This window comes from Callospermophilus lateralis, chromosome 16 (assembly GCF_048772815.1).
Source record: "Callospermophilus lateralis isolate mCalLat2 chromosome 16, mCalLat2.hap1, whole genome shotgun sequence".
Classification (NCBI taxonomy): domain Eukaryota; kingdom Metazoa; phylum Chordata; class Mammalia; order Rodentia; family Sciuridae; genus Callospermophilus; species Callospermophilus lateralis.
Genome location: NC_135320.1, coordinates 31,027,185 through 31,171,363, shown reverse-complemented (window position 1 = coordinate 31,171,363; position 144,179 = coordinate 31,027,185). Strand labels below are relative to the sequence as shown.

Here is a 144,179-nt window from a genome sequence, read left to right as displayed (position 1 = left end):
TGGTTTGAGGAATGACACTGACCTGAGGTGCTTCTGCCCCTGCAGGGAAGAAGTGGTAGCAGTGAAAGTTGAATAAAAATATGTGCCATCCTCCATGGTTTCAAAGGCATCCAGACCACAGATGTCCCCTACCCTCCACGATGATGGCCTCTTCAGCCCTGCAGAGTGGAGAGGAGCCTTGGGCCAGTCCAGCCGTGGTCAGAGGTGAAGTGTCAGCATCTGCCAAGTGTGTTCCTGGTCAGCTTGGGCAGAGGCATATTACAAGGCTTTGCTGCTTCTGCTGGCCTCTGTCTCCCTGCTGACAGACCACAGAGAGGCCCAAGTGGCCTGGGGGCGAAGGTCTCAGGTGCTCCTCCATGCAGGCCGTTGGTTCCTCCTGCTCCGATCTTCTCCACCTTCCCCAAGTCTTCCACAGCAATGTATATTTTTGTAACATAATAAAAATAAATTAATTGAAGATAGAATGATTTTTTCAAAGACCTTGGGTGTGAGTTAGCAGCCAGGGTCACCTGGTCACTGTACTGATACTTCATTGACCCTAGAGTTGGGCCCTCCAGGAGCCTGCCCCCATCACGGATGGACTCCCAGCTAGAACTGCAGGATCCACACTTTTGAAGGGGAAGGATAAAGAAGAGGAGATGCCAGAGCTCTTAGCTCTATCATTAGTGAAAAGGTCTGCGCTTTGGGTCTGTACCCAGGTACATGTACCCCAAGGGTTGATGAGAAGATGGGGGCTCAGATAGCAAAGTTCTCACACCTGAGGTTGGGAAGATGAGGAGTGAGATGGGAGGTAGGTCTGGGGACCTGCTGTGAGCCCCACATCATCACAGATGTCCCCAGTTCCCTTCATGGGGGACACCCACAGAGCCCTGGAGAGAAGTGCAGCCCCATGAGGTGAAAAGGAGGTCCTGGGAACTTGGACAGGACAGTGACTGCATCCAGGAGACTTAGAGTATGAGCGTATGAGCTGGGCAGATCGGCAGGTGCTGACCAGGGCCACTCTTCCACTGCAAGCCCACCCGCTGCTGCACCCAGCAGACCCCAGGCACATGCTTCATGACTCCAGGTAAAAACTTAGCCTATGAACCACTCTTTCTAAGCCAATGTTCTTGCTCAAATTTGATCATTTTTAATAATCTTTTAAACTGACTCTTCTCTGATGAAAGACCAGATCAGACCAAAGGACAGGAAAAATTCATTCCGGTGACATGGGCCCAGACCACTTGGTGGGAAATTAGTAATGTCTTCAGAAAAAGTCATTCAGAAATGGGGGAATTGTCAGAATGAAGCTGGTCACGTGCCAAGGACCCTACCCAAACTAGGTACTGCAGAGGCTTTGGAGCTGGGTTCCCAGGTCGTCCACTAGGTGGAGCCGGTGGGCATCTTTGCATGTTGGTTCCTTACCCTGGAAAGCTCTGGCTGCCCTTGAGGGGATTTCTGCATCAACCTGGTAATAAAGGGTCAGATCACATGGAGCCCCACATCCTTCAAGACTGCAGGATGGACAAGACAGGGGGACTATGACAGGGCCTGATTAAAAGCAGAAAATTTCAAAAAAGCTCCAAATAACTTTTTTCTCAGTCCTTGCCATTTCCTGCCAATGTCCCATGCCTAGGCCAAAGCCCTAGCCCAGGAAGGAATGCAGAGCTGGAGGGAATTTACCATGCTCCCTAGCAGGGACCACCAGGTCTACACATCTGTGTCTCCTGGCTTCGCTCCTGTCGATCACAGTGCTTATGTGGGATAGTAAAGACAGATCAGTTTCTTCCTTGCTTTGGCCAAATTGCGGTTAAATTCATATTTCCTTTTTAATTGTCTTTATTTCTGACACTGGCGGATGCCCCAATTCAGTCACCAGGGACTCCAGATCCTGGGGCCCCAGGAATACAAAGTTCATACCCATGCCTGCTCCCCTGCTGGGACTCCCAAGGGTCCCCTGCCTGCTGATCCTGGGCCCCTCACTGAGGTGCTATCCATGTCCCCTGCACAATTAGTGGTCATGAGCATCCTGGGCCTATGGTGTCCCAGCTTCCAGGGTCTCCTCAGTCCCCTCCTAGTCTCCCCACCATTCTTCCTTTTTCCGCCTATGCCAGACCCCACAGCAAGTCCTAAGGGATTGGAGCTCCCACCTGCCCAGACCACCTCAAGCTTCTCCTGGGCTTCAGGATAGATCACTGGGGCACAGGGCTGGAGGGAGAGTCCAGAGTGGAGGGCCTCCAAGCCCTACCGTGGAGGCCCACCCCATGGTTAATCTCCCTTCCCCATTTCTGCATTCTGGGAAGCAGCAGCTGGAGTCCAGCTTACTGGAGAAATGTGAAGGACAAGGGGCAGATTACTCGGGTGGGAAGACCCTGGCATCTGGGCCAGCAGATGGAAAGGCATGTGGGTGAGGGTGGTGTGGGAACCCATAGCTCTAGGGTCGGGGGTCGCTGAGTTATGCTATCCTGTGAGCCCTCAGGTCTGGCCTGGGCTGAGGGGCAGCATGAGCACTGGGCCCTGATTCCTAGGTATTTGTATGACCAGAAGCAGTTGTGGTGGAGGAGACTCAGCAGGGCCGATGGAGGCAAGCCTTAGGAGAATGCAAGCCCCTCCTCCAGGGCCCAAGATCCCCAGTGGCCACCCCACACACCAGAGGAACCTAATCTGTAGTGACAGGACACAGGGACCCACGTGCAAAGAACTTTCCAAGCAATGACTATATAATGAGACACGAAAAAGTTTCAATAATGTTCAAAGGTTGGTGTGGATGTGCAGTGTAATGAGTATATATGTGGTGTGTGAGAGATGTGTGTATGTTGTTGCCAAAATCTGTTCCCCTTGCCACTCTGTTGCTTTGCTAGCAAAGGAGAAACACAGGGGACTCCTGTCCCAAAGGCTGTGATTCCGCCCATCCGCAGGAACAGAGGACTTTTAGAAGTGACTCAAAAGGCTACATTCCCCCGCGTTCTCTGTAGGAGTTGTAATTCACTTGTTAATTTGGGAGACAGTCAGTTTTGAGATCTTCTAATATCATCCCCAAAGAAAGGATTACTTCGTTCCTATGGTGGATGTGCACTCAGGGATAGATAAATATGCCTAGGATGGGGAAGAAAGGTAATCCTGTTTCCCCTGATATTAGAGAGGGGGAGAGATTAAAACGGAACAGGGGGAGAGGAAGAGAAAAAAACATGTTCATTTTAAAAATAAGTGGCAGTGGCAAAGCAGCAAGGGCTACATTCAAAGCATAAAGTGGACCACTGTGACATTTCCCCACTGGCAATTTCATTTTTATGGAAAATGGGCAATGACTTCTCCAAACTTCTTCCTGCTGAAAGGGGGTGAAGTTGGGGAAAATAACCCAGAGTCCTTGTTCTCTATCAGGTGGGGTGTGGGCAGTTAAGGACATCCAGCATCAGAGCAGTCCAAAGGTCTACAGTGGCAGATGGCAGGTGACAAGGCATACATAGGGCAGGGATCATGCTAAGACAACAATAAGCAAGACAGCAAAGAATTACTTTTTTTTTTTTTTTGTAAATAACTAGCATAAAACAATTAGTATTTCAGCCAATCTCTGAAAACCATGAGGACAGTAACTAATAATCTTATCAGTGAAAAAGAGAATAAGTACATTGATGTAGAAGGTTAGGAAGATTTGTAGGTCTGTGATATCAGACTCAAATTAACTGAAGACAAATTTGCGACTCTTGTGATCATTATTATTATGCATGCAAGAACTCTTCCTTCATAGCCTCCAACTTTATTTACTTTCCATAGGGCTGACACAACTGTATATCTTAAGTTACATTTTAAAAAGTTTATGTTGGGCTGGGGATGTGGCTCAAGCGGTAGCGCGCTCGCCTGGCATGCTTGCGGCCCGGATTCGATCCTCAGCACCACATACCAACAAAGATGTTGTGTCCGCCGAAAACTAAAAAATAAATATTTAAAAAATAAATAAATAAAAAATAAAAATAAAAAAGTTTATGTAAAACTGTGGTTTTTTAAGCTATAAATCTCCTGTGAGGTGTTTAAGACCAAGTTGGTCAAAACTGACCTTGTTCCTATCTACTCTCAAGAGTAAGCTAAGATTCCTCAGAGATCATTCTTGGGGACATGTGTAAAGCTACCTGGCTCCTTTAGCTTTCCTCTACCAGTGGTGCCACTTGCCAGGATGGGTCCGTGTCTGGGTAACCATATGTGGCTTCTCTTGGAAGCATCAGGACATTTCTATCTCCTCTTTGCAAAATGTACACTGGTTAGCTTCCCGTGGTCCTCTTGATCTTCATGATCAGCAGATTAGGTGACTCACCAGAGTTGCAAGTCCCAGAGAGGGGTTCCATCATTCTCTGCATTCTGGCTGACCTTAGAGGGCAAGGGTCAAAATGTGGTTGCTTTTTCTTTGGCCCCTTTACTTCCTTGACTTTGGTCTCCATGTTTTTGGTTTTAAGCACCCAGCAATCCAGTTTCATCAATCTTAAAGAGGGAATATGACTTTAACATCTATAATTTTATAGATGCCTCTTTCATTTAATTGGGGTTAGTATTAGTACTGGAAGTCAGCATTATATACTATCTGTCCTGTAGGTGATGGCTTATTATTTCAAATTAACCCAGGGTTTTTTTGTTTGTTTGTTTGTTTTTAAGAAGCAGTGCCTCTACAAACACAGGCAACAGTTATAAAGTTCACAAGGAAAATAAAAAATGAAATTAACAGAGAAAAAAACATATTGTTTATATAATAGCTATGAACCAAGAAAAATGACTTCAATAATCTTGAAACTTTACCTAATTATACATTATACCCCTGTTTGAGATCACAGTAACCTTCACAACAAAAATCAGTCTTTTACACACAACTTTAGATGAGCTGAAGTCTAGCCTATTTTGGAGCCGTTTTAACAGAGTTAAGGTGGGAGGCAGAGCCTTAATCTCAGGTTAGGTAGGCTCTTCATAAATAACACAATACATTATATCTGAAACCAAAGAAAGGCTGAGAGATTTTAATTTTTTTGTGTGTGTGGAAAAAGTATCAGAATGTTTCCATGTTTTACCATGTCACTTTTAACAGATAAGGATCTTATTATTAATCTTTCAAAAATGTACTTAAATTTCAATTCCAGTGTGAAGAGTAACAAAAAAATTGTTTATATAACTTACTGACAACAGGTTACTTTATCCAGCTATAAAACATCAAATGATGTGTATAAATACTAACTAAATTTGTTATTTCTATACAAATCTTAACAAATTTGCTATAGATAATTTTAATTTGGATAACCAACTTGGCAAATTCTACCCCAAGCTTTACATTTAACTAAGTTTAACTTTTAAATTACATTTTAGAATCTAGAGTATGTGGTAAAAATCACAGGGGTACATAGGTTAACAAAAAATCAAAAGATAGCCTTAAATCTCTTATCCATTTAGGAAACTGTGTTAATGATCAGATATTGGCTTAGTTGAAGCAAACAGAGATAAGACAGGTCTTCGAATGACAGTGTGGCTCTTCTATGTCAGATATAATGTATAAAAGAGAGCACTTATTGGTTATCTTGTCTGTAAACTTACAGAAGTTTCATTTTATAAACTTTTACATAACACTTAGACAACGCTTAGGAACAGTTCTCAGATGCATACATATTCATAGTCACATATATTTTGGGTGTCAATTATATTATTATAACTTAAATATTCAGTCAGCCACTGATCCACATCCCCAGCCCCATTTTGTATTTTATTTAGAGTGTTATGCTTGAATTCAGGACCCCCAAAAGACCATCAGAGACCAAGATCGATGTAAGCAGCAAAGAGGTGTTCATTGCGAGCTAGCTCGGTCCTCCAGTGCACACAGCAACTGGTGACGCTGAGAGGCCCCAAGCCCAGGGTTTGCAGCAGTTTTATACACTCTTTGGGGAAGGCAGAGACTTCACATACATCACAGCATCTCTTAGCAAATCATCACACACCGCGGGAAAATCATAAAACAACTCTAAAACATGATTAGCACATTCACCGGAGGGAACAAATTGGGTAGGGGTGATTGGTTAGTACAAGGAGTGATTTGTTTGAACTAATTGGTTTAGGCCACGAGGGGTGTACATGCTGAACTACATGGTTTCCCAACATGTTATCAACCACCATAAACTACTGGGAGGGTCATCTGGCATCCCAGGTATTTCCCCTGTCTCATGCTGATTGGTGGCTGTTAGGGGGTTGCTATGGGTCTCCACCTAGCCTGACTGAGTCAGGGAACCTGGAGCAGCAGATCTCTCCAATTATTTGTAGGGTGGGTATGTGCCTAGGAGTGCTCTGTGGGTCTTCCCAAGGACAAGGGTCACGCCTCCTTCCTTGGACAGGCTTTGCTCTGAGGTAGAGGCTGGTTTTTCAAGAGAACCAAAACCAGGGCTAACAAATGAGAACTTTTAAAACAGACCTGCACATGCAAATTTCTTCCACTTACTTTGTCTTTGACAGACCAGTTCCAATGGCAAGATTGTACAATGATCTAGAAAGCTATTCAAAACCCAGATCACTAAAGTAAAACATTATCTTAGACTTCTATATAAGTGGCCCTTGCTTCAACTCACATTACCTCTGACAGACCAACTCCAATTGCAAGATTGTACAAAAAAGAAACACAGAGACAACCAGAGAGGAGCCCCATAACCATGGCTGACAGATGGAAACCTTTAAATTGACCAGCCAAGGTCTTTCCTAAGAGACTATCTATAGAATCAATGCAGTCAATCAGGACAGACAACCAGAGAGAATTCCCAAGCCCAAGGCCAACAAACAGATGAGAAGATGAGAACCAAGAAGAGATCAGAAGGGAGTACAAATCCCCAGGTTCTCTTGTTCTGCTTAATCATGATTCCTACACCAGTTCCCACAAAGAGGAACCAGGCGTATTGAATCAAAGGTCTTGGCGTGCACACCAGGGGACTTATCTAATGGCCAGGGATGTTGTGGCTTTCGTGAGTTCTTTTCTTCCTCAAAGTGAACCATGATGAAGCAATCTATACAGTTCAGGGAGAGAAGGTGGGAGTTCCCCAAAGCAAAAGGAGCTTCAGCAACTGCTGGGATGGTCTCTTAGTGCCTCCCTTTACTCACAGAAATAGCTCCTCTGGTTCGACCTGAGGCAAACTCACCTGTCTCCTAACTCTCCTGCAGTTGGTTCTCAACAAACTCACCAACCACCTTCTATCCTCAGCATGGAAGTGGGGGTCGCTTGGAGTGCCAGGTCTACCCAAAAAAGCTGGAGTGGGGTCCCACTCTTGGGTCCCATCTGAATCACCAGATTTGTTGCAGGAAAACTAGGTCAGTGTCTCCAAAGCCACTCCAATAACCAAGACACAATTTTGAGAAGAAGAAAATAGTTTTATTGCTTTGCTAGCAAAGGAGAAACACAGGGGACTCCTGCCCCAAAGGCTGTGATTTTGTCCATCAGCAGAAACAGGGTGCATTTAAAGAGGTGATTCAAAGGCTATGTTCCACACATTCTTTGTTGGAGTTGTAATTCACTTGTTAATTTGGGAGACAGTCAATTCTGAGATCTTCTAGTACCAGCCCCAAAGTCTGGATTACTTCATTCCTCTGGTGGGTGTGTACTCAGGGACAGATAAATCTGCCTAGAATGAGGAAGAAAGGTTATCCTGTTTTCCCTGATATTAGAGAAGGGTAGAGATTAGGGAGCAACAGGAAGAGAGGAAGAGAAAGAAACTTATCCATTTAAAAAAATAAGTTTGCAGTGGCGGAGCAGCAAGGGCTATATTCAAAGCATAAAATGGACCACTGTGACATAGTGAGTGTCCTGTGAATTGCATATGACCTAATTTTGACTTGTGCTTTCTCTTTGTGATTGAACTCAGGGGCTGTCAGCCACTGAGCCACATCCTCAGCCCTATTTTGTATTTTATTTAGAGACAGGGTCTCACTGAGTTGCTTAGCACCTTGCTTTTTGCTGAGGCTGACATTGAACTTGTGATTCTCCTGTCTCAGTCTCCTGGGCCACTGGTTTGTTAGTTTTTGTTTTGTTTTATTTTATAATAAAGTTTTTTTTTTAATTTGTTTTAGATGTTGATGAACGTTTATTTTATTCATTTGTTTATATGTAGTGCTGAGAATTGAACCTGGTGCCTCACACATGCTAAGCAAGCCCTCTACCACTGAGTCACACCCCCAGCCCTTGGAAATTATAATATAGAATTATCTCTTAAATATTTATAAATCTTACACAAAAAAACTCTCATTTTTTTTCTTTTTTAGGAATAAATCTTTATCTTTTCAACTTAGTCTTTTTGGTTTTCAGGTTTTGAATCAATTTTGGTTTATTTGTATAAAGAAAAAAGTGAATGTAGGAAATAAAGAGAGATTAAAGGCAGCCCAACAGTAAAGGGAAAGGAAGGAATGAGAGATAGAGACCAGGCAGAGATACATACAAGAGTTTATTTGTCAGAGTTGACAAAGGCCATCTCTTTAGAGTGGACAGAGGCAAAGTAGGTTTGGGTTCTGGGACTTTTATGGGGCAGGCTCAGGAATCAGAGCCAGACAAGTCCTAATGAAGTGGTTAGGGTTTGGGTTGGTATGAGGAAGTGGTGAGTCTTTCTCAGAAACGCCCTTGGGCAGGAAATCGAAACTTTTTCCTTAAAATTTTGGCTGTCACTTAAGATGGATGTCCAGATGCTAAGCAAGGACCTTATAAACAGTAACACAGGTTTATTCCAGACACACCTGAGGAGGGGGTCCAATGGAGACTGAGACTATCTTCCCCTTACTGCCTGGGGATAGATGTAGGAGAAATGAGGAAGAGAGTTATTAGACCATTGCTAAGGGGCCGTCGGAGAAGTGTCCTTATGGGATCACCTTCATGAGGAACTAGATGTTTTCAGGATTTCAGTCTCAGGTAACAATTTCCTTTCATATAATGATGGAGGGTTTGGGGGTTTCTTTGCATGATGATGGTGTACTTCCTGGGATTTAGGTCAGGCTGAGTCAGTGATATTGAGGTGGTGGAGGCGATCCCCCACTCACTGTCTTGACAGGGTCACAGTGAGAAAAAGTGTTGGCAAAGCCGCTCTCCCACTGTCTTGACAGGGTCACAGTGAGGATGAATGCTGGCAAAGCCACGCTGGTTGGTGGGTAACCAAAACCATGAGACCCTTTTTTATGTAATTGTGACTTTGCATTTTCATGCTTATGTTTCTCACAGGAGGCATGAGTATGTTAAATGCCAAACAAATTAAATTTCAGATGGCTAGAACAGAACAGGTAGTTCATGCCTTGGAGGCCGTTCTACCCACCCCTCAGCATATCAAGGACAAAGTAAAAGGCTATTCTTCTATCTTAGTACATTGTGGACAAACCTAATAATGGACAACAATCATCCTCTGAAAAACAAATTCTTTGAGAACTAGTGCACCTTGACTGAGAAACAAACTCTTTGAGAACTAGTGTACCTTGACTGAGAAACAAAGAAACTCTTCGAGAAAGCAGCTCAACCAGTTTTATGAGAATAAATTTAGGAATCAATTAAAATAGGTTTATAAGACACAGTTTTAAAATAATGTTAGAAATATTATTTTATTTAGATTCTTAAGTTTAGAAATTCTTAAGTCTTTAGTTGTATAGGTTTCTGATATGTTTTAAGGATGATTCATAAACTTTAGGATATTTTAAATATAAGATTTAAAGGGACTTTTTTAGATGGGAATTTTGAATTAGAAATAAAGTACAAGTGTACTTTAGGTTAATGATTGGCTAGGAGACTTAGAGTCTGGTTACGTAGTTTGGCATTAGTTAATAAGGAAATAACATATCTTGGGAAAAATAGTAAATCTTGGGAAAGTCTGAAGGATGTAAATTGGTGACATGTTTTATTGATGATTTTGTACTTTGATGATTGTATGGCTGGGGGTCATATCCTGGAAGAATGTAGATCGGTGTGCTCTCAATCATGGTTAAGGAAATGTCATGTCCTGGCAAAGTTTTAAATTATATAATCAATGACGTATTGTGAATCTGTAATGATGAGAAAAATTGTAATAAAAAGGGGACCCAGAGAAAGCTGCTTTAGCTCTCTCTCTGGAGATTGCTCAAACGGAACGACTCCTGTCTCATCATTTCGCCGATGCCACTCCTCCTTCAGGACTCCCTGGACCCCGCTGGGGCTGGACCCCGGCATTGAGGCAACTCTGGTTCTAAGATGGAGGACATGTTTCAAAATGGCGTTGCCTCGGTCAAGTTCTACCTAACAATTTGTATGTAAGAAAATGCTAAGTGAAACTATTCCTGTTGTCTCAGATTTCCTGCAGAGAACTTTAAGACCCAAAAATACAGGTACCAGACCTTCTATGCAAGACATTCCAAGAGACTGTGAGACCTCAGCTCATCTGAGAGGTCAGCGGTGAGGCTGTTCCTGGTGATGACAGTCAGCAGTAGAAGGGCAACAAATTTTCTCCCCTCATTTCAGACCAAATGAAGAGTTTTCAAGTAATTCTAGGAGTTTGTTCTATGCCCTCTTGGCATTTGGGTGGTACAGCTAAGAGGCCTACTGGAGGTAACAAAAGAGAGAAAGGGTAACAAAAGAGAGAAAGACTTCATACAACACAGCCATTGCCTCTGAGTTAAGTCATCCTAGGAGAAAACCTTTGGTGTTGAGTCAGCTTGAAAGATTTGACTATTGTGGTCACCATTATATAACGTATATGTATACGAAATCAATCTGTTAGATATGTTGGGTATATTTGAAAGGAAAGCAAGGAACCAAGAGACGGGAGAGTGAGAAATGAAAGGCAGAGACCAGGCAGAGATACACACGAGATTTTATTTGTCAGAGCTGACAAATAAAGGCACATCTCTCAACAGACAGAGAGAGGCAAGACAGGCTTGGATTTGGGGGCTTTTATGGGCCAAACTCATGGATCAGGGCTAGGTGGGTCCTAATGCAGGGGGTTCAAGGGTGGGGTTGGTATCAGGGAGTGGTAAGCCTTTCCCAGAAGGGTCCTGGGTGGGAAAATGGAGATTGTCACTTAAGATGGCTGCCCAGATGCTTAGCCAGGACCTCACAAAATTTAATCTTTATTTGACAATTAAATATTTTTAAATAAAAAGAAGAGATCAGATTAGGGCTAAGATGAAAAAATGTATATAGAGAGATTGTAACTGTGGTCTACTTTATGCTTTGAATATAACCCTGGCTGCTCTGCCACTGCAACTTATTTTTAAAATGAACATGTTTCTTTCTCTTCCTCTCTCCCTGTTCCTCCCTAACCTCTCCCCTTCTCTAATATCAGGGGAAACAGAATGACCTTTCTTCCCCATCCTAGGCATATTTATCTATCCCTGAGTGCACACCCACCATAGGAATGAAGTAATCCAGACTTTGGGGATGGAACCAGAAGATCTCAGAATTGACTATCTCCCAAATTAACAAGTGATTTACAACTCCAACAGAGAACATGTGGAACATAGCCTTTGCATCACCTCTTTAAATGCCCCCTGTTCCTGCTGATGGGCAGAATCACAGTCTTTGGGATAGGAGTCGTCCCCTGTGTTTCTCTTTTGCTAGCAAAGCAATAACAAAGCAAACCTTCTTTTTTCCTTTTCCTCAAAACTGTGTCCTTGTAATTGGATTGGCATCAGGGACAAGCACCGAGCTTTTGGGAGCAAGATCTGCCTGCAACAGTGGCTATTCAGAAAAAGAAAAATGAGCTACTTTACACATCACCCTGAATGAGCAGAAATTATTCAGTAAACAGATTCGATACATTTTGCTGGGTAATCATTTTATTCACATTTCCCAGTGTGTCCATAGAGGTTTACAGAGTTTTTAAGATTAAAAATCTCTCTACCTATAGTTAAATCCTTTTCTTGCTTCTTCCGGGTGTTTATTTGTTACTTCTCTTTCTTCTTGGTCAGAGTATCTATTTTAGAGAGTTTTCCATTAATCAAGACTTTGGATTTATTTGATAGAATCATTTATCCGATTTTCTCTAGGTTTCTTTTGCATATGTTCCTTAATTCTATGCCTTATTTGTACCTAATCTTTCTGGAAGTTTTTTTGGGGGTGGGGTGTAGTGGGGTTTGAACTCAGGAACACTCAACCACTGAGCCACATTCCTAGCTCTATTTTGTATTTCATTTAGAGACAGAGTCTCACTGACTTGCTCAGTGCTTCGCTTTTTTCTGAAGCTGGTTTTGAACTCATGATTCTCCTGTCTCAGCCTCCTGAGCTGCTGGGATCACAGATGTGCACCACCGCGCCTGGCACACTTGAATACAATTTTAATCCTAATTTAAATTCATTTTTGACCAAATATTGAAGAGACACTGTTTCCTTTCATAGTACCCAGATTTGTTATTTTCATAACAAATCATAAGGCAGTAAGAGTCAGAACACTAAAACATGCCTCAAGTGAAATTTTGAAAGTAGTCCTGTATTTCTACTTTAAGATCACGTAAGTAATTGGGTATTCCCTGCTCTGATCTTTCAACCATTTTCTACTTAAGCTTTGCTACATACTCGCAGAGCTCTGGACCGTAAAGAAACTCCCTTTTTTATGTCTTGGGAGGGAATCAGTAAAAAGAGAGGTTGTCACAGACAAGTCCTGTGGACAGAGCCTGCTCACTGCATCCAGAGATGACAGCCATATGCTTATCATATGACTTCATTTTTTTCATGAGGAGTACTGAAAGGTTTCATTGATTTTCTAAAAGATATGGTCCAAGTCAATTAGTGTGCATAAATTCTCACAATTAGAGCAAGCTATAATAATTTATCACATCTCATATTTTCATTTCCTCCCTTCTGATAATTTATATAAATTTCATGTTGGGAATGGGATGGCCTCAAATTTTGAGGATCTATGCTCTCCTAAATGAGAGATTAGATAGTTTTCCTTTTTCCCAAACAAAGAAAGTTTTCTGACATGCTAAATAAGAAACCTTAGCTTGCAAGACACAATTTCTATACTTATTCTAATTTTGCATGTTTTTCTAGACCACATTCTACCCTCCAGCATTTCTGTTGGTTAGAGCATGATAAAACCTTGCATATGGGCTTTATTCAAAACAAAATGACAGCAGGTAACTGTTGCCTGCCTCTGCTGAAACAAAAAAAATACAATAATGAGTGGGGCTCAGTGGTGCACGCCTGTAATCCCAGTGTCTTGGGAGGTTGAGGCAGGAGGATCAGGAATTCAAAGCCAGCCTTAGCAACTGTGAGGTGCTAAGCAACTCAGTGAGACACTGTCTCTACATAAAATACAAAAAAGGATGTGGCTCATTGGTCAAGTGCCCCTGAATTCAATTCCCCGCCCCCCTGCCCCCACTACCAAAAAATAAATAAATAAATTCAAGAATGATATAAAAGACAAAGCTGTCATACACAGGAGTGGATTCACCAAGCTGCCTAGACAGCACCATTGACAGGTTCGGAATTAGTTATTATTTTATGCACCATGTCTATTCTATTGTTCTGTTTGTTTAGTGAATACCTCTATTCCCTCTTTATATTTCATAGACTTTTTATATAGTGTTAGATAATATTATTTTATTTTTGCTTTACACTGATAAAGATATATAAGTTTTAATTCTGTGGACTCAAGTATGTTATATCTGGCTCTTAGAAGACTTGAATCAAACATCATATTCTCCTTTTGAGGTTCTCTATTATCTTTTAGCCTATGTGGGCTTCTTAGCAGTATTGATAATGACAATAATTGATTTCATTAAAGCAATATTCATTGTTCTTTGAACCAGTGTAAGAACTGCACAGTATTTTCCCCACCAGTAGTGGTATGCTTTCACTGTCCCTAGTCTTAGACAAAAACAGATAGGAGCTATCATGACACAATTCTAGAGTTTCCAAAGTAAGCTGATAAAATCCCCTAAATAATTATTAGGATAGAAAGATAGAAAATGAATCACCAGGAAAAGGTAAACATTGACTACCTGGTTGGAAGAAAAACAGAATTGATTCTTGTGCAGGTATGGAAACTTCCTAAGACTCCCCTGTAACATTCCAAGAATTGAAGCATATTTTGATCTCTTCTTAACTGCACTGCTTTTATCATTTTGCCTCCTGGGTGACATATATATATGTAGTACAACGTGATTCAGGACTGGTACTTTTCAATTTTCTGAAGTTGTTTCATTTTCCACTGGTCGTCTGTACTGAGCCGACAATGTTTGCTGATTGGCTAGAGGGTTTTTTTGGGTTTCCCTCAGTACCATAAGAACTCCACCACTTGGAATGCTATCAGAAAATGCTTAGTGAAACATATGCCCTGCCGGTAAAAATATTTATATTTGAATATTGTTGGATGGTTTCTGAGATACTTGCTCCCTCTGTCCACCCAGCGGTCATCACGACATTATTTTAAAGTCTCATGTGCAGGCACACATGATATGATACAGCTCAGTGGTAGAGCACCCTGGGTTCAATCCCCAGTAGAGGGGGAAAAAATCAAGCCCACTGATCGTATTAGAAATCATTAGAAACTCAGGATATTTGGTATATATTCTGTTTTTAAATGTAGGAAAAATATCACTCTAAGACAGTTAATTTAGAACTTTGTTTCTATTTTATCTTTAAGCAGATGCTATTTTAAAGAGTAATTATAAACTTCCAAGTAGCAGGTACTTGTTTTGCTTTGATTTTTAATTATTTTATTGTGAATTTCCACAATTACAATATTGTGATCAAAGAATGAGGCCTCATGTGAATTCTGCTTTTTTGTCAAATAAATTTTTCAGTGTGACCTAATACACCATCACATTTGGTGAATGTTCCATGTAGATTTCAAAAAGAAGTCTACATTTCTTTTTTTTAAATATTTATTCTTAAGTTTTATGTGGACACAATATCTTCATTTTACATATATGTGGTGCTGAGGATCGAACCCAGTGCCTCGTGCATGCTAGGTGATCACTCGACCACTGAGCCACAACACCAGCCCCATGAAATCTACATTTCTACCTGTATAGAATTCTACATTCTTTTGTTATATCAGTTATTACTTCTGTTTAGTAATCAGTTATTACTATGTTTAAGTTTTTGATATCTTTAATAGTGTTGGTTTGATATTTTGATTTCTGAGTTATAATAAACTTTTCTATTATTGTTGAGGATTTGTCAATTTCTCCTAGTCTTGTGGCCAGTTTTTGCTCTCTTTATATTTGAAATTGTGTGGATAGATGCATATAGGTTTTTAGGGAATTATCCTCTTCAATAATAATGCTTCTTTCCATAGAGATGAATTAGCTTTATTTTTGTACTGTTACACTTACATGTTTTTATTAGTGTTTGCCCTAAATATCTTTTATATTCTCTTTTTTTAACTTTTAAAGTCTGTCATTTTTAAGTGGCAAAAAATTGGAATCTGCCCATCTAATTTTTATTTACCAATAATCATTCATTCTTATTCCTGCTTTTTTTGAATGGAGAATTCTCCATCATATTTCATTTTCATTCTTTCTTTCTTATGATATAGGAGTTATACATCTTAGTTTAATTTTTTTAGAGATTACACTCATATTTTTAACATTCATTTAACTATATTCTTCCAGCAGCAACAAGAAATGTTCAGTGTCCCTTTGTCTTCTCTAATATGAGAAAAAAAAATGAGCAGGATTTTATTTTTCTTGTCCTTCATTCCCAGAAACTATGGAGAGAAAATTTGCAATCTAAGTTCTAGGTTATTATTTTAAAGCTTCGTGTCTTTTCATACCATATACCAACAATTAGACTTAACTATATTATTTTTCTCATTATTACTCACAACTATGTGTTGTATCCCACATACATACCCCTTTCTTTGATTCATTGTTTAATTTGATAGTATGTATCCTCAAGTAATTATTTCATAAAAGAATGTAAAAAAAAAAAAAAAAGAATATGTGGCTAAACCTTTAAGTCGCTTGTCTTTTAGTGCTCTTCAATTTTTTTCAGAAATCAGTCACCTGATGGAAAGTCTGGCTTATCTGGCTCCAGTTTCCACACTGGGTGTTTTATCTGTGCAGTGGTTTCTATTGCCCTTAGTTTACATGGGAGGGAGGAAGAGGGAAGGGTGAGTAAGGGTACCTACTCTGCATCTAGTTCCTCATGAATGACTATTGGAATACTCTGATGACTATCTTTTATTCACTTATTTGAGCTTAGAGTTGCTGTAAAATATATCTCATCAAGTTAGAGCTTCTCTGCATGTTTAGGGTGAAATTTTCCCTCAGCATTATTTTTTTGGGAGGGAGAGAAGCCATTTTAGCACCTCTTCCCATCACCTGAGTGCTTATGAGGGTCTCAGGGGAGTCTGTTTAACAGGTCCCTACCTAAGTGTGCTCGCAGAAGCAATGGGGCTACCAGTGGAGTAGGGTGTAGTTTGGGTAGATTATATCCAAAGCAGAGAAGCTCAGCAGTCTACCGTTTTCATAGTGGACAATATGTGGTAGGATAGTGTGGTAGACAAAATAGTGGTTTTCCAAAGATCTCCATACAATAATCCCTCAAATTTTAGAATATGTTAATTTACATGGCAAAAGAGACTCTGGTATGTGTGAATAAGTAAAGGATGATGTGTGAGCATCTACAAAGCAAACTTCTCAGACTAGGCCCTGTTGGAAAAGGGAATTTCCAGGGGAACTAGAACCAACCTCCCGCTTATCCATAGGATATATTATTCTAAGACTGATATTTGAAACCATGGATAGTATGGACACCTATGTATATACTATTTTTTCCATATATATGTTTATATATAACTTATACATACACTTATAAGAAAGTTTAATTTATAAATTAGGCAAAGTGAGAAATTAACCGCAGCTGGGCATGGTAGTGCATGTTTGTAATCCCAGTGATTTAGGAGGCTGAAGCAGGAGGATCATAAGTTCAAGACCAGCTTCGGCAATTTAGCAAGGCCCTAGGCAACTGAGGGAGACCTTTCTCAAAATAAAAACATAAAAAGGGCTGGGGATGTGACTCAGTGGTAAAGCACTGCTGGGTTTAATCTCTAGTACCAGAAAGAAAGAAAGAAAGAAAGAAAGAAAGAAAGAAAGAAAGAAAGAAAGAAAGAAAGAAAGAGAGAGAGAGAGAGAGAGAGAGAGAGAGAGAGAAAGAAATTAACAGCAATAACTAATAATTAAGTAGAACAACCATAAAAATATACTCTAATAAAAGTTATGGGAATATAGTTTTTCTCTCTTCTACCTGTCTCTTGTTGTGCTGTACTCACCCTTCTTTTTTTATATATATTTTATTTAGAGACAGTATCTTTGTTTATTTTTTTAAAAGAGAGAGAATTTTTTAATATTTATTTTTTAGTTATCAGCAGACACAACATCTTTGTATGTGGCGCTGAGGATCGAACCTGGGCCGCTCGAATGCCAGGCGAGCGCGCTACTGCTTGAGCCACATCCCCAGCCCCTCACCCTTCTTCTTGAGATGACATACGATGATACAATGCTTGCGTGATGACATGCAATGAAATGAATGATGTAGGCATTGTGATGTAGCATTAGGTTGCTATGAAAGGGTTACTTGAACGCAAACACTACAATATCTAGACAGTCAATCTGATAACTGAAATGGCTACTAAGTGACTAGAGGGTAGATAGCATATAGAGCATGGATACTCTGGACAAAGGGATGGTTCATGTCTTCAGCGGGATAGAATGGGATGGCACAAATGGTGTGAGATTTTACCTCATGCTCAGAACAGAAATTTAAAATGTGACTAGTTTATTTCTGGAATTATCCATTAATATTTTTGGACTGCAATTGACTACAGCTAAGACAGGAAGCAAAACCACAGAAAATAGAAGACTACTGTATCTGATAGGTTTGAACATACGGAAAAGTAAGGTGTAAGATGTTTTACAGATCTCCTGGGGACACTGAGAAAAACTACATGAGACTATGAAGATCCAACACTAACTTGTGAAAAAGACATATGACAGTTCTTGTATCCCCCACTACATAGAATGGTCCTCAATTGGCTTTTAGGATTTAAATAATAAATATCTTGTTAAGTCTAGATAGACCAAGTAACAGCTTTATATTTTTAATAGGATATTTACTATGTTAAGTAAATGGAATACTATCCCACATCTGTGCCAGTGGCCTAGCTTGAAGGGTTGATCTACCTCCCAAACCACAGTCAGGACCCCATCTCTGTGCTTTCTTCATAGGCATAAAACACAGGACCAACCCTATGATTGTCCACATTGCTACTCTTAAGTATCTTTATGCAAAACTGAGGTTTTAAATAATGATGGAACATTCTTCCCCTCAGTTCATTATGTCCAGCCAGATCCGCCCCCTGAAAGATTCACCTGCTCATTTTCTATGCCTCTTATGCAGACATTGGGTTTATTGGGATGTACTTTGTACATTCCAATGTCAAGGTTGGGGCTTCATAGAATCAATTGTTGGAGAAGACTTTAATCCCCAGAGAAGAAACTAGAACTCCTTAAATATGTGCAGGATGACATAGTGAAATTCCATCTCCTCCTGGCTTTAGTTTCATGCCTATAATTGCATGGGTAATCCTTTTAGCTAGTAATCTTGTGTTACCTCATTGTGTGATCTTGTAGAAGACATTTTTGATGGCAATGAGGGACCTCACTATGTTAGTCAGCTTTTCACTGCTGTGACTAAAAATACTTGGTAAGAACAACTTAAGAGGAGGAATCATTTACTTTAGTTCATGGTTCCAGAATTTTAGTCTGCCGTCAGCAGACTGCATTGCAGCATGATGTAGCACATCATGGTAGAAGGGCATGGCAGGGGAGTGCTGTTTCATTTATGGCAGCCAGGAAGGGGACAGGGCGTAGGGCAGATGAACTCTTCCAGGGCACTGCCCCAGTGGACACACCTCCTCCAGTCACGCCCACCTATATAGGAGTTACCACCAAGTCACAGTCCATTTAAACTAGGATGGTCTCATTATATCACATCTCCCACAATCCAATATTTCACCTCGGAACATTCCTGCATCAACACAGTATCTTTTGGTGGATACCTCATAGCCAAACCATAACATCCACTTTGAGTTTAAAATTTACCTGTGCTATGAATGTGAATAATAAAAATGAGGTGATAGTCAGTTGAAGAGATACGTTGGAGCATGGCTAAAAGTCAAGGAAAGAAAACAGTTTCAACTTACTTTTCAGCCTGACACATGGAAAGAAACCTTAAATTATGAGCTGTTAAAATGTGAAGAAATAATGTGGCTCTTAGAAATGAGAAAATACGGTAATTCCAGAATCAATTCGTTTTTAGTTCCTCAGGCATTGTGCCAGGATCAAAGACCACTTAAAGTCTAGCCAGCCCCAGCTCTCAGGAAATTCCCATCAGATGAAGGAATGATTAATACTCGAGAAACAAAGGGAAAGAAATGTCAAGTAAGACCTCTTCTGATCACATGTAAAATTATACAGTAGGGATTATAACAAGAGCTGAGGCATAAGGGTGAGATCCAAAAGTCGAATTAACCCGATTGATTGATTATCCATATCCAGGAAACAAAATGAATGAAAGAAACTCTAATGATTTTCCATATGAATACAATTCAGAAATCATGCATTCTCCTGGCTGTGTAAGTATAACTAGTGTGGTTGATGCTGAACATCTGGAACACTTTTGGCTACATGTAACTTGGAACTAAGAATTTAGCATCCCTTTTAAGGGTGTGTGTATTCACAACTGAGGGAGGAATCCCATAGCAAATTCCACAGTTAATGGCAAAAATAAGTTTTTACACATCGAACGCTGCTCAGCGTGGTAGTGAAAAACCAGCCAATATGTAATGGCACCCAGGACAATTCAAATGTCAAGGTGGTACATCAGCTGCAGAGTGTGGATGCACTCAGAAACATTAATGATTTTTACCCCCTTAACTGAATTCAGAGGTCCTTAAATATTCCAGATATTTTAAAGTCTAAACTGCATGTGAATGGCCACAAAACATTGTAAAGTTGGTGACCCTATAAAGATTATCTTGAACACTGATGTAGAAAGAGCTTCATCCTTTTTACCAACATAAGGCTATTTCAAACCTACCACAGCATATTTTTGCACATCACTGATTACCTCTTTATATATTCATTATAGGAATCTGGTATCAATTGGGTTAATGGAGTTTTGAATTTCTCTTCATGAAAGTATTATTCATGACAGCTGGTTTGAGAAAGTAAAAAATAGGACCTTGAAGCAAAACAAGTAACCAAAGCAAGTGAAACACCTTTGGGGAGGAAAAAAAAAGAAGTTACAAGTCACTAACTGTTTTAAAATGTGAAAAGACTTAAATACGTCTATTTGCAAAGGGGACGGATTCCTAAATACAGTTAAATTTATTTTAAGTCTTTAGGAAAACATAATTCAACATATATCTTTGAAAGGGGTTACAAATGTCCTAAAAGTTCTTTTTTTTGGGGGGGTGGGGGTACCAGGGATTGAACTCAGGGACACTGGACCACTGAGCCACATCCCCAGCCCTATTTGTATTTTATTTAGAGACAGGGTCTCACTGAGTTGCTTAGATGCCTCGCTTTTGCTGAGGCTGGCTTTGAACTCATGATTCTCCTGCCTTAGCCTCTTGAGATGCTGGGATTACAGGCAAATGCCACTGTACTTGGCCTAAAAGTTCTTATAAGTTGTGTTTAACTTATTGATATGTCCACTGACAATATTTTTACCACCTGTAAAAGGTCTGGAGATCCAGCTGTTGTATAAAATGATTTAACTTACATTTATAAATTATGTTTAATCTATTATCATATCAACCAAAAATATTTTTATGGCAGATAAAAACTATAGGTCATAGCTGGGTGCAGTGGTGCACACCTGTAATCCCAGTAGCTGGGGAGGCTGAGACAGAAGAATCATGAGTTCAAAGCCAGCCTCAGAAAAAGCAAGGTGCTAAGCAATTCAGTGGGACTCTGTCTCTAAATAAAATACAAGATAGGGCTGGGGATGTGGCTCAATGGTCAAGTGCCCCTGAGTTCAATCCCTGGCACTACCCTCCCACCCCCACACACAAAAAAAGTATAAATCAGGACTGTCGTGGAGTATGGAGTCTGAAAATCTAGAAGATTTTCACTATGGCATAATAATCTGAGGGAAGAATTTTTTAAATGGCCTCAAAACAACACTACTTAGAAAAGTGTTCATTTTACAAAGAGATTGTTATAATTTACACAGGAATGTTCTCTACTAAATCCAAATTTAAAAATCATATTAACTGAGCTGGGTGTGGTGGTGCATACCTGTGATCCCAGTGTTTGAGAGGCTGAGGCAGGAGGATTGCAAATTCAAAGCCAGTGAAGTCCTGTATAACTTAGTGACACCCTGCCTCAAAATAGAAAATGAAAAGGGCTAGGAATGTGGTTTGGGGATTGAGTGTCCCTGGGTTCAATCCCCAAGTCCAAAATGAATTAAAAAATCATATTAACTTAAGGAATAATTATTCATCTTTCACAATGTCTGGGTTTTATATATGATAATTTGTTTCAATGTTCTTTTAAAATAGGGAGCATTTAGAAGGTGACTGAATAGACAGTATGACTTAACATCTTTTCAGGAACATATTCTTTTTCAAGTGGAATTCTCTAGGATATACATAAATAAATTTGTTCCAAGAGCATCAGCTGAGGAGTGTTTAAAGTGGTGGTTTCACTGTTAAACAAAACATTGTTTGTAGTCTTGCTGATATTACGTAAACTCTAAGGGGGAAATGTGTTCTGGAACAAAGGCTTACACAAGGAGTTTGGGGCTGGCTGGTTGGTCATGTGGCTGAGATTTTTCAAATGAAGAGGAAGTTGTGTAATTCACCAAGTGACCTTACATGATTGACTCTCTTGAGGTTTATGAAGAAATAAAAGCTTTAGAAAGAGCAATAATTTTGATTTTCATAGTATTATACTAATATTTCAGGGGTCTTTTTTTACCCTTTTAATATTCTTAGTTGTAGATGTTTGTTTATTTAGTTTTATGTGATGCTGGGGATTGAATTCAGGGCCTCACACATGCTAGGCAAGTGCTCTCTACTCAGCTACAACCCCAGCCCATATTTCAGGGATCTTAAGAAGACCATATTCCCAGTTCTGAAAATTAAATAAAAATTTATGATAATTATTTTCATCTTTACTCCTACCCATGAACACCATTATGAAGCAGGAAGAGACTAGTGCCATCCTTTTGAATTTAGAGTTCTTATATTTTAAGCATGGTATGGAAATTAAAGAGATTTTATATGCAATAATATCATTCAATAGTCCTACTCTACCATGGTAATTGTTAGAGTATATTCATGTGTGTATATTTATTTTTGTATCACACTCCTGAAAATTCTGACGAAAGAAACATGTTCTGGATAATAGCTTAAATTAGTATCTGTAGTTAACTTACAATCATGGTTTGGGCCCACACTGATAACATGCTGATTTCTTTATGCTTACACAAATATTATTTGAAGATAAGTCATATAGAGTGATATGATTGCCTTTCTTGATTTATTTGCACAGCTAATTTTTTGCTGTTTTGAATTCTAAGTTCTCTCAGAATTAATTTATCTTCCTACTTTGTACTAGAAAAAAAGAATCCCCCAATTTGTTCAAACATATTGCTTGTCTTGAAGACATTCTGCCTAGAGCCCTCTATCATTCAATTCCAACCCGGATTTTTTATTTTGATGCCTCCAGTATAATTGTCACCCATGCTCTCCCGTCAACAAGACCCTATGCCTCTCCCTGGAGCCTGTGTGTCGTAGGAACTTTCTCACCCTCTTTTCCTTTTTCTTGTTGTAGTTTCATTTTTGTAGAGCAAACGCTTAACTTCCTGACAAAGGGAGTATGAGACTGAAACTTTTTAATTCCTCACTTGGATTAGGTACTTTCATTCTATTGTTCTTGAATCATATGGATTGGCTCAGTATAGACTTGTAGATTAGAAATCACATTCCCCTATAATTTTCAATGTATCATACCCTTGTCCTCTATTTAACTCTATTATAACTTTTCTGTTAAGAAGTTCAATGTCATTCTGATTTCCACTCATGTGACCTCTCTTTTTATCTGTGAACTTTCAGAATTTTTTCCCTCTAATGATCTAAAATGCTGCAATAATGTATTATAGTACAGTCTTTCTTTAATTATTCTGGACAATCAATGCATTTTATCAAGTTGGAGATACCTGTTCTCCAGCTCTGATACTGTTCTTGCGATCGTTTGATAATTTCCTCATCTTTATTTCTAACTCAAATGTTAGTATTTGGATGATGTACTTCCTGGATCCACTCATGATCTTATTTTTTCTCTACTACTTACCATGTTTTAAATTTTAGTTCTCATTTGTGAATGATTTCATTGACTTTATCTTTCAAATGGTCTATAATTTTTTTACATTTTATAATTTTATAAGTATAACAGTACTTCTTAATTTTATAGCATTTTGAACATACTTTCAAAATATCTTTCTGATCCTCTTTTAAAAACTCAATATCTTGTTAGAAAAGATTAATGGTGGATTTTTAATAATTTCTTATCTTTATCCCACTTTTTTTGGTTTCTTTTAAATTCTGTCTTTAATACTTCTGTCTTTGAGCCTACCACTACTATTAAGTTACATGCAACTTCAAATGTAATAAATCCCAAAACAGTCTTCTAATCTTCTGTATCTTAGTGTACCTTACCTCAGTACATGTACCAACCTATTCCTTGTTTTTTTTTTCTTTTTTTTTTTTTTTTTTTTAGTATTTTTGGTCAGTCCTCAGCAGGTCAGTCCTCAGCAGGTCAGTCCTCAGGCATTCCAGGCAAACATTCTACCACTGAGCCACATAGCCCTCTACCTCCTTGTTCATGTCAGAAACCTGATGCTCATTTTAGATAACTTCCTATAATTAGTCCATATCTGAACAGCCACAAAGTCTTCCTGATTTGTTATTCTAATATTTTAAAATCTTTTAATTCTCTTCATCTTCACTATAATAGACACATCATGACTATGCAGTAGTTTCCCAGTATATGTATCATCACATTCCAGACTATATTAGTCCGTTTTCTTTTTCTATTACAAAGTATCTGAGGATAGATACTTTATAACATAAAGAGCTTAATTTAGCTCACAGTTTTGGAGGCTGAAAGTCCAACAGCAGAAGTCCCTACCTGCTAAACCTCTGGTGAGACTTCTTTTGCATAGGCTATAAGAATGGCATAAAAATGGAAAGGGAACTACTATGGAAGTGGGGAGATCACAGGTGAGACAGAAAGCCAGACAGGGAACACGAGAGGCTTGCTCTTCTCTGTCACCTTGCTCTTCCAAGAACTCATGAACTTTACAAGACCAACATTAATATCTTCTGTCCGCAGTGCCACTAATGACCTTAACACCTTCTCCTAGCTGCCACCTTTTAAAGATTCTACTGACATCACCAGTTACCTTCACATCTGCTTCCCAGATGTGAAGATTAAATGCTGGAGAAGTGGCTAGGCAAGCGTAGAAACAAGTTTTATTTAAAAAAAAAAAAAAAAAAAAAAAAGGTAACAGACTTCTCCTGGGAGGGAGAGGGGCCATAGCTGGCATCCTGGTATCCCAAGAAGTGGGAGTGTCCAGGACCTTTTATATATTTTAGGTTTTCCTTGTTCTGCCCTTTCCCCACCTTATCTCTCCCCATCCTGCACAGGTGACTAGGCCAAAGACGGGACACCAAAGGAGGCATTAATTAACAACTTTCACAACTCCTTGCAGAGAGGAACAATTCCTGGGGCAGCTTAAGTTAGCAGCAGGTTGGAGCAGGAGCCTGGGAAAGGGCTTGGGAAGGACGACAGGAAAAGGACAGCATTTGATTTTCTTTCCAGCTAGCCCCCACCTTCCCAACACGACCCATTTTTTAAAAATTATTTATATTGACTGCTTTTTGGCCCCCAGCTTTACTACCACCTCTTAATACAACACACTAGGTCCTCCAGCTTTACTACCACCTCTTAATACCAACAAATCTAAACCATGATGCAGACTTCTCTTCTCTAGGCAGTAATAATTCTAAATGCAAATCTCATCATGTTACTCTTTTTCAGTGGCTTTGGTACAATCCTCCCTGAGGGAGATGTAGAATGGCCTAGGCAGCCAGGGCAAGATGGCAAGTATGAGGAGGTGGGGGGGCAGGTCCAGAACAAAGGAGCATGGAGAGGGTCTTCTAAAGAGTTCAACTCCTGGTTGGAGTTGGACATAAATGGGAGACCCAATCAGACAGACACTCAGTACTTGTGCTCCTAAGTGGGGAATCCAAGAGAACAAGCAAAAGACACAGGACAGAGGGGCACCAACCAACAATAGTGAGGAAAGTGTGAACAGGGAAGGAGATAAGGAGGAAATTCCAGAGGCCATAAAAAGAAAAAGCCCAAACTCCCCCACCAGATTCCCAGCTCTGCAGACCTTTCTCTTCTGAGAAATCTGTCTCTATCGCTTTTGCAATAAACCTGCTACTTGCTTGTTATCTCTGTGTCCTGTTCTTCAATTCTTTGCCAAATGGAGACAATGAACCAGCACCTGTAGATGGTAAGTTTTGTGGGAAACAAAGAGGTGGAGAAGTAGCAAGCAGTGCTTAGAGAGGACGAGAACTCCAAGCTTTATTTACCATTGGTAGGCTCAGAGGAAAACCAAACTCGAAATTCTGAGCCCTGATCCACATTTTCTCACAACATTTACAGATTATTTGGCGTCATCTTAGACCCATCCTATCATTGGGGCTTTTTTCCTCTTAAAAAAAAAAAAAAAAAATTCCAATCTGTGTGGCTGAAGACCTTGTGCAGGCAGCATATCTAACATAAAGCATGCTTACAGAAACAGAGTAGAGGGAGTGATCAGACGCCTAGGGCAGTTATTTATAATCCAAAAGGTAGAGAACCATGGTTAATTAGGCTTCCTGGAGAAAGGCTGTGTGGGGGGGGGGGGGATGGACTGTTGTAGGGACAAACGAGGCAAGGCACCGAAGATAGCAGGAAACAGTTTTATTTGGCTGCAGCCAGGTCCAGAGGGTACAGCCTTTGCTGTAATCAATTAATCCCCTGAGCCCCAAGTTCAGAGTTTCAGAGTTTTATACCCAGCATGTAAAGGGAGGGGCTCAGAAGTTCACATAAAAGCAGCTTTTTCTTTCACTGTTCTGGGCAAGTTAACTCTTCAAGGACAACACCTGAGAAAGGGAGAGCTTCTTCTCCCCTTTCTTTCCTCCCCCTGCCAGCTGTTACCATGGAGCCCAATTGTAACTTATCTTAAAAATGTAGACATCTCTGTGAAGCCCCAGCTCAAGGCCAGAGGCCTTGTTTGCACATTTTTTCAAAGTACTATACTGGATACGTTTGTGAAAACTAGTAAGGGGGTGTCCAGCAACTGGAGTAATGGTATTTTCTTGGCCAGTGGCCAAGTAAACAGGGTGACATGAAAATAGGAAGTTTATCTACATTGGTCTCTTTTGCAGAGACTTTTTTGCTGACAGCCCCAAAATCAGCCATGGTGAAGAGGGCTTTTCTGTGGAGAAAGGGGGCGCCCACTTCAGGACGACTGACACTTTTCCCAGACATTGGTTTTTCACCATAACATTTTTATAATTTTATTTCACAACCAGTCTGGTTTTGCCATCACGATAACACTCCTACTTCCCCAGCTTCAATTTAAGCCACACCTTCTCCTCCCAGGTCTTCCAGCCATAATGGCCTTTCAGCTCTGGGAATGCACCAAGGGTCAATTCAACACCCATGCTTAAGCCTTTGCTGTTTTCTTTGCCTGAAGCACTTTTCCACCAACAGTTGGCTAATTCTACTCTTCAGCTTAAAAGCTACATCTTCCAGGAAGCATTCTTTGATCTGCTAGAATAATTTTGATTCCATTATAATGTCTTTTCATAGTTCCCTAATGTAGCTTTTAAGCTGAAGAGTAGAATTAGCCAAGGGATGGATGGAGGAAAAATGCCCCAGGCAAAAAGAACAGCAAATGTAAAAGCACTGGAGTTGAATTGACCCTTGTGCATTCCAGGAGCTGAAAGGCCATTGTGGCTAGAAGACCTGGGAGGAGAAAGAGTGGCTTAAATTGAATCTGGGAAAGTAGGGGGCAGGGGACGGTATTGAAGCTACTGAAAAAGAGTAACATGATTAGATTTGCATTTAGAATTATTACCCTGGTTACTGCCTAGAGGATGGATTGGATATGAAGACAAGTCTATGTCATGGTTTGGATGCATTGATCCCTAAGTGTGTTGATATTAAGGGGTGGTAGAGGGGCTGGGGATGTGGCTCAAGGGGTAGCGCGCTCGCCTGGCATGCGTGCGGCCCAGGTTTGATCCTCCGCACCACATACAAAGATGTTGTGCCTGCCGAAAAACTAAAAAATGAATATTAAAAAATTCTCTCTCTCTCTCTCTCTCTCTCCACTCTCTCTTTAAAAAAAAAAAAAAAAAAAGAGGTGGTAGAACCTTTAAAAGGAGGTGGCTGGGTGAAGGTGGTTGGGTCATTGATGGCATTTCCATCAGAAGATACCCATATTGGTTTTATAAAATTCATGAGTTCTCCAAAGAGCAAGGTGATATAAAAGAGCAAGCCTCTCATTCCCTGTCTGGCTTTATGTCTCATCTGTGATCTCCCCACTTCAACTGTGGTTCCTTTTCTATTTTTACACCATTCTTATAGCCCAGGTAAAGGAAGTCTCCCCATAGGCTTAGCAGGTGCAGCCTTCTGCTTTGGACTTTAACCTTTAATTCAAATATCCACTACTTTGTATAATTACTTCAACTTCTTTTAGTTCCCACTCCCACCCCCCACCCCCCACCCCCGCTTTTTATTTCTTTTTTCTTATAGTACTGGGAACTGAACCCAGGGGTGCTTTGCCACTGAGCTACATCCCCAACCTTTTCATTTTTTATTTTGAGACAGGGTCTCAATAAGTTGCCTACCGTCTTGCTAAATTGCTGAGGCTATCCTGGAACTTGGGATCTGCTTGCCTCAGCCTCTGGAGCCACAGGGATTACAGGCATTTTCCCTATCAGGCACACTTAATTACTTCTTCTTCTTTTTTTTTTTTTTTTTTTTTTTAGTTGTCAATGGATCTTTATTTTATTTATTTGTGGTGCTGAGAATCAAACCCAGTGCCTCACACATGCTAGGCAAGCACTCTGCCACTGAGCCACAACCCCAGTCCTAATTACTTCTTTTAAATGTTTATTATCTTTATTTTTAAAAATAGCTTTAGGTTGAACTTGAAGGAGGGTTTGGAGAACCTTCACATTTATAGTCAAGTAGAAACCTCGGTGTGGGCAGCATAAGGATGCCACTTACAGCTGGAAGTGAGGACAATTTTATTAGGGACCTAGATTTAGATTTACAGAAAAGTTGACCACATAGTATGATGAATTTCCATTTATATAATATTTACTAAAGCTCATAGTTTACATCATAATCCAGTCTGTGTTTTGTACAGTGTGTTCTGTTCCGTGAACAACTCTCTGACACCAACTGAGTCCTAGAATTCAATTCAATCCTGACACTGACTACCAAGAGTTCACATCAGTTCCCACAAGATAGAGGAAGGTCTCCCACAAACTGCCCTCTCTTCCAGCTACAAGGGGGCGGTCCTTGTGCTGCCCACACTGCAATCCAATTTGGCTACAAATTTGAAGGTTCCCACAACCCCCATTTTCAAGTTCAACAGTTAGCTTGAATGACTCACTGATTCTACTGAAAGCATATACATATGATTACAGTTTTATTGTAAGGAAACAAATAGATGAAAAGGTACCTAGGCAATGGTTTGAAAAGTTCTAGCACTCTCTAAGATATACTGTTACATCCACCAACCAGAAAGTTCCCTCGAGCTTTGGCATCCAGATTTTTTTTGTTTTTATTTCTACCTTTTTAGGCTAACACATTCTTTCATTTATAAAAGACTGATTACCTTGCAACTTGAAGCAGAGATGCTTACGTTTATACCTGTTTGGAGTTCTGAATTTCTTTTCATGTATTTTTTTTTGCCATCCACTTCTTCTTTGATGAGCTATTTGTTCAGGGTTTTGTACAATTTTTAATTGTCTTGTTTTCTTATTGAGTTTAACTGTGATATGTGTATTTTGAATATAAATCCTTTATCGGATTTTTTTTGCAAATATTTTCTTTTGGTCTGTAGCTTATCTTCTCTTAACAATGTCTTTCACAGAGCAAGTTTTTCGTTTTAATGATGTCCAACTTGATATTTTCTTCCATGGATTACACTTTTTTTTTTTTTAATATTTATTTTTTAGTTCTCGGTGGACACAACATCTTTGTTTGTACGTGGTGCTGAGGATCGAACCTGGGCCGCACGCATGCCAGGCGAGCGCGCTACCGCTTGAGCCACATCCCCAGCCCCTAATGGATTACACTTTTGCTGTGTCTAAAACCTCTTGACCAAACCCAAGGTCAACTAAATTTTCTCCTTTGTTATCTTCTAGATAGTTTTACATTTTAAATCTAGGTGTATGATCCATTTCAAGGTGATTTTTATAAAGGGTTTTGGTCTATGTCTAGATTCTTTTTTTTTTTTTTTTTTAATAGACAGAAGTCTAGTTGTTTCAGCACCATTGTTGAGGAAACTTTTCCTTTTCTTCCCCTTTGTGCCTTCCTGGGGTGCTGGGGGTCAAATACAGAGTCCCATGCCTGCTAAGCATGTTCTTTCCCTTTGAGCTACATCCCCAGCAAGACTTTTCTTTTTCCTTTGAATGCTTTTGCTCCTTTGTCCAAGACTTATTGAATGCATTTGTTGGGTCTATTTCTGGGCTTTGTATTGTGCTCCATTGATGTATTTGTATTTTCTTTTGCCAAAATCATTTTCTCTTGATTATTACAGCTTTATAGTAAGTTTTAAAGTTGAGTACTACCATGGACAGAATGTTTATGTTCCTCTCCCTAAATTCATATGTTGAAGGCTATTACGAAGTGGGATGGTATTTGGAGATGAGCCCTTTGGGAGATAATTAGATCAAGAGGTGGAGCACTAATGGTAACACTAGTGCCTTTATAAGAATTAACAGCAGAGAAGATACTTTCTCTTTTCCTGTTCTCAGCCACATGAAGATACAATGCAAAGTGGCTATCTTCAAACCCAGAAGTGGACCCTTACCAGACCCCAGATCCTCAGGCACAAGGATCTTGAACCTCCCAGTTTCCAGAACTGTAAGATATATACATCTATATATCTTGATTTTTTTAAGCCATCTAGTCCTTGGTAACTTGTTATAGAAGCCAAACTAAAACAGTACTGTCAGGTTTCATACTTTCTCTTTTTTGGAATTGTGTTAGCTCTTGGTTCCTTCATTTTTTCTGTAATCCACAAAATGATTTGTTGGCATTTTGCCTGAGATTGTGTCAAATCTATAGATCAAGTTGGGAAAAGGAACTGAAATCTTAACAATATTCAGTCTTACTATCCATGAACACGGAATATCTTTCAATTTATTTATATTTAATTTTTTTTCAGTAGAACTTCATACTTTTCCTTGCATAGACCTTATGTACATTTCATTAAATTTATAGCTAAGTATTTCATTTTATTTTGGTGTTAATATAATTGGCATTGTGTTTTAATTCCAATTTCCAATTGTCTATCTCCAGTACATAAGAAAACAATTGCCAGGTGTGGTGGTTCATGTCTGTAATCTCTGACTCAGGAGGCTGAGGCAGGAAGATGGCAAGTTCAAGGTCAACCTAAGCAACCCTAGTGAGGACCTAAAAGAGAAAGGGCTGGGGATGTAGCTCAGTGGTAATGCGCCCCAGGAGTTTCAACCTCCAGTACAAAACCAAAACAAAAAACTAAACAATTGACTTTTGTTGTCAACCTTGTATTCTACAACTTGCTATAATTGCTGATTAGTTTTATTACTTTGCCAATTCTCAAGAATTTTCTACGTAGACAATTATGTCATCTGAGAACAAACGTTTTATTTCTTCCTTTCCAATTCATTCATATATGTGTGTGTGTGTGTGTGTGTGTGTGTGTGTGTGTGTGTTTTGTTCTGGGGATTGAACCCAGGGGCACTTTATAACCCCATCCTTTTTAATTTTTTTTTTTTTTTGACACAGGGCCTTGCTAAGTTGCTGAGGTTTTTGCTAAATTGCTGAGGCTGGCCTCCAACTGGCAATCCTCCTGCCTTAGTCTCCACAATCTCTAGGATTACAGGCATGCATCACTATGTCCTGCTATAGTATAATTGTTTTTAAATGTATTTCATCAGCTAAGACATGATTTCCCTGGGGGCAGAGGTTTTTATTTTATCTGCCATGTCTTTTATGCTCAGATTTTTAGTAGTCTTATCACAGATTAGGTTATTGTAACACTAAACAATTTAGCTATAAATAAACTGCTTGTATGTTAACGCTATTTTCTCAAGGACACTACAGTATTCCATGATAAGGTAATATTCAGTTTCTTTGTAATGGTCGGTTGTATTTTGGCACATAATTAACACTCATGAAATCATAGATTTTATGTTTTTATATTAGGATACAGCTATTATTTTTGCAAAACACCACACATAACCCTCAACAGGCAATGAACACGCTCAGGTGAACAAAGAGTAATAAAAGCCTTAAAAAAAATTGTAGGAGAAAAATAGGATTGGAACTGAGAAAAAAATAGTGGGATGAATGTTTCTGAGCTCCAGTTGGAGAAGTCAAGCAAGAGGACAGTCCCAGGACAGCAGGGGTGGAAGGCAAAGGCTGGGTGAGGAAACCTCCAAAGAGGAAGCGCGGGTTGTAGCGATCTCTTTGTGTTGAAGGGGACGGGAACTGTCATCGCACGCGGAAACAGAACCGGGAGCCAGAGACACGCGATCCTAAGGCACGAACCGTGGGAGGCGGAGAAGGTCCTGAGCGTAACCGAGAAGCGGCGCGGCGTCGGATACAGCAGGCAGAGAGGAGACCGCAGACGCCGACCCCGGGCGGCCGCCAGGACCCCGCGCCCCGCCCCATCCTCGCTGCCCGTTACCAGGGCGACGGGAGCGCCCGGCGCCGCGCGCTTGCGCGGGCGGAAGGCGGGGGCGGCGCCGTGACGCTCCTTGAGGGCGGTCTCGGGCGCGCGCCGCTCTCCTTCCCCCGGGTCTCGGAAGTCGGTGCCAGTGACCGGAGGCGGCGGCGAGCGGGTGTTGGTGTCCTAGGTGCGCTGCTGCGACGGAAAGCAGGTACGTCCCGGGCGCAGGGACAAAGCGTCGAGTCTTGGGGACCCCGGGGTCCCGAGCTACTTAACGGAGTACGTACAGGTCCTAACGGTGTTCGGGTGGCCACGGCCGTGGCCGCGACGCCCCTCCTCGGGGGGTTCTGCGCCCCTCCTTGCACCCAGCCGGACCTGGGGGGAAGTTTTCCCAAGCAGCAGCCCTGCCAGCCCCTGAGTCCCCAGCACAGGGTCCCGCTCGGGCTGGGGGTGGGGGGTGGGGTGGGCGGGCAGCCTGGAGGCCCGGCCTGGGGCGGAGCCAGCAGCCCCCGCCACAGCCCAGCGACTTCTCGCGGACGGGTCTCTCTGTCCTCCTTGTCCCTCCGGGATAAGGTCTCCAGAGGTGGGTAGAAAAACAGCTGCTGGCCTCGGTGCGCCCCTGGGATCCGTACGTCCTCGGTCACCTTCCTCGGCGGGCGCAGGCGGCACGTCCGGGATCTGGACGGGGGACCGGGTGTTGGTTTAGTGGGCGAAGCCCGGGTTCCTGAAGGCGGTGGGGGAGAGGTTGTTTGCGGGGCGCTTATTTGGGAAGAAGTTGGAGCCAAAGGAGAAACGTTGTTCCTGTAGGGTGTGTTCACAAGGAAGTCTCTCTGGAGATCTGGTGACTCAGAGCTTTCACGTCAGGGTTTCCTTCTAATAATGGGAAAGTGGAGGCGTACGGATACGGAAAGTTTTCAGGTTCATCAAAGCACAATTATTGAATCACCGAATATTCTAATATGTCAGTTTTCGAAAGGCATTTTCTAGGGTTTTTGAGTCCATATAGAGTATCTGCACACACATGTACTGTTTGTACCCCCCCCCTTCTGTTCATTATTTAGAAAGTACACTTGCGTTACCAAATTCTTATCCACTTATTTAAGAGAACAATTGCTTAGAAACGAAAGTTATTTTGACAACAGCTGCAGGCCTTGTAAGTTATCTTGAGTTTTAAATGTAAACACGATTGGTTAAATTACTCGAATTTATTCATTGTTTATATTTTCCTGTTTGAGGTGGAGGGCAACTGTAAAAGGTATTTTTTTTTTTAAATTTTTCTATTACCAACTAAGGTCTTTTGTGCCTTTAATGGTACCGAAATATTACAGATTAATTGGTCTCAAAATTAAAATAAGTGGAATGATTTAAGAGTTTTGGTAAATAGTCACTCCATGATAAAGTAGTAAATTAAATGCCAAGAGATTTCTAAAAAGACTCCCCTAAACTTTAAAATGTTAGTAATAGTTATATTGGCATTTATAAATTTCTTAGCAAGTGTTGCCAGTGCATTTTGGAAACGTAGTGTTTGAGGCAGTAAGCTCAAAATGTAAGCAATAATAAATGCATACTGCATATAATCCTCCATCTGCTAGATACATTATAAAACCTTCCTTTGTGTGTTCTAGCCAACCATATTCCTTTTGGTAAGCAGCCAACTGTTTTAAGCTTCCTAGGTGCCCATTCAGGGATATTTTGTATCTATGCAGGCAGATGTATAAATATATTTCCATCCTTCCCTTTAACACAAATGTTATGCTTTATATGTTACTCTACAGTGCTTTTATTTTTTCGAGTTAGTGACAATATTTTGGAGCTGTTTTAATATCAATATATATATAGAACTTTTAGATCTTTTGCTATTGTAATCAGTGGAGCAGTGAGTAAAATTTTCATGTTCTTTCCCCTGTGCAAAAGTATATTTGTAATGCTGATATTAAAAAATTATATTTGTAGACTTAAGATCTGAAGTAATGTTGCTGGGTCATAGAGTATTTTAATTTATAATTTTGGCAGATACTGTAAGCTCATTTTCTACCTGAATTGTGCTGGTTTACACTCCTGCTAGTAATGTGTAGATGTTTCTCAAAGTCATGCTGTCAGAGTGTTGTTAGACGTTTGTTTTTTTTGTTGGTTCAGTAAGAAAGAAATATAATCCCATTGGCAAGAAAAAATCATGGAGTTGACTTCATATTGCTACATTTTTCAATGGCTGATCTTCAAATTCTCCCTGGATATTTATTAAAAAGAATAGTTTCAAAGACCTTTCATGAAATCTGTGTCAGCCTGGGGAACTATTTTTAACTGGTGCCCCAGGTAATTCTGATCTGATGATTAGTTGAGTTTGAGACAGTGCTCAGGAAAACTGTTTAAAGGACTTTATCAAAGTGTGTTCCTTGACACCATATAGGAACAACCCATAATGCTTATTAGTTCTTACTTTATTAGAAATCTTTGTTGTCATTTTACCATGTGAGTTTAGTGGACATTTTTTATTGTTTACATTTTATGAATAATTTACAAAATGAAAATTAAGAGAGAAACAATTTTACTAGAAATTTTAAGAACATTTTCAACACAACCCACATTATTCCAAATTTTCCTGCTTTTGAAAATATGTATTGCTGAAATGAGCAAATCTTTGAATTGAACTAATTGCACATAATGAATGAAAGTATCTTATAAAGATGATTTCAGATTTCAAATTCATCTCCAGTACGTCCTAGCATATCATTGCTTTTGGTTCTTCTTGCACTTGTGTGGTCAAAACATAATATGGATTCCAGATTTGAAATATATCTCTATAAGAGGCCATCATTATTATTTGGTAATTTTTGCACTTTTTCGATCATAAAATGCAGTACTTTTGAAAATATTAATGGACCATGATTTTGAAGAGAGGCTGACCATGTTTGCTCTTTACTTTTAAAGAATTTTCACATGTGTGTTTATGAATACCAGCGAGAATAATCTGTGCAATGAATTTTTTAAAATTTTTACATTAATGTTTCCACCCAGTTCACCTTTGTTTATATACCTATCTTCATTTGACCTCTTAGAAATCATGCCAAGCAAATTTTGGAATGCAGATGGAAAAGATGAAAAAAGATTATACGATCCTTTTAGTAAAACAGGATGGTTCAGTGCTTACTTCAAAGTATTGCATGATAACGTCCTTCTTGCAGAATAACTGAATGAAAAGTTATTTCTTTTATTAATTATAAATATATTGTTTGCTTATTGATTCTTAGGTGTGAGGAATTTCAATTAAAATATCATAATCTAAAAACTGATAATCTGAGATCTTGTTTATGGTCAGTTTTCTTATTAAGATTCTAAAATGTAGCTATTTGTCTTTTTGCATGCATTTTCTAATTTGTTCAGTAAATTTCTTCATCTTCCTCTCTTTAGCTTTTTTTCTGACACTGTGGATGAAAATGAAAAAAAGCTTTAATTTTCTATTGGGTTCACTGAAGGCTTTAAAACATAAAGAGACTACAAAAGTGCTATTTCTAAACCTATACCTTGTAAAGGTTGCTTTCTCTGGGCAATACAAACTGAAAGATGACTAATATAATAATATATTTCACTGTTGCATCATCATGCAACAATTCTATTTTTGTTGTCATTTTAGTATAGCATAGTTTGGAAAAACCAATGAATAATGATAAATTTCTAGATTGATAAAATAGCAAAAAATGTTTCAAGATGTAGGAAAAAATAAGTTCACTAAGATTTCATCTTATATAGATTTTTAGACTTATAAAAATTTCTAGCAAACCTTGATGGTATTTGTAAGATAATGATTTTTATTTTATTGAAAAAAAATTTCCATTTTTCTTTGAAAAAATTGCTAAGGAAAAGTAAAAGTCATAGAATAATACTCAGATCTTTGGAGTCTTGACACTGTATTTTTTCTTTTTTTATGGTTAGTGATTCTGCAGTCCTGAATTTGCATTGTCACAAATATTTTAAAATAGCTTCAGATTAAAACAAACAAGCATGACTGATGTGACTCTACAACATGTATAAACAGAAAAATGAGAAATTATACCCCTTTTATGTACGATATATCAAGGTGCATAAATGCATTCTACTGACATGCTTAATTAAAAGAAATTTAAAAAATTGTTTAAAAAGTTCAGGATGAAAAGCCTATATACAAAATCAATATATTAACAATAAAATAATTGAAAAAAGAATCTTAACAAAACCAATACTTTTGAAAATAACAAGTACATGTAAATTACTTAGGTAACAAAAATGCATGTAATACCCGTGCACTGAAAACTGTAAAACGACGTTTACAAAAACCAAAGTGGATGTTTATAAATAAAGAAATATACCATGAAAAAGCAGAAAACAAAAACAAATATTATTTAACCCAGTCACTTAATTTTTACAGGAAACCAGTTGTAGTGATTGGTTCAAGGAGTGAAGTCAGTCAGTATTGCCATTCCAGGTGGTATCATTTGGGAATTTACCAATGTGTTTGCAGATAGAAAGGAAATTAACTTGATGTTCCAAAATACCATATATATTGTTTAAGTTATGGAGGCCTTTTCTCTGTGCATGTTTAAAGATTCTACACTAACCTGGGTGGGGAGGTTGAGGGACAAATCAGAAACTTCATACTCTTAACAAAAAAAGGTACTTTAGACGTCTTGAAAATACCTTGATACTACCCCAATCCCCGAGAAATCTCTGAATAGAAACTAATTTGGGGATTATTTTCCAAGGCCCAGGGAAAGACTGGGTTTAGCAGTCTTTCATAAGGCATGAAGAGTGTCAAGAAGGTTGCATAGAGTATAAGAGTGGGCCAAACTTGGCTTAAGAATAGTATGAGAGCACCAATTCTTTCCAGAGAATTAGGACAGAGAAAAGTAGCTGTTATGATTGGGAGAGCTGTGATCAAACTTTGGTAGAGTAGATAGCCACTGTGACTCTTCCCTGCTGATTTCAGGCAAAGTAGAAGTTATATTGATTGGTCAGCTGAAACAAAGGCCTAGGAACAAAATTCTAGTTTAGGCCTTGCAGTAATGCTGCTTGATAGGAGGGTGAGGTAAAATGAGAATTCTTCCCTGATGTAATAGTTATTTTCAGAATCCTCTTAAATCTCAGTGGTCGTTTTGACATTCCAGTCATAATTGAAAAGTTTTCCCAAGGGTAGCTTTGTGTTTCTTCAAAAAGGGCCACATATTTCTGATACTTTGACTTAGTGTCAGATTATATTTAATTATTTAAATATAATTTACAGGCTCTGTTTCAGCCTCTGTAATATACAAGTACTTGGGAGATCTGTAGGAAGCTGGGAAATGGCTTGACAGGATAACTCTGTTCTGTATCCTGTTTTAATCCTAATTCCCATGGGATGAGACGAGATTCACATGTGACCCATTATTTAATAAATGATTTGTTATCATGGAAATATTAATTAAATGACATGTTTATTGTTTGAAAGGGTTAGACACTTGCTTTGAGGTAGGAGAGATAAATGCCTTACAGTTTTCTTCCTAGAACATAAATACTTCATTTGAGTGGTTTTTCAAACATGAATTTCTCATTTAAACCTAAATGAATAACTTTGGGAGGCAGAAATACTGAACCCTGTAACTCAAAATCTATCTTGAGCTTGCAAAAGGTTGTTGAAGGTTTGGTTATGTCTTCCTGGCTAGCCTCCCCTGGAAGGTAAGTATGCTAGCATGCTCATAGTGGCCATGGAAGGAGTTTTTACAAGGAAAACATTGGCAAGGTAGGTATGTACAGGTAGATGTGGTTGGAATTGTAACGGAAGGAAAAAATGTTATCCTTTCTGAGAGGGTAATTGTTTTAGACTGTCAAAACAAATGCAGATTTAGGTAAGAAGTGGCTTTATTGTAAAGTAGTATTCCAAAAGGGGAGAGTACCAAGTCTAAGATCTACAAGCATCTGGGCAGAAAAGGGGTGCCTTTCATAGGAAGGAGCAGATTAGAAAAGGAAGTTTTTGAGGAAGGGCAGGACGGAGAGTGGCAAGTCAGATCTCAGGTCAGATAATGTTTTACCATGAAGTCAGCCTGATCTTAGGAGGCATAATAGGGACTATATGTTGGCTTAGGCTGAGGGTAGATCAAAGTTAAGTTTTGTCTTGAAGGAAAGAGAAGTACAAGCAAAGTTTAGGTTATGAATATTTTTTGAACACTGAGGTGAAAACTGTTCAGCTAACTATGGCAAGAAATGGAAATTTGTGAATTAATTGGCTTTGTCATAAGTAAAAAAGGGAACATTATCTAAGTCATAATGGGGGGAGTTCTTCAGACTAAACTAGGAAAACAAAAGGATGAGGGAGGGGAGAAGATTTCTTTAATTATAGCTATTTACCAGGATTATTTATATATCCCATCACCTCCTGCTCCTTCCCTTGATTTATATATATATATGTGTTCCATTTGGCTGTTCCTGATTTATATTCTTTTTATAAACTGGTAAGTGTAAGTAAAATTTTGTTGAATTCTGTGAGGAGTTCTGTTAAATTATTGAATTTGAGGGGATTATAGGATCCCTTAGTTTATAGGTGCTTATGACTGGCACCTGTGAAGTAGAGCCATTGTTATGGGACAGAGCCCTGAACTTGTGGAGTCTGTGCTAATTGTGTCTGGTATCAGAGTTGAATTGTTAAATACTAAGTTCTTGTTGGATAGTTAGTTGATGTTCAGCAGACTCCACACATTTGGTGTTAGAAATGGTTTCACAAAAAACACATTATAGGTCAGTAATGGAATACTGACTCCAGGTGAATCTTTGATTGTTGATGATAATTGAGAGCCTGAAGGTGAGAGCATTTCCCCACTGTGAGGAGGCAGTAGAGGCTTATAGCTTCCAAAATTAAATTTCCCAGCTGCTTAGGTTTCTCTCACTGCCTTCCTGGGAGTAAGTCACCTTGGGCTACATCTCCTCAGTGAGAGTGATTCCCAAGCTTGGTGAATGTGTTTAACCTACTGAGTGGAGGATTCCTTGTGAACTCTGTGGGTGAACAGGCTGCCTACCTGAGCTATTTCCCTTCTGTTTCCTTTTAAAGTCTTGCTGCCATATGATTCCAGCTTGCCCAAGTATTTAATAGTTGTATTACATGATTAAGAATAAGATTTTTATTTGCTTAGTTGAAAATCTGAGTGGATTAGTGATACAGTGTGAAGAAGCAAAGATAATTTTTGAAATTGTTTTATGCTATAAATTTAAATAACAATAAAATCTAAATGCCTCTCCAAATGAATGAATAGGCACTGGGCAATTCTGATGTGTCTTCCTGACCTCATTTACCTGATGCACTCAGGAGTGACCATAGTCCTGATACTTCTTATTATAGATTACTGTCTATTTCTCACAAACAGATTTTGCTTTTTTTTTTTTTTTAATTTTCAGTAACTTAATGTTACAATTAACATACCGCAAATATTATGCTGGAAAGTTTGATTTTTGTGGTTTTATGCCTCTGTGTATTCCATACCGGCTTTGTTCTCGAGTGTGTGGTTCACCCAGCTTACTCAAATACCACTGCTTATGGGACTGAAGTTGTTTTAAATTTACTTTGTGATGTTGAAAATGTTCTTGTTTTTGCCCCTGAGTGCTGACCCTCCAGAAATTTTTACACATTGGGGAAAAAAAATTGCAGGATTAGAGATTAAAATTTTCTATGAAATGCCAATGTAGTATATTTATTAATCATCTGATCATTCATATGTATTTGTCTTTATTTTCATGTAATTATATATTGCTTTTTATTGGTTACCATTGTCATGAGCATGTTTTTTATGTGATCATCTTATGTGAAATAGTTTTCAGTTTCCTTATATTTAATTCTTATGAATGTTTAATTTTAAATCTCTTCCCCCTTTTCCCACCATGCTCAGTCCACTAACTCCTTTCCACTTGTAAGAACTGAAAATAATTTCTCCCCTGTTGTGTTTTCTCTTTATCATTCCATTCCTACAGTTTGATGAACACTACTCAATTTTAATATAAGTTGAATTTATCAATATTTTAAGACTATCTAAATACAGTATACCATATGAGTTAATAGAACCCTTCAGAAAAATAATACAAACATTTATTATTCCTTTGCAAGGTTTTTTGCAATTAGATTCAAAATTATAGACTTGCTTTTACAGTATTTTGATCTTTTCAATAAATATTTAAAGATATATTGTTTACTGATAATAGTAAACATTTGATGTCTTTGAGGATAAAGCATTTATGCTACATAAATAAGAAATTGTGGGTTCTACCCTTAAGTATTGGAGGTAAATGTGTACTAGCTGTAGCATAAGGAAAGTAAAACTGCTGGGTTGAGAGGAACAAATAATGTTAGATTGAGGTCATCAAAGACTAAAAAAGTGGCACTTGAGCTAAGCCTCAAAGTTGACTAGGATTTTTTAAATTTGTTTTAATTAGTTATATTGACAGTAGAATGCATTTATGCACTTTGATATATTGTACATAGATGGGATATATTTTCTAATTTTTTAAGTGTACATGTTGTAGAATCACATTGGTCATGCAATTACATATATAAATAAAGTAATAATGTCTGTTTTGTTCTACTATCCTTCCTATCCCCACATCCCCTCCCCTCTCCATCCCTCCCTTCACCTCCCTCTACCTAATCTAAGGTAACTCTGTTCTTCTCTAGTGCCTTTATTGGGAAATAGTGTCTGCATATTAGAGGAAACATTCAGCCTTTGGTTTCTGGGGATTGGCTTATTTTGCTTGGCATGATATTCTCCAACTCCATCCATTTATTGGCAAATGCCATAATTTCATTCTTCTTCGAAGCTGAGTAATAGTCCATTGAATATATATATACCACATTTTCTTTATTCATTCCCCTATTGAAGGACATCTAGGTTAGTTCCATAGTTTAGCTGTTGTGGATTAAGCTGCTATTAACATTGAGGAGGCTGCATTACTGTAGTATACTGAGTTCTTTGAGTATAAACTGAGGAGTGGGATACCTGGATCAAATGGTGGTTCCATTCCAAGTTTTCTGAAGAATCTCCATACTGCTTTTCATAGTGGTTGTACCAATTTGCAGTCCCACCAGCAATGTGTACCTTTTTCTCCACATCCTCACCAATATTTATTGTTGCCTGTATTCGTGATGATTGCCATTCTGACTGTAGTGAGATAAATCTTAGTGTACTTTTGATTTGCATTTCTCTAATTGCCAGAGATGTTGAATACTTTTTCATGTTTGTTGATGGATTGTATTTCTTGTTCTGTGAAGTGTCTGTTCAGTTCCTTAGCCCATTTATTGATTGGGTTATTTATTTTTTGGTTGTTAATATATTGTAGAGATTAATGCTTTGTGGGAGGTGCATATGGTAGATTTTTCTGGCAATCTGTAATCTCTTTCCTCACATTATTGTTTCCTTTGCTGAAAAGAAGCTTTTTAATTTGAGTTCATTCCATTTATTGATGCTTGATTTTACTTCTTGTGCTTTAGGGGTCTTGTTAAGGAAATCAGATCCTAGGCCAACATGGTGAAGATTTGGACCTACTTTTTCTTCTATTAGGTGCAGGGTCTCTGTTCTAGTTTGATCCATTTTGAGTTGATTTTTGTGCAGGGTGAGACACAGAGGTTTAATTTTGTTTTGCTACATATGAATTTCCAGTTTTGCCAGCACCATTTGTTGAATGTTTTTGGTGCCTTAATTTTGATAGGTGGGAAGTCATGGAAGGATATTCAATTAAAAGAAGATACCTTTTCCAAAAATATGAAGGCACAGAAACATATAACCTGGCTGGCAAATAACAAGTGGATTGTGGTTAGAACATTTTAATGCTTGGAAAGAAATTGGATGAAATGAGGCCAAGAAAGTAAAATCATGGAGGAATACTTTGTTTCTTAATAAAATGGTGAAAGTTAAAATCAACACATTTAAAGAAAACCTGTATCTAAGTGTTTTTGTGGACTACAGTACTGTTTATATGACTACAGTACTGTTTAAGTCCTATATTTTGTTTTTTTGTTGTTGTTGTTTTGTTTTGTTTTTTTTTGGTGTGTATACCAGGGATTGCACCCTGGGTTGTTTAACCACCAAGTCACATTCCCAGCCCTTTATATTTTTATTGTAAATTGCTTAGGGCCTTGCTAAATAGCAGAGGCTGGCCTTGCACTTGCAATCCTCCTGCCTCAGCCTCCCAAGCTTCTCAAGTTGCTGGGATTACAGGTGCACATCACCACACATGGCTGTTTTCCTTACTGATGTTCTGTCTGGATAGCTTATCCATTATTGAAAATATTATATTGAAATCTCCTACTATTATCCTCTTATTTCTCCTATTGGTTCTGTTAATATTGCTTCATGTTTCAGTGATCTGAGTCTGGGTGCATATGTAACTGTTCTTTATTCCTGATGAATGACATGGGGCATGGGGTTAGAAATGATGGTGAAATGTGATGATCATTACATTTCATCATTCTTAGCTCCAAAATGTGTTTGGTTCTTTGTTGATATTATCATTTTTCCTGAGGCACCTTTATGAGGGTAGGTTTGAATTCTTTGTGAAGCAATTTGTGTAACTCCACTTTTTAAAGACTGGTTCCTGAATAGTCTGTTCCTTTGATTTTGCCATGTTGTCCTGATTCCTTACGTGCCTCATAACTTTTTTGGGGGATTAAAACATGACAATCAGAGAGAAAGAGCCACGTCTACCAGGCTTTCTGTAATGATGCTATATAGAGAAAAATCTCCACTAATCATCCTGATTAGATTCTGGGTACTCACTGAACTCTTTCTGTGGATGCATCTTTTCTAGACTTTTATGTGTAAATTCTTAGAAGGATTTGTAGGTTTCCATTTTTATAGATCTTATAATCTTTTGCTCTTTTCTGATATCTCTCTGTGGTACCTCAAGTTCTCTGGAGCTGCTGCAAGCTACCCAGCTCAAGAAGTACTAGCCAGAACATCCTTTGAGCAGCTCTCCAAAGAGCTGAAATCATTCTAGTCTACCCCTTTGCCTCTGACACTAAGTAGAGGAAGACAAACTGTATCAGTTACTGTTTGATCAACCACAGGCCCTTTAGAACAGAAGCATGTCATTCAGCTCTTTGCTCTCAGTGGTTCCCATACATCTAGAGTATGCTGGCTCCCATTACAGGTCTGAGAACAGCATGACAGAAACCAGTCCCTTGGCAGTAAACTGAGAGGTTAAAACACTAGACAGTATGCTGACTCCTGTCACATGTTCCAACACAGGGGAAAGACAGAAACCAAACCTTTGGGCAGCCAGGTGAAAAATCAAAATACTGGATACACTCCCAACTTGGATTTCTCTAAGGGGAAGATGGAAATTGGTATGGTTTTTTCCTACTCATTCCATGCTGAGCCAGGTGAAGGGACTATGACACATACATGTCTAAACTGTCAATGTTCCAACCTAGTAACCTCTTCTATAAGTGCCTATATTCTGTTACAATAGATACCAGATCCTTGGGCATACCCTTGCAAATCCTGAATGTTGCATATATTTCAGTTTTCTCTTTCCCTCCCCAGGAAGAAACCAGGAGCAGGGTTTCCTCTCCACACCATGCCGAGCTAGGGAATGGTCTATAATGAGCAAATGCCATTAGTTTTCCTTCCATTGTCCAGGCAGCTACTTTAATGATTGCTCAGGGTCTAGGAGCCTCTCAACTATTTTCTGCAATTCTCACAAAGAGAATTTATGAATAAATTGTTGAGTCAGTATCTCCATGAGAAGGAAGTGCCTAGCACCCAACTTCATTTTTCTGCCTAGCTATATTCCCTGACTACAACCCCCAATAAAATGCTGAAAAGAAATAATATAACACAATTCTTAAGGGAAAAGTAAGATTTAGGTTTTTGAAAAAAAATACAAATTCTTGAGAGAGCACAAATACTACTTAATCATATTAATCCAGAAGAAAGAAATCAAATACCTTTTCTCTGTGTTCAAACATGAGTTCCCCTAGCAGACTTTCTCCTGAACACAATTTTTTTTTGGCAGGATCGGGGTACTGAGGATTGAACTCAGGGGCACTCAACCACTGAGCCACATCCCCAGCCCTATTTTGTGTTTTATTTAGAGACAGGGTCTCACAGAGTTGCTTAGTGCCTCACCTTTGCTGAGGCTGACTTTGAACTCACAATCCTCCTGCCTCAACCTCCCAAGCTGCTAGGGATTACAGGTATGTGCCACAGCACCCAGCATATAAACAAACTTTTTACTTTAAACTTTCAGCCATTTTATCAATAAAACAAAGTACATGACATAAATAAAATATAAAGCAAGCTGTAGTATCAACAACTACACTGAAAAGAATGTTATTTGGGAGTCTAGAACTATTTCTATTTTTGGTTCTACCATTGCCTAAGTATAAGATCTGACTGTCTTCATGAAAAATAAATTGAGGGGCTGGGGATGTGGCTCAAGCGGTAGCGCGCTCGCCTGGCATGCGTGGCCGGGGATCGATCCTTAGCACCACATACAAAGATGTTGTGTCCACCGAAAACTAAAAAAAAATAAATATTAAAAAAAGAAAAAGAAATTGGACCAACTTAATGAGTAGTTTTCTAACTTTTCTCCTCCATAAAAGTATCTCTTCAAACAAATTTAAGTATTATGAGCAACTCTATGGTTACTAATACTGAACAACTCAAGTCTAGAAAAGAAATAGGCTTCAAAATTTTTTTAAGCTATGACCAAAATTTTTAGTTTTGTAAAAACTTAGTTTCAGAGCCGTCTCTAAATAAAATACAAAATAAAGCTGATGATGTGGCTCAGTGGCCTAGTGCCCCTCAGTTCAATCACTGGTCCCCCAGCCACACAAACACACCGTACTGTTTAAAGACATTGAAAGAACATTTCTTCCAGCACAGCAGAATTATCAGATTTGAGTGTATTGAAATCATATGAAGCATCCTTTCTGATCACAATGAAATGAAACTAGAAGTCAGCAGAGGAAAATTGGAAAATTCACAAATGTGTGGAGATTAAGCATATTCCTGAACAAATTTTTTGGATTACAAAAAGGGGAACCAAAGATTTTGGGTTCAAACCCTAACACCACAGGTTGGGGACAAAGAGAAAATAACCAGAAAGAAAAGCAAATTATGTTTATTTGGTTTAAAGTTGACTTAAGGAATGAATTTATAAAGTAAAAGCATCAATTTACTAGATTAGAGAAGAAACGAGTAAAATAGAAAATAGAAGAAAAATTTACAAAACGTGAGTTTTTTTCCCCTAGAAATCATCAAATAAATAAACTTTTAGCTAGACTAAGAAGAAAGAAGACGCAAAATCAGAAATGAAAAAAGACATTCCAAATGATGCTATGGAATTAACAACACTTAAAAGAGGCTGTTAGGTGTTGACTCATTGAAAACCTAGTAGTAGATAAGTTGCCAAGAACACAGAGCACTTGCCAAGACTGAATTATAAAGAAATATAAAATCTGAAGAACCTTGCAGTGGTTTGAATGGGGTCTGTCCTAAAAGATTTATGTGTTGGAGACTTGTTTCTCAGTCTGGTGGTGTTAAAGAGGTGGTGGGATCTTTCAGAGTTGGGGCTCAGTCATTACTGGCCCCTGTATGTTGCTGGCTTCCCATCTTGCCGTGTAAGAGCTCTTTACTGTCAAGTGCTTTCCTATCATGATACCATCAGCTGTGAGGTGAGCCTCAACTAAGGTGAATCTGTGCCTGCCATCCCCCATCCTGGACTTTGAACATCTGAGACTATGAGCTAAAATCGCTATTCTTTATTTAGCCTCAGATGTTTTCTTATAATAGAAAACAGACTAATGAAGAGCAATATGAATAAGAAAATTGAATCTGTAAAATCCTCTTGACAAATAAAAATCCAGAACCAAATTCTTCAGTAGAGAAATCTAATGCCATTTAAAGAAGTGATATCAGTCCTGACACTCTTCAAAAAATGAAGAGGAGGCAAGCAATATTTCTATATTTGTTTTATAAGAGTGGCATTACCCTGATACCAAACTCAAATAACAACATCACAAGAAAAGAAAACTGCAGGTCATATAATTGTCAGTCATAGATGTAAAAAATCTCCAACAAAATACTAGCTAACCAAGTTAGTATACCAAAAGGATTCTACACCATGATAAAATGGGATTTATTCAAAATAATTGAAAGCATAAGTCAGAGGTGGACAAACTCTGCATAATTCTACTCACATGAATTTTTAAAGTAGTTAATAGAAACAGGAAGTAGAATGGTGATTATTACAGATGGGGGAGGGGAAATAGGGATTTGTTCTGTATGTGTAGTTAGTCATGCAAGATGCAATCATTCTAGAAAACTACACATTATGAATATAATTTTCAATGCTAAACACTTAAAAACTGTTAAAAGGGTGGATATTTTGTTATGTATATTTTGCTACTACTATAAAAGAACAAGAAAAAGGCCATCTGGATGGGACAGGAATAAGAGGAAAAGTGATCTCATTTCAAAACTACTTGATCTTATATATAGAACATCCTAATAAATCCACCCCCATAAAGAGTACTAGAGCTAATATTGTGTTCAGCACAGTTGTGTACAAGGTCAGTTTACAAAGTTAGATTTATTTCTTGCACTAGAAATGAACAGTCTAAAAATGAACTTAGGGCTGGAAGGATAGTTCAGTGGTGGAGTGCTTATCTGCATGTGTGAGGTCCTAGGTTCAATCCCTAGCACTACCAAAAGAAAAGATTAAGAAATCAAATTCATTAATAAGTATATATAGGAGGAAGCAGTTTACCAAAGAGAGTATAAGTAAAAGCAAATTAAAAGAGAATAAAGAAGATGTAAATACATAGGAATAACTTATTCATGGACATAAAACTTCTACAAAGTTAATGAAATCCCTGTGAAAATTTCTTTTTCCTTGGAAAGTGAACATATAGATCCTCATTCATAATGAATTGAAAGGACCCAAAATAACCAGAACAATATTGAAAAAGAATAAAATAGTAGGAGTCATACTTCCTAATTTCAAAAGTTAAGTACAAATGTACAGTAATCGAGACTGTGTGATATTGTTAAAAGGATAGACATATAGTTCAATGGGACAGAATTTAGAGTCCAGAAATAATAATATATTTATAGGACTGGGGCTGTAGCTCAATGGCAGAGCACTTACCTTGTATGTGTGAGGCATTGGGTTCTAACCTCAGCACCACAATACATAAATAAATAAATAAATAAATGGAAATAAAGGCATTCTGTCCATCTTTTTTTTTTTTTAAAGGAGTAACATTTATTCTTGGATAGTATTATTAATATTATAAGAGTCATTAACATATTTAGTTTATCCTTTCAAAATATTTTCTATGCAATTTTGCATGTATTTACAAAAATAGACTATACTGATATAAAATCATTTCAATCTATCAATTCAGTATTTTCTTTTTTAAATTTTTTATTCTAGTTTGTTATATATGACAGCGGAATGCATTACAATTCATTACATATTTAGAGCCTTTAAAAAATTAGGCATTTGATTTTAAACAAGTGTGCCAAAAAATTCAATAAAAGAAAAGTTTTCAAAAAATGGTGCTGGGACATTTTGATCCACTTAGAAAAGAAATTGGGTACCACTCAAGGGCACTAGACCACTGAGCTTCATCCCCAGCCCTGTTTTGTATTTTATTTATAGACAGGTTCTCATTGAGTTGCTTAGTGAAAATAGATCAAAGACTTAATTGTAAGAATGAAAGCTATCAGATTCTTAGAAGAAGAAAACAAACATAAGTCTTAATGACCAATAGTTTCTTAAGTAATTCATTTGAAGCCTATAGTAACCAAAAAGAAATATACATTTGACTTTTATCAAAGTTTAAAACTTTGTCAAAAAAGTTAAAAAACAGTTCGCAGGAAGAAAGTATTTACAGTTCCTATCTGATAGGGTTCTGTGATATAGTCAGAATGTTAGTCTTGCTTACCCAGCCCCCAGCTCATCTATTGCATCCTATAATGACCAAGGTGAAGGTAGAAACTTTGGGGGAGTGAGGATCTTGTGTGGGTTCTGCTTTCATGAATAGGATCAGTGCCCTTATGAAAAAGACAGTGTAGAGCTGCCTTGTCCTTCCCACTCTGTGCAAATTACATAGGAAATGGGGCCTCCCCAGACACCAGATCTGTGGGCATCTTGTCCTTGGACTTCATTGTCCATAACTGTGAGAAATAAATTTCTGTTTATAAGTAACCTCGTCCATAGTTTGTTGTTTTTGTAGTCTGAATGGATTAGGAGTAATGACTAGAATATAGGCAAAACTGTTAACTACTCAAAAAAAAAAAAAAAAAAAAAAAGAAAAAAGAAAAAAAAGAAAAAAAAAGAAAAAGAAAAAGAAAAATAATCCTGTTTAAAACCCAGAGGTAGTGGGGTTTAAATAAACATTTATGTATAGATAGAAGATGCAGAGATAGATAATAAGAATGCAAGTGGCCAGGCACATAAAAAGATAATCAGCATCATTAGTCATTAGGGAAATGCAAATCAAAAATTCAGATGTTTTTATTGTGTTAAACAGTTGTACATGTTCACATGTCTGTTGCTGGCTGTGCAGTGGTGTATTCTGTGACACTTGAAAAATAATTTTTTTTTCTTTAGGAAAATTCTACAAAAATGTCTCTCTATCCATCTCTTGAAGATTTGAAGGTGGACAAAGTAATTCAGGTATGTTTAAATACTTCTTAATTTTTTTTCTATACTGTAACATACATTCTACTTATTTGTGAAGCAAAGCTAGAAACATAACTAGTTGATGTATTTGTATATATTTTTATAATTCATAAAATTTTTTGTTCATTCCTGTTAATGGTAGACAAAAATGTCACAGAGAAACTAGTAATTCTTTTTCATTCCACTGTGAATTAATAGGTGTGGGATGTTATTTCTTTAAAATTTGACTTAAACTCTTCGAAGACAGCTTCTTTTTCAGACTAATGTTTAAACTACTACAACAAATTCAAGTTGATACAATGTACTCCAGCCTTTACATAATTACAGTTTTGTGTAAAATTGGTACATTTCTCTTTTGGGATCTTTATAATAATTCTAATCCTCCTATTTGAAATTAAAAAATATAGAAATAGTGAAGCACATGCTACTTTTAAAAGAGCAGTATTGTAAAAGTACAAGGGCATAGTGATTTCTTTCCTTCATGTATTAGCTTTGAATATAAATGCTTCTACTTATAAAGAAAATGTGGAGATGGGATCAGCTCTTGGTATTTTGGAAATATTTGATAATGTTTTTTAGCTGGAAACCATTTTGAACTCATCTGTTTATAGTTTGCTTTCTGTTTGATCTCTTATAAACTCAGACCTCTGTTCAGCTATGGTTTGTTATTTTAACTTGACAAGATAAACCACACTGTATTTATTACCCACATTATATTTATTAATACTCTAAATGATCTTTGTTTGGGGGGTACTGAGGATTGAACTCAAGGGCACTAGACCACTGAGCTTCATCCCCAGCCCTGTTTTGTATTTTATTTATAGACAGGTTCTCACTGAGTTGCTTAGTGCCTTGGTTTTTACTGAGGCTGGCTTTGAACTCATGAGCCTCCTGCCTCAGCCTCCCAAGCCACTGGGATTATAGGTGTGCACCATTGCACCCAGCTAAATAATTTTTTTAATATGATAATTATGAGGGGTTTCTTTTTGAATTGTTCACTGTTTGCAAACCCCTTATCCTACACTCATTTTACTTAAGTACTGACATTTTACTCTAAAATGAGATTTATCTTAATGATTGAATAATGATCAGAAAAAGTTTATTATGAAGATGTGAAAAGTCTTAAGCAAGCTGAAGAACGTAATCATTTTAGGTAAAATATTGGCCTTACTGGGGTAAAAGGAAAAAAGCAGAAGCAGTAACGTGTGACTGGGATTATTAACTTTGGGAATGGCTGAACTACAGGAACAGAGTCACTAGCAGTTATTTTCCATCTTAAATCCAGGGTGGGTATTAAAGTGTGGTTTGTAAACTTACAGTTCATCTGCCAGAGCTTTGATGCTTCTGAATTTTAGTTGGCTTATTCAGTCATCTTAAATGTTGTATCACTTCTTTAGTATTTTGGCAATGTTTTTTTAATGTAGTTTTTATTTCTACAAAGTTCACCTGAACAGTACTTTTTCTTTTAGAAAGCTTTTATATGTGAAAATACTTCACTTTCCAGAATAACACTAAGCCATTAATTAATGTGACATCAGTACATTATCTGATAAAGATTTTTAGGCAGATTTGAGACTAATCTTTGTTTTCACTTTTTTTTTTTTTTTGGTTAGCTTTTTATGGAACTTACAATTGGCTCTGAACAGAGGCTTTTGATTTTGAAAACAGCAGAAAAAGTCATTGATAATTGACAAGAATTGGATTGAAAAATAAAGAGGGATATAGTCTACATCAGGCAGATTTCTTTAAGGAGAAACAGGTTGCATGAATAATTCCGTTACAGGACTTTTTGTTAGATCAGAAAAATATTTGCTAAGTGATGGAGCCATGAGTAAGGAGGGAAACACGGTTCTTTTCTTCCCCCTGGATTAAAAAGTATTACTAATTTAGCCATTACAATCTTGGGCTGTGTTTTGGGTTTTTTTTTTTTTTTGCTTCATTTTCTAATATGGATTTGTTTTATTCTTGATAGTCCTGAAGGGGTATTGTAGAGGAGTGCAGTATTCTTTTTCTCATCTCCTGGCCTTTTATATCACAGCAAAACTCAATCATAGCAGTGAACTGGCAGTTCATATTTTATAAACTATTTTACAATAGCCATTAGGCTGTGGCTTTCAACATTGTATAATCCTAACAGGAGCTTGTGGTTCCTCATCCTATAAAAAATTAAGCTTTTAAGAAACAATGATGTAGAGAACCAGTGCTTTCATTTCCTGTTAATGGTGAGCAGGGTTTGACAGAAGAGACTCCACAAGTATGGATTCTTTCTACATGCTTTCTGTAAATGACAGAAAGAGCAGGCCCTGGCAGTAATTGCCTGGGGCACTGTCCCTCATGCACCCCTGTTTTTTTTTTTTTTTTCAGGTTTCAAGGTAAGTTTGAAATAATTTGCTACATTTAATGATTTCCTGTTTTTTATTCCCTTGTTTTATTTTTACTACAAATTACACGACTAGGTAATTTTATTTGCAGAGAACTTTCTATAAATTCTTAAGTGTTCTTTGGTAAGAAAAAATAATGAAAGAATAAAAAATAGTATAAAGAAAAGCAATATTTTTTAAATCCATAAACTATATTTTAGAGCAGTTTCAGGTTCCCATCAAAGTGGAACAAATGGCACAGTACATCCCTTGCTCCCACAAGTGTGCAATCTCTGTCACTCTGGACATGTGCACTTGAGTGGTACATTTTTTAACAGTTGATGAATCTCTACCATTATCACCCAAACTCCATAGTTTACTTTAGGGTTAATTCTTTTTATCTGCCATTTTCTATGGGCTTTGACAAGTATATAAAGACATTGTCATATACAGAATAGTTTCACTGCTCTGAAAATCTGTGTTCTGCTTCTTCATCCCTCTTCACAACCTTTAGCAACAACTAATCCTTTTACTTTCTGCCCAATTTTGCCTTTTTCAGAATGTCATATAGTTGACATAATGCAATATCTAGCCTTTTCACATTGGCTTCTTTCACTTAGTAATATATGTTTAAGTTTCTTCCCTGTCTTTTTTTTTTCCAGCTTGATAGTTCATTCTTTTTAGCAATGAGCAGTATTTTTTATTTCCTTACAGATGATTCAAGAAAATGGCTACTTGACTACTTTTAGTTGAAAGTTGGTAAAAGAACTTTGTAAGAATTCGGGGCTGAGGATGTGGCTCAAGCGGTAGCGCGCTTGCCTGGCATGCGTGCGGCCCGGGTTCGATCCTCAGCACCACATACAAACAAAGATGTTGTGTCCGCCAAAAAACTAAAAAATAAATATTAAAATTCTCTCTCTCTCTCTCTCTCTCTCTCTCTCTCTTTTTTAAAAGAACTTGGTAAGAATTCACTTTGAATTTGTGAATTGTCATAAGTAAAAGATTTTCATGCTGCATTTTGTTTCAATTTAGAATGTGTAATAAATTATAAAACATACTATAGGATGACTCAGTTATCTAAGTACAATATATGAGAACATTCACAATTCAGATGAATTTAGTACTATTCAAAGCATTGATTGACTGTACTTACTTACAATTCCATCTCTTAGCACCTTGAGACTACTTTTGGCATTGATTGCACATCTGGGTTGAGATAGTATAAACTTCATTTCTTATTTTGACACATTTTGAGCTAAATAGTAAGGGATAATTAGATTGGTCATACAACTTATTGCCAAACTTGTCTCTAAATGACATGATTATTGCAGAGAAAGTTCTTTCTGTAAAGGACAAAGTACTTCTATCTGTGGAATGTACTTTGTACTTATGACATAGGCTATGAATCGCTGAGACAGCATATTTGAGCATGAGTAGCATGGATAAATATCTGTTTAATGAAAATAATTCTGTGAGTGTTTTTAACATCATTCTTTTATGTTAGTGACAAAGTATGTTTTAGGTATTCCTATACTTGCTAAGTATAGATTATTTCAGTGAGACACACTAAAGTGGTAGAATAAATATTAGAAACATAATATGAAAATTTTAGTTGTTTTCTGATATGTGACTTATATGAATATGATAGAGCTTTTTTGCCTTATGCAGATAATTTAAATGATTTTATTTGGACTAATTAGTGAAAGAATGATAAAAATGTAAAATGGTTTGTCATCCATTTTTTGAAAATAGTAATTTATTAATTAATTTGTTGAAGTACTATGAAGTACTTTGTTATCAAGATATGTAGAATAGCCAGGGGTGATAGTGTACAGCTATGATTCCAGATACTTGGGAAGCTAAGGCAGAAGGATCTTACTTTCCAGACTGGACATCTTAGGGAGACCCTGTCTCAAAAAATAAAGTGCTGGGAGGTTTTTTATTGGTAGTGCATTTGCCTTGCATGTATGAGGCCCTGTATTCAATCTTAGTACTGGGGTGGTGGGACTCAGAAATAGATGTAAAATGATGCAATTCAATATTTATGATAACCTTAAAATATTCAGAGTATGAAATATGTTCTTGATTCAGATTTCCTTCGAAAAAATTTATTGCTGAAGTGTTTGAAATGAAATTTACTTAAAAACTTAAGATTTTAGTTTCTTTTTGGAAGTACTGGATTAAATAAGAATGTTAAGTAAGAATTTATGATGTGGTACTAGAATTTTCTTCTTTTCTTTTTCAGGCTCAAACTGCCTTTTCTGCAAACCCTGCCAACCCAGCAATTTTGTCAGAAGCTTCTGCTCCCATCTGTCAAGATGGAAGTAGGTTTATACTTTGGGTTTATTCTTTCAGCACAGAAGTACTTGTTAAGTGTAATCCAAGATTCTTTTTTTTTTTTCTTTTTGGATAGACTGTATAAAATTGGTGGTTAAAGTTCTAGTAGAAATAAAGAAAAATATTTATTAAAAAATAGCCCTTTATCTAATTAAGAGAATAAACTGTGACTCTGAAGATTTGTTTTATGACTTAAGTAAACTGATTTTAGTATGACTCATAAGTCTTTAATAAGATTAATTTATGAAAAAAACCTTACATGGGAACTATGGTTTTCTTCACTGCTGCTCTTGAACTTCATCAACTGTCTCCTGTCTTTGCTAGGGGAACTTATAAAATTTCCAGCTACCTACATTTTGGAATATTTCACAGGTTCAGGAGTATTTTAAATCTCCATATCCCGTCTTCTCCTTTTCCTTCACATTTTAGAGGGATTCAGGACAGAGTCTCTAAATAAGAGGACTTAAGATGCAAATCCAATGTTATATAAGTTCTTTGTGTACTGTCATCTTGTTTTATAACGATTTATAACATTTTTACTTTAGAATCCATTTTAAGTTACAAATAGATCATTTTAAAAAGAGCTTTTGAAAATAGTACACAACTGTTAAAAACTTTTAATATTATTAATCTAAAAATACTGTTTCTAGGGGCTGGAGTTGTGGCTCAGCAGTAGAGAGCTTGCCTAGCATGTGTAAGACCCTGAGTTTGATCCTTAGCACCACATAAAAATAAATAAATAAAATAAAGGTAGTGTGTCCAACTAAAAAATAAATATTTAAAAAAAATACTGTTTCTAGGATTTCATTGGAATGTGATTAACATTCTTAAAATGATATGGGATACTTTGAATTTTCTTTCTTAGTGTTATTAGTTGAGAAGATTCATTCCATAGTCATGTTTAGTGAATCAGTCACAAGAGTAGCTGGCTTGACAATAGACATTTTGATCATTTCTGAATTGGAGAAATCAGCCATACTCTTATACAATTCCTAATGAAATAGGTTTAAGAAACAGAAAAGGGAATATAATTTATTTGGAAAAATTGTTTTTACTCTTGAGTAGTCAGTCCTCTGTATCCTTGGGTTTTGTATCCACAGATTTATTCAGCCACACATTGAAAATAGAATTGCCAGTTGTGCATGTTTATAATCTCAGCAACTTGGGAGGCTGAGACAGGAGGACTGCAAGTATTCAGGGCCAGACTCAGCAACTTAGCAAGGCCCTGTGTCAAAAAAATAAAAAGGACTAGGGACATTGCCCAGTGACAAAGTGACCCTGGGTTCAATCTCCAGTACTAAAAGTAAATAATAACAAGTAAAAATTATATGTACTGAACATGTACAAAATTTTTTTCTTGTCATTATTCTCTAATAATCAGTAACTATTTATGTAGCATTGCATTATATTAACTAATACAAGTAATCTAGTGGTGATTTAACGTATATGAGAGGATATGCATAGGTTATATGTAAATATTACACCATTTTATATGAGGAACTTGAGGATCTACACATTTGGTTTTCTGTGCTGGGTCCTGAAACCAATCCCCCATGGATACTAAGGGATAACTGTCTTAGAAATCGAAGATTGATTCAGTTCAGATGTATTCATATTTTATGACTTTTATCTTACACATTTTTTATATTTTTCATTTTGAATCACAAAGATGGGGAAGTCCCCCTCCAAATTGCTACTTTATATTCTAAATTTTCTAACTTAAATATCATTTTTTAAATACAGGTAGAAGTCCTATGTAAATGGTAGTTTTAATTTTGAGTATTCTTTCAGTGCCTTTTCCTTCCTTCATTCATTCTTCTGTTTATATTAGATCTCTATCCTAAACTGTATCCGGAGCTCTCCCAATACATGGGCCTGAGTTTAAATGATGAAGAAATACGTGCAAATATGGCCATGGTCCCTGGAGCATCAGTTCAGGGGGTATGTATAATATAATTAATTTTGAATTTTGTGTCATAATTTTATACATAGATTTAAGCTCTCCTTTTTGTAACTAACTCACAAATTTATAACTTAAGCATTGACCAAGTCTCTTAAATTTTACACTTCCTTGTGGATATTACTTTTTGCATTATCTGCTTCCTGTTGTGTTGTTACCACTGTTTGGATTTATTAGGACTTAAAAATTCAGATGTTTGGAAAAAAATTCATATGCTTGGGGCTGGGGATGTAGTTCAGCGGTAGACTCTGTGCTCGCCTAGCACATGCGAGGCCCTGGGTTCGATCCTTGGCACCACATAAAAATAAACAAAATAAAGGTATTGTGTCCAATTAAAAATAAGTAAATAAAATACAATTAAAATAAATTTTAAAAATTCAGATGATTTTTACTAGTTCTTTGTCTTCTGCATTTATTCAGTTACTGAAACCTAGGTTCTGTCTCTCATATTTCTTGTGCTCATTTTATCCATTCCAGTTCTCCTATAACCATATTCAGGGTTTCTGGACTTCTAAACTAGACTATTACAGTAATATCTTACATTTCCTGTAGTAACTTATTTCAAACAATATTAAGATGCTGTTAGGTCAATTAATCTGAAGTACAGATCTGTCATATTTCTTTGCTCATAATCTCTTAATAGTCCTATACAATCCCAAACTCCATATAATTAGGCCCCAGATTCTGGGCTTCAACATATCTGGTGGTTATAAATATAGTAAAAAGATCATGACAGAATGCATGTCTGTCTTGTTGCCATAACCCTGGTGCTTAATACAGTACCTTGCATTTATTTAGCAAATATTTATTGAAAACTTGCTTGTGTTAGTCAGGGTCCAGTTGTGAAAATAAATTGTAGTAAGTTTTTATCAGAGATAATTTAAGAAATGAAGAATTGAAAAAGCAAAAATTGAATATAGGTGTAACTGCAGAAAGTTAGCTACTTCTGTCAGGACTGAGTAACATAGGGAAGAAGTTGGGATAAACAGAAGCTTAGGCAGAGAGCTCCACAGAGCTAGACTCAGATCTTAGAAGAGAGAACCCTGCTGAAGTATCATGCCTTCTGAAGGGTTGAAATGAGGCTGGTTCTGAGTGACAGTAATAGATACTGAAAATAGCTGTGTAGGTTAAGGGCCATGCTCAGGCAGTGCTGATAAAAATCAAAAGCAAACAGAAAATAGGCACTTTTCCCTCCAGTCTCTAGGGCCTCATGTGATGAAAGGGAACCCAAAACATTCTGATAAAGGAAAATGTAACTTCAACAATTCAGGCCCCAGCACCATCAAATAAAGAATAGAAGAGTGCATTTGGAGCTTTTTGACAGTAGCTTAATACCAGGGTATATTCACATACTTGTAGAAATATTTGAACTTTATATGACAATAACAACGTTGTATTTTATTCTTAAAAGGTGCAGTTCACCTTCATAAAACCAAGATTCAGCAAAGTTTTTTTTTCCATAAAGTGTCCCATAATCATCTTAGTCTTTAATAATCACTTATGATCTGTCACATATTTTGTATTTTATTTAGAGTCAGGGTCTCAGTTGCTTAGCACCTTGCTCTTATGGAGGCTGGCTTTGAACTCAATCCTCCTGTCTCAGTCTTCCGAGCTGCTGGGACTGCTGGGGTTACAGGTGTGCGCCACTGTGCCCAGCTTGTTTACAACTTTTAAAAATATAAAAATCATTTTTAACTCTGGATTATGTAAAAATCAACCAGGTATCTCTGATAAAAATGAAGTGGCTTCCACATAAAAATACCTTCTGAAAAATGTCTCTCAAAAGCATAGCATGGCCTTTAAGTTTGAGGAAAATATATTTGAAATGAAGACAAATAAAAATAGAGTTGCTTTTTGAGAGGGATACATTCTAAGAAATGATTTGTTAGTTGATTTCATCATTGTGAAGATGTGGAGTGTACTTGCCCAAACTGAGATGGCCATGTAATCAATAGGCCATAACTTATGAGAGTATTTTCATTGGTGGTCTGTTGTTGAGTTAAATGTCAGTATGCAGCAAATGATGGTATGCATGAAATAAGTGCCAGTGAATTTGAAAAGGCACAAAAAAGGGAATTAGTAAGTAAATACTAGTGTCATTTTTTGCAGAAGTCAGACTTTATCTGAAAGAAATTATTTATGGATTAATTTTTGGAAAAGCACAATTGAGTTACTTTCCAGGTATTTTAATTTTTTTTCAGGACATTGTTTCTAAATATTGACACATTCTATATGTTTTTGTCAGCAGTTGGTAGCAAGACCTTCCAGTATGAATTATATGGTGGCTCCTGTAACGGGTAATGATGTTGGAATTCGTAGAGCAGAGATTAAACAAGGGATTCGTGAAGTCATTTTGTGTAAGGATCAAGATGGAAAAATTGGGCTTAGGCTTAAATCAATAGATAATGTAAGTACTTTAATATCTATTTTAGTTTATCTAAATAGCTTATAAAATATTAAGTGATTAATAGTAAAATAATTTGAAATAGAAATGTTTTAGTTGTAATGATGCATCTATAACTGAGAATATTATAAATATTAACTTGTTTAATCGGAGATGCCCTATTTTGAGAAGGCAGACTAGGAACTTGCAAGAATATTACTTTGAATGATGTTTTTTTTTTTTTCTTAGTACTCACCAGACTACTTATTATAAACTATTAAACTATGTTATGTATGTATAATATAATAGAAGAACATTCTGGGATTGAAATAGGGTGACATATATGAAAGTTAAGAAAAAAACTGATCTGTGAGAACATACATTCATTTTTTAAAAAACATTTTTAAAGTAAATTATGATGTGAGATGATTTTGAGGGTTGTTATTTCTGCCCTTGAAATTCAAATTTAATAGGTCATTTTCTGAGCATGTTTCTAATTAGGGCAATCACTATTTTAATAAAGTAGTAATAAAACAATTATTTCTCACCATACTGAAGACATGAAACAGGGTTACTCTCTGAGGAACATTTTAGAATTTGTTAAGGACATGTTGGGTCTTTATCCTGATTTATAGTTTTGGCCATTACTTTATTGGATTTAGTGTCAAGTCTTAAGTCTCATCAGCTTGCTAAATCCAGCTTTTGCACATACAAAAATAAGGCTAACCTTGGCAGGAAACCCCATTCCTGCCTGAAAATCCAGAGGGTTGAGGGTATTTGATTTCTTCATGCTCATAGCTCATTGAAGACCTGTCAGTGTGCTTGATTTAAAGGAGTTAACATGGCACATTATACTCATAGTTTTTCTTTTCTTGTTTTCCTTTTTCTTGGTTTTGATGGGAGATTTCTAACCAGCACTTTCAAATCATGACCACTTATTTTCTTATTGTTTAGGGTATATTTGTTCAGCTAGTCCAGGCTAATTCTCCAGCCTCATTAGTTGGTCTGAGATTTGGGGACCAGGTGCTGCAGATCAATGGTGAAAACTGTGCAGGCTGGAGCTCTGATAAAGCACACAAGGTGCTCAAACAGGCTTTTGGAGAGAAGATTACTATGACCATTCGTGATAGGTAAGCTATTGATAAACAGTTCAAATGGAAATTCAGGACTAGTTTTCCATTTTTTGGGCTTTCAGGATTCTGTAAATATAGTGTTGGAGAAAATAATCAAATGTTATTGATAAGCCTTAGGATCTTGAAGTTGTTTGGTGCAGATTTTTCTTACATAGTCTGATTTTTTAAAAGTAAAATTCTGATTTTGCATATACACCTTATTTCAGAGTTTATAGGTGTCACGAGGGTCGGAGTCTACTTAGAACTCCAGAAGTTTATGAGTTTTGAAAACCAAATCTGGCCTTTTAGGTGATTATGAAGCTCTAGTTGTCAAGAGGATAAAACATTTGGTAGTGCTTTAGTTCAGTTATAACTCTTAAATATTAAGCACATGATACTGAGCCTCCCTTTATCTTATTTGCCAGTCCCCACAAGTGTGAAGGGTGGAATTATATCACGTTGTTACAATAAATTTGTGAATTTTTGTTTATCTCAGTTTAACTTCTATTTTCTCTATAACTGTTTCTAATTTCTAATATATTTTAGATATTTATTAAGCATTTTTATAGATGAAGGTTATTTTTTCTGTATATCTAAACATAGTTTTACCAACAGGAAGATGTGACTTTTGAATTTTATAATGTAAGCACAGGTTGATTTATGATAGCAGGGTTTTAGAGATGTGAGCAAGTATAACTGATATGACAGCTTCTAAGAGCACACACTGACTGTTTCTTTATATAACTGTGTGCCTTCTTTTCCAAATGGGGCTTGAGGAAATCTTACTGCTTTTGTAGGTCTTCTAAAATAGAGCAAAATAAAGCAACAACAAAAACACCCATTTTTCTATAAAATTTTCAAACTTAAGATGTGAGAAATACTATAAAAGGTTTAAAATTTTTTTTAATGTTTCTTGAGTTAGATAGGCTTTAATAAATAGTAAAAGTTAATAAAAGAAAAAATTCAATTTTAGCTCTTGATTCAGGTTAAAAAATTCAAGCCTCATTGCTAATGCAAAAGTATTATGAATTTTAAAGGGAAAAGCTATTGTTGAACAGCAAGAAGCATTTTGTTCACTTGTCTTTGATACTAGACAGGATTTCCTTCTTCAGATAAACCAAATCATAATGAAGATATTTTTGAAAGCATTTTACACAAATTACAGTGCATGTACAACATCAGAGTCATAATTGGTTTTTTGCTGGAAACACTTAATATTTATTATAACTAACTATCCAATAGGATGGAATTTATGGTTATATGAATTCCATTAAATGTATACCTTAGTATTAAATTTTTTAATTGATTTTTTTAAAAAAACAAACAGTGGAATGCATTGCAATTCTTATTACATGCATACAGCACAATTTTTCATATCTCTGGTTGTATATAAAGTATGTTGACACCAATTCGTGTCTTCATACATGTACTTTGAATAATGATGTCTATCACAGTCCATCAGTATAAAATTTTAATTGAAATTGTCCATTTTGTTTGCAGGCCCTTTGAACGCACAATTACCATGCACAAGGATAGTACTGGACATGTTGGTTTTATCTTTAAAAATGGAAAAATAACATCCATAGTGAAAGATAGTTCTGCAGCCAGAAATGGTCTTCTCACTGAACATAACATCTGTGAAATCAATGGGCAGAATGTCATTGGCTTGAAGGTGAGGAATAGTAGTCCTTCTGTGTGTTCCTGCTGCAGTTTTATTTTAGAAGACTTCTTTTTCCTTTGATCATTTAGGTAGTGCTGTTTTATATTGACCTCCAAAATACAGAAACTTGGGAGGTGCAAGGTGTAGGAACTGGGGCTGTGGTCTGGCCTGGACCCAGCTAGCTGTGTTTACAAAAATTCTCTGAAATGTTACCTAGAATCTTCTTTCCTGTGTACAGAAGGGGTTGGACTAGATGATCCCTGAAGTTATTTGAGTTAAAATTCTGTTGAGACTTGGGCAGTGAAAATTTTGACAACATTTAAATGATTGGTTTGGCCACCTTTTCAATCCAAGAATTTATGAAGTGAGTAATAATTTTCATCCATATTAGGACCTTTTTTAAAAAAGCTTTTCTTTTTTTACAAATCTTCTATCTTAAGTTGTAAAGGTTTTAAGACCTTATTTCATAAATTATAGAATACACAGTTAACAGGATACTGTATTATATATGGAAAAATTATTCATTTGTAAATAATAAAAAGATGTTCTTATTCAGTATGTTCAGCTCAGTTAACTGATTTTGTTACCAGCTGTAAAATTGTGTTGTATAGAATTAAATTTGGCAAGGAAAGCTTAAAAAGTCTAGAAATACCAAGGGTCAGGATTTGGGAGATACTAGTAAAACACAACACAATGTATATTATGTATTTCTTTATCAAGAATATTAAATAAAGTTCTAGTGAAATTAACTTTCATTATATATTTTCTTCAGGACTCTCAAATTGCAGACATACTGTCAACATCAGGAACTGTGGTTACCATCACAATCATGCCTGCTTTTATCTTTGAGCACATTATTAAACGGTAAGTACACAAATTCTTCAGCTTAACATATATAGATGTGTGACTTTATACAAGTACCATATTTTAATTTCCAAACCTTTGGTTCTTTTACCTTAAAGATGACCTTGGTATTTATTTAGAAATTTGAAATACATTACTTAAATCAGAGGAACTGTTTGGTAAGGCCCCTTGCAACTTCCCAAGTATGAAATAAAATTCACTGTACCCTTGATAAATTTTAACAGTGCCTAATAAAGGGTTTTCAAAAAGAGGTAACTTGCTTTCAATTTGTAGTATAAATGACTACAGTAGCACTATGCCTATAGTTCCTTTGCTCAGTAGAAATCTAGTCATGTTGGTTTGTTGTGGTGAGTTTTTACTTTTATTGGATGTTAAGAATAATAGTTTCAGCTAGGCATGGTGTGATGCCTATAATCCCAGCTACTTGGAAGCTGAGGCAGGAAAATCAAGTTAAGAAGCCAGTCTCAGCAACCCAGGAGACTGAGACCCTCTCTCAAAAATAAAATTTAAAAGGAGTGGGTAGTGTAGCTCAGAGGTTGAGTGCTTGCCTAGCATGTGCAAGGCCCTGGATTCAGTCCCCAGTACTGCATACAAAAATTACAGAGTAACTGTTCTCTCTAGCATCTCAAGTAGAGAGAGGTGTGTGGTTCTGCTATGTGTCCTCGGGACAGGATTGGGAAGCTCAGTGTAAAAAATTGAATAGGGCTACTTTCACTAGCACTTTTCAAATCTGAGCTTCTATCATAACTGTTTTTGCCAAGCCAACTTCAGAATTTCTATCATGCATGTGGAAATGAGATTTTACAAATTCATTAACATGACCTTTGTAATGAAATTTTTTATGTGGTTCTGGGTAGACTGCACAGCTTCCCTATCTTAGAGAAGAATTACTTTCAAGACTAATTTTTCTAGAGTTCTCTTTTTTCTTTTTTTGTTGGGGGTAGGATACTGGGGATTGACCTCAGGGCAATTGGACCACTGAGCCACAACCCCAGCGTATTTTATTGAGAGACAGGGTCTTACTGAGTTGCCTTGCTTTTGCTGAGGCTGGCGATCCTCCTGTCTTAGCCTCGTGAGCTGCTGGGATTATAGGCATGTGCCACTGAGCCTGCCTAGAGCTCTTTTTCTTAAACTATTTCTTCCCCACTTCCTCTCCAACTTGTTATGACCTTATCTTTTTAAAAATCATCATCCTTAGCATTACAAGGACTTACTTAGATCTCAATTTGTCTAGCCAAGATAGATAGCCTTTCATGCTGTTTTCCATCAACAAAATTATCAAGAGACTTAGATCTGAGCTCATTTGGAAGAACTTTCCCAATTTCCTCATCTAATGATAATTGGAGCTCAATTTTAATTGGGGTTTTTCTTGAATTTAACATAGCATTAAAAAAAAAAAAAAGCTCCATGTGTAATAAAAGTGACTCTTTTGTAGGATGGCGCCAAGCATCGTGAAAAGCCTGATGGATCACACCATTCCTGAGGTTTAAGTCACAGCACAGTGTAAACACAGCTGAACTTCTCCAGTTTCCTTCTTCGGCAACTTCTGCATTATGCACATGAAGCTTTCCTGGAGCCAGGGAGCATATGCTGCATGAGGACCTTTCTGTACATCATGGCTGGGAACCTTACTGTTGCATCTGATACTTTCTTCAGATTTCAAGATAGTTGTAGCCTTATCCTGGTTTTACAGATGTGAAACTTTCAAAAGATTTATTGACTTTCCTAGAATAGTTTCTCTACTGGAAACCTGATGCTTTTATAAGCCATTGTGATTAGGATGACTGATACAAGTTTAGTGTTGTGTGAGAAGCAGTCACTTTTCTTCTAGATAATGCATAGTGCTGTTCATGTTTCTTTAGTTGTATGGTGTATTTACATTATTAACATGTTACCATAGTATATTTAGGATGATTGCCTTTGATAGTTTAAGTTCTGTGTGTGTGTGTGTGTGTGTGTGTGTGTGTGTGACCAATTAAGTAACACTGATTTCATTCCATGTAAGCATTACAGTGTATGTAGGTTGCAAGAGATTATAATGATTGTTATTAAATTTTAACTACCTTCACTTAATAATGCTTAAACTGTCGCCTTAACTGTGTTAAGCATCTAGAATAAAAGCCAAAATATAATTATCGCTGCCTTTCTAAAACCCCAAACGTAGTTGTATATTAAACTGAAATGTACACTAGCCCATAACAATTTAATGGTACTTACTGAGCTATGGCATAGCTGCTTAGCTGTATTTGAGATTTTCTAGTCATTGCATAATGGAAATTTCTTTCTTCTAAAATTTGCCAGTATCACTTTCTGAAAAACAAATCGCTATATATTTAATGTAAAAAATTCTTAACGCTAAACAGGATAAACTTTGGACTCCTTTTTTTCATTTGTGGATTAAGTAAGATAATACTTAATTTTGGCATTTGAATCTTAATTTTATGTAACCTAGCTACTTCAGAATGCTCTTAGAATGTTTTCCTAGTAATTTGTTGTCCCCTGACTCCTTCCTGAAAACAAAATGGCAGTGACACTTATCCTTTTTTCTTTTTGATTTATATCCTGTTTTAATTAAATATGCATAAAGTTAAACTTTAGTCTCTTATTGCATCATTTGGAACTTTTGTCAGTTGTCACACTTGTGCATGGCCTTGATGGGCACGTGAAATCTGCTTCCAACTATGGAAGGCAGGGCACTGCTCTCCATGAGCAGCTGACATCCAGAAGTGTTGAGAACCCCTCAGATCTGAAAGGCTGTGAGTGTTGAAGCTCCTGCCCTAGAGTTTGCAGTCTGAGGGACGGGTTCGCCCTGTGCACTCAGGCTGTACAGCAGGAACTTGATGAGGCTGTTGATGCTCCCTACCAACACCACAAATCGTGTGTGTGTGTGTGTGTGTGTGTCTGTGTGTGTATTTGATATTTGTTACCTTGGTTGATTCACAATTTTTCTCCTTATGTTGCACTCCTGTAAGATATGACAGTGCTTTCTAAAGAGTGTGGAAAATTTAAAATCATATGATTATAGTGGTTCAGAAGTTGAACCTGAAAGAAAATCAGTGCTATTGCTATACAGGTTACCATGTTTGAAATTTAGTACATTTCCCAGTTTGATTATCTGTTTGGCTTGGACTTGAGTCTGAAGACAGTGATATGAAGAGTTCTGTGACTTCTGAAACTAGGGTTTTCTAAGATCAATACTTGTGATTTGTAAAAGCTACTAGTGTTTATAATCAATTTAAGAAAATGAAAACTGCTCTCATTACAGAAAAATATTTTTAATGTAGAAAAGATGAGCATTTAATAGCTTAATGAAATACAAACCATTCCTATACACAGTAAACTTACTGCTATAAGAACTGCTAATCCTTTCCCAGGTTCTTAGAAGCTGGGGACAGCATCATAGAAAGTAACCACTCCATGAAACACATTTGTAAAAACCCAGTGTCAGCAATTGATGACTCAGAAGTAGCAGACGATAACTGCACATTTTCGTGGGGAATTCTAAACTGTTGAGTGCTTTCTGATGTTTCCCCAACCCAGTTTAGTATCTCTTGGCTTCTCTCTGCCACCCAACCCAGTCTTCTACCCATCATCACACTGGGATGTAATATTTTCTCCCTAACACTCATAATTCTATCTGCCTTAGTGGATGGCAACTAATGGCTTTCAAAAACGAAATCACCATGATTTAGAAAGTTTAAAACCACAAATTTTCCATGTGGTGACACTTCTAATTACTACCATTGCACATTCACCAGTTCTTTTAAAAAGTTTTGTTTAAAAATACTTTAAATAGAATTTAATGTTCAAGACAGGAAAAGGCACTTAATACTGCAATTTCCAGAACATAATTTGTCTGTCTTCCCCTCCTGTGATGATGCTGCTACACTGTTCATTCATCCATATGCAAGTCACAGCACCTGAAAGGAAGACACATTAGGTAGGAAGGTGACCAGGAGGTAGCCAAAGATACACTCTACTGTAATGTTCACTCTTTGCTTGCTATTCATTTACAAAGAAGAAAAGTAAGTGCTACTTGTCTTTTTCTCTAACAAAATCCTTGTAATAAAAAACAAGTGCTTGGTACAAAGAACTTATGAGGAATAAAAAAGAAACCATTTCAATGTATATCTAAAGCCAAAAGAACAGGAATTATTCAGGAAATGGATTGGAAGGGATCAAATGTCAATTAGAACTACTGTAGGAATAAAATGCGTAATTTTTAAGATATACATTTAATAAAAAATAATCATGAAACTCGGGCACAGGAGAGGATAAAAGTGGGAAAATCACAGCAGGAAGTCAATAGCTACTAGAATTAAAAACTCAGTCCTTCAAACAATGAGGAGAAAAGCATGCAAGTTTATACAAACATGACAGTGAATCTCCAAGAGATGATACTACTAGATGGAAAAAGAGCAGAGTAGTTTTATATCACACTTCATGTATCCTACAGTTTTAGGTACATACACCTTCTCATTAAAGAGTATGTACATACATAGCATATGCTGATGAATGTCCTCCCAGGAGGCCTGGGACACAGGAGTCAGCAGTGTGACAGCAAAAGGAGGAAGCCTAAGTTTTTAAATTTTAATTCGTTACCTTTGTATTATTTCTGGCTTCTTAAAAACTTCACTATATATTATCTTTAAAAACATTAGATAACTCTACTATGGTTTTTAATTCTCCATGTAAAAGTTAACATTAAGACTTCCTTTTTGGAGTTAAATGTCTGTCAGCATGAAACCAAATCCTGGGCTGGAGCTGTAGCTCGGTGGCAGAGCACTTGCCTATTATGTGTGAGGCACTGGGTTCGATCCTTAGCACTACATAAAAATAAATAATGACATTCTGTCCATCTACAACTACAAAAAAATTAAACAAATCCTCAGCTACCTAACAGATGAGGATCACAGGCCAACCAGGGAGATATACAGAGCATGAACATGTGGGGTGTTTTCTGCCTGAGATGTGTTCCCTGATGGAAGAGGTGGGCTGAGTGTCTTAGAAGTGACAATCAGGACAGGTGCAGTAACTGCTTACCTGTGTGGCCCTGTATTCTCTCACTGATTTTTGCTCCAAGGAGATCCCAAACAAGCAGCTCGCCAGACTGACTTCCAGATAAAACGGAATTTCCATCCCAGATAAAGCACCTGCAAGTGATTTGGAAATGATCATTCTGTCATCATGAAGGAAGGGTAGGTTACATTGACCAAACACCCAAATGAATGATTGTGTGTTTGCAAATGTCTTCATTGCCTGCTTGGGAACTGTACCTCTGGGGCTCGTCTGACGTCAGGGAGGAGATGAGCATCCCTGTCTGCACATCTATTACATTCAGACAGCCATCTTCTCCTGTGCTGAGGACATGGCGACTATCTGCAACACAAAATAAGATACAGAGGGATGACTTCAGACTATTGGTTAGCTTATTCTGAAATTTAACTTCTGAATCCAATGGCCTACTATCCACTATTAATCCCCTTGAACTTATATTTAAGCAATAAATATACTGTCCTTGAAATGTTTTTATCTAAGACACAGGGATGAGATAACTCTTTGCTGTGAGTTCATTTATATCTTACACATTAATTTCCCTAATAAGTTGAGAAATTAAGAAAAACATCCAATCCTTTTCTAATAGGTACCAGTGACACAGGTATACTGTATATTATACCCTGGCCTTAGCTATAGGCAGACTCTTACCAGCAAATAGTGTTTTCCATTTAAATTTTTACCATTCATTTCAGAATTTTAATATATATGGTATATAACCTGTATTAAAAAGGATAATACTTACCTGGGCTAAAAGCAGCATCACAAACAGTCCCTGAATGGCATGGAATCTGGTGCAATAGGGTGGCCGTAGCAAGGTCCCAAATATTCACCGTGCCTTCCTTGGTGCCTGAAACCAACAGTGTGCTTGCAGCATTTAAACTGATTGTATCCACCTACAGAAGAAAACAGGAATACATATTCCATTTGGAAGAATGATCATTAGCTACATTTTCCCAGGCTGATTCAATTATATGGTCAAAAGATATAAAGTGTCACACAGTGTGCTGGTGTTGCTAATCCAAGTGTATTTCAACAGCATCCTACTGAATGATAATTTATTTTAAAATGAAGTAGAATTACTCTAAAATATTGTAAGGGCAATTGTAATGCTATTTTCAATAGCCTAACACTGATAGTCTCAGGCTGATCCATGACTATTTGAGGGATTTATAAGGAGTGCAGACTCAATCCACAAAATTACACTTGCATACCATCTTGAATTACATACTCAATATTTTTTAACTTCAGTTGATCTGAAGACCATGAATATTAGATATCAATTAACAGCCTTAGGGGAAAGGCAGTGCTGCTATTATAGACTAAGGTACAGCACTGAGACCCATGAAAACAATGTGCAAGAACCAAGATCCCTTTTGGTTCTGCTACCAGGCTGTGTACAATTGGCCGTCCTAAATGGCAGGTAACTGTTCTCAACTGTGAGATGAGTGTCTCCTGAACAGATGGGTCCCATCTACCTTCTAGGTCAGAAGACATGGTCTCATCTTGGGATGACAGGCCCCAGCTTGCTGCCCCAAAGAATTTGAGGCTCAGAAATGGATATTTTAGAAGTTGAGAGGTATAGAAGCTAATTCTCAGGAAAATGTGGAAAGATGCACATTGGAGGGAAAAGAAAAGAAAGCAGACTCAGAAATGTACAGTTAACTTGAAAAACAGTTATCCTGTAATTTCCAATAAGCAAAATACAACAATGCCAATGAATTAATACACACAAATATAACCAGGAACCTCCTCCCCACCCACCCCTGGACCCTCAGCTTTCTGCAGTTCTGTTGCTGGTACTCACACTGACTTCATGTTCCAGCTCAGCCAACAAGTCAAACTGGTGTTTTTTGGTGCCTGGCATCTCTGCAGGAACACCAGACCACACCTAGCGGGGAACATATTACAGGAGGTATTTTTAAACTTTACCTATAAAATCATTTCCACCTGTTTGGAAAAACTGTCTCCACCTACTTCATCTAATATACTTGCTGATGAATCTAAGCTGATTACAATCCAGCTCCTCCTCCCTGGGGCCTGCACTCCCCCCACGGCCCCCCATCAGCACGTGCTTGTTTACAGGTGACTGTACCTGTGTCTGTCCCTGTCATTTGCTGCTATAATTATGTGCTTTAAGTATTTTGTGAATAACAAAATGTGAGTGCAGCAGTATAGTGTCATTAATGTTTGAAAAATTTTTAGGTACAGGCAAGTAAACATATCAAATAGGAAAAAATTCCTGTAAAACTCCTGAGGGAATTCTAATGGCTTTAAGGGTCTTGCTTTCTTTTACATAAATATAAATTGAAAACTTAAGATAAACACTGATGTGCTTTTTGTGGGAATGTTGTGTAGGATTCCAAAGAAAAGGGCTTGCCGAGTCTTACATAAAAAGAATGGTAAATGAAAATGAAGCATCTGTATGTTTTTGATTTTAAGTATATCTTTTAATTATTGTTCCCTTTAACTTGACATTTCCTGATTAACTGATCACTACTAGTTCCAGGCAGGTTAGATAAGAGGGGCTACCTCTGTACTTTTGTTTTCTGTACAACTTTTAATGAATAGTAGACTGTTCAACCACCAGTTGAACACACAGTTCAGAAATCACTGTAAATTTCTTATTATATTAGGTGCATAAATTTTTTTAAAAAGTCAATAATATTCAGCATTCTTATTTATATACTTAGTTACAACAAACAGTGGAGTGATGAACATAATCAAAACAGGTAATTGAACAGTCTGAATTTTTTTATGTCCAAACATTTCAGGTAAAAGTCATATAAACCTTCACTGTTGAGTCCCACGATGCAGAATATAGCCTGTCATTATGCCAACAGATCTTACTAACAGCATCATCATGTCCCATCAATGTGTCCTGGCGTCTTCCAAATGCTATGGAATAAAAATAGCTAAAAGATAATGAGAGGTATTAAAACAGTGTTCCATCTTAATTTTAAGACTCAAACACATATTTAAAAAACATATTATTCAATGCTACTATTTACTAAGGCCTAAAAAATTACAAATTTCTTATTCTGATGTTATCAAACCAGAATTCAAAATTTGAATTTAAAACTAGAAATTTCTCAGTCTGGCTCATTTGTTTTTTCACTCACTTAAAACATAGAAGAAAACAGGTTCCAGTGGAGAAATTTTTAGACTCGATATTTTCCTCATCTATAATGTTTGTTCTCTTTAGAAACATAGTGTCCTGGTAGTGGAAGGTCCTGCTACTCTGCATGGAGAATTACAAAGGAGTGTACACTGATACATACACATTATTATCCCAAGAAGAGCTTATGACAGTGGCATCTCCTGGTAAAAGTAAACAAGACGATAAAGCCTGAAATACAAATGATCTGAATTAACAACATGAAGTGATTAGTAAATCCTTAACATGGTCAATAAGTTCCTCCCAAAATAAATGCTCAAATTCTCTTTATGGAGTCTCTCTTCATGACCAGGTTTTCTGAAGTGGCCAATTCTAGATCTCAGGCCCTGGTGGCCCTCACTGCCTTGGGCTAGAGGAGGTCTGTTAACACTCTGGAGCAAATATAGGGTGGATGATATAGGCCAGGATAATTCTCAACAACAAAAATGTCCTCTCCAGATTATACATTTAAGTAAATGAGAAAAACTTCCAAAATTCTTCAGGGAATTCCAAAATGTTTTGGATAATTTACATTAAAAATGTGTTCTAATTTTAGAAGAATTGTTCTTGTTGCATTGGGTATTCTACCAATTCAGAAATACATAAGTAGCACATAAACATTTATTCTGGCAGTTAAAAATAAAAGATTTAGTAAAGCAAATTCTACTGAGTCTTTTTTCAAGACTTTCAGCCTGAAAAGGAAATCACAATAGTAGGAGAAAGAGACAACCTGAAAAAAAATTTAAATTGAAGCCAACCAAGGTATTCTGTGGATGCCACACAGGAATAAACTCAGTTGTTTTGATCAAGATTAAATATCATTATGTATGTGTATAAAGCAAACTACTACATGAATTTCCATCATAAAACTGAAAAAATGAACTCACCATATTTGAAAATGATATACTTCTTTGAAGCATTTTGGATTCTTTAGAAAACATCTTCAAGGTGGAATCTAAGGTAATAATGAGAAAGCAGACATGTAAGAAAGATTTCCTACCCGTTACAGATGGCCTATGAGTGCTGCCCTTCTAATTCCTGGAGGCCAAAGAGTATGTAATTCCAAGGGACTGGGTGTAGATAGGGCTGGATGATCTAAGGCCTCATCCACATGAAGATTCTACAGTCTAGAACTCCATGATGAGGAAACCAACTTAAATCCCAGAAACCAGTATAAACATAGTACACTGTTGACATTTCAGCATGATGTAGGCAATAAAGCCTGGCAACTGAGGCAAGTTGAAGTTGAAGAGACGGCGACAGGGATCTTAACATTAAAATAATAAGACATTCTTCAGCATTAACTTGAAAATGAAAACAAAAGAACGAACACACTACTGCTTGAACTTTTCCTTGGGAGGTATGATCAATGCTGATAAATCTTCCCGACCTTGCTTTTGATCCTATTAGGCAGCTGTGAATGTTCACCACATTTTCTTTAATATTTATTTTTTATTTATCGGTTGACACAATATCTTTTGTTTGTATGTGGTGCTGAGGATCGAACCCGGGCCGCACGCATGCCAGGCGAGCATGCTACCGCTTGAGCCACATCCCCAGCCCCACCGCAAATTATTGAACAAAGCTAATTTGGCACATCCTACAGAATACCCTAAGCCAGTCGGGAGTGTAAAGATGTTTTTGAACAGATTTGTTTCCTGTACCAGAGATGATCAGGTTAAAGCCTGCATTAAGAGCTGATCGCAGGTTGTAACTCTGAATACCCACATACCAAAACATACTGCATAGCTGAGGAAGAATTGTAAAGTTGGGGTGACCACCAGAATGCATACAAATCAGTACCACACATCATGAAAGTTTAAACATGATAAGAAACAACAACAACAACAACAAAACTTAAAAACTCTTGCTTTATTAGGCAAATCCATAAAGAAGTGATATAATGCTTAATAAGCCTGAGATTTGAAGGCTGATACTCTTTATAAAACCAGGGTTCACAGGGTCATGCAAGTACAGTGAGCTGAAGAATTTAACAAACCATGCCAGACAGAACCAGCTGACAGCACTGGCTTCAGGAAGAGAGCCTTCTCTCCAGTGCTACAATGTTGGCAAATTCAGCAGGTGGAAATGCTGGCAAATCATGGACTGCTTCCCTCTACCAGAGCACCATCTCAGGACCCTGATGTGGCCAGTGTGGGTCCTGCATGTGATGGTCCCTAGGCTCTACAGTATCAATATTTTCCATGTTTTGTAGGAAATTCTGTTTTATAAAATCTGAGACTATATTTAGAGAGAAGGTAATGAAATGTTACAGATGATAAAGCATGGAAACGGAATCTGGGAGTACTGAGAGTACTGATGTACCTAGAAGTGTTTAGTTGGATATCATTTCTTTTTTTTTTTTTTTTTGGTGGTGCTGGGGATTGAACCCAGGGCCTTGTGCATGTGAAGCAAGGACTCTACCAACTGAGCTATATCCTCACCCTGGATATCATTTGTTAATGGATGAAAAACATAATCTATTATTAATAAAGAACACGTGGCCTCATTAAAAATACCTACTGAATTTTTCAGAATTGGTTTTCTTATCACTGAAGAAGAACAGCTGAAGCATTACCCCTTTTACCTCCATATTTTCCAGAGTGCCAATTCAGGTTCTGAACATAAGTGGGACAGGACATCCTTTGATTGATTATATAATTACACAGACTACCAGGGAAACAAAGAAATGCACAGCAAGAAATCCATTTTGTTATTTAAGATCAAGATGGCCAAATTCTAATGTATTGTTGAAACACAGCTGTAAATCTTATCAAGTAATCATGTCAGGGGTTTTCAGAATTCTGACATGGTACAGTCACATTAGCTATACATGGATTCAATTTCAAGCTAAATCCTACAATAAAGAGAGAGAGAGAGAGAGAGAGAGAGAGAGAGAGAGAGAGAGAGAGAGAGAAATCCTGCATGACAAGACTGAGAAATGCAACAGGAAAGCTGCGCTGCACATGCTAGCGCACATGCGTCTGGCACAGCTCTTGAGAAGTCTCTGCCATCCCACTCTGGGTTCTCGTACAGCCAGCAAGCAGACCCCACACCTTGCCATGGCAGGTGGTAAAGATCTCAACCAGACACCGACATGGGTAAGAAACTCTGGCCTATATCTTTATGCCAGGAAACCTTAGCAACAGAAAGGCACTTTACTTTGTGTTTGGCAAACTACAATGACATTTTACATAATATATTACAAACAAATTGCTTTAATCTATTTTATGGGGAGGCAGTGTTCGCAAGTAAAGTACTCAACCAGGCGATAAGAAATGTGGATGCTCTGAGTCAACTTAAACCTCTTTTTGGGTAGGAAAACTTACCTTGTGATGTTGTAAAGACTGAAGACCCGTTGCATGAGACTGCTATCCCCGTGACTGCCCTATTTAAAAACAAAGTTTTATAAATTATTATCAGCCATGTACTCAGACATCTGCTGTGCTCCAAGTCCTTAACTTTCACCTAGTTACTTAATTTTTTCTTTGTACTTTGTCTGCTGGATCTGTCTAGCATATAACTGCCATTAACAGATCACAGTTTGGCAACATCTGCCTTTGCTTTGATGATTCCTTGTGGCCAGAAAACATTCCCACTCTTAGCTTTCCACATAGCCAGGGTCAATGCTGAATGTGCTTCTGACAATTTTTGACAACTGGAAAATGCTTTTCCTTCAATCCTACCTTATTTGACCATCACCAAGATAACTGAACCTCCTTTTTATAACCACCTCACTGTGTCATTTCCAAATCCAATTTCTCTGGCATCTGGTCTGTCAAGCATGACACAATCATCTGGTTCTAGCATGTCCTCCTAGAGGACATTCAAGAGTCATTAAACATCATATGAATGAACACTATGGGTTTATTCATGTCTTTGTTGTCCTGGATTACAAAATCCCTTTCTATATACATGCTATTTGGAAAAGCTGAGAAAAGATACACCATTGTTAAAATAATGAACAGGGTAGAACTAGTTATTTCTTTTCAGAATGCTGTACTCTGGTTTAGAGTCATGCACCTTAAGCCAGGCATACAGCATGTCCAGGTCCACCCATGAGCAATGGCATATGCAATCATGAAACTGTCAGGCTGTTGATGACCATGTAGCAGGACCCTGGGCTCCTGTAATCAAGTTGGCCAGGCTAGGTCAGTGCTTCTCAAGCCTTCCTACAGAAGGACAAGGAACACCCTTTACAGAGAGGAGAGGGAACACACACATCTCCCCTGTATCCAAAGCAAGCCCAGTTTCTTTGAAGTACAGGTATGATTTAAAAACTTCATGTGATCTTTGCAATGTTCTCTGTGTATACACTAATATTTATCATATTTTTAAAAGATGCATTTCCCCCATATTATCAGTAAACTCAACACTTGAGGAAGAAAGACCATGCTTCTCCCAGTATTTCACCATATAATCATGGTCACACATTAACACATATTTGCATCCTAATCCTGTGTCAAAGACAGGATTTTAAGGAATACCAGCATAATAATCATAATAAAAAATTCGCATAATGGGTGGCATCCCACTTTTTTTTGCAAAAAAACATTTCACGACTGTGCAGTGAAATATAGTTAACTTCAGACCATCAATGATTATAGGGGTGGTGTGTTCAGTCTGAGAGGTAGAAGACCATTTCTCGTCTGCAGAACTGAACTCATGTTATAGAAGGACAGATGGCAGCAATGGCAGCATGAGTCGAGGGGACCAACATATGTCATTTTGTGCCAAACTTTTCACTTGCTACATTGACTTTAGGTGACAGATCACTGTAGACATGGGGGGGAGGGGCGGGGATAAAAAGCAATCAAGACAACATTGAAAGAAAACTCCCCCCACCCCGCCCCAACTCAGCTTAAAACAGCTCAATCCTATGAAAGTTTTAACTTTTGCAAAAACTATAGGCTACAGAGAAGCATGGAGATATCCTTACTCTTTGTGGATTTTATATTGCTCATGTAACTGCAGTTTGGTGATGTTATTCCAGGCCAGTGTTTTGCTTTCTTCGGTTAGGTCTTCAAAAGACTCTTCACCTGGAGAGACTACATTAAATCATTGCTGAGTCAACTAAATTACCAACAGACAACTTCATCCTATTTGTGGTATTATCTATGAAAATTAAACAACCAAGAAAACAAAACATGCCCCCTCCCCAATTGTAACTGCTGTCAAATGTACTTGTTAGATATTAGGCCATGTTAGATGAGGAAAGAAATTATGTAGAGAAAAATGAAGAGATATCTGAGTACTATAGTATTCCCAAAGTTTGCAAAGCTTTTATGTGCCTACTGATCACGAATTTCAAGAAATATAAGACTGAGTAACCATTTCCTTATCAGCAATCTTTGCAAAAACCTGGCCACTGCCTAAGAATGCCGAAGTTTTGTTTTGTTTTTGAAGTGGAAGAGGAGGGAAGAAATCAATACAAGAGATAGGATAAAAGAAATGCTTTCACTTCTGCTTTAAGAAATGCTGGCACTTAAAGCAATCACATGACTGTGGTTGTAGCTGGTGACTAAGCAGAGCACAGGATGAAACAGCATCACAAGATAATCCTACGGTCTTTTATGACTTAACCTTGTGAAACATACAGTAAGTCTTAAAGAAGTGCACTGAGCTACCCCTGGGTCAAGTAACTTCTATAAGCTATTCCCCCAGGCTTGAGACCATGAGCCTGAAAAGCCTGGATTTGCTTGGAATAGACAGAATTGGGGACAAAAAGATATGCTGTGAATTTGCTGCCAAGGTGCCATGGTACCACACAGCTAGCTCCTCCTTTGGGGCTATAGGCTGAGGTTCTCTGATGTCAGATAAAAAAACACATAACTGAGTAAAGGTACAGTGGTGGTTCTCCTTCCTTTCCAAATATCAAGTGTGAAAAATGGTTCCAGTTCATTTTAGCACCTAGCATCTGGGTAGAATACTCTATAACTGTTTGTCAAAAGTTAAATAAGAAAAAAGGAAGAAAACAGAACAGTTTGAATTTAAGATTTGTATGTGGGTTTGGTAAAGAATCAGAGATGGAGGAAGCCATTTTGGGGAAAGAGCAAGGTAGACAGTGACTGCTACAGCAGCCAGGGCCTGGGTTCTACGTATGAATATGTGAATTGGGCTGGGGTTGAGGCTCAGTGGTAGAGCACTTGCCTCGCATGCAAGAGGCACTAGGTTTGATCCTCAGCACCACATAAAAAATAAACAAAATAAAGATATTGAGTCCATCTACAACTAAAATAATATATATATATATAATATACATTATATATAAATATAAAAACATAATATAAAAATAAAAATAAATATATAAATATATACAAAAAACAAAATAAAGGTATTGCGTACATCTACAACATATATATATATATATATATATATATATATATATATATATATATATATAAAGAATACGTGAATTGCTCAGCATTGAACACTAACTTGTAAAACAGAAAAGAAAGGGACCCACAACACAAAATACAGCCAAGTCTCACTCAAAGTACCAGAAAATAAAAGTGTTCATCTCAAAGTTTTAACAGTTAAAAACAAAGCAAAACAAAAAAACAGGAGAGAAGGAAAATATCTCCTTCTCCCTCTTCCTCTCAGTACTGAGGATTAAACCAAGGCCTTCCATGCTGAGCAAATGCTCTACCACTGAGCTGTACCTCCAGCCTCTGAGAAACATCTCTAAGCAGTTCATCTCCTCTTCAGAATCTTCAGAAACGTCTCAAACAGAAAGGAGAAATAGAAGGTGCTCACGTTCTTTTTATAAAACTTACCTGGGGAATCTACTATAGGAGCATTATAACTGGAGGTCTGGGACAAACTTTTAAACTTGGGGGTGATCCTTCGAGGATGTGGTGTCACAAACAGTTGTTTTGGTGTCTGCCCAAATTCCAAGATTTGGGTTAGCATGGCTACTTTCTCATCAGGATCCTCAATGCTTTAGGACAGAACACAAATAATGCAGTAAACCACCAGGTTCAAGTTCCCTGAAAGCACATGTTTCAAATAATGTAGATCAACAGGAGAGATTAACCCTCAAATAATAATAGCAACTATGGGCCAGGACTACCTAAGCCTCATTACAGACTTTTAGATTATTTTATAACTAATATAATGGGAAGACAAGATAGAATTTATCTTAAAATTTCCACATCTTAACACTCTCAAATAACTACATTAGTAATTCAGATAGAGATATTTTATAACTCATATAGAAATGCTTTACAGATATTTAAGTACCTGTTCAAGTCAACTCCTCCTTCATAGGTCAGGGGATGAAATACTGAAAGAGAGATGTAAACACTATTGAAAGCTGCACTATTTAGGTATCATATTCACCCTGTTCAGAATCTAAACAACCAACCTAACAATTTAAAACTATATTCAAAGACATTGATTTTCCACTTTGCAAAACATTCTACTATAAACTGAGTAAATATTAACTAGAATTATTATCTGTTGAAGAACAAAAATCTAATTGGCTGATTAGTTGACTTGTTATCTCAGTGGATCTTGGTCAGCATTATTTTCTCCTTAAGGGAAGCTTGAGTCAGAGTATTGGTCTGACTCTGCACTGCCATGAGCAATGAGGTCTGAATTTCTAGCTTTATTTTTTTATTACTGACACAGAAAAGTGGAGGCAGATCAGCACAGAAGCTGAAGAGGAGGTATACTGTCGCTATTTTTTTTCTGTTTAATTAAAAAGAAACTCTGGGGCCTTTCATAATAATTGAGGTCACTGTTCTATCCAATTTTTAGTAATTTTTAAATGGGATGGAGAGTACAGTCAGCCCTCTGTATCTGTGGATTTCACATCTGTGCATTCAACCAACTGCATATATTTGAAAAAAAGAACTGCATCTATACGAAACAGGTACAGGTTTTTTCTTTCATTATTCTCTAAACAATACAGTATAATAGCTATTTACACAGCATTTACATTGTATTTGGTGTTATAAGTAAACTAGAGAGGTGATTTAATGTAGGTTATATGCAAACACAACACCATTTTACATAAGGGACTCTTGAGCATCCACCGGTTTTGGTAATCACAAGGGGTCCTGAAACACTGAGACCATGGTGCAGCAGTTGTTGTTTAGGCAAAAGCCCTGTGTCCTTGGTTACTCTGTATCTAACCCAGGGTCACGGAGCCAGTGAGCAGTATTTTCTGATAGGAAGATGCTTCTGCTAAAGAAATGTTTGATTGCTCTAACCTAATTTTTTTGTTTGTTTGTTTGCGTTCCTCACTACTAAACCCTAATTGAAAGTTCAATGAACATAACATCATACCATTACGGGCCCCAACAGCATCACTCCCTTTTTGCTTGTAGCCAAATATTAGATCAATCCATTCATGGAGATGCTCTGATACATAATTGCTTTCCAGTGCCTCCTTGCTCTTCTGGAGAAAGTCCTTGGGACCTAGCAGATCAGACTCAATCAAAACCTGACACAGACTCCATTATATTCACTCTCATTTCTTTTGTCTGTCCCTATGCAGATTAAGCTTCTAGGATACATAAGAAGTGCATATTTCTTAATGAGATTTTCCCTCCACATGAAATGAACATTTTTTGGGGGGTGGGGAATGGTAAAAATTGTTTTTCCAACCTTATGTCTCTCAAATATATATGAATGCTTTTATATCATAGACTCAGAATACTTCTGGTTTGGAACAGACTAATGATATTGACTTATTTATAGAATAATATTGTTATTTTAAAAAATTTAAGCAAGAAAATAATGACACTAAAATTGTACTATCCAGTAAAAAATGTACATAACACAGTATGTGCACGAAGGTACTCACTTGAGGCCCACAGGGGAAGTTCTACATCATCAACCATCTGTCCTCCTTGTCTCTTCCCCAAATCCAACTTCAGACTATTGACTAAAAAGCTGACATCATCACCATAGAATTCTGGAATCAACTGAAAGTTCCAGGGGAAGAAAAGAAAACAGTAACATTTTTTTTTAATGCAGTTAGAAACCACAAGCCCTGAGAATCCTCAGTGTTAACTGGTTACCTCTTTAAAATCTGTTGCACCATCCAAACAGTTTTTCCAGGTTTCTGCAATACTAAATATGGAAAAAAAATCTCATGTTAAATCTGAGCTACAGAAATATACCAACAGCAGTCCTTCCTATGCACCCACTACTGTTGTACTCTTTACCTATACTAACTCATTTTTCTCATTCACTCAGAGTTCTCAATATTCACATGAGTAAGTATTCCCCTTCAATGAAAGAGACAAATGGGGCTCAGGGGCTCATGTAACTTCTCTGGGGGTCACAAAGGGATGAGTTTAGAGTTCAAGTCTACATCATTAGACAGCACACACACACATGGCCTCATTCAAGGTGCCCAGACATTAAAATATCAGCATACTGTTTTAACAGCTCATTTTTTAAAAGTATGTGTATTGGCTTGGGGCTGTAGCTCAGTGGCAGAACGCTTGCCTAGCCTGTACGAGGCACTGAGTTCAATCCTTAGCACCCCATAAAAAACTAAACACATAAACGTATGCTGACCATCTAAAACTATAAAAAAAAAAAACAGAAAAAAAGTATGTGTATAGACATAAACTAAAATATTAACAATGATAATGATTATCTCATCTCAGTGTGGTGGGATTCCACGAAAACTTTACTTCCTTTTTCTTTTTTCTGTTTTTTTTTTTTTTTTTGGTGATACTGGGTATTTCCATCTTTATCTTTCAATTTATTTAAAGGAAATATTACCGAATATATATGTGTACACACACACACATACACCACACACACACACACACACACACATTCTCTCTCTCTCTCTCTCATTAAGTTATAATCAATTTATAGAATTAAGAATAATAAAATGTTGGAAATGATCGAAATGCCCAACAGAGAAAGTTGAAATAATTTATGACATGTTAGAATGTGATATAATAATTTTAAAAATCACTGTTTTGAAGAATAGCTAATGATGGGCAAAATGTCAAGATCTAATATTTGGCTATAAAAGGCAGGAGAAAAATCTATATTTAAAATATGCACTCTCATTTATACACACATTCATGCACACATATATATGTTTTGAAAAAGCCTAAAAGGAAAAGCTACAAGTAGTGATTTTTTATATTTACATTTTTGTTTATATCTACTATTTTTTAAAATAGTTCTTTAGACATTGATGGACCTTTATTTTATTTATTTATTTATATGTGGTGCTGAGAATTGAATCCAGTGCCACACACATGCTAGGCAAGTGCTTTACCACTCAGCCATAACCCCAGCCCTTTTTAGTATTTTAAAGGAAACATACTGTGTTTATGTACTCAGAGTGTTAAAGATGGGGAGGCATTGATATCAAACCTGTTGAACATTCTATCTGCATTATCAAATCTTCCATTCTGTAGGCACAGCATATATTCTGGTGCTAGAGAAAAAAAAAATCAGGTTAAGTCGGATCATAGAATCATTTCAGGAAGAAAAATAAGATGTAACTGAGAATATTGCTGAAGATTCTTACCAATTCTAACAAGATAAAAGAGCACATAACCTGGGGAAGAGTAGTGACTTCCATACATGAACTTTGGCTCAGGCATTTCCTCATATCGAATCTATGATACAGGAAAAAAAATTAGTGCTTAGTGTTGGTTACAAAGTAGTAACTTTTACTTAGGTAAAAGCCTAAGAGATCATGGGTGTGGATACACTACATTCCTTAATTTCCCTCTAAGGAAAAACAGAAGAGAGAAGGAACAATGTGACCAATGGCATTCCTATCACAAGAATTTTGGTTTTCTTGGCTTTGTGGTAATAGCATTGAGGCTAGATGAAATAGAACTGATTTCACGCATCCCTTGTGCCATTTACCGTTGAATGCCTTCATGAAAATATTTGGTAAACCTTAAACAGGTCACCCTCCTACTTCCTAAATTATAGATCAAAAATACAAATGGTGAGCACTCATGGTGGGGAGGAGGTGAGAAAACCTATTAGACAGTGTCAGTGAGTCACTCCTGGTACACCTCCCAAAGACTGGGAGAAATGAATTTCAGTGGCTGTGGAAACATAGGCTGTGGCTCATGATATCTCTTAGAAACCAAGCATCCCCCCATCCAGTACCAGCAGTCTCTCCAGCCGTTCCTTATTCAAGGCTCCCACTGGCTTACTAAGATCCCGAAAGGTTGCTGGATTTGACAAATCTGTAGATAAAAATAAATAACTTCAGCTTATGCCATTATATCACTGAACTGATTCAAATTCACATTTTATTTCTATAACAGTTTTTTAAAGCAGTTGATATAAATCCCTAAATTAATTTTATTTATATAGCTACAATGAAAAGGTTAGCAATATCCATGTAAGAGTAATAGTTTTAATTTGACAAAAATAAATGAAATTGATTTTTTAAAAAAGGATTTCTGGTTAAAAACAAAAGAACTGTACTCCAATTTAAGACAAGAAAAAAATTAAATAACTTAAAAAGTAATTCTTTTTTTTTTTTTTTAAAGAGAGAGTGAGAGAGGGGGAGAGAGAGAGAGAGAATTTTAATATTTATTTTTCAGTTATCGGCGGACACAACATCTTTGTTTGTATTTGGTGCTGAGGTTCAAACCCGGGCCGCACGCATGCCAGGCGAGCACACTACCGCTTGAGCCACATCCCCAGCCCAAAAAAAGTAATTCTTTTACCAAGACTTATTTTCTATGTTTGGATGACAGTGAATATTATTATTCTTTGATATTAACATAATTGAAAACTAGGGACCTGAATATTATGAGAGAGATAAATTCTCATATTCCTAGAAAATCTATTATTTCCTTCAATCACAAAGGTTCAATTCAGTGAACTGTCAAAAGGAACTAATTGTTCACAATATATAATTATAAATATTACATAATACAATTATAATATGATCACATTTTTAATAATTTGAGGGAGCAAAGAAAAGTACATAGACCACAAAATTAAAATGGTTATCTCTCAGTAATACAAGTATAGATGATTTTTATTTCCTTCTTTGATTAAATATTCTATGATGAATAGTTAAATTTCTTTTGGTAGTCACCATGGTCAAAATGAATTTTAAAATAATATGATAAACTGAGTCATGATTTTCAATGAGAAGCTTAAATATTTCAAAACTTGGTAATTACAGAAAACAACATAAACACCAGATAAAAATTATGCACATTATTTTCTGTGTCTCCTTCAAGAGGTTTGGTGGAGAAAACATAGAAACATTTATATGATTTATGGAACACTTATCCAGTATCTTGGAACAGAAACTGATGATGTTTAGTAATAAAGTCGTAATGAGCTCTAATTTGCTCATGTATGATATCATGATTCTAAAGTAGAATTAATTTTCTCCTTTAAAAACTATTAAGATGATCACTTCCAACTCAGCTCCGTCAAAACCCATACACGGCATTTACCTAATTCTGAGCTGTAATAATCACTTATTACCCATGGAAACACGGGATACTGGGAGAGGTCATTGCAGCTGCGGTCAGCCAGGTTGTTGAGATGGAGGAGGTACTGGTAGTTGGAAAGGTGCCCCCGCTGCCACTGCAACATGTAGCTCTCAGCAGTGTGTTCTGCAACGTGGTGCTCTGAAGAAGGAGAAGGCCCGGAGCTGTCACAAACCCTGCAAATGGCTGGCTAGTGTTTACTTAGTATGTAAAACCTAGATGCTTAAAATGTAGACCCTTCCACAAAGTTGTAAAACATACATATTTTTGTGGTGCTGAGGATTGAACCCAGGGTCTTATGCATGCAAGGCAAGCACTCTACCAACTGAGCCATATCCCCAGCCCCTAAAATTTATGTTTTGAGAAAAGAAAAGTAGGTTGTTGATGTGTTTTCCAAAGAAGTAGCTCAACTAAATATGGATACCTCTAAGATCCAGGAGGGTAAATTATTAAATATATTGAATTACTATCTAACCACCAAAATATAATGTGATCTAAACAAATATAAAATTACAGAGCAAATATATAAATATTACATGGCAAGAGATATTTATAAATAAATAAAAAAAAATCATTCCAAATGTGCTTAGTTCTAGTGCATTTTTAAAACTAATGGCCATTTGTGAAGGTTTATTATCTTCACTTTTATGGAATTAGAACAAAACTATCCTTTAGTTTTCTTTTAGATTTGGAAGAGGTATACTAATGTTAATTTGTCAACAATTACATATCATGCACGTGAGGACTAAGAAAAATAAAAGAAACTGTTAAAGAAGAAAAAAATTGTTTGGTAAGAGGACCAATTCTCAAATTGGAAGAATCAGAGAGGCACCCTGGAGTCACAGGCAACACATACCAATAAGAACTTTACTCTCAGAGTGTGGACTGAACCAATTGTCCTTCAAGTAGTTTTCATTTTGTTCAGAAAATTCTGCTTTCAATTTTTTACTGGATGCATCAAGCAACTGAATACATGTTAATTCAATATTCATATTTGTTTTTAACAAATATCTTTTCCAATCAGCTATTAAGAATTGGCTTCAAAAATCAAACTGTCCCTATCCCCTTTTGCCACTCTTGAAAAAGTACAATCTTTGGGAAAAAAACTCAAAGGAACTGACAGCTTGAAAGAAGACAGATGTTTTAGTTCAGGATAAGGTTTTTGACTTGAGATTTTAGGACTCACCAGGGAAGATGAGTTTTTTGTTGTAATTTTATTACAATTAGAAAAATAAAATAAATCAGAAACAAAAAGATGAAAGCAAATTTGTAGCAAAGCTATAGACATGCATTAGTTTCACTTAAAGAGTTCAATAAATGAAAAATATAATTATAAACTTAATGTAAAATAATATATATTCCTTTTTGTATGTAAACTATCACTCCTTGAGGGAAAAATTTAATTTGTAAGGGAAAATGTACTTTATTATGTATCTCATAAATGGGTACACTATACACTAGAAGAACAAACAAAATAAGATAATATTAGTCAAACCCCAACATTTTAAAAATCATTCCATTATGTTAATCTGGCAACTTTGTAAATAAGAATAGTTTAAGTCAGTCAAACAATTTATTTTTTAAAAAAAAAGCATACGCTCGACAAGAAAAATACAGGTATTCTCTCTGGCAATGGTAGGAAAATTCAATAAAGATTGACCAATTGTTATTAATAAAAAGTGATTTCTAGTTCAAGGGTGCTATATCAGAAGATCTATGTGATCCTTCTGTGTAGTTTTACAGCCTGTGATTAAGATCAAATCAGTGATCACAGTCATACAACTGGATCCCTCACTGTCTCATATTAAGAAATTTAGTCCTGGTGTTCATAAACTACCATTAGACACGACTGAATACAAAAATACTTCAGTGGATTCATTATAATCTATTCAAGTTGGAGGTCATTAAAATAGTAAAAACATTTAAATATATTTATCAAGATTTTTCAAAATATACAAGTGGAATGAACTATTACCAAAATGAATGCATATGTCCCTCAGTTTTAAGATACTATTTTGACAACTATAGTTACTGATGAGAAGTAAGTAGCACCATGGAGAGGTGGTTCTAGACAGAGCATCTTTCTCCTCCTCGGTGCTATCCCAGCTCCTGAGGAGTTAAACCACTTCTGCATGAACAGACACAATAAAGGGTGAACAGCAAACCTAGGTATGTGGCAATGTAAAAATAGAGGTCATCTCGATCTTGAGACTCATAGAATTTCAGGTAGATGTCAGAACACAGATTGTCTTCTGTGCAAAATACTTCCAGGCCCTGTAATTCAGAACAAAAAGAGTAGAACAAATGGCATCATGCTCATCTTGCAATCCCAGAGTAAGTGCCTAATTACAAAAACTGTTCAGTTACATATCTGTATTCTTGATTTTTATGGCTTGTATTCCTGTTTTCTACCTATAATCTGACTCAAGAATATAGATATATCTTTATATTTGTTTATGATGTATTTATAAACTTCCTGGGAACAGCACATGCATTTCAAGTAAACCATAAAATCCTCTTTGGTGTTGAATGTTTGCATGGATAATACCTTTTGTGAACTTATTACTTTGAAATTCAAAATTAGCTTATCCATGCATTCAAGAACTTTTCAGACACATATGTTTAGCTTTCTCTTATAAATTAAGTAATTATATATATCTAACAAAGTGGTAATTGAGTAACCCATTCAATTAATAAATAATTTTCAGAAAACTGTGAGCTTCATAAATATTGTGCCGACAAAGTGATTTAGGGTAGGAATTCTCGATTTACTAGCTAGGAAGTTAGAAAGTTAACTCTTTAATAAGTCTCAATTTCTTTATTTGTAAAATATGAGATCATCCACCTCACAGAGATTATCATAACAAATGGCAAAGAAAGCACTTAATGTTTATTTCTTTTCTATCTGACTGATCCTCTATACCCAAAGGAGTAGATTTTTAACAGTATCTGTTTCCCCAATTCTCTATTAGCACTGGAAATGCAGTGTAAAGTAGTATTCAGTATGTAAAGCAGGCAGGAAGATGATTATATTTCACAATTTGAAGACAAAAAACTGGAGTAAAAAATCCACAAATAGTTTTGTAATCAAGTCAATGGTTAATCTTCCAAGGAGGAAAAAAATAACTATATATTGATGTAATATCAAAACTTTCAGTAAAGACTGGTTTCTAAGGTAAGTAAGATAAACAGAAATATGCACATTTGCTTTTCAGGGGAATTATGGGAAGAACAGCCCATATGATTTATTTTATTTTTTAAAAATTTATTCTAATTCATTATATATGATAGCAGAATTCATTTCAATTCATATTATACATATAGAGCACAATTTTTCATATCTCTGGTTGTACGCAATGTAGAGTCATACCATTTGTGTCTTCATACATGTACTTAGGGTAATGAGTCCATATCATCTCATTTCCAATGCCTTTCTTATTCCCTTACCCCCTCCCTTCCCTTTGCCCTATCCAGAGTTCATCTATTCATCCCATGCTGCCCCCCATCCCCATTGTGAATCAGCATCCTTATATCAGAGAAAACAGTTGACCTTTGGTTTTCTAGGATTGGCTTACTTCATTTAGCATTATATTCTCCAACTCCATCCATTTACCTGAAAATACCATGACTCTATTCTCTTTTAATGCTGAGTAATATTCCATTGCGTATATATACCACATTTTCTTTATTCACTCATCTAATGAAGGGCATCTAGGTTGGTTCCACAGTTCAGCCCGTATGATTCAAATGGTTATTTTGTCTATTTCTGTCACCAAACCCAAAGGTTGAGGTGATATAAGTTAACTATGACTATACCACAGTTCTACTGAAGAGTTACCCTCATAATATCTTCCAAATTCTACTTTGAGAATGAGCTGCAGTAAATAGGGGCAAGGAGGAGTGCTGGATTAGGTCTGCATCCGTTATTTTAGCCTGAGCCCAGAAACTCTGAGAACTCAGGGGTGAGAAACTTAAGGGTACTCTAGCCCTCCAGATCTTGGAACAAAAGAAACATTTCTGTAAGGGAACCTCTTGTTTACAGAAAGGAGCTATTCTTTTGTTGATTTCTAGCTTATCCAAAAGAAAGAGAATCAAGAATTAGAGTCCTTGCTTACAACATAACATGCTTGTACTTTTCAGGCATCTCTAGGGACTGTAAGTCAATAAGCCACCAGCTAAACTGAAAGTCTGACAATCATCCACCAAGAAACAGAATTACACTCAAACTCACCAAAGGCATGAGTCCATGCCTTCTTTTGTAAATGCGGCGGACGTCTTGCAGTGTTATCTGGACCACGGGTTTCTTTAAAAAGTAGAAAGACCATCTCAAACATTACCATTCAAACGCAATTAGAAGTTGTTCTTTAGTATCAGGAAAGGGTGGGAAAAACAAAAACAAGCCAAATCTTGCTTCTCCAATGTGTTGCAAGTGAACTTGGAACAAGTTTATCTGATTTTACATTCTGTTCTGCTATTTTTCACTATCTTCATGACCTTGGCCATGTCAGTAACCCCAAGTAACAATGTAGTCAGCTATTTTTAAGATAATTGCAAAATTGTTGGATGATATAGGATATTAAAGGACTAGTATAGATAACAACTCAGGAATTTTGCTATCTTTTCGCAGATATACTGACATACATCTTTTTTTTTTTTTAAAGAATCCTGTTTTATATCTCTTTAACAATTAAGTATATTAAATTACTACAATATGTATATATTACAATTGAGTCAAATGCCTCAAAGACCCCAAGTCAGGTAAAGGATCCTGGCCCATAGATTTATAAAGGAGTAAGGGCTCATACTACAGATTCTGAAACTGTGGCACATAGTTAGACGCTTTTCTGAAAGTTTTAAACTCAAACAAACGTAGTGGTAGTCAGCAAGCCAATTCATTTCACTTTTAAGAGAATGTCATTCCAGACATGTGCACCATCTACTGGAGAACCAGGCAAGTGTGCCCCACCACCTAGTGGATGAAGTTGGTATAGCACTATCCTTGACTAAAACATGAGGAACTGTTTTAGTGTCCTGTCATGATCAGTCTGGAGGATTTTTTTTTTTTTAAAGAGAGAGTGAGAGAGGAGAGAGAGAGAAAGAGACAATTTTAATATTTATTTTTTAGTTATCGGCAGATACAACATCTTTGTTTGTATGTGGTGCTGAGGATCGAACCCGGGCCACACGCTTGAGCCATATTCCCAGCCCCAATCAGTCTGGAGGATTTTCATGGTGTTGGTTTCTATGGCAGAAAACATTCTCAGTTCTTTAAATTGCACTGCCAGAGAGTGTTAGGGCTTCTAATGAACCATTCCAAAAAGAAGCCAGTTCTATGGAAATAACAACTCTACTTATTTATTTATTTGTTTGTTAGAAACAACAACTCTACAAATTTTAGTGAAGAAATCTGAGTTTCCTTTCTGGCCTAGTGAGTCTAATGTCCTTGTGAAAAAGAAGATTGTTTCAAAGATCACAGAAGGAGCCCCCAAAGCAGCATCTCAATATGCCCCTCCACACTAGCCAAGAGAGCAGGTTCATAGTGCTTCTTTAAGAAACATTCAGATCTGCTGTGTTTGTGATTAAGAAGAAACAAGAAATACCCTCATATTCATATACATAAGTGAATATATAGGAAAAACCCATTTCTCATTAATGGTAGTGTATTTCCTTGGTCTCTTCTGGCAGTGCTTTCTAATAGAAAGGTAGAACTCTCCATTGACCCTAAAATCAGGAGGGGGAGGGTTTCTTTCTACAACACGAAAATCAAGAAACTCTAGAATGACTGAAAATAGATTGAAGGAGCTTAAACTTTGGTGACTGTGTTCCAGGACTATATAGGGAACCTATAAAATAGGGGTGGCAGGCAGGTGATTTTGACTCTCACCAAAATGTGAGGACACTGTAATTGTGAAGTCAAACTCCCCAAAAAGTCAAGTTTAAAAATGGAGGCAGCTCTGCACTAATCCTGTGGTCTACATACCGGGTACCCGTTGAGAGGCTGAAAATACAGGTTGGTGTCTGTGATGCACACATGTCCAGGATTCGTCACCAGAGGTGTCACCATTTCTGCTTTGCATTCCATGTGTAGCTTTTCAGAAACACTTTGGAATCTGAAAAGTTAAAAAAAAGTCAGAAATTGATCAATGTTCTAGGTTAATCTACAGCATGACTTTGTATGACATTTGTCTAACCACTACATTTAACATAAGAAAGTGGTAATATAAATTGGCTACTAAAATAAAGTTGACATTCTTTTACATGATATAATGAAAGCTTGATTTCTTAAAAAGAGATTATGGGTCTGGAGTTGTGGCTCAGTGATAGAGCACTTGCCTAGCATGTGTGAAGTACTGGGTTCAAACTTCAGCACCACATTAAAAAAACATAAATAAAATTATTACAACTAAAAATATTTTAAAAAGAGATTATGTGTCTCAGAAGGGAGGTGGATAAATAATGCCACCCTTAGATGAACCCATACTCTTCCCAAAATAAACTGGTCTTGAAACTATTCTTACCTTCATATAATTTTTTATTTTTGTGTGGTTCAGACCTATTTTTATAGTCATAAAAAACATTTTGACACAAATGACATTTACTCACGCTATACTTTAACAGGCTATGACCACATAATTATACTTACTTCAATGTTATTTCAAAGTATATTTGTGTTTGGATCTATTTTAATAAAGAAAGTACAAAATGACCTCTCTACTACCCACTGCTAAAATATATAATCAAAAAAATGTCGAATACACTCTAGTGTCATAAATCTAAAAAGAACTAATATTAAGAAAAACTCTACTCTTCGCTTTATGAATTTAAATTTAGTATGAAAACAACCAAATTTGCCATATTTTAGGGCACTGCTTAAAAAATCTGGGTTGAAAATAAATCTCCTGGGGCTGGAGGGTCTAACTCAGTGACAGAGCACATACTTAGAATGCATATGCCCTGGGTTCAATCCCCAGCACCAAAATAAGTAAATTTCTTTATAAGTAATGGAATATAATTTAGAGGGACAGAATTGCAGTCTAAATCACTACTTAGAAAAATGACATACTAAGTAGGTCAGGGGAAGGTGATTCTTATTATTATTCCTTTCCTTTCTAAAATGAAAATTATTCTTCCTTTGGCAATCCAGTTACCTAATAGATCCTGCCACTACAAAAGTGAAAAGAAAATTAATACTGTAGAGCATAAAGGAAAAAGAAGCAAACATAAACATGAAAATAGGACTGCTGCCCAGATAGCTTTACTGGCAAGTTCTTTAACACATTAAAATGCAGGGGCAAAGGTGAGGATCATTCTGATTCCCAAATTTCACAAAGACAGCAGCATAATAGAATATTACAAACTAATCTCATTTATAAACATGGACTTCTAGCAAAAGCCTAGAACATAATAATCCCATAAATTAAACTGTTCCACCAACACTTTCTCCTCTGTCCAAAGAATGAATGCTTATGAATGCAAAAGTCTAAAATAAAAATGCTAATGGAGACTACAAGAAATTCATAGATAACATTTTATACATATAAAGAATCTACAGTTAATGAAATTGATTGTGGAGTTTAGCAGGGTTGATGAAAAGATGAACACACAAAAATCTATTGCATCCCATCTATCCACAACAAACAGGAAATGAAAATTTTAATAACATAACCATTTATAATACCATCAAAAGTCTGAAGTTTTTGGAATAAATGTAACAACAGACAGGAAAGATTATAGAGAAGATTTTATTTATTTAATTTTTTTTGTGGCCATGCTGGAGATTGAACCCAGGGCCTTCTGCATGCAAGGCAAGCACTCTACCAACTGAGCTATATCCCCAGCCCCTAGAGAAGATTTTAAAGAAGACTTAGTAGAAGACTATAGATTCTCTGCAGTCACAAGCAAAGTCCAAAGCTTTCTTTTATGGAAAGTGACAAGCTGATTTTAAATTTATACCAAAGTGAATAAGATTAAGACTAGTGAAGACATAAGTTAAACTGGGAAAACAGGATATGGGGTCTTATATCACCATGAGTCTAGAGTAATTGACACAGTGGTTTCAGAGAGGAATATATAGACATACAGCTCAAATTTACTTAATATAAGGCAAGAAACAAGGAAGAAAACAGGATAATACAAAAGTGTCATTTCTTACTGAAATACATTTTTTTTAATTAATAAAGCTAAGAAAATCAATGAAAAAACTAATAGAACTGTAAGAGTGTATGTACTCTCCCTAGGTCCCCATGGGATACTATAAAAAAGTACTTAAAGTAACTTGAGGGGTCAAGAAAGACTTTCTAGAAGAACCGATATCTAAGCTGAAATCAGAAAGGCAGATAGCTATGTGTAAAAGAGGAGTGTGTATGTTCTAAGCAAGGGCTCGGAGGTAAGAATCCACAGGACAACAGGAACCACACATAATACAAACAGCTGGGGCACAGAACTCAAGAGCAATCAGCTACTAGGAGCAGGAAAAAAACTGGCCCTTAAAGGTTGTGCCCACAGTGAGGTGTTCAGACTCATCCTGAAGGCCTGGAGAATCTTACAGAACTCTAAGCAGGCAGGTTGTATGGTTAAATAAGTGCTTCAGAAACAGCATCGTTTAAAAGGACGTTAGGTCCAGGGAAGGGGACAAATGGAAGAGGGAAGACTTGAGTCAGGCAGATGGACTAGGAGCTGTGGTGGTGCTGGGGTGGTAGTCAGGGTGGCCTGAACAGGGGCAATCACAGGATGAAAACAGTGGACGTACTGGAGAGATCAGGGAGCATAAATGAAGACAGCTAACTGACAGGTTAAGTGTGAAGAGTGGAGGGAGCCCCCAAATTCCTCCTCATCTGAGGCTGGTGCATCCCCTTGGGTGGGCAGGTTTGGGGTGAGATGACAATGACAACATCAGTCTTGGACATACTCAGTGAGGCCTACAGAAGACGATGGCCTCACTGAGTATGTCCACGACTGAGGAAGACAAGTCAATACTTTTGAAATAATAACCCAAATTTTTCACCATAAAGAATAACTAAAGTGGCAACATTCATATTAGACAAAAAAGATAATACAGCAAAACCTAAGAAAAGATCAATGCCATCACCACTGACATTTTGAGCCAAAGTTTAATAGCTAGACTTTGTTCAAAATATACCATATTTACCAATGGAAAAAAAAAAAGAATAACTATAAACTGATGTTGTCATTGTCATCTAACGTCCTTTCTAATCAGGAAACAAGATGATTAAAAACATACCTGTTTTTGTCAAATGATGTCCTAGCCAAACGTGACTGCAAGATAGCCGTTATCTATGAGAAAAGACCCATTAAAAATTATGAATGTTAAGTACTTATGAGTAACATGTCAACACAGGTAATTTACAAAGATACCAATAGGAACACTTACCATGGCAGTTTGGTCACCCAGTTTGTCAAGGCAAGATGCTCTGTGAAGCTACAATATCATAAACACACATGATCATTTTTTTTCTCGGATGGGATAGAGTATTTCTTTAGAAGCAACAAAAAACACTAATTATTCTGTCACTTGGTGATAGCCCAGATTATTTTGTGTGTATGTATCGCTACTTCCTAATAGACAGTTTGCAAATTCTACATATTCAAGTAAATCTGCCAGGTAGATAGAAAAGAGATTACGGTTTGGATCATAGGGAAACATAAAATGTTTTTTTAAAAAGGTTTCTGCCTCAGTTTGCTTCAGGGTTCTCCTTCCAGGGAGTGGCTAAGTCACTGGCTTACCTGAAGCAGTGTCTCCACCACATCTTCCACTTTCCCTGAAACATCCAATTCAAAGACATATTCCATTTTGCCCTAACAAAAAGAGGAGGATATCAAAACAATAGAGAAGGAGGAGCATGTCATCCCTGTGACATTAAGATCATTTGTGCAACACCAGCTAAGTTCCACCTGTTTCTGCCTCACCCTGGATTCACTGCTATTTTATTACTTCCTGCCTTCTGCTGACTTTGGGTTTACTCTGCCCTCCTTGTTCTAATTCCTTGATGTGTAGTTAGGATTTTCATTCTGAGATCTCTCTTCTTTTTTAATGCAGGCATTTATCTTTATGAACTTCCCTCTGAATACTGCTTTGCTCCCATACATTGTTGTGTTTTTGTTCTTATTTGTCTTGAGATACTTTGTAATTTCTCTTTTCTTATTTGACTCACTGGTTGCTTGGTAGCATGTTGTTTAATTGCCATACATCTGTGAACTTCACAGCTTTCTGCTGTTATTTCTAGTTTCATTCCATTGTGGTTGGAAAGGATAAATGATATTTCATCATCTTAAATTTGTTAAGACTTGTTTTGTGATCTCACATGGGATCTGTCCTGGGAATGTCCCATGAACTTGAGAAGAATGTGTGTTCTGCTGCTGTGTGTGGAACGCTGTGTGTGTGTCTGCCAGGTCCATTTGGTCTGCAGTGTTTCTTGTCTTCTGTTTCCTCACTGATGTTCTCTCTGGATGTTCTACCCATTGTTGAAATTGGGTACTGACATTTATTATTAATCTGTTGATTAATTCACACACTTAGATGCTCTGAGACTAGGTATGTATGTATTGTGATAGTTAATTTTGTGTGTCGACTAAATTAGGCCCCGGGGTGCCAAAATACTTGATTAAACATTATATTTGGATGTCTCTCAGAAGATGTTTTTGAATGAGATTAACAATTGAATCAGTAAACTTAGTAGATTGCCCTCTCCAATGTGGGTAGGCCTCCTCTGATCTATTGAGAACCTGAATAAAATAAAAAGCTAAGTAGAAAAAAATATTCTTTCTCTCTGTGTTCAAGCTGGGATTTTGGTCTTGACTTGCCTTAAGACTAGGGCTCAAACTCAAAGTAGAACTTACATGGATGGCTCTCCTGTTTCTGTGCCTTTCAATCTTTATAATAACACGGGCCAATTTCTGATAATAATCTCAACCCCCACCCCTCCCACACACTATGCATGCATGTATGTACTCATGCACATGCATATACATACACACATCCTACTGGTTCCATTTCTTTAGAGAACCCTAATACATGTATACATATATATAACTGTGCAGCTTGCATTTGAGGTGAGTCTCGAGAAAGCCTTTAAGAGAGACAGCATCCCAGGGAGGGGTTCTGGACTTGGGGGTAGGGCATTCTACTTCCCTGGAGGCTTTTGTCAATGTGTGTAGGTGCTGTGTAAACAACAAGGGAACAGTGTGTAAAAGGCATTTAGCAGGCAGTAAGAGACTGTAAGGAGGGACAGCCACATACAATGAAGAATTGTCCTCCCCAAAATGCCAGTAATACCTTCTAAGGATAATTAAAACTCAATATTTGTATTTTTGGAGTAAACAGGGTATGCAAATGTTTATCTGTAAAACTCAAAGGCATATACAGTTGTGCATTTCATGGACTGCTGGTTAAGAAACTGCAGGCTGGCCTGTTATCTGGACTGAGATTCAGGCTGGGGGATGTATCTACCCAGGGGAGGGATTTTCCTAACGCACAGAGGTGCCAGGAATAAGGAGCACTGGCCGTGTTCCTAACTCCTTTAAAAACTCTCTTTTAGCTGGAGTTATCTCTTTACCATGCATTAAGCTGAAGTATAAAGAATTAAAATATAGGAGTTCCATGAAATACCTAAGCTCATTTGAAAATTCCTGATGAACCAGACACTGTATTCAAGTCTACTCAGCTTCTACCCAATTAAGAGTAGTAACTGAGTTTTCAAAGAAGATTACTTTATAACATACAAATAAATATTTCTCAGATATTTAAAAATATTTTTTAGTAATCTTAATATTCAAAATCACTACATAAGTTATTGGGAATACATGAAGAACTTTACTTACCCTTTCTATTTTATATGGTGCAACAATATTATGTTCTTTAATAAAATATACCTGAGGAAGACAAGTCAATACTTTTGAAATAATAACCCAAATTTTTCACCATAAAGAATAACTATAAACTAGGATATTATGAACTGAATATTTTAAATCATTGTTTCGTAATCTCCATTGGTGAAACTACTGCATTAATTAATTATTGATTTGTATGGTCTTAAAAGTTCAAATATTAACATAACAAATATTAAATTAAAAAGAGAATTATGAAGATAACAAGGAAGCAACAATTATTAGATAGATGAATATCTGAGATGCTTTATGAATGTTATTACTTGTACCAAGTAACCAAGTAGATAGCAGAAGGAAGCTAATATAAGCTCTGGTTTTTCTAAGAAGTGGGTAAAACGAAGTCACTGTGGAATGAATACACTAACATAAAGTAATTGTGTTTTCAGCAGGCCACCAGTTCTCACACTAGGTGTTGGTAATTATGTGGACAAGCAACACCATTCAGCAGAGCATGGACTCCTTGCACCACCTGTACCCTGTCCCTGCCTGTCTTCCCCCAGACAGTGGAGGGACTGCCTGGGTCCTCAAAGGCCAGCAGCTCTCCTGGGGCACAGATGTGGACTCCCCCTACACCTATGAGTCATTCAACAACTCTGTTCCTATGATCATATACTGCACCTTCTCCCATTTTACACAAATCACAGGTAACCATCCCCACTTGGTTTCACATCCTTCTCTGGCCATTTCTGCTCCTTTTTGTGGCAAAATTTTGCAAGAGCTGCCTATATCTTTCCCTGGGCCCATGACAGGCTTTCACTCCACCACACTACATTGGTAGAAACCATTCCTCCAGTGCACGAAAGGGGCAGGAGACCTCCATGCACCAAATCCAACGGTAGGTTTGCCAGTCTATCTTAGCTCTCCTTCTCAGAGCACATGAGATAGCTGATGATATTTCCACTAGGCTTGCAGGACACTGGCTCCTGGTTCTCCCCTTCTCTTCCCACCCTAATACTGAAAAGAAGCAGGGCCCTAGTCCTTGGACCTCTCTGGCCATTCTCAGTCACTGGCAAATTTCTATTCTCAGAGTTTAAGGACTATCTGGAGCTGGGCACAGTGGTGCAACATATAATCCCAGCAGCTTGAGAGGCAGAGGAAGGAGGATTGCAAGTTTAAGGCTGGCCTCAGAAAGTTGGTGAGGTCCTGAACAACTTAGTGAGACCCTGTCTCAAAATAAAATATATAAAAAAAAAAAAGGCTGGGGATGTGGATCAGTCAGTGATTAAGTGCCCCTGGGTTCAATTTCTGGTACCAAAAACAAAGCCACCATATGGAAATTTTCAACTCCCTCCCTTATCTTTCTAGCCACAGCTTCTTCTCTGAAACCCAGCCAAATGCATCCTACCACCCTACTGGACTTCTCTTGGAGGTCTGTTAGGCATCTCAACTCTCACACTCTGAACCACGCCTGTTCTTCCCCAGACTTCTTTATCTTCAAAAAAGGCACCACTAACCACCTATTGGAGTCCTTCATGATTGTTCTGCTACATACCCTGCTATTGGCACATTTATTAGATTTTTCTTCAGAATATATACAAACAAAAACCACCTTTCACCGTCCTGAGCCAAAACACTTGAGTTTCTGAATAATCCCAAGTGTCCCCTAACTTGCCCTTGTACAACTTGCTCTCCATCCAGCCTCAAAAGTGATTTATAACTATGTGCAAATCAGATTTTGACTCTTCTCTTTTAGTTCTCCAGTGCTTTTCTCTTCTGCTGTTTACTCTAAACCTTAAAGCATTACCGTGGCCCGGGGGCCCTCAGCGACATGGACCTGGCCCCTGTTCCAGTCTCCTTCTGAGTGCTTTTCTCAACTCCCACCACCCAGACACACATGCCACCTCTTGGTTCCTTACCACCACTCTCTGCACCTGGAATGCTCTGCTCATGACAATCCCATAGCTCACTCTTTCCTGCCTCTGGGAGTCCATTCAAGTGGTTCCTTCTCAGGGAGGCACTGACCACTCACAGTGATATTCTCCGTCACTTTCTATTCCTGGTCCTGCTTTCATTTTCTTTATGATATTTATCCATACCCGACACTGGAGGAAATGCTTGCTTACTGTTTGTCTCTCCCACTGAAAAAGCATAATTCAGGGGCTGGGGTTGTGGCTCAGTGGTAGAGCACCTGCCTAGCATGTGTGAGGCACTGAGTTTGATTCTCAGCAACACATATAAATACATGAATAAAATTAAGGTCCAGCAACAATTAAAGACATTAAAAAAAAAAAAAGAAAAGCATAATTTATGGAGAGAGAGAGGCTTTGGATATCTTGTTCTTCCCTCTATCTGGGACCCTAAATATTTATTTTGTTTGAGCATCATCAACAACAACAACAACAACAAAAATGGAAGCAAAACTCTCTAAATCTAAAGCACCATAACCTATTTCTGAAACCTTGTGACCTACTAAGTAATGAGAAAACAGAGAAGTTGCCTGGTTGTGTACTTAACATGGAAAGATTAATACTCAAAAGAGTAGCTTTGTGTCCAGGCATCCCTTGATGTTAAATTGATTTCAGGTTAGTTTGAAATCGCTTCTGAAAACTATTAAAAGTATGTAACAGATTTGGGGACTTTATTTCTAAGCCCAAAGCTAGTAAAATTTTGCTAAAACAACTAAGAAATCAAAGTTTTATCATGAAAATATCTCTTCTTTCCCAAATATAGATGTTCAAAAAATAAGGTCATAAAAGTAATAAGATAAATGGATATGAGAACAAAGGGGCAGACCAGAATTAATAGCAGCCTCTCAAAACGGTAGATGGCTGTAACTGTATCCACCTCTGTCAGTAAAGCAACATGAAGTTGCCAGCAGGGTGGTGTAGGTCTATAGTCCCAGCCACTCAGGAGGCTCAGGTGTGAGGACGGCAAGTTCCTCATTTGAGACCCTATCTCAAAATAAAAATAAAAAGGACTGGGGAAGTAGCTCAGTACTAGAATGCCCCAGGCTCAGTCCCTAATACTACAAAATAAATAACTAAAAGAAGAAGTCAAGAAGCTCACAAAATGTTTTCTTCCTTAAAATTAATAGACTCATGGAGGGCTGGGGTGGTAGCTCAGTGGTAGAGCCCTTGATTAGCAAGCATGAGGCACTGGGTTCAATTGTCAGCACCACATAAAAAATAAATAAATAAAATAAAGGTATCATGTCCATCTACAATTTTAAAAAATAAAAAAAAAATAGACTCATGGAAGAGAGAAATAGAAAATCATCTAATCTGAAATCTCCTAGCTCTTGTAAAATAATTTCAACACACAATAAACAGTGTTCCACAAAGGGCTCAGTGACCCAGGGAGTGCAGGGGCCACTCTACTTCTGACTCCTGTGAGACTCTCCGCATTGCCACTTTGAGTGAAGTCCTGAAACAAAGAATCTGTTTTTGTTTGGCTTTTCTGACACTCACTTGATTATAGAATGATCTTTCTCTGAACACTTCCACACCTCAAAGAACTAGAGCTCTGCAGAACTGACTTGAGGCAACACAGCTAATGCTTCATTTTAAGGTGAAGAAGAAATCCAGAGCCCAAAGAAAGTGGTAGATTTCTACTCCCTTCTCATTTAAAGTTTTAAAGACAATCTACACACTAATCGTATGACATAAATACAAAACATATATAGGTTTTCAATATCTTGTAATGCCAGTACTGTACTGAGCACCTATATGGAGCACAGCATTGGGTACATAAATGAAAACAGAATAAATTGGGAATCAACAAAAGACCATGATCCGAAGGGTCATGATGATACAAGAAGGGCCCTCCTGAGTCATGCCTGGACTGCTGTGAGTCAGCCTGAGTTCATGCATGTGGCCTGCGCTTGCTTGCCTTCCACCTTCTAAATGGCCACAAGGTTCAGGAGAAACTGCCACCTCTTCTCTCAACCCACCCACGCTGACCAGCACCTGAGGACAAAACCCTAAACCCACAGATACAGCACACTTAATAAATACCAAGGGGGCTGGGGTTGTGGCTCAGTGGTAGAGTGCTTGCCTAGCATGTGTGAGGCCCTGGGTACGATTGTCAGCACCACATAAAAGTTAAATAAATAAAGGTACTGTGTCCATCTACAACTAAAAAATATTTTAAAAAATCAAGGATCCTATTGGAAAATATATCTTTAAAAAGTTTTTTTTTCAATGACTAAATTTTAAAGGCACTTAAACATATATTCCAATGATTTTCATTCGAGATTCCTACAGAAAAATAATTTCATAATGTGAAAAGAAATCATACAAATGCATATATAAGTGTGCATAAAAGTTCGAAAAAAATATTTACTAGGTGCTTCTTACCTGACTGAAAATGAGTGAAATACCACCAGATTTTGCCCTAAAATACAGATAAAAGTCATCAGAGATATAATACTTTTGATTGAACTAGAAGATAAATAGTTAGTGAAGAGCACATACTTTGCAAAGGGTTGGTTGGCTCCATTTTCTCCATGTTTTCCTATCTTTATACAATCTCTCAAAGGAATCTAGATAAAATTGAAAAAAAATATTATAAAAATAAGCAAAGGTAAAATATATAAAAAATAGGAATGTTTTTTTTCACACTTAGAATGTGTTTACCTTAATGATAGGTTGGGATATTGCATCTGGTTCAAAAATCACTGATTTTGAACATATTTTTAAGGAGCCTCTGATTTTCCTGGGAATTAGAAGAGATTACTTAATGAATATAATAATAGTCACATGGTACATTTTAACTAGAAAATAGGTTTCTAAGTCATCAGCTAAGAAAAGCTCAACAACACAATTAGAGAAGATATGACAGGCTGGAAAAAATAAAATAATTTCCCTTTTCTCCACCTTCTTAGATGTTACAGAAATCTGCACATTTTAAAATTATGGTTTCATCTGTTGAGCACTGTACCATACCTTCTATTTTTATTACCTTATTTTGTCCTCACAGCTATTCTATAAGAGAAACTAAAGACCAGAAAGGTTAATAAATATTGATTCTATCATATCATCAATAAATTCTCTATAATCAAAAGAACAATTCAGAAGGTAATATTAAATGTCTAAAATTGACTAGATAAAGGTATTTTTAATTTAAAATCATACAAAGAATACAGAGTTTAAATTGAGCACATAAAATGCCTTTAACAGTGATTTTGGGGTATGGAGGAGTTCAGGAAAAAAAATCTGTTCCACGATAATAAATGCCTTTAAAAGTCTATCCATCTACTACTATAATACCAAGTAAATCAGTTATGAATTTTACCATTTTCATCTTTCCTTAAGCCATTTATGTGTCTTCGATAAGTTGTAGAAAAACATTCTCAAGCATTTTAGAGTCAGATGTTAGTTTTGGCTAATGAGCATCACTTGTTGGAAGCTAATAAAAAACTGTAAAGTTTATTGTCATTTGTGGATTGGATGACTTATTAATGATCAAACCAAGACAACAGTTTATTATGTAGTCAGAATATAGATCAGGAGACACTGGAATACTAATATAAAGAAATCATCTTTTTTTAATGATTTGCTGTATTTATTTATTTTGCATTACAATTCTTAATACACTATTATACAATAATTTATTATATCTCTGATTATATATGAGGTATGTTGACACCAAATTCACATCTTCATACATGTATTTTGTATAATGATGAGGGTCTCCTTTCACCATCCATGCTATTCCCCTTCTCCCTCCCTTTCCTTCCACCCCTATTCCCTATCTAGAGGTAATCTTCCTCCCTAGAAATCATCTTAAGATCAGTTTCCAGTAGTACATTTTGTCTACAAGTAGAATTTTTAAAATCTCAGGTTCTTTAAAATCACTTCCATTACATTTGGAATTTTTCTCTGGCCATTTCTTGGTCCTGTTCAATTCTCTTGCTTGGTCTATTCCAGGGCTCTCTCAAATCTCCCTGCCTTAATGGAAGCAATTTTTGTAGGCTGTCCATATCTGAGGTTCTGAATCCACATGTTTAATAAATCTTGGGCAAAAACAAATTTTTAATAATTCTAGAAAGTACCAACAGGATCAATTTGAATTTGCCATATACCTAGGACTACACTGAATCCATGAAAATAAAGTGATGTGTCAGGATTGTTCATAGGTTACTGTAAGTAACCTAGAGATGATTTAAAGTATGTGGGAGGACATTCAAAGATTTTGGCATCTGTAGGAGTCCAGGAAAAATTAACCCCTTGGAGACACTGGGGTCTACGAGATGAACTGGGTTCAAAAGAGCTGGCTGCAAGATTAAGCTAAAAAAACGGTAAGAAAGCACAGGACACAGAAGTAATTTTCATATTGAGGGTAGGATGGCTCTGTGCCTTAAAGGTCAGCTTCCACGCTGGAAGGCACCTGGAATCTCTTTATTTTTATAGCGGGGGTGGCAGGGCAGACATACAAAGGAGTTTCGATAGGAAGTTTCAAAGGGGGTTTGCCCAATCCCATTGGGTAACGCTCAAGTCCAGAGCTGAAGCAAACTTCTTTGCCAAGCGAAGGTGAAGGACATTTGCCTCGCATAGTGGGAGGTGTGCGATGCCAGACCAACACCCCCTTTACTCAAGGCTGAGAGGGGAGGCTTAGCTCTTGGGCAGGGCGGCCTCCCACACTGGGGAACAAACTATATATCCAAATTTCTATATAAGGCCCTCTTAAGCAAAGGAAACAATCACATAGAGAAACAAGGCTTCCAGTCTGACAATTCTCTTCCCCATACCTCCCATCAGCACCACCAGAGTAACACTCCTGTTCTTCTGTAGGAAGGAAGTATTTATTTAGCTTTCTCTCTTCAGTGCTTAATACATATACATTGAATGGATGAGAAGACCCATCACACGGATGGTCATGGTTCTTTAAAATCCTCTTCTTCAAGGGGGTTTATAAATTTTATATCATTTTTTCACATTGTTACATGCATTTACTTTTTATGCCCAAACTTGCCCAATAGTAACTTAAAAAAAAAAAAAAACTTTTGAAATTTCTAAACATATATGAATAGACTGGAGTGTCATTTTTGGATAATTGTTCCTCAGAAGACCATGTGCTAAAGGCTTGGTCCCCCAGATAGACACTATTGGGAGGTGGTGGAAGCTTAGAGGTAGGGCTTAGTGGGAAGTTTTCAAGTCACTGGGACATATCCTTGAAGGGGATAATGGCACCCCAGCTCCTTTCCCTTTCTTACTTTGGCTTCTTGGTCATGAGATGAACAGGTTTGCATGTTCCTGCCCTCATGTGCCATCACAGGCTTGAAAACAATAGGGCAAGATGGTCATGGACTGAAACCTTCAAAACACATCTTGTCTCTTTATAAGCCGATATCTCAAGTATTTGTTAAATGAGTGGAAAGCTGACTAAACACAGACTACTGAGAAAATTCTAGACATCACTCATTTCATCCACAAATACTTTAATAGGAATCACATGAGAAACACTCTTAATAAATGGCCTTTCGTTATTACACCTAAAAATTAGGACTGAGAGCACAGCTCATGGTGGAGTACATGCTACGCAGATATGCAAAGCCCAGGGTCCCATTCCCAAGCACTAATAACAATTCCTTCATTTCATCAAGTATATAGTCAGTGTTCATATTTTTGTATTTTATAATAGAAAACAGGTTTTTTTTCAATTATATAAATGTCTTCACAGTCAGTTTGCTCAAATAAAAATCCAAATAAGTCCATGTTACATTTAGTTGATATGTCCATTACCATCTCTTAATCTAAGCTAATTTTCTCATATTATGAATTTTGCTGAATACATCTCTGTCATTTTCCTATACCCATATACTCCCTTTAAATAATTGGTAAGATTAAAAGACTTGATCAGCCTCTGTTTTGATCTTCTGATGACAAAACTTCAGAGGAGGGGCACAGGTATTGCCTTTGCTTTAGAAGGCACTGGGGCCTCAAGTGATAATATTCATTATAAGACTCCTAATGGTTTCAGCAGCTATTGAAGATTAATGTCTAGATCAGAGGTTGGCAAACTTCTGTGAAGAGCCAGATAGTAAGCATCTCTAGCTTTGGAGGCTAGAAAGTCTCCATCACAACTATTCACCTCTAACGTTGCAGAGGAAGTCAGATACATTCAAATACAAACAAATAGGTGGGCCTGTGTCCAAGGAAAACTTTACTTAAAGAAGTGGGTCAGATTTTGCCAATAGGCTATAGTTTGCTGACCCCCTAGTGTGATCCATATTTCATACGGATTGAAATGTTATCATTCCTCCTGTATTTATTAGCTAGAATTTGTTAGCAAAGAACTTACTGGCAATTTAGTGATACTGAAGTACAACTTGTACATGGAAAATAAACAAAAAACTTCATTATACACTTTTATAGAAAGCTTTCAAAAGGTAAGATCAAATAAGCAGAATCTTTTAAAAGTCATAACCAGTAGTTACTAAAATATGGAGAAATCAGATTTTTGCTTCTAGTTCAAACTACATAATTACCTATTCATTTTGAAAGAGTTGATTTTATACCAGTTTCACTGTTTATGAACACTGCTTTATAGTACCGTAACCCCAATGATCGAGAGCACTACATTAACTCTAAGGAAAAAAATAATGGGTAGATTCAGAATCCTGTCCATCATCTTCGGAGAAATTAGAAGGATTCACCTTTTGGCTTTGAAAAACATTTAAAGTTATGACAGCGATTTATAAATCTACTTTCCTTGTTAATTTTTACCTAACAAGAAGAGAGAAAAATCCTATATGACCCTACGGATTTACTTTTAAAAAACAGGCATGGGAAAGGTATGTTAGTGTACAAACCTCCAAGAGCTCTCCTACCTTTCTTCCTGGCTACCGTTGCGCTGAACATGATTAGCTGTGTGCTGTTCAAAGTAGTATTCCTCCAAGTTAAGCAGCAACAAGGAAAACCTAAATTTGGGAGAGGAAAGATAATTCTTTCATATTTAGTTTTTAGAAAGTATGAGCAGGCAGTAAATGTAACATGTCTTCCTCCAAGTGCTTCTTCTCATTCCTTAATTTAAAAGCACTTATGGAGCATTTCTCGCATGCCAAACACTCTTCTCTAGCTACCCAGTGGCAGGGAGAAACACACAGACCAGCCTGCCTCATGGGTCAAATGACCACTGTGTCAAAAATAAAATCACTCATTAAGCAAATGAGGGATTCACTTATAGAAATCCCAAGTTTTCATGAAATTAAACTTTTCTGGTCTGAAGGAGCTTGGTTCTCTCCCACCTATGGAATTTTTATTTTCTATTGAAGGAACATGCCAGGCTTCCCCACTTCTTCCCTGCCAATGTTACAGCGAGATCGCAATAAATCACGGAGTCAATCTTAAAGCAGGAGACGGAACCTTCTTTATTCACCACCTAGGGGGTCCAGATTCACCAGTTGGGGAGCCAAGGGGCAGGCTGCAAGTCTACACTCTTCAAGCCCCTCTAGGGATTAGAACATACCTTTTGTATCATAAATAAAGCATGTCACTACATTAATCATAAATGGCTATTGCTATGATTCAAAACCATAGCAATAGCCATTTATGATTAATGTAGTGACATGCTTTATTTAAACAAATATAATGAGATCTAAAATCACAAGCAGACAGGGAAGTGGGGCAAAATGACCCTAGCTGAATAAAAGTTAAAGAATGGTTACTAACATCTAGACAAACATTGACATTTTATGATGTTAGAGTACATTGCCCCCCAAAAATGGAAACCCAAAAGAGAATAATTTTACCTGTATAAAAATTGCCATTTTGTGCAAATCAAAACTACTCTAAGATATCATCTCAGTCCAGTCAGAATGGCAGCTATTATGAAGACAAACAACAATAAGTGTTGGCGAGGATGTGGGGAAAAAGGCACACTCATATACTGCTGATGGGACTGCAAATTGGTGTAGCCAATATGGAAAACAGTATGGAGATTCCTTAGAAAACTGGGAATGGAACCACCATTTGACCCAGCTATCCCTCTCCTCAGTCTACACCCAAAGGACTTAAAAACAGCATACTACAGGGACACAGCCACATCAATGTTTACAGCAGCACAATTCACAATAGCTAAACTGTGGAACCAACCTAGATGCCCTTCAGTAGATGAATGGATAAAAAAAAAATGTGGCATATATACACAATGGAATATTACTCAGCAATAAAAGAGAATAAAATCATGGCATTTGCAGGTAAATGGATGGCACTGGAGAAGATAATGCTAAGTAAAGTTAAGCCAATCCCCCCAAAATAAATGCTGAATGTTTTCTTTGATATAAGGTGATTGATTCATAGTGGAGGAGGGAGGGGTAGCATGAGAGGGATAGATGAACTCTAGATAGAGGAGAGGATGGGAAGAGAAGGGAGGGGTAGGGGGATAGCAAGGAATGTGGAATGTGATAGACATCATTATCCCAAGTAATGTACGAAGACACAAATCAGTGTGAACAAACTTTATATACAACCAGAGATATGAAAAATTGTGCTCTATGTAACAAGAATTGTAATGCATTCCACTGTCATTTATTAAAAAAAAAAAAAGAATTGCCATTTTGTGTTGCCAAACATGCTATGCTAAGCAACTGTTAAAAGGTACAGAGGGAGAAACATTTCTTACATGATATGGAGTCTCAGGGTAAAATGGAGTCTGTTTGGTCATTGCCCATACAGCTAGCCCATAACACCAACATCACATCTCATAGTGATTTGAGTTCATTTTATTACTCTGACAGTACCACGTGCCTCTAGGACACAGGTCCTGATAGCACCTGTCATAACCAACCTAATACTTTGCAAACAATGGTATTTAATATGTAGTAAACTGAATGAAATGAGGTTGAACTATAATTCTTTAAATTTTAAGTGCTTTAAACTTATAAAAATAAGGCAGGAAGATTTTTTAAAAAAATTGATTTGCATGACCAAAGGAAAAATCTATGGCAAAAAAGTAAAAATAAGCATCGTTTGTTTTGTGATAAGGACCAGGAAACATAATAGCATCTAGAGTTATGGGCGAAAGTGGTCATAAGAAGTGTGGGACTTGAGATACATGTTAGAGTTGTGGTGTGTTGGCTAAGGATATTCAGATTAAATGCAGAAGATTAGGCATACATGCTTCTTTTGCTTCCTTTTGAAATCAGACTAAAATTTGAATGCAAATATTTTAAAATGGCAAAATCCAAATATTAACACAAATTGGAAAGACATCAAAGCAAGACAGAGTTGTGGGCAAATCTGTGGGAGATAGAAAGCAGAAGGGAGGAATAAGCAGATCCAGAAAGAATATCAGATACCTCAGAAAAAGCAACACTCAGGAGAAAACCAAGCAGGTCCTGGGACTTCCCAAAAGTCCAGAAATGGCAGGTATCAAGTTCCAGGACAGCACCTAAATACAAATGGCGATCCCAGGACCACCAGCCCCTAATATGAAAGAACAAGATCAAAGCAAGCAGGAAGAACGCAGCTTGAGGGACTAGAGACAACGCAGAGAAGAGAAGGTCCAGAGACCCATAATTAATATCCTTACAAGCAGGAAATTATATTCATGACCCAAGAAAATATTGCTCATTTTAAAAAAATAATCTGAACGACCAGATGTGGTAGTGCACACTTGTAATTCCTGCTCCTGGGGAGGCTGAGACAGGAGGATCCAGAGTTCAAAGCCAGCTTCTGCAAAAGTGAGTTGCTAAGCAACTCAGACCCTGTCTCTAAATAAAATACAAAACAGGGCTGGGGATGTGGCTCAATGGCCTTGTGCCCCTGAGTTCAATCCCTGGTACAGCCCCTACCCTCCAACAAAAATAAATTCTAAATCAAAACAAGAGTGACTCATAAAATTAATGACAGTAGAAACCACTTTTATTATCCTACTAGGTAACTTTTATTGACCTGTCATCCATTTTTAAATCAATGAACAAAAATCAGTCATAAATTTGGTTTGATTTCCAGTAAGTATGTATATGAGAGTATGTCTTAGGCATATAAATATGTCATAGGTGTGTGTGTGTCAGAGAGGGAGGGTGGAGGGAGAGAGGAGGAGGCTAAACTACCAGAGCACAATATGAAATGCTCAATACTTAATCGGAATTTCAACATAATCACAAGATTTAGGATGGCTATGTTATGGTCTGAGCCTAATCAATATAGATCACAGATTATAGATTATGAAATATTAATAAGTAGGATAATAGGATTATATGATAAGTGATATAGAATAAATAATATTAAGCTATTTCTAAGATATTAAAAATTGTTCTTCTGTATTTCATGTGCCCACAAATGTGCTTGAACCCAGGCTGTGATTGTCTGCTTTCGCTCTGCTAACTGCTTTCTCAGTCTTTGTATCTTGCTTGCTGGCCTGCACCTACAATTTGGAGGATGTGGTTTTTTCTTCTCCTTATAAACCCCATAGAACTCGGACTGGCGCTGTTTCTGGCAGAGATAATTTGGGTTCTGCAGGGAGCAGTCCCAGCTGGCTAAACAACAACAACAAAAAACCTCTCTAATTTGGACAAAATTAGGACTGAAAGTGTTTTCTGAGCCATCAACCCACAACAGTTAGAAACAGCCCTTTGATGTATCTGATGATTTCCAGGAAGGTTTTAGACCAGGGAGATATTAATTACTTTGTCCCTTGTTTCTACCTTATGTTTCAATGTTTGGAAACCCTCTGCTTAGGCTGGAGCTGTGCACTTCTTTATTCTCTCTCCTGATCTCCCTAGTTCCTCCTCTTATAGAGAGGGAAAAATAAATAAATAAGACAATGACATCATTTTATAACTATGAAGCACAAACCACCTTCAGAGACAACCAGTGCTTCCACACAATTACTAAACATGTTCATATCAGCCAGGCATGGTGGTGCATGCCTATAATTCCAACAACTCAGGAGGCTGAGGCAGGAGGATCACAGGTCCAGGACAGCCTCAGCAACTTCACAAAACCCTGTCTCAAAAAAAAAAAAAAAAAAAAGAAAGAAATTAAAAAGCCTGGGATAGCTCAGTGGAAAAGAAGTTCAATCCCTAGTACCACACACAAAAAAGTTTATATTAAATTTTATTTCAGAACTGAAGTCATCATTTTAGCAAATACATTAATATAGCCACCTCATCTATCTATGTGCATATTTTGTATTAAATGTAAAACACCTGGAGCAGGTATATAATTAAATCATACTGTTCAAACTTAATAAGGAACTTTTCCCCTATTTATTAGAGTATATAGTTAAATCTTCTTTAAAATTTTTCTACTTAAAAAATTATTACAATTAAGTTTCATGGGTTTTACAGTGATTTTCAAGCTCTATTCTAATTTTGTTAAAAAAAAATTTCCATGCTTTAAACAAAATTAAAATGGGGCTGGGATTGTGGTTCAGCAGTAGAGCGCTTGCCTGGCACGGTCAAGGTGCTGGTTTCGATTCTCAGCACCACGTAAAAAGTATACAAACAAACAAACAAATAAAGGTATTGTGTCCAACTACAACTAAAAAATAAAAATAACCCCCCCCCACTGTTTTGTAGTTGTATGATCTAAATCATTAGTATTATATCAGACTGTAAGTTATTTCTTTAGGAGACCATGACACTGCATATTCCTAGTTTAACCCCTTTTATAGAGTGTGGGGTCATTCTCTTTATATACATTTCCTCATTGAGCAAGTCAACTTTATTAAAAAAATGTTGTCGTATCCTTGTGTCACCTGAATTTTTGTTGTTGTTTATTTATACTGTCAGTTGAACCCAGGAATGCTCTACTATTGAGCTACAGCCCCAGCCTCTCCCCACTTTATAGTGGTTTTATATAATCTTTATTCTGTTTTTTTTTTTTTTTCCTTTTTGGTACCAGGGAATGAACTCAAGGGCACTTGACCACTGAGCCACATCCCCAACCCTATTTTGCATTTTATTTAAAGCCAGGGTCCCACTGAGCTGCTTAGGGCCTCGTGAAATTGCCGAGGTTGGCTTTGAACTCATGATCCTCCTGTCTCAGCCTCCAGAGGCAGCAGAATTACAGGAGTGTGCCACCACACCCGACTAGCCCCAGCCCCCCCCCTTTTTTTTAATATTTTTTAGTTGTAGATGAACACAATATCTTTATTTTATTTATTTATCTTTATGTGGTGCTGAGGATCAAACCCAGCGCCTCACACATGGGAGGCAAGCGCTCCACCACTGAGCTACAAACCCAGCCCTAGCCCCAGCCCTTTTTATGTTTTATTTTGAGACAGGGTTTCACTAAGTTGCTGAGGCTGGCCTCAAACCTGTAATCCTCCTCCCTCAGTCTCTCTAGTCACTGGGATTACAGGTCATATGCTGCTGTGCCCGGCAATGTCACCTGAATTTTAAAGCACACTTACATGTTTAACACTTAGCCAAGAACATAAAATAGTTCCACTCCAGCCCTTAGGGATAGCCCTGCATCCACAGCCACTTGAGAATTATTCCACATTCTGTTGATGAACAGTACTGACAGTTTTATAAGTCAATCCTGCCTCCAAATTATAGATGTAAGAGAAGCTTCACTGTGAGAAGTTGTGATGTGAGCGCAATGGGAGACAGTACTGTGACGTCCACATGGGCCTGGAGAGCCTAGGGGCATCATGTGTTTGCCATCTATACTCTGAATATCTCATATCCTTGCATTTAACTGACAATAGTAAGCTTAACAAGGGAATTGGTTTAACCAAATTGGAATCTTTAAATAGTTTCTGAAATAAATAAAAAATTAAGAAAACTGGTAGACAGGGCAAGATTGAAGTCCTGTGACTGACACTCTCCCCACAGGAGATGCCCCCAATAATCTACTTGACAGCAATATCTGAAGAGCACTGCAGGGGCAGGAGCTGTGACACCTCTCCTCACCCACCATAAGTGGGTGAGCTGACACTTGGGTAACCATAGACAAGTTAATAAGAGAAAAGCAAGACCAATGTAGTTAACCAGTCTAACATGATATGGAAACTTTCAGTAATAAAAACTCTAAGACATGGGGAAACTGCCTATTATTGTGCTTAGGTTTGATGAACAATGGACATCTGTGAAGACAATGACTGGACAAAAGGGTCACAGACTAAGGGGTAACTCAGCAAGACTGTCCAGATTCTTCGCGGCCCCTATGGGCAGTATTCCTTCCTCTAGGGTGTGGGAAGGACCCCTCTGAAATAAAGGTCCTCAGAAAATAAGGAAGAAAGGTGATTGACCTTCCTTGGTTTTATGACTTCCTTTGGGGGTGAAGTGTTCTAGTTTCTATGACCCACTTTGAGGAAGAGGAATTCTGGTTTCTATGACTCATTTGAAGGGAGAAAGAGGCCAGAGGAAAGAAGGCTAGAGACTAGACTTTGGTTCTGAGGCCACTGGTAAGGCTTTCTAAGCTCTAGTTTAAAGTATTCAACATGCCAAAGTGCCATACAAATACCTTTATTTTTATTTATTTATTATTATGTGGTGCTGAAGATTGAACCTAGTGCCTCACATGTGCATGGCGAGTGCTCTGCCACTAAGCCACAATCCCAGCCCTGGTGTATCATTTTCTGAACCCTAAGAGAGTCATTCAGACAATATTATTTTGACTAACTATACCAGTCTTGATTTCCACTTTAATTCTGCTACTAAGATATCACAAAAACAAACTTATCTTTTGCCAAAATTCAGATGATCTAAATCTACTGCATTTTCTGGGCCTATAAGTCAGAACTCTATTAAGAGAGACTAGATAATATGACTTGACTTTGTAGTGAATTCATGCTGGAGATTGGTGACAACTTCCTCTTCTAGTGGTTTCTAAACCATCTGTCTTATCTCCAATTAGCACTAAACCTATTTATGTGCATGTTCTTTGCATTCAAAGTTCCTAGATCACTGAAACAGTTTTGCTTCTACTCTCAAACTCTCCTAGGATGTTACCTCAGGAGCCATGAGCACATGGGTATCCTCTGCTTCTTCCGAAAGTTGATCCTGTGTCTTTAGTCAGATGATCAGTGTCAGGCACAGAGTACAGAATAAGAACCCCTTTCTCTGTCATAAATCAATGTTAGACGACCAGACTGGGCCCTAGGCCAAAGCCAGTACTTCCTCATTTCAAATACAACTTTAGAACATTTGCTTTGCTTTTTTTTTTTTTTTTTATCTATAGCATTTTTTTCTTTTTTCTTTTTATTTTTTTTTTAATTTTTATTATTGGTTGTTCAAAACATTACATAGTTCTTGACATATCATATTTCATACATTTGATTCATTTTTTAAAGCCTCTACTCATGTGGGATTTAACCTTTTGAAAGCATTAGTATTTAACCTTCTTGATTCATATTTTGAAAATATTGTACGATTGGAGGAACACTAACTGTATAATCACTCTATCTTCTTGCCTGATCTATAACTCTGCAGGAAAGATCATTTCAATAGGAAGTTCAAAATTATAATTTTGAAGATTCCAGAACTGTCAACTAAGACCTATCATTTTATTTCTTGAAACTTTCAATATCTGCTTTCTTAAATCTATAGTTTTAGTAATAAGTAACATGATATGACTGCTTTTTCTAGCAGCTTCTTCATTGCTATCTGGTTAATTAATTGTTTAATGTTCAGAATTAAGTAAAGTTCCCAAGCTCTCTGCATTAGGATTAATTAAAACTTCAACAAGGAAGTTAAAGAACTGTAATTAGATCTAAGCCTTCAGCAGGTATCAGGATGGCCACTTCCTGTTTTCTGATCTACACAGGTACCCATCTGCCATTTTTTTCCACCCACTAACTTGACCTATAACAAATGAATACAATTATGTTATCTTTGTTCCTCTTTCCAATGTGTTCTCTGGACTTTTTCCTTCTGGTCATGAATTCCTGTAAAGATGTATCATATCTTCCTTTCACTCAGAGATCACTGTCTCTCCTGCTAAAAGGTCTTTACTTTTATGTAAATACATAGTTTTTTAGTACTTGAGTCTGGTCCTACCAAGTTTCAGCAACATCTAACACACATACTAATCCTCCTTTATAATAAAACCTGGCTCATTTTATTAGTCATATTCTACATATTTGTATAGGAATCTCTGAGTGATTAAGTAGTTTTTTTCATGGAAATTATTAGCCACTCCTTCCCTAGAGAAGCACTTCATCTCAGAGGTACTATCCTCCAACATCCAAATTCACTGTTTCACCTATCCTTTTTAGACCTCCTTCAGTAGTAAGTTTAAGCCCTATCATCCAGTCAGACTCTAGGAAAATGATATTCCCCTCTGACTTGTGTGGATGCCAAGACAGTTCTTACATCAAAATGACTTTCATTGACACCACCAAAAAGCCTGTTGTTTCTTTCTAATCCTGATATTCAACAATCTTGAGAGAAAGCTAAAAAACATTCACCTATGCTCTCAAAGTTTTTCAATTTTCGCAAGGGTCATAACCCAAGACAGGATGTTTCACAAGCCTTATCTACACCATGAAAATAAAGAAGGAACTATGGTTGAAGGACAAACAAGTAAACCAAAACAAAACAAAACCAGGGTGAATGCACACTTGCTGTTATGTAGAACAGTGCTTCTCACTCTTGTAGTCCTCTGGGCATCTTGTTAAATGCAGATACTAATGCAGATCTGGGGGAGTGGTGGCTGAGATTTCATAAGTCTTACAAGTTCTAGGTATGTTCCTGCTGCTTGCCAGGAGACAAAGATTCCAATACCCACGTAAACCAGATTTCAACCATTCCAGAATCATTCTAAACTGGGAAACCATGAAAATAAGCACAGGCCAGTAATCCACAGGCCGCATATTTAAAACAGAGCAGTATGTTACACTGGAAAAGGGGCTGACCTTAGATGAGAGAATATTAGTGCTGGCCTTAGCTCAGCCAGGACGTAGCTGTTTGACCTTGGTCAAATCACTTATGTAGGCCTTATGTTCCGCAACATAAAACTGAGGGGAGATACAGACTAGATTCTCTACTTAACCAGTGAAACTATGGATTTGCTAAATAAACCTGAGCTTAACAAAGTCAGTAGGAATTTTATTTCAGGCAAGATAGCAGTTCAAATGTCTAAAGAAACAATCTCACTATAGATGTTCTGAAATTGCTAGAAAAATTATTATAAAAATCTTTTTGAATCCTTGGCTGAGCGGATGAACAAGTAAGGGAGAGACCTGGAAGTACGAAATAAACTCAAGTAGATATCCTGTAAAGTCAGCTCGCATTGGGAAAGTCTTTTTTTCGCCTGGGGCTTTGCCTACTCCTTCAAGAAACAGCCTAAATTTATTAGAAGCAAATCCAAAGGGCACAGTAAAATAAAACCCAAGAGAAATGAATGGGCTCCCTCTCCCTTCCCAGACAAAAATACATGCAAACTTTCTGGAAAAAATACACTTTACACTTAGGCCTGGGAGACTTCTTGAGGAAATATTTCCAAGGAACAAGAAGCCACGATGAAAAATTATAAAACATATTACTAATTAAGAGTCAAGGAAGCAACAAATTACTTAATTAAATCTGTAAGGGCCACAAAATAGTCCATAATCTGCAGCTGGTTATTCTACAGTTATGTTTAAAAAGATAAAATGACCAGGCAGTTATTAAAATAAAAGAAAAAGAATTAGAAATTTAAAAGTAACTGAAATTACAATTTTAAATAATGGGTTAAACACCAAATTAGGCAATTTCAGAGAAAAATTAGTCAAATGTAAAATGGGTTTAAATAATCCATAATGCACAAAAGAAAAATAATGATGACAAATATTAAAGAGGCATATGGGACCATAAAAGAATAAAGGAAAAGCAATACTCCTAGAGGCCTAGCCCCCAATTTTCCAAAACTATTTCAACTTTACGAACCCCAAGCAGTTATAAATGAAGAAATCTGTATCTAGACAAACAGCAAAACACTACAAAGATGAGATCTTAACAGTAGCTAGAGAAAACACAGCTTACTTAGAAAGAGCAGGCTTGAGCAGTATTGGTTTGTTGCAAGCTGCTGTCCCAGAAGCAAAGGTGACCTCTTGAAAAGCTCCACTGAATCCTGATCCTGCTACGGCTGTGGGTTTAAGGCAGTCACAAGGCTTGGACCCTAGGGCCCTAACCATGCCAGGAAAAGTACCAGTTCTTCCCCACCAAACCATGAACACTGATGCAACAAATCCTGTTCCCACCCTGTAACATCATACCCACTTGGCCCCCCAACAAGCTGGCGAAGGGGCAAGGACAGCCCAAAGTCACAAATGCAGAGCTGGACAGTTGAACCAAGGCTTCCCCACAGCATAGCCCTACTGCTTCCTAGTCCTTGGCCTCTCTTGGAGTCTCTGAGAGCCTGAGGTTGGCCTAGCCAGGTAGCTGTGTGCTGTCTCAGGAGGACACAAAACAAGCTGCTGCTGAATTTTTTTCTTTTTCCTTGATTCCTTTCTTCAAAACGCTGCTCCAGCAAGTCTGGGGCAATATTCTCTGGTCATTTGCCTTTACACTGTCTTCAAAATGCTGAGAAAATGATAAATCTAACAAAACTGATATAAAGAAGGGCAAAATAAGAATATGTTCAGACAGACAAAAACAGAAGCAGTTTACATCATAGGACCCTGATTTCAGGAACTTCTGAAAGATAGTCTTTAGGAAAGAAAAAATAATTTCATAAGAAAGATATGACATATAAGAAGGAATGCTGAACAAAGAGAAGGGTAAATAAGTATGCAAAACTATAGAAGCATTAGCTGAACAATCAGAAAGCTTAATGTATAGATTTTAAGTAAAAATAAAAAATACCAAACATCAGTTTAAAATTTGGAACAGGAAAACAGAAATTAGGTACCCAAGATCCTTATACTGTTAGGAGGGTAAATTATCAGGTAAGCCCTAGAAAAACAGAAATATATGTTCCGAGAGTCTTATACTGTCAGGAGGAAAGCCCTAGAAAACTAGAAATAAAATTTATACCTTCCATACTCTTCAGGGAAAAATAAAAGAGAGCAAGGGTACTTTATTTAATTCAAAGAAGAAAAAGGGGAAAAAAGATACAAGAGTAAAATTAAAAGCAGAAATGAGTCAAAATATATTTGTAATAATAATACATATAACTGGACTAATTTAAGATAAAAATTATCAAAATTAGAAAAAAAATTATTGTCAAAATGTATTTTTTAAATAAAGTATTTTTATAATAAAATAACAAAAGGATCACTGTATTCAGGCATTACAGAAAAGCATGAAAATGCCAAACTGCATTCTGTAATTTCTTTTTCAATTCACACCGCCATTAGCAGTGAATGAGTGTCTTTCTTGTCAAAGCATTATTGACACTACACACTCTCACTTTGAACAATCTTTTCAGATTTGTTCGATAACAAATCCTATTTTATGATGGTAAATTGCCTCTCTCTGATTAGCAGTGAGGTTGGAAAATAAGTTTTTATATTTTTACTGGCAATAAGTGATAGTTTCTTTCCATTTCCTGTTTGTTGTTTTCTACCATTTTTCTGTTGATGTCTTCATCTTTTTAAGTGATTTAGAAGAGTTCTTCATATATTGAATGTTATAACATTCTGGTATATTTGCTATATAACTTTAAATTATCTTTATCTGAAAAGTTTTGCAGTATAAAGTATATTAAAAATTTTTAAAGCTTCAAAAAAGAGTTAAAGTGTAAGCCATTTATTTAAAAAAAAATGCCTAATTAAGGGCACAGAAATGTTAAAAGAACGGAAAATTCTATCTAATACAAATAACCTGCAAGAAACCTGACATAGATATATTAATATAAGACAAAATAAAAAAATCATTAATTGATGCAAAGAGGTCATTGTATGTTCATAAAAGATTTACTTCACCAAGAAAATAACATTTCTAAGCTATTCATGAGATACAAGTTAAAAAAGCACAGGGCTAGGGGGTGTAGCTCACTGGTAACGAGTTTGCCTAGCATGCTGGAATTCGTGGGTTCTATCTCCTTTGCCATAATCAATCAATCAATCATGCATAAGTAATAACCAAGAAATTTTTGAAATCTAGTTGGAAATTTTATGATGCATTTCTAAATATCTGACAGGTAAAAGATGAAATCACAATGGTATTTAGAAGAAACCAAGCACTGAATCCTTACATGGCCATTTAAATATTTTTAAAGACATTTTTGAATGCAAATCATACCGCAAACACACTCAAAATCTATTTATGGGTCAATTCTTGTGCCTTCTCAATAATAGCCATTTTGGAAGTAGTTAATGTGGGAGAATAAAAAATAAGGGTATATAGCTAATGTTCATTTGGGGTAAGGTTAATGGAAAATCTCAGTTACAATATTTGTAATATTTATGTCTCTCCTGTTTTTTTTTTTTTTTAATGCGAGAAAAAAAAAATGAACCCAATTTCTTTAAGTTAGGCAGATTTCTTACAACTGATCAGCCTTCCTAACTAACTGTTGATTCTGCAATTTTCCTTTTCAATAGCTGTCATATCCCATGAAGAAATATTAAAGGACTGGGGTGATCCACCAGAAATGAAAGATTAAACAAGAGTATAATAAATCATTTTGTCTTTACAAGTGTTTTTATTTATTTATATTGCAGTATGGGGATTGAATCCAGGGCCTCAAACATACTAGGCAAATACTCTACCTCTGAGCTGCATTCCCAAACTTTTCTTTAGTTTTTTTGTTTGGAGTCAGGGTCTAGCCAAATTGCCAAGGCTGAACTAGAACTTGGTGATCCTTCTACCTCAGCCCTGCCCCCAGCAGCTGGAATTATAGGCCTGTGTGGCTACACCTGGCTCAACGTGTTTGTAATATAATGAATACAGGCCCAATTGATTAAACAAACATGTTGAGTAAAAGAACTTAATATCAGCATAACCAAGATAATTATATACCCATGCAATGTCTAAAGCAAAGTCTTAGAAATGCCTGTAAAACAATGAATGTAATTATGTAGGTATCCAACAGAGAATTAAGATCACTAATGTTTTCTCCCAAAATGACTATATACAAACCACAACTAATTTATTCTGTTAACATTATGGAGATAAAACTATGACTGTGTCTCAGAGGACTATACCCCAGTTACCTAAAATTCTGCATAACTTACTATGAAAATCAGTGTAGTCCCACCACCCCAGCTAGACATGAAGACAAAAAAAAAAAAAAAAAAAAAAAAATTAATCTAATACTCAATCTTAAAATAGAAATATTTAAAAAGTAGGAGTTTCAAAATATCCTCATCTGCTAACCCAATGACCACATCTGCTATTCCTAACAATTCCAAAGAAATCATGTGAATTGTAATTTAATTTTTTTTCATTTATCTTTACCAACACTTGTACAGGACATTTTTAACAACTAGTAAATTAATATGGCTCCTGCCATCTAAATCTTAACCAGAATTCTAGTGCACTTAATCTGAATGGCCAAGTGTCTGTTTCCTAATTCAGAAAATTATCAAAGCATTTCTTTACAAACATCACTAACAAATGGCCCAATTGTGTAGTTATTCTCTTGAGAAGTCTAAGGGTGGGATTACCATGTTTAGCAAATAAAAATACACAATGCCCAGTTAAATTTGAATTTCAAATAAACAACATACTTACACAAAAAATTTATAGTAAAATATTTTACTATACGTATATCCCAAATCTTGCATGGGATATATTTACACTAAAAAATAATAAATAATTACATACCTGAAATATGATCTGAGTATCTTGTATTTTATCTAATATTCCTAACTTGGATTCTTCCTCTGTCATCTTTTAGATGCAATATACCACACTGAACCTGTCCATTCTACTTCCTATAAACATCCAGAATCATTCCAGTGTTTCTCCATTCCTTCTGTTACCACCAATGAAAGAATCTCCAAAACAATCTCTCTGCTTCTGCTTTTATAAAAACTATCACCTCCTCTAAATTTGGCAGCATCAACGTAAGAAAAAAAATACTAACTTTAAATTTCTTTTTTTGTTCAGGGTCATAATTTGTTAGCTGTAGAAATCTAAAATCCCTAACTTAGCATGAGATAAGCCAATGAGCTCATAAAGAAGAGATGAGGCCATTCATGGATAACCTCAAATTTCCCAGGGAAAGTAACAAGTATCCTAGATGTGCCCAAGCCAATGGTCTACATGAATCTTGCTAATGTGTGTTTACTGTTGCAAAAGAATAAGAAAAAACTTTGCAGAAATAGTAAATTTGGGGCTTCATAAATGTTTAAAATTCTCTTGCTTTTCAGATGAATTCAAGGACTTATAAAAGAGACTGCTTGATTCCAGTCTATACCTCATTATCAGCAGTTCCTATAGTTCAAATCAATATTCTATGAATAACACCCTACTTTAGAGTATATCCATCAGTCCAAGGATGCAAAGTCATTAAGCAGAGCTTTAAGAAATTTGGGTGGTAAGTAGAATCCAAATAAATATAAAACATGTTCCACAAAGTTTTCAAATTACTGACACTCAGGGATGGCTGATGCATCCTGATTGATAAATATTTTGGTTGTGAGAACTCTTAACTCCCAAGATTGCTAGCTGTAATGTTTTCTGATCATTGGACATCAACAAAACTGCCTATACATGGAAACAGCAAGTGCAGAAGATTTTTGTAAAACTGCAGAGCTGTATAAACTAATCAAAGTAAACAAATTATTTCCATCAAAATAAGAGGCAGAACTAAAGAAAACAAGTTTTCCTATATATCAAAGAAGCCATACAATTATTATATATGACCCTCGGGACATAAAATGTGACAGTAATTCAAGTGTTTCCAAGTTCTGACAATGTTCATTTGGATTTTCATCTATTTAATACAGAGTACCAGCAAGTCTTGATATTGTTGATATTAACCTTTCTATAAGAAACAGGCCTTATAAATACAGAGTGTGAGTTATTTTAGTTATGGCCCAATTGTTATTTAACAGACAGATATTCTGTGACTAAAACCTCATCAACTCCCCCGCCCCCCCCCCCCAAAAAAAAGCTTTTGAGAGCCAAATCCAATGTTTTCTGTTTATCTTCTCCACAGGACAGAAATGAAATTTCACACTAAGTAATCTGGAGAGACCAACATTACAGATTAGAGAGGTATGAATATTTGGATGGAAGGGATTGAGTCAATACCTACAGATGTACTGGTGCAGATTCTACAAAAACTGTACATATTCAGCTGCACTTATACTTGCATGTATAATCTGCTTTCTTGGTATCTGCTCTGAGACAACTTGTCAAGCTGGCAGCATTAGGAGATAACTGTAATTCTCACAACCAAAACTGTGTTTGCAAAATGATTTACCAAGAGTTTCTTTTGGCACTTGGCTAGGACCACAGACCTGAGAAATCAGAAGAGTTGTTTTGGACACCAGCAAGCATTAGGAAGAGCCTAAGTGAACTTTATTTTACTTTTTAAAATTAATTAATTAATTAGTTCTATCAGTTATACATGACAGTAGAAAGCTCTTCCATTCATTGTATACAACGGAGCAGAATTTTTCACTTCTCTGGTTGTGCATGAAGTAGAGTCACACCATTCCTGCAATCATACATGTACCTAGGGTAATGATGTCCGTCTCATCCATCATCTTTCCTATCCCTTTGCCCCATTCAAATTTCCTCTACTTATCCCATGCACTGCCCCCCCCCCCACCAATATGGACTAGCATCCACTTATCAGAGAAAACATTCGGCCTAATCATAATGTTATTCTCACTTAATGCTGAGTAATATTCCACAGTTTCTTTATTCACTCATCTATTGAAGGGCATCTAGGTTGCTTCCACAGTTAAGCAATTGTGAATTGTGCTGCTATACACGTTGATGTGGCTGCATTACTGTACTATGTTATTTTTAAGTCTTTAGGGTATAGACCAAGGAGTGGGATAGCTGGGTCAAAACGGTGGTTCCATTTCAAGTTTTCTCAGGATTTCCCATACTGCTTTCCATAGTAGTTGCACCAATTTGCAGTCCCACCAGCAATGTATGAGTGTGCCTTTTCCCCACATCCTTGCCAACACTTTTAACAGACACTTCTCAGAAGAACAAATAGAATCGATCAACAAATATATGAAAAAAGTGCTCAACATCTCTAGTAATTACAGAAATGCAAATCAAATTACTCTAAGATTTCATCTCATTAAGTGAACTTTCTTCAAAGAGAATTCTGTGGATGGGATGAGAAACTCAGAAACCGCACTGTTGTGATACCCTAAATCTTTATGGGAACCGGGTGAAAAGCACTCGGCCCGCGCTTGCGAACGGAGAGCCCCAGAACAACTAGCCCACTGCTGGGGAGATGTCTGCGGAGCAGGCGGTGGCGGTGGCAGGGAGGACTCGGCTTTTCTCAGAATGAGGCCGGCTCACTATGGCAGGAAGCTGGGCTTGCATTTGTTTGGTTCGGGGAAACAGAAGCGGTGCCTTGGGAGGTCAGCGTCACCCCAGTGCAGGCGGGGACGGTCGCCAGGCTGCGCGGCGCCCAGTGCTCGCACCCGGCTCCAGACAAGGACGTTTCGGGGTATGAGGAAGAGGGGAAGTGAGCCCAGCCGGCTTAGCTGCGCTCCCCGGCGAACGCCAGGCTCCCGGGCTCGCGGAGGGACGCGCGCCGACTCAGCGCCGCCTTCCGGGTGAGCCGGCCCACGCTGCCCGGCCGGCTTCGCCCCGGACCGCTCCGGGCCCGGGCTCGGTTTCCCGCTCCTACACCCGGCAGGCGCCACCCCGACCAAGACTGGGGCCTAAAACACGCTCCTCGCCAGGCCTCTGCCCGGTCCCCACACCGGCTCCCGTCCCCACGGCTCTGGCTGGCGCCCGCTCCCTACTCAGGCCTCTGGTCCCAGTGCCGGGCTCGGACATACTCCCGGTTTCCGCTCCGGCCACTCAGGTCCCCACTCCCGGTCCCGACCCGGCCCTTAGCCCCGCGCCCTCCCCGCAGCCGGCGGCCCAGCCCTCCTACCCAGGGCGCGCACCTCTCCTTGGAGTAGAGCTGCAGCTGCTGCTCCTGCTGCTTCTTCCGGATAAACGCCATGGAGGGCAGGCGCGGGCGGGCGCGGAGCGTACGGCAGGCCCCGCCGCCGCCCGCCGAGGAGGTCCCGAGCAGCCGCGGGGAAGACGGACGGGGCGGCCGTCCTGGAGCGAGCAGCTGTGGGCCTGGCTTCCCGAGCGGCGCCGCTGGGCGGCCGAGAGCCCGACTCTGCGCCCCAGGGGCCCCGCGGCGTCCGGCCGCGCTCACCGCAGCATCCTCGCGTGGGGACTCCGGCGGCGCAGTGACTCAGGCCCGGAGGAGGGGCGCGCGGTGACCCGAGGCGTCCCACACTCGGGCCGCCCCAGGAGTCCGCCAAGGGCCTGAGGCCAGAAGAGGCTCGGTTCTTACACAGGAAACCTTGCGCCACTTACCAATCTTCACAGTGGGCCATTTAAATATTTTAAGAAATAAAAATGGATGCTTGCCCATAAACCACCAATTTGTTGGCTGCGGGGACTTGAAATAACAATGTTTTGGAGTTTTAGATCCCAAATTTCAATTGTTGAAATAATTGATCTCATGACTTTTTGTCATTTTAATAACAACTTGATTGAGATACAACTGACATATCAAAGAATTCACCCGTTTAAAGTGTACCACTCAATGGTTTTTAGTATATTCATAGACATGTGCAATTCTCCCCACAGTTTTAGAGCCTTTTCATCACCTCAAAGAGAAACCTATAGCCTCGACCTAGCACCCCCTCCACCAAACCACCTCTCCCAAAGCCCCTGACATAGAAAACACTAATCAGCTTTGTCTCCGAATTTGCCTGGTGTGGACATTTCAAATAATGCAGCCATAAAATATGTGGTCTATGCTGTAAAGATGTATTGGTGCTATGGCACAAATCAGTACTTGATTTTTATTGCTGGAATGAGTTCCATTGTATGAGTATACTATATTTAATTTATTTATATATTCATCAATTGATGGACATATCATATCGGTCCATCAATTGGCAATTAAGAATAATGCTGGCATCAGTTTTTCTGTGGACTTGGGCTTTCGTTTGTGTTGGGTGAAATTGAAATCCAGGAGTGGAATTACTGGGGCATATGTAACTCCATGTCCAAACTTTGAAAAATAGCTAGACTGTTTTCCGAAGTGGCTGCCCCCATGTAACACTCCCACCACTAGCAGTGTAGACGGGTTCTAATTTCTCCACATCTTCTCCAATACTTGTTATTATCTGACTTTTTGATTAGGGCTATCCTAGTGGGTATGCCTACTATTCCACAGTGGTTATGACTTCCTAAAATACTCTGAGTATCAACTTATGATTGTTTACCATTGAGGAATGCTTGAATAACATGCTTTTAAATTATATGTATACTCAAACACATCTAATGTTAAGAACCAGTTTCTTCAGATTTAGATTTTAAAGTCTCAGAGTGAATGCATCTCAGCTGTCTGGTAAGTGGCAGGACTCTGGTGGGGAAGACAGGAGAACCAAGAACAAAATCTGGGACTGGGCATTTTGAATTTAATTCCTCTCAACAACAGTGGACAAAATGCAATATATACAATGGACACACATTAGTATTTTTTGGAAGAATTCAAAGTACCCGAGTACTATGTGCTTTGATTCCCTTCTATTTATCCAAGTAGTACACAGAACCTATTACTGATAAACAGATATCAGAGATGTTCAGTCATTATTTCTTAGTATATTGTGATCTTGTAGCCAAGATGAACAGGTACATGATGAAATGAGATGATGAGATTTGCCAAGAGGTACCACATGACCCATTTTCTGTGTGAGAAGAACTCCAATAGATACTATGAATTCAGAGAAGAGAAATTAAGTAAGCTGGAAAAAGGTGAGAAATAAAGAAACAAACCAGACTATCAGTTTTCTTCTTTTGGTTAAATATTAAATAAAGAAGTAAAACTGGTAGGTGGAGAGAGACAAAGATTCTCTATTTGATCAAAATCTAGCCCGTTTCCTCTGAACCCTCCTAATTAGGCCCTGACCATGGCCTATAAAAACTAGATTCAGCACAGATAATTTTGTCCTCTTCCTCTTCCTCTTCCACTTTGAAAGAGTTAAATAAGCACTGACATAGTCTCTAACTATGTCAGTGCTTATTTAACTCTTCCCTAAGATGACTCTAACCCCCTGAAAGCTCCTGCTCAAGGCTGCCCAAAGAATTTACTGTTCATTCCAGTCTACAATTGACATAGGTCCCTTATCACTCTTTCTCACATTTGCTAAAAAGGGCTTACATTTTCAATCACTAAAGAGTGATTAAAAGAGTGATCACTTAAAAGTTCCTTTGAGATATGTGTGCCTCCTACAACTCAGAAGTATCTTTCTCAAGGACCCAAAAGCTGTTCCTTTGAAATATAATCATCAGGAATTTTAGGGCCTCTATCTTTCAGTCTCCCTGAGAAGATGGGTTCCCTGTTCAATAATTGCCAGCCAAGGGCTGGAGATGTAGTTCAATGGTAGGGTGCTTACCTGGCATGCACAACGTCCTTGGTTCAATCACCAGCACTGAAAAAAAAAAAAAAAGATAAAATAATAATAATCGCCAACTAGCAGACATAGCTGTCTAATCACATTTACAAGGCCCTTGATAGTTCCTCACTGCCCTAATTCTACTGAGCCACCCAGTGCCCTACTCCTTCCTTCCCCATTCACCCTTCAAATTTTCTAGTTCACCTCTGCACAAATCAAAGCTGAGTTCAGTTCATGCTGAGCCCCCTTCCCTACTGCAAACATATATTACTGATTAAAAATAATCACTTTAATTACTTCTGGCTTTGTATATTAGGAAAAGGGAAAGAAACATTGAAAAGGATTTTCTTGAATAATAATTCAGAATAGAGATGCTTCTGCTGTAACAGAATCCTTGAAGAATTAGGAGAGAACTGCAACAGGTACTTCTTCTTCTTCCCACCACCAAGTCTCCACCCCACTAGCTCTGTTCCCTTATGCTTTGTCTTTGTTCCTGCTAATTTAAGGTGTAGCTGTTTCTATCAAAGGCCAACTTCTCTTTTTATGCCAACAATTTAGCTTTTGTAATACCCTTTCTCTTTCTTGCTTGCTTTGTCTATTTCTCATTATTGAATCATCCCCATCTAAATATAAATAACAGGTTTCAAAAAACTTTCCCTTCATCCCACATCTCCCTCCAGCTCCTCTTAGGAGAACTTCCTAAAACATCTTCCTACACGTGCTGCCTCAATTTTTTTCACATTGCAACCTCTTCAGTGCATTTGGATTGAACTTTTTCACCACTTCACTGCAATGGTTCTTATCAAATCATCACACTCATTGCTCACTTTTCTAGCTTCATCTTATCTGAACTCTCAACCCAGTGTGGCTGAACACAGCGTTCACTGTAGCTCCTTATTGGAATACTTTTCTGCCCCTTAATTCCAAAGACCCAGTTTCCTTGCTTTTCTCTTACCCTTGTTTGGTTTTCTTCCTGCTAAACTTTTTTTCTTTTTTCATTCAGTCACAGGGATCCAACCCAGGGCCTTGTGCATACTCAGCAAGCACTTCACCACTGAGCTATACCCCCAGCCCTCCTGTTTAATTTTAAGTTTGTTGTTGTTTTGGTACCAGAAGTTGAACCCAGAGGTGCTTAACCACTGAGCCACATCCTAAGTCCTTCTTATATTTGATTTTAAGACAGGATCTCACTAAGTTGCTTAGGGCCTGGATAAGTTGCTGAGGCTGGCCTTGTGATCCTCCTGCCTCAGTATCCCAAGCCACTGGAATTACAGGTGTGCACTACAGCACCAGCTCTCTTAAGTTCTCAATGTTGATTATCTATACTCACTGACTTGGTAATTTCAACCAGTTCCATGTAAGAGAGGCCAAAGGTCTGTGGAGGAAAGAAAGGTCTGATGGTTTTAAGTTGTTTGCATTTGACTCAGGGTAAACATCTCATCAACTTTGTCATAGGTGAAGTCTTCTGTTTGGGAGTTAGTGTGTGTGTGCGTGTGTGTGTGTGTATTTAAACTGATTTGCTTTACTTTCCAAAGTTCTATCACATGGGTACCTACCAGTAAAGACAGGAAGATTTAAATCTCAAGATTTAAAGCAAAGTAAAAGTATTCAGTAGAGGCTGAGTGAGAGATTAACTTTGAAATATATGTCCCTTAGGAAACAGAAATTTTGTAGACAATATTGGACTTTCAGTAAGGCTAAATAGAGGCTTAAACCAATCTTACCTTAATCTTTAATGGTTGACCTCTCTAGTTTGAGGCACTATTACCTCAAATGATGGTGACTGCACATCTCAGGGGATGTGATGAACTCAGGGAGAGGATTCATCCACTAATCTTTTTTATTTTTATTATTTTTTGGTAATGGAGATTGAACCTGGCTGTACTCTACTGCTAACCTATCCTCCTAGCCCTTTCTCTATCTTTCTTTTATTTTATATAATTTTAATTTTTTTTTAAAATTTTGAGACAGGGTCTTGCTAAGTTGCCCAGATTGGCCTTGAACTTGTGTCCTCCTGCCTGAGGAGTTGCTGGGATGACAGATGTGCGTCAACCACACCCAGCTATCCCCATCTCCTCAAAGATCTCAGAGCTGTGTTATTCTGAAACTATTCTTATTTTCAGGGACTTTAAATTCATAAAACTCATCTTTGAGCTTTTTGTAGTATTTTGACTTCACAGACTAAGCTCTAAAATCTTTAAGAACTTTGCACATATTTTTAAAAATTGCCATTGTAACTAGGCCTGATGCAGTCCCAGCCAGGAAGTTTGCTTAAGCCCAAGAATTCTAGTAGAGCCTAGGCAACATAGCAAGATGCATCTTAAAAAAACAAAACAAAACAAAACATTGCACTTGGTTGCAGAAAAGAAGGATCTGTAAATTTGTGTCGTTCTTATTTGCAAAGCGTTCATCAACAGAATACACGCCAACATTATCTTTACCTTTATTTTGTTTATAAAACAACAATAACAGTCTTTCACTAGTGAATATTTCTGAAGAATGCCTAAGGAAGTTATTTTTTAAAATTTGTGAAGGCACAAACATTTCATATTCACCATTTTTGAAGTTTAGAAGTAGTAGACATTTTTTACCTAAAGAAAATAAGTAATCAGCATTCCTTTATGTATGTTATGACTTCTTTTATGCCTTTAAACTTCCTTGTCTTTGCCTAAAATGACTTTCTATCTTTTTCCCACAATTCTCCAATCTTCCCTTTAAGTTCTCAGTCAAGGTTTTCTTATAGTCTTCTCTAACAAACCACAATGGAATTAATCTCATATTCACTCACTCGGCATACATATTTCTCATATATATATATATCAGGCATTGAGGTGTGCACTGGGTAGGTGCCTTCATGAAGTTCACAGTCAGAAGAAAATTCGAACAGTGATTTCATCCTACCTTACGTTAATCTACTTCTCTATTTAGGTTAGAAACTTCTCAGGGAGAGAAACTGTGACTTGGTCTTTATATTCACTACATAATGTCTTATTCTTAGTGGTTGCCCCAAAATATTTGTTGGATTGAAGACTACACTGTCTTTTTGTCACCACTTGTGTCCTGTTATGATTTGTCATACTGTAAGGAACAGAAAGCTCAGCCAACAATCAGAGTTCATTTTCTCATCACTGGCATAGATTGAACAACTCAATAGTGTTAAGTCTGGCATTTCTCTTAGTCCTGCAACCTTGCAGTCATAAGATCACTGCTTCATCATGATGATCATACCTCACTTCTAAGCAGAATAAGGACAAAGAGCAGAGTCAGTCTTGTGTGTTCCTTTTACAAGGAAACAGAAAGGGTTGCACAAACTTTCACTGGCCTTTCCCTGTTGCATAGCACTGTGGAGGCTAGGAAAATATGTTCTAACTCATGAAACTCCAATCATGGAAAGCAACTAGGTAGAGAGAGGTTAGGGTAAGTCACCCAACCAGCAGGGGTACCCCATTACTAAAATAAAACTAAGCAATAATATTCATGGATAGTTCTTAAGGAAGAAAGCTCCTGAGACTTTTAGTTTCTTCTTTTTATGTTCTTGAGTAAATAGTTATCACCTATTATGCTCCAGGAAGTGTTCCAGGTGCTAGAGACAGTGTCATGAATAAAAGTCCTTGCCCTTATGAACTTATATTTTGGTAAGACCAACAGATATAAAAAGTGAAAAATATAAAGTTTGGCAGGGATAAGTACCATGAAGGAATACAGAACATTGGGTAGAGTATCAAATGAATGGGGTGGAAACTCCTTTACAGAAGGAGTTTAAAAAAGGCCCTCTGAGGATTGATAGTGAAGCTGGTAGCTACATGAAGTTCTTAGGGAAAATCACTTCAGGCAGGAGGAACAACAAATGCAGCAGCCCTGAGACAGACTTACTGGTACAGCACACTAGAGTAAGGGGTGCTGAGGCAGCCCAGTCAAGAGGGTGCGAGGCCAGGGAGAGCACTTGCTTGTCATTAGTATTATTGTTGTTATTAATATGTGATGGAAGCCATTGCAGGTTTAAGGGCAGGAACACGACATGACCGGATTTAAATTTTTAAGTTTGATCATTGTGTAACTAACCTAATGGAAGCTTAGAACTTACACAAACAGCATAAAACATTAGAAAGGTAGGAAGAGTGGCCCTTTCCTCTTCACCTTTTGTTTAAATAAAAAAGGGAATTAGTCTGGGTTCTGCAGATTATGTATGATATACATTCAATTAATTATTCAGATATTATATACTAGACTATATATTAATATTGTATATTGGATATTATATATACACATATGTATATATGCATGTATGTATATAGAGACATTAATATTATATAATCAACCAGAGAAGGAGAGGAACAACACTTACAATGCAGATAACAATACTAAAGGCCTAACAACTAAAGGAAAACTGTTGACTTTGAAGGAATTCTTCAGACACTGATTCAACAAACCCTGAAGCACCTTTTAACTCTGATTTCCAGGTAACTGAGCTAACAATTACTGCAATGGCTAATTTTCTGCATCAACTTGACTGGGCCACAGGGTCACCAGATACTTGTTTAAACATTATTCTGTGTGTGTCTATGAGGGTGTTTCTGTTTAAGATTAACATTTAAGTTGGTAGACTTAGTAAAGCAGATTGTTGTTCCCATTGTGGGTAGGCCTCATCCAATCTATTAGAGGCCTGCATAGATCAAAAGTGGAGTAAGAGAAAATTCTCTCTTTGGCTGTCTTTGTGCTGAGAAACTGGCCTTCTCCTGCCTTCAGATTCAAATTGAAACTGAAGCTTATTCACTTAGCTGTCCTTGTTCTCAAGTCCTCAGATGCAGACTGGAATGAATATGTGTGTGTGTGTGTGTGTGTGTGTGTGTGTGTGTGTGTATACATACACATATATACATTTAAAATGTATATATACATATTTAAAATGTGTATTTAAAATACTCTTAAACCTGCAATGGCTTCCATCATGCACACATTTAAAACCTGTTTCTAATGGAGATTTAATTACCTACAGAAATAACTAATATGTTTGTGAAAAATCATGAAGTAATTTTTTATGCAACTCCAATATATTTTAAGGTACTAGAAAAAAATACAGTGAGTGTTCATAGTACTTATCTCTGAATGAAGAGTGTATGGATGATTTTTGTTTTCTTCTCTATATTTCTATCGATGTTCTAAAGAATATATATTATTTCTAAAATTGGAAAGCAAACAGCATTTATTACTCATTTTCTTATGCAGAAAATAGCACATAAACAAAGAGAATCCAAAGTATTTTCTTTTTTCATTTTTTTCTAGGTAATTTCTAAACTAGGAAAACACCAAACTTGTGTTTTTTTAAAAATTTTTACTTCTACTCAAGATTTCAAGTAATCCACTATAAAAGATCCACTCTTGGCCCAGAATCATTTCCCCAGCCCAGGCCCGCCCCTGGGTCTCTGATTGCTCTTTTTGCCATGGTCTTGACATTTCAGTTTGGATTCCTTTCTCCTGTGACTTCTATCATACACTGTAGCCCTTTGTTTTTCCTCAAGTTTAACCTTACCCGAAAACCAAGTTCTTTTCTTTACCTACTTTCCTCCAAACACACTGACACATGTGTTTTTTTCTTTCAAAGCCTGGAGACTAGGAAGTTCAAGGGCAAACCTTCACCACCTGGCAGGGGCTTCATGCTGCATCATAACAGTGGAGGGAAGCAAGCATGGGAGACAAAGAGAACTGGGCCAGACTCATCCCTTTTATCAGGAATCCACTCCCACACAACTTACACGCCCCCATTAACCCTTACTGTGTAAGGGTCCCTTTCCTTTAGTTTTAATAACTATTTAATAACTATTAAAATGGCAATTAATTAAATTTCAATCTAAGTTCTGGAGGGGACATTAACAGGAAGTGAATTACACATATTTGAAATGTATGTTAAGTGCTTGAGTAAAACGTGAGCCCCCAAGTTGTGTGTATTGATTGATACTAAAGTATCAACCAAAAGGCATGAAACTGCTCTCTTTGAGGCCTGGAAAAGAATTTGTTTTTCTAAAATAGTATTTATTTTTTCTTTTCTTTTTTTTGGGTGGGGGATGTGTGTGTGTGTACACTGCTGGCAATCTAACCTAGGGCCTTGTGCATGCTGGGCAAGTGCTGTACAACTGAACTACAGTCTCAGCCCCAAAGAAGTATTTATTTTTTAAAAAATATTTTTTTAGATGTTGATGAACCTTTATTTTATTCATTTATTTATATGCGGTGCTGAGAATAGAACCCAGTGCCTCACACATGCTTGGCAAGCGCTCTGCCACTGAGCCACAACCCTAGCCCCCAAAGTAGTATTTCTTAAAACATAGTCTCAAGACCAGCATGGACATTACCAGGGAGCTTAATAAAAATGCAGATCCTCAGGTCCTACTTCAGAAGCAAATCGAAAACTCTGCGAGTAGCCCCAGAAATCTGTGTTTCAACAAGTCTTCCAGGTAATCTTGAGGCTCACTAAAGTTTGAGCTGCTCTTGAGAGGAAAAGTAGAGGAGGTAAAGAAAGAGGAGAGAAGAGAACATGGGAAGATGTGAGCCTGTACCCCTTAGGGAAGGACAATGTGAGAAATCCTCAGTAGAAGACTTAAAATCCTAAGTGGGAGACTAAGGGAAAAGTTCATATATTTTTTTTAAAATTTATTCACTCATTTTAGATATATATGACAGAAGAGTGTATTTTGACATATTGTACATACATAGAATAACTTGTTCCAATTAGAATCCTACTATAGTGGTTGTATATGATATGGAGTTACACTGGTAGTGTATTCATATATAAGGATAGGAAAGATACATCAATTCATTCTACTGTCTTTTCTATTCCCTTCTTCCCTTCCTTCCCTTAATTCCCCTTTGTCCAGTCCGGTGAACTCCTCATCTTCCTCTCCCTTGTTGTGGATTAGCATCAACATATCAGAGAGAACATTCTGCCTTTTTTTTTTTGTGTGTGTGTGTGTGTGTAACCTGGCTTATTTCACTTAGCATATATTTTTTGACCATTTGAATTTCTTCTTCTGTGAAGTGCCCATTTATTGATTGGGTTATTTATGTGTGTGTGTGTGTGTGTGTGTGTGTTATTTGAGTTCTTTGTATATCCTGGAGGTTAATGTTCTATCTGAGGTGTTGGTAGTAAAAATTTTCTCGCATTCTATAGGCTCTTATTCACATTCTTTTTTTGTTGTTGTTGCTGTTAGAACAACTCAGCAAAATAAAATTCGGGTTTATTGTTGGACAACATTGTTGCACACATACATCAATAGGCCAAAAAAAATAAACAGCAACATCATAGACAAAAAAAAAAAAGGGCGGGGGAGGAGAAGCCAGGAGAGACTTGGGAGGCTGAGGCAGGAGGGCAGGAGGATTTCGAGTTCAAACCCAGCCTCAGCAAAAGCGATGTGCTAAGGAACTCAGTGAAATCCTGTCTCTAAAAAAAAAAAAAAAAAAAAAAAAAAAAAGGCTGGGGGATGTGGCTCAGTTCCACTGGAAAAAAAAGAAAAAACTTTTTATCTTTGGCCTCATACAAACCAACTACTTACAGCACAGCACAGCTGAAGTACATGCACCAAAAAAGTTACTGGATTGCTCAGAATAGATTTTTTTGTTGTTGTTGTTTTGCATTTTTTTTTAACGAGTTTTTTTTCCTCCTTTGAGATTATAATGAACACTACAAGTAAAGTCAAAAGTGGGACCGAGAATGCTCCCAAGGCTGGTTTGGTCATCTAAAATCATTAAAAATGGCTGACCCCTAACAATATATACAAAAATATAAAATGTAAATACAAAATACAAATTTTCCTTTTTTAAAGTACTTTCAAGAAAAAAAGCATGGCCTTAGAAGTTTCGGTTCTTTTTTTCCTCCCCTGTTGCAAATTCACCTTGTAGTTTTGGTTGGGTGGTGGAGAGCCCGTGTCATCTGAGGGTGGTACTGTTTGGGGTGGGTGGGTGGGTGGGCAGGTGGGTAGCCCTCTTTACTGGAAGGCAACCACGAGACGGGAAGTGGAGGGTGAATAGGTCACAACGGCCTTTTATTTTTAGTTTAACTTTTCCTTTTTGGATGTCTAGTCATTCTCATTGGTCTTCTGCTTCTTGGTATCAACATCATCCTCTTCATCTTCAGTTGCCTCCTCATCTTTATCTTCATCCTCTTCCTCACCATCACCTTCCTCCCCCGCCCCATCTACCTCATTGTCAGCTTCCTGCTTCCCATTTTCCTCATTAGCATTCCCAATAGCAGGGGTGTCTCTTACATTCTCTGCCTCCTCCACAATGTCCTTCCTTCTCCTTTAAGTCCTTAGTGGTGATGTTGGAGCTAGTGTCCACAGCTGTGTCTGACATGCTGGGGCAGGCCTGTGATGGATGCAGTGGGTTAATAAGGAAACTAGAGTCCAGCCAGGGACTCTAGAGATAAAGCTGTTGGCGTCCATGGTGGAGGAGACACGTGGCAGAGGTTGTTGCGGGGAGAGCTGTGGGGAGCTGGACCCAGGAACAATGCAAAGATGAAATTTCAAAGCAGCCAGTGGAGCTCTATTCACAGTATTGATTGTTTTCTTTGCTGTGAAGAAGCTTTTCAGTTTGATACCATCCCATTTATTGATTCTTGATTTTACTTCTTGCAGTTTAGGAGTCTTTTTGAGAAAGTCAGTTCCTAAATCAACATGGTGGAGAGTTGAACCTACTTTTTCTTCTAGTAGGCACAGAATCTTTGGCCTAATGCATAGGTCCTTGATCCACTTTGAGTTGAGTTTTGTACAGAGTGAGAGAGAGGATTCAATTTCGTTCTACTATATATAGATTTCCAATTTTCCCAGCACCATTTGTTGAAGAGGTTATCTTTCTTCCAATGCATGTTTGTGGTACCTTTGTCTAGTATGAGATAACTATATTTACGTGGGTATGACTGTGTCTTCCTATTGTGTTCCATTGATCTTTATGTCTGTTTTGTGCCAATACCATGCTGTTTTTGTTACTATAACTCTGTAGTATAACTTAAGGTCTGGTATTGTGATGCATCCTGCTTCACTTTTCTCACTGAGGATTGCTTTGGCTCTTCTAGGCCTTTTATTTTTCAGAATGAATTTCATGACTGCTTTTTCTATTTCTATGAAAAATGAGATTGGAACCTTAATAGGAACTGCATTAAATCTGTCTAGCACTTTGGTAGTATGGCCATTTTGGACAATGTTAGTTCTGCCTATCCAGAAACATGGGAGATCATTCCATATTCTAAGGTCTTCTTCAATTTCTTTCTTTAGTTTCATTGTAGATGTGTTTCACCTGTTTTGTTAGATTCATTCCCAAATATTTTTTTGTAGTTATTGTGAATGGGATAATTTTTCTGATTTCTCTTTCAACTGATTTGTCATTGGTGAATAGGAATGCTACTGATTTATGAGTGTTAATTTTATCCTGCTGCTTTGCTGCATCCATTTATGAGTTCTAAAAACTTTCTGATGGAGTTTTTTTGGGTCTTCTAAATATAGAATCATGTCATCAGCAAATAGTGATAGTTTGAGTTCTTCTTTCCCTATTCATATCTCTTTAATTTCTTTCTTTTTTCTAATTACTGTGGCTAGGATTTCAAGGACTGTGTTAAAGAGAGGTGGTAAAAGAGGGCATCCCTGTCTTGTTCTAGATTTAGAGAAAATGCTTTTAATTTTTCTCCATTGAGAATGATGTTGGAACTGAGGTTAGCATATAGAGCTTTTAAAGTGTTGAGGTGTGTTTCTACTATCCCTGGTTTTTCTACTGTTTTGATCATGAATGGATGCTGGATTTTGTTAAATATTTTTTTTCTGCATCTATAGAGATAATCATGTGATTCTTGTCTTTAAGTCTATTGATGTAATGAATTATATTTATTGATTTCCTTATGTTGAACCAGGCTTGCATCCCTGGAATGAACCCCACTAGATCCTGGTATTTCTTTGTAAGTGATTTGCCAGGATTTATTGAGAATTTTTACATCTATGTTCATCAGGGATATTGGTCCAAAGTTTTCTTTCCTTGATGTGTCTTTGTCTGGTTTTGGTAACAAGGTGATACTAGCTTCATAGAATAAGTTTGGAAGAGTTCCCTCCTTTTCTATTTCATGGAATAAAGAGGAATATTGGTGTAAGTTCTTTAAAGGTCTGGTAGAACTTCGCTGAGAAGCTATCTCTGGTTTGGGCTTTTCTTATTTGGTAGTTTTTTGATGGCATCTCCAATTTCATTGCTGGAAATTGATTTGTTTAAATTTTCTTGTCCTCCTGATTCAATTTGGGTAGGTCATATATCTCTAAAAATTTAATATTTTATAATATCAATGTCTTCATGCTTTTCTGTTTTATTAGAGTATAGATTTTTGAAGGTAGTTTCTGATTATCATCTGTATTTCAGTGTTGTCTGTGGTGATATTTCCTTTTTCTTCACAAATTTTAATAATTTGACATTTCCCCTCTCTTGCTCTCTGTTAGCTTGGCTAAGTGTTTATCAATTTTATTTATTTTTTCAAAGAACCAACTTTTTGTTTTAATGATTTTTTGTTTCAATTTCAGCTCTGATTTTCATTATTTACCAACTTCTACTGCTTTTGGTGTTGATTTGTTCTTTTTCTAGGACTTTGAGATATAACATTAGATTATTTAATTGGTGACTCTCTATTCTTTTAATGAATGAGCTCAATGCATGAACTTTTCTCTTAGAACTTCTAAGGTCTTCTTCAGTTTCTTTCTTTAGTTTTCATTGTAGATGTGTTTCACCTCTTTTGTTAGATTCATTCCCAAATATTTTTTTGCAGTTATTGTGAATGGGATAATTTTTCTGATTTCTCTTTCTGATTTCTCTTTCTTCAAAGTGTCCTAGAAATTTTGATAAATTATGTCATGATTCTCCTTTGCCTCTAAGTTTTTTTTTTATTTCATCACTGATTTGTTCTTCTCTATCCATTTGTCATTCAAGAGTGTATTATTTAGTCTCCAGGTGTTAAGAGGTAGCTTCTGTTTTTATTTTATTGTTGATTTCTAATTCAATAACTTTTTTGATCTGACAGAATGCAAAGTATTATCTCTCTCTTTTTTTTTTTTTTGTATTTGCTAAGGGTTGCTTTTTGGCCTAAAATATGGTCTGTTTTAGAGAAGGAACTGTGTGCTTCTGAGAAGAAAGTGTGTTCAATCATTGATGAATGAAATATTCTATATATTTCTGTTAAGTCTAAATTATTAATTGTATCTTTTAATTCTGAAGCTTATTTAGTTTTTGTTTCAAAGATCTATCAGGTGGTAAAAGAGGCATATTAAAGTCACCGGTGTTATTGTGTCATGGTCTATTTGATTTGTGAATTTATGAAGGGTTTATTTGATGTATGTAGATGCTCCATTATTCGGGGCATGAATTTTTAAGATTGTTATATCTTGTTCATGTATAGTTCTCTTGAGCAGAATGAAATGGCCTTCTTTGTACCTATGATTAATTTTGACTTGAAGTTCACTTTATCTGATAAGAGGATAGAAACCCCTTCTTATTTATGAGATTCATGTAAATGATAAGTTTTTTCTCATCCCTTTACCTTCAGATGTAGGTGTACTTGTCTTGGATACAGCATATTGTTGGGTCTTGCTTTTAAATTCAATCTGTCAGTCTATGTCTTTTTATTGATGAGTTTAAGCCATTTACATTCAATGTTACTATTGAGAAATGATTTTTATTCCTTGTCATTTTGGTTTATTTCTGGTTTTTAATTTGAATTAGTTTTTCCTTTGATTGAGTATCCCTTTAGCATTATTCCTCTCTTTACTGGTTTTCTCTTTTATTTTTCATTTCTTCTTCATGGAATATTTTGCTGAGAATGTTCTGTACCACAGGCTTTCTAATTGTGATTTTTTTTTAACTTTTGTTTATCATGGAAAGTTTTTATTTCATCATCAATTCTGAAGCTTAATTTTTCAGGTATAGTGTTCTTGGTTGACATCCATTTTCTTGCAGAGCTTGGTATATGTTATTTCATGACCTCCTAGCTTTAAGGCTCTGGTTTGAGAAATCAGCTGATATTCAAATTGGTTTCCATCTATTAGTAACCTGTCATTTTTTCTCTGGCAACCTTTTAAATTATGTTCTTATACTGTATGTTAGGCATTTTCATGACAATGTGCCTTTGTGCGGGTCTCTTGTAATTTTATATATCTGGGGTCCTATATGCCTCCTGTATTTAATTTTCCATTTCATTCCTAAGGTTTGGAACATTTTCAGATATTATTTCATTGAAAAGATGGTTCATTCTTTTGGTTTGTATCTCCAAGATTTTCTTTTTCCTAATAAATCTTAAGCTTGTTCTTTTCATGTTATCCCATATTTCTTGGAAGTTTTGTTCATTGTCTCTTAACATCTTTTCTCCATGGGTAACTTTATTCTCTAGATTGTATATTTTGTCTTCATTGCCTAAAACATTGTCTTTCAATTGGTCTAGTCTGCTCGTGATGCCTTCCAATGAATTTTTAATTTAGTTTATTGATTCCTTCATTTAGAGGATTTCTGTTTCTTTCTTTCTTTTTTTCAGAATCTATTTTTATTGAAATGATCTTTTGCTTCCAGTATTTTCTCCTTTATATCATCTTTTACCTCATGAATCAATTTCACTATGAACATTCTAAACTCCTTCTCTGTCATTTTTTTTCCACTGTGGTGTTGATGGATTCTGTTATTGAATTATATTATTTGTTTTATTTGAGGCAATTTCTTCCCTTGATTTTTTCATGTTGTTTGTGTGTCTGCCCATTTGACAATATGGTTTTGAGGCACTAGAGATTCTACCCTGTGAACTTAGAGGTACTCTGAAGTTTTCTAGTACCTTACGATTTAGGGGGTGACAGATAATAACAACCAATGTAAATATATTTACAGCATCAAATCAAATAGTTCCTGCTTTGGCATCTACTAAGTTAATTGTCACAATAAACAGAGATGATATGATCAGTTGCCCATGGTCAAAATAGTAAGTTTACGTAAGGTTTTATAATTTTAAGTTTTGAGCAGGGATAGAAAAGAAGTAACGTAGGATGTGTTGTTTGTGTGGGAAGAGGAGAGAAGATAGAAGTAGAAAATAGAGGATGAGTGATAGATTAATAAAGGTTGGCTATTAGAGGAAAAGAGAGAATGAGAAGCTGTGTGTCTGAATTTTTGGCTACATGCCATGGAGTGACCAGGAAAGCAACCTTCTCTAATCCATCATTTTGAAGGGTCTCCTGTTATTGTTTTTAAAGCAGTTTCCACTGACGTTTCTCCATCCTGGTCCAGCTGTCTTGTGAAGACTGCAACACTGCAGGACTCGGAGGAGGTATACAAATAAAGGGCCAACATATGGTGAAAACACAGATCATATGTTAAAAAGTAGGACTAAAAGGACAGAAGAAGCTATGAAAATGGGAACCTTCAGAGAAATGAGGAACATTTTGGAAAGGGCTTTGAATCCATGTGCTTTACTGTCAATTTTATTTACAAGGCAGGGTGCTAGGGCAGAAGGCCTCAATTCACCCATGTGTGTCTCCAGAAGGAATTCCAACTTTGTTGTTTGACACATGTTGTCTTTTTTAGGGGTGGTGGGAAGGGGGATACTAGGAATTGAACTCAGGGGCACTCAACCACTGAGCCACATGTCCAGCCCTATATTGTATTTTATTTAGAGACAGAGTCTCACTAAATTGCTTAGTGCCTTGCATTTTCTGAGGCTGGCTTTGAACTTGAGATCCTCCTGACTCAGCCACCTGAGCTGTTGGGATTAGAGGCACGTGCCACCGTGCCTGGCGTGATGAGTCTTAATAGCCTTCCTTTGCTACTTTCCACACCTTATCTGTAAATATTTTCCCACACAAAGTTGGTTGTCCATTTATCATTAATTTAACATCTGTGAATAATGTTAAGAACTGGAAATAAGCATAAATAAGGCAGATAGATCCAGTTCTTACAAAGTTTCTAGTGGGCAAAACTGAGTATAATAAAATAAAATGATGATAATCATGATAAGTGCTAAGAAGAAATTAAATAACAACTGAGATGGCACTAACAAACTGTGGTATTATGGACTAACCACCCATTGCAAATTCACAAATTAAAGCCCTAATCCTCAATATGTTTGTATCTGCAGATAGAGTCTTTAGGTGCTAATTATGACTAAATTCAGTCATGAGGGTAGAACACTATTTTGTAGGACTGGGGTCTTAATGAAGAGAAATTGATATTTCATTCTCTCACTCTCTTTCTGCTGCATGAGAACATAGTAAGAAGGTAACCATATGCAAATTAGAAAAAGAGACTTTCTCAGAAACAAATCATCTGGCACCTTGATCTTGTGTTTCCTAGCCTCCAATACTGTGAGAAAATGAATTTATATTATTTAAATCACTCCATCTATGGTATTTGGTTATGACACCCCAAGCTGACTAAGATGTGTGGTCAGAGGTGAGAAGGATACAGAACCAATAGGCCAGGATGTGGAATGGTCAGCCATTTGGGTGTGAATGACTTCAAGGACAATGATGGGGTCAAAAGGAGAGGAACTCAGTGAGCCCAGAGCCAAAGCCTTTCCATTAATTAGGTGGATTTCCTAAGACGTCAATAGAGCATAAGAACAAACAAAAATATTAGATGATATAGCCTGCTGTCATGAACTTCTAAGGAAATCTGGGTTTTGAAGGAGGAAGAATGCAGCATAATGAATCAAAGAAGATCTAATACTATAAAACTCTTAGAAAAGAAGTGGCCAAAACTTCATGACACTGATTTGGCAATGATTTCTTATGTATGACATGAGAGGTACAGGCAACAAGAGAAAAAAATAGGCAAATTTGTCTTCATGAAAATTTGAAATTTTCTTACATCAAAAAACACTATCAATAGAATGAAAAGGTATACCATACATTAGAAGAAAATATTTGTAAATCTTATAAGGTGATAATATCCAGAATATATAAAGAACTCCTCAAAGTAAAAAGCAACAACAAAGCAACCTGACTAAAAAATGTGCAAAGGTGGGGGTGGGGTTGTAGCTCCATGATAAAATGCTTGCCTGGCACTCATGAGGCACTGGGTTTGATCCTCAGCATCACATAAAATAAATAAATTAATTAAATAAAGGTATTAACAAAAAATGTGCAAAGATCTTGAGATTTCTCTTTAAAAAGTTTGACAAATAACCAATAAGCTTATGAAAAATTGTTCAATATCATTAATCATTAGGGAAATGCAAATTGAAACTACAGTCAGATACCACTCTATACCCAATTAAAATGTTGATGAGGATGTGGAGAAATTGGAACCTTTTGCACTGTTGATGGAATAAAAATGATGTAGCTGCAATTGCAGTGGAATACAGGTAACAGTTCCTCAAAAATATCAAAATAAAATTACCATACAATCCAGCAATTCCATTTCTGGAAGCAGGGCCTTGAGGAAATATTTGTACACAGTAGTATTGTTCACAAAGGTAAATATGGTAGTACGCATTGATGGATGAATAAATAAGCAAAATGGGGTATATTCATATAATAGAATATTATTCATCTTTAAAATGGAAGGAAATTCTTACATGATACAACATATAAAACTTGAGAAAACCATGCTAAATAAAATAAACCAGTCACACAAGGACAAACATTGTGTGATTCTACATATATAAGATATATAGAGTATCAAAATCATACAGGCAACTTGGGAGGCTGAGACAGGAGTTTCACAAGTTCAAAGTCAGCCTTAATGATTTAGCAAGGCCCTAAGCAATTTAGTGAGACCCTGTCTCAAAATAGAAAATAAAAAGGGCTTGGGATGTAGCTCAATGGTATAGCATTCCAGCATTCAATCCTTAGCCCCTCGCCCCTACCAAATCATATAGACCAAAGATAGAGTGTTGTTACTAGGGGCTAAATGGAGGATGGGGGGAAGTTCTCTTTGAATGGGGTTCGAATTTAAATTTTAGTAGATGAAAAGAGTTCTAGAGATGAATGATCATAAAGGTGGCACAAGATTATAAGTGTATTTAATAGTACTGAATAAAGATGGTTAAGATGGTAAATTTTATAATGAATATTTGACCCCCAACTAAAAAATGTTGGGGAAAAATGGTAGTTGTTTTATCCCACTTTTATTTCTTAATCTATTCACCAGTGTTTAAGATCAATTTGGAAAATGGACTTGAAACAGCCTTGGTTGCCACTGTGGGAGAAAGTTGAAAAATTCTCTGCATACATCTTAATATTCAAGAGATGTTAGTCACAAAGTAAACTGGGCTTTTTTTTTTTTTTTTGATTACTGATGATAGCCATGTTTAAATGTGTTAATTTATTTAAAGGGTATTGACCAGTGAGAGAGATATGTAATCTATTTCTAAATTTGTTATGAGTGAAATTAGAACATAAGCCTTTAAATAATCATATTGAGGACAAAACAAAACATACAAATCTACTTCTGCACTGATTCATGAATAATATAATCTAGTGAAGACTGTGCAAATAGAGCGTTATTACTTTTTAAATTATATAAATTGCTTTTGAGAGTAGTGAAACTGGTTCAGAATAATTGTGCAAGGCAGAATAATAGCTCCTCAAAAATGTCCACACCTGAATTCTCAAAACCTGTGAGTGTTAACCTTACATGGACAAAAGACTTTGAAAGGAGTTTGAAATTCTGAAATAACTGTATGTGCTCAGTCAAATCATGTGGGTCCTCTCCTGGCTGTGGTCAGAGGCAGACACCATTGTGGAGAGAGAAAGCAAGAGGGATGGTCGTGTGAAAAGAATTTAATCTGCCTGTGTTGGCTTTGATGCCAGGGAAAGGAGGCCACGAGCCAAGGGATGCAGGCAGCCTCTGCAGCTGTATAAGGTGAAAAAACAGATTCCCACCTGGAGAGTCCAGGAAGGAAGGCAACCCCATCATCACCTTGCTCAGTGAGACCCTGAACCAGAGTGAAATTCTGAAATAACTGTTTGTGCATTGTTTTAAGCCCCTGCATTTAATGGTAATTTGATACAGAAGCCATTGGAAATCATTACAGGACAGTATGAAAGAGGTAATGGAACTTCTTCCAAGAAAGAAAAATAAAAATGGAAACCTGGCTTAGAGTTATAATCGAGATGGAAAATGTGAAAATGACACATGCATTATCTTTGATTATTCTGTTTCTGGGAAGGACTACTGACTACTTAAAAGAGAGAAAGAGAACACTGTATGCCTTAAAATGTTCAGTGTTACCTTTGTTATAGGATTATGGATTGTTCATTTATTATTTATTGTTTCTCTGATTTTTTTGATGGTGAGCATATATCACTTTTATGTCATGAAAAATTTATCAAGAACTGAGAATGAGCAAAATAAGAAACAATTTATCTGCAGAAAGGTCTGGTTCAAAGGTCATTTATACCAGGAATCAAGAATCAAAACCCAGGTAAATACTCTTTCTAAATGCTCTGAGGTAGCAATCTCTGAAAACACACACACACACACACACACACACACACACACACACACACACCACTTTAAGCAAAAATTAAAACTTTCAAAAAATCTGTATTTCATAATTGTGGGGTTATTTTTGACAGATTCATAAAATAAAATAAAATATAAAGCCAGCCTCAGCAATTTAGTGAGCCCCTGTCTCAAAATAAAAAAAATAAAAAGGGCTTGGTATGTAGCTCAGTGGTAGAGCACCTCTGGGTCCAATCCCCAGTACTAGAGGGGTGGGAGTGGAGGGTTAGTGTATAGCTCTCCTGTACAAAATAGGGCTGGGGATGTGGCTCAGTGGTTGAGTGCCCCTGAGTTCAATCCCCAGTACCTGTTTCCCCTCCACCCCCCGCAAAATTTAGGACTCTAATGGATTCAAGAGAGCAAAAGTTTGAAAATTGCCAAATAAACAAAAAACCTGAGGAAGTTCTAGAATCCAGTAGCTTCAGATGAAGGGCTTTCAAAAAATATTAGTCTCTATGTCTCATTTGACTCACCTGTCAATTTAGGGTGGGCTAAAAATATCACAGTCCCTAAAACATTTCTAGCTACTCACATGACTGTTCAGATTCTTGGTTTATAGGACAACTTGAATTGGAAATGTGTTGCTTTAATATAAAAGTTTTTTTCCCCTCCCCTAAAAGTAATAAATGATGTAAAAGCACTAAAGACATTTCGGCCCTTTGCCAAAAGAGATAATGGTATCTCATAAAAAGTAGAAAGAAAAATGAGACAATAAAGAGTTTTGAAGACAAGCCTAGAGAACATGGCCACCAAGAAACTTGGTGATGAACGAGATTGTAGATCATGAAAAGGCTGGACTGTCTACAACGCCTAAAGGGACGTTTGAAACAAGAGGAATAATATAGCAGCTAAAATAAACCTTCCACTTTAAGAAACATTCTTTCTTCCTGTGATTTTTATAAAATATACAACATAAATAACCAGAGAAATCATATGGAATATATATATATATATATATATATATATATATATATATTCCATATGATTTTTCAACTGCCACATCCAAATCAAGTGGGTCATAGGCATGACTGTGGTGACAAATAACAACTCTTGAATTGACAATTATAATGTAGGTAGTTCACATATGGAGAACTGGAAATTTATCTTATCTAATTTGATTTTCCCTGTCTACCCAGCAGGGAAAATGTCTCAGATATTTTGTGAGCTAAACGATCATGTTCCCTGGTTATGCCTTTAGAGGTACAGAATTTTAATGCTAGTTAATTGAGTCAATGCCTCCCTCAACACTAGGCTCCAGGAGCCAGACACAGGGGCTAAATGGGCTGTAACACAGCACTGGCCCTAAAGGATTGCTGCAGTTCTCTGTTGCTGTACACCATCCTGCCACAACAATAAGGATTTGATGGTGGTCCAGATGGATGGTGATGGCTTGATACTGCTGTACCCCTGGCCATTTGTTATACTATTTATTCACCAAGTCCTGTCATAGCACATTGAGTGTCACATAAGTTAGTAGCTTAGAAAAAAAAAGTTATTTTGTTGAATGAAGGGTCTATTGTCTTTGAGTGAGAGACTACAGATTAAAATAATATGATTCAGTAATGATTGCATTGTAAGAGTTGTTATATCGTTGAGTTAAAGTGGATTTTAGGACATGACTGGAGAGAATGCTGGTGGTTTTCTGACATCTCATCGTTTAATGCCTTTCTCATAAAATGCTAATTTCCTTTTGAGGACTGTTTGTATCTCTCATTGGATTTAATCTGGTGGAACTGTTTCTTGGCCAAATATGCTTGCTTCAGCAAGCTGATGGCTGGACATATAACCCAAGGCCAGCCAACTGATGCTCTATGTTGTCAGCTTTTTGTTATTACAACAAAATACTTGGCACAAGGTAATTGTTGAGAAAAGGAGGTTTATTTAGTTGAAAGTTTTGTAGGTCTAAGGGAATGATGCCTGAACTGGTTCAGTTTTGGTGAGGACTTCATATCAAATGACAGATGGCAATGGTGGGAGTTCATGTCAGGGCAATCTGTCACATCTCAAGCTAGAAAGAAGTGGGAGGTCAAGTGGGGCCAGGTTTGCTCCTTTTATAACAACCTTCTCGTGAGAACTCAAGGAGTCACATGAGAACTTCCAAGAGGTTGTGTAAAAATTTTTATGCAAATGACCTCATACCCCAATGAACTAAGTCCCTCCCATTGGGGCTGTGTTAGTCAGCTTTCTGTGGCTGTGACACAATAGTTGATACAATCAATTGAAAAAAAAGGAAAGTTTTGAGTGTATGGTGAGGCAGTATATAATGGTAGGGCACTTGTGGCAAAGGAAGCTACTTACCCATGGCAACTGGGAAGCAAAGAAGGAGAGGCTGGGGTTCCAATATCCCCTTCAAGACATATCCTCAGTGACCTAACTTCTTTCCACTATGCAGTACCTACCAAAGGTTCCAGCAACTTCCAATAGTGCTACAGGCTGTGGACCAGGTCCTTAGCATCTGAGAGACATTTATGGTCCAAACTATAGCAAGGCTCCACCTTCCAGAGCTTCTACCACTTCCCAATAGCACAACCTTGCAGTTCAAGCCTTCAAGCACAATAGAAACTTAGGGGACACTCAAACTCTACCTAAGCCGTAGCACGTATTTTCCATGAAATTTACATTTTGACTGTAGTGACACAGATTCAGAATGGCTGCATTGATTTATTCTAGTGATTCTGCCCAGGCAAAGCTATTCGTGCTACCACATCATTCCTGCTGTTCTTCTTCACTAATCCCTGCAGCCACCTTGATTGCTGCCTATTCAGACCCTGCTTCTGAGCTTACTCAATGATTCTGTATACTCCTGATATCTTTCCAGGTAATTTCCTTTTTGCTTAAGTTATCCAGAGCCCAAATACCCAGTGTGGAGCTTGCAATCAAAGAACCCAATGTAAGCAAGTGTCTGCATATGTGTTATTATATTTAAGCTTGCTAAAAGTCTTTGCAATTGTGTGTTAGGTAAAGAAAATTAGCTTTGACAGCATGCAAGAGAGTGGTTTCATAGTACCCCAAAGCTCCTTCCATTCAACACTGGAAGCATCTGAAACAAAATAATTAATCAAGAATCATATGTCAATTCCTTACTCTGTACTCCATGTTGTATTAAGCTTTATGTTGGACATTGGAAATTTGAAGATAAGAATAAAATAGCTGCTTGCTTTTAAAGAACTTATAGACTTAATAGGTTATGCACACAAATACAATTAAATATAAACAGTGTAATTAGTGCTACTTGGCCAAGGGTGGTGGAAATACAGAAGCAGCAGCAACTTCATTCTGTCGAGTAGTCCCAAGAGTTAGTCCTTAAATTTCTCCAGCTTGGGAGGGAAAAGAAGTTATCTTAGGTAGAGGGAACACAGAGAGATTAAAAAGACAAGATTCATGAAAGGCTCTTTGGGAAAGAGTGAAAAATTTTGGGTAGTTTAATGCAGAAAATAGAAGACTGGAGTGTGAGATGGACTAACTGATCAGGACTAACTCACCTGAGTTGCACCCTGTTCCCCCCTTTCTTATGTAACATACACTCCAAACCAACATTTTCCTGTCTCTCGAATCAACCAGAGCCAGGTACCAGGCAACTATGGGCAGCCCCTGTGTCCTAGAACCTGCCAGAAGTATTCAAATGAACTAATCCTAAATTGGTTATTTTTTTGTCTCCAATTTTGCCTTTATTTGTTTATTCTTATTAGTTATACATGACAGTAGAATGTATTTTGACATATTATTCATATAAGGAGTATAACTTTCTATTTCTGGGTTGTACATGATGGGGAGTTACACTGGTTGTGTAATCATATATGCACATGGAAAAGTAATGTCTGATTCATTCTATTATCTTCCCAACTCCCATTCCCCTGCCCTTCCTTCATTCCCCTTTGTATAATCCAAAGTACTTCTATACTCCCCCGACCCCCAGCTTATTGTGATTTAGCATCAGAGAGAGCATTCAGTCTTTGTTTTTTGGGGGGAATTGGCTTAGTTCACTTAGATCAATAGTCTCCAGTTCTATCCATTTGCCTGCAAATGCCATAATTTCATTATTATTTATGGCTGAGTTATATTTCATTATAAATATGTACCACATTTTCTTTATCTATTTATCAGTTGAAAGGCACCTGCTTGGTTCCATAACATAGCTATAGTGAACTGAGCTGCTAAAAACATTGATGTGGTTGCATCAAATGAAGTATGTTGATTTTAAGTCCTGAGATAAACAATTTCAAAGGAAGAAATGTCTATTTTGGCTCACAGTTTCAGAGGTTTTAGATCATGGCTGTTTGGCCCCCATTGCTTTTTGCCTGTGGTAGCACAGTACATCATGGGGGAAGAGTGTGGTGGAGAAAAGCTGCTCACCTCATGTCAGGAAGCAAAAAGAGATATAGGGAGGGGCCAGGCTTTCCATATCCTCTTCAAGGG

At 37.3% G+C, this 144,179-nt stretch overlaps 2 protein-coding genes and 1 pseudogene across 8 annotated transcripts; 1 reads left to right on the top strand and 2 right to left on the bottom strand.

The window, feature by feature from the left end:
- The first annotated feature begins 32,055 nt into the window (after positions 1–32,055).
- Positions 32,056–63,905, top strand: Sdcbp (syndecan binding protein). 2 transcript variants are annotated; one of them, XM_076836338.2, is made up of 9 exons: positions 32,056–32,168; positions 48,566–48,631; positions 53,243–53,321; positions 55,166–55,275; positions 57,543–57,701; positions 58,632–58,807; positions 60,290–60,461; positions 61,222–61,313; positions 62,749–63,905. In XM_076836338.2, the coding sequence occupies exons 2-9, from the start codon at positions 48,581–48,583 to the stop codon at positions 62,801–62,803; spliced, it is 894 nt and encodes a 297-aa protein (XP_076692453.1). In that variant the 5' UTR covers positions 32,056–32,168; positions 48,566–48,580; the 3' UTR covers positions 62,804–63,905. The 2 variants fall into 2 exon arrangements, with proteins under 2 accessions (XP_076692453.1, XP_076692452.1); XM_076836337.2 differs by having other exon boundaries at positions 32,057–32,168; positions 57,540–57,701.
- A 667-nt stretch (positions 63,906–64,572) lies between these two features.
- On the bottom strand, positions 64,573–120,090 carry Nsmaf (neutral sphingomyelinase activation associated factor). 6 transcript variants are annotated; one of them, XM_076836333.1, is made up of 31 exons: positions 119,748–120,090; positions 102,664–102,753; positions 98,468–98,546; positions 98,306–98,373; positions 98,189–98,225; positions 93,828–93,878; positions 91,734–91,805; positions 91,381–91,428; positions 91,231–91,283; positions 87,970–88,099; positions 86,221–86,292; positions 84,155–84,263; positions 81,954–82,130; positions 80,638–80,717; positions 80,039–80,129; positions 79,882–79,945; positions 78,555–78,606; positions 78,338–78,458; positions 77,818–77,949; positions 76,768–76,810; positions 76,302–76,465; positions 74,465–74,564; positions 72,855–72,913; positions 70,413–70,480; positions 69,650–69,717; positions 69,160–69,283; positions 68,176–68,259; positions 67,114–67,264; positions 66,590–66,692; positions 66,357–66,466; positions 64,573–65,233 (listed from the first exon to the last, which is right to left on the bottom strand). In XM_076836333.1, the coding sequence occupies exons 1-31, from the start codon at positions 119,804–119,806 to the stop codon at positions 65,139–65,141; spliced, it is 2,754 nt and encodes a 917-aa protein (XP_076692448.1). In that variant the 5' UTR covers positions 119,807–120,090; the 3' UTR covers positions 64,573–65,138. The 6 variants fall into 6 exon arrangements, 5 of the variants coding, with proteins under 5 accessions (XP_076692448.1, XP_076692447.1, XP_076692445.1 ...); XM_076836332.1 differs by having other exon boundaries at positions 74,465–74,573; positions 119,748–120,089; XM_076836330.1 differs by lacking the exon at positions 119,748–120,090 and adding an exon at positions 112,753–112,934.
- A 10,246-nt stretch (positions 120,091–130,336) lies between these two features.
- On the bottom strand, positions 130,337–130,613 carry LOC143381909 (prothymosin alpha pseudogene; annotated as a pseudogene).
- Positions 130,614–144,179: the final 13,566 nt, after the last annotated feature.

What these genes read in the sequence shown, in the direction of transcription:
- Sdcbp (XM_076836337.2), top strand. Translation starts at nt 48,581, where the DNA reads ATGTCTCTCTATCCATCTCTTGAAGATTTGAAGGTGGACAAAGTAATT. An exon ending in AGGTGGACAAAGTAATTCAG is followed by an intron (nt 48,632 to 53,242) that starts GTATGTTTAAAT and finishes TTTCTTTTTCAG; the next exon opens with GCTCAAACTGCCTTTTCTGC. An exon ending in AGAATGTCATTGGCTTGAAG is followed by an intron (nt 60,462 to 61,221) that starts GTGAGGAATAGT and finishes TATTTTCTTCAG; the next exon opens with GACTCTCAAATTGCAGACAT.
- Nsmaf (XM_076836329.1), bottom strand. Translation starts at nt 112,904, where the DNA reads ATGGTTAGGGCCCTAGGGTCCAAGCCTTGTGACTGCCTTAAACCCACA. An exon ending in TGCTGTTGGGGCCCGTAATG is followed by an intron (nt 76,811 to 77,817) that starts GTATGATGTTAT and finishes TCTCTCTTTCAG; the next exon opens with TATTTCATCCCCTGACCTAT. An exon ending in ACGTCAGACGAGCCCCAGAG is followed by an intron (nt 66,467 to 66,589) that starts GTACAGTTCCCA and finishes AATCACTTGCAG; the next exon opens with GTGCTTTATCTGGGATGGAA.